General features: G+C 42.1%; 2 protein-coding genes across 5 annotated transcripts; both read right to left on the bottom strand.

Moving 5' to 3' along the window:
* Positions 1–44,981: 44,981 nt before the first annotated feature.
* On the bottom strand, positions 44,982–85,825 carry Tex26 (testis expressed 26). The gene is made up of 7 exons (XM_047554244.1): positions 85,736–85,825; positions 80,731–80,812; positions 68,227–68,389; positions 65,314–65,470; positions 52,735–52,911; positions 50,658–50,819; positions 44,982–45,378 (listed from the first exon to the last, which is right to left on the bottom strand). Exons 1-7 carry the CDS (start codon positions 85,794–85,796, stop codon positions 45,308–45,310), a joined length of 873 nt encoding a protein of 290 aa, XP_047410200.1. The 5' UTR covers positions 85,797–85,825; the 3' UTR covers positions 44,982–45,307.
* A 6,893-nt stretch (positions 85,826–92,718) lies between these two features.
* On the bottom strand, positions 92,719–111,690 carry Medag (mesenteric estrogen dependent adipogenesis). 4 transcript variants are annotated; one of them, XR_007108846.1, is made up of 6 exons: positions 110,851–111,684; positions 99,663–99,772; positions 96,804–96,916; positions 95,922–95,969; positions 95,684–95,838; positions 92,719–93,581 (listed from the first exon to the last, which is right to left on the bottom strand). XR_007108846.1 is itself a non-coding variant. In XM_047554027.1 (5 exons), exons 1-5 carry the CDS (start codon positions 111,126–111,128, stop codon positions 93,573–93,575), a joined length of 558 nt encoding a protein of 185 aa, XP_047409983.1. In that variant the 5' UTR covers positions 111,129–111,690; the 3' UTR covers positions 92,719–93,572. The 4 variants fall into 4 exon arrangements, 3 of the variants coding, with proteins under 3 accessions (XP_047409983.1, XP_047409981.1, XP_047409982.1); XM_047554027.1 differs by lacking the exon at positions 95,684–95,838 and having other exon boundaries at positions 110,851–111,690; XM_047554025.1 differs by having other exon boundaries at positions 95,684–95,969; positions 110,851–111,569.
* Positions 111,691–144,179: the final 32,489 nt, after the last annotated feature.

The following is a 144,179-nucleotide window of genomic DNA, read 5'->3' as shown; positions in this document are numbered from 1 at the left end:
TAGAGTGGTTTTCCCATAAGGGTTCATTTGCCTGCTGGTTGCTCATTTGCATTGCAAATGAGCTCTCCTATTGTTACAACCCAACATTTCTTTGCTTCCCAGTGTAAGAGTCTCCTCTGTCGGGGTGGTTTACAGATAATTTCTCCTTTACGACGAGGGAATTGACTAATTAATCGAATAAAGTATCCCTTTGAAAATCTATTTCTTGAGTGGCTGTCTCTACAGCTTCGGGGGAAAAAAAATACGATCCAGTGGCCTTAAGTGTATAAAAGAGACAGTGGCTCCAGAAAGCCTGGGGATTGGGGGGCAGAGGAGGAGGCTCTGGGTTGAAATTTGGAGGATTCCATGGCAAATTCTTGAGGAAGAAGCAAATGGGGAGGGATTCTTCAGTGAACCTAGATTATGGCTATAGTTTGGTTCTGAGGGGCACTTTAAATGTTTGGCCCTGAGTTCATGGCACTGTTTGGAGGTGGTAGAACCTTTAAGAACTGGGGCCAGGGCTGGGCCCAGGGCAGGAGGCCCTGGGTTCAATCCCTCAGCACACACACACACACACACACACACACAAAGAACTGGGTCCTAGGTCTTTGTGGGGATGCTCTTGAAGCTGGCCATTGAGACTTTGGCCACTTCATTTCTCTTTTTTGCTTCCTGGCTGCCATGAAGTGACCAGGCCTTCTCAGGTCACCACCATGATGTACTGTGCTGTCATAGACCCAGAGCAATGGGGCCAATCATCCATAAACCGAAACCTGGGAGACTGTAAGCCAAAATAAACCTTTCCTCCTTTTAAATTGATTATCTCAGGTTATTTTGTCACAGTGATGGAAAACTAACTAACACAATTGTGAAAACACCTGCGTAAAACAAACAAAAACAATAATGAAAAGAACACCTTCGCATCAAAAAGAAACAGGAGCAAAAAAAAAGAAGAAAAAAAAAAAAAAAAAGGCCAGGATAATAGTGCCAGGAACTTTCAAGACCACTATAAGCTAAGTTTTAAAAAGACATTGTCTTAATTGTCTTAATACCAGCAGCTCAGGAGGCTGAAGCAAGAGGATCCTGAGTTCAAAGCCAGCCTCAGCAATGGCGAGGCGCTGAGCAACTCAGTGAGACCCGGTCTCTAAATAAAATACAAAATATGGCTGGGGATTTGGCTCAGTGGTCGCGTTCCCCTGAGTTCAATTCCAAGTACCCCCCCCCCAAAAAAAGGACATTGTTTTTTCAGCTATGTTAGGTGCCAAAACATCAGTAACATGGCTTCGATTTTAAGATAATTCATTCAGGGTTAGGCAGCCCTGCCACTCATATTTAACTTCCACTGAGTTTCTTATGTTCCAGGTGCTACGTATTTCACACGCGGTTTTCCATTAATTACAATCGTTCTGTAAGAGACGGCCTGTTATTATCCCCATTTTAATCATCACCAAACTGAGGCTCAGAGAGGTGAATGAACTTGCTCAGCTTCCCACAGCTTCTGGCCTCCTTTCTGCCCTCTGGCCTCTACCATAGGCCTGGGCCGGGATGGGGCGTGAGGACACAGCTCCAAGAAGACCACAGTCCATCAGCAGCAGTGGAGGAGTGTGGTCATCAAGGCCTCTGAGACATCCACCATCGCTGAGGCCTCTCCCCTCTAGAGAGACTAAAATCAGAGTGGATTGTTTCCACCTCAACGCTGGTGCCCTGAAAAACAAACTGGAAATTCCTCTTTGCTTGGCAGCATTCTTTCGATGTTCTTTTAAAATGGCTAGAAGTATGGGTGACCTTTGACAAGTCACATCCTTCCGCTTCCTGGGCAAGCATTTAGGACTCCATACTGTTGTAATGGCCTCGAGCCTCTGTAAGCTATTGAGAGGATCCAATTTGCTGTTAAGGAACAACTCCAGCACTTCTCAGCTTGCTTCTCCAAATCAATCTGAAATGGATATAGTGCTGCTTTCCCAACTGCTTAGGGATATTCTACAGCCTCTCAGTGGCTTGAAAAAGAGGGAACTGTGCTTCCTCCACTCTTACCAAGTACGCATGGCAAAGCTCATTGGGCACGTGTGCGCCAGACGGCAGTAGTAGTCGAGTGCTCTGTTGGGAAGGATGCCGGGGCAGTACTCACAGGGGGCAGGAAAATGCCAGAACGGATCCGCCTGTCCATCATGAGCCCTGGAGGGAGGAGTGGGGACGTGCACCCAGATAACGCAATGGAGAAAGAGAGAGAAGATGGGAGCTGGAAGGCACTGTACAACCCATAGTTCTCCTCCTTCCTTTACCCTGGGGAAACTGAGGCCAGAGGCGTAAGTGACTGCCTAAGATCCCATTGATGATCAGCTGCGACATCAGAAGGCTTGTTTCTTTCCATGTTAGAAAAGGGACCAAGTTCTTGTTCTTGGAACACGTTGATTGAACCCCCTCCCATTTGACACGAGTTCAGAATTGGGAGGAACAGGGACGTGTCAGTTTGCCATCAGGCCTTCCCATAGGTGTCCTTGTCCCCTGTCTCCTGACTGCCATTCACTCCAGCCCTGCCCTGCCAGGACATGCCAGGTGCCTCTACCTATCTCCTGCATCCCTTTTCTACTCTGCCTCCTGGGGGATACCTCCTTGTTTGCCACCTGTAACTTTTCTACCTGTTAGGCTATGAAGAGGGGAAAAGGCTCCACTCGTACTTCTGGGATTTTAGGCACCGGATGTTGAAACCGAAATCAGAGAAGGAAAGACCAATAGTCTGGGGAAAGGCTCAATCAAAGCAAATTGACTCTTACGGCTCACTGTGGTAAACTGTACCAATGGACTGTACCAATGGGCCATGGAATTTGTAACACCCTCCCATCTTGACTCTGGGCTTGGCTGTGTGACTCTGGTCAATGGAAGATTAGAAAATATGTATGCAGCATTTTGTGAAATGCTATTTACCTTTAGTATTTGCAATATATTTCATTTTTGTTCTATTCTATTCTATTCTATTCTATTCTATTCTATTCTATTCTATTCTATATGTTACGGTTTGGATATGCAGTGTCCCCAAGAAGCTCATGTGTGAGACCATGTGAGAAAGTTCAAAGAAGAAATGATTGGGTTGTGAGAGACTCAACCCCATCAGTGAATTAATCCCCAGATAGGGATTAACTGAGTGGTAACTGGAGGGGGTGGGCATTGGGGTGTGGCTTTGGGGTATATATTTTTATCTGCCAAGTGGAGTCTCTCTCCACTTCCTGATCATCTTGGGAGCCACTTCTCTCTGCCGCACTCTTCCGCCATGATGGTCTGCCTCACCTCGAGCCCTGAGGAATGGAACCGGCCTTCTATGGACTAAGACCTCTGAAAATGTGAGCCCTAAAATAAACCCTTCCTCCTCCACAGTTGTGCTGGTAGAGTCTCTTAGTCACAGCAGTGAAAAAGCTGACTAAAACATGATTCCACTGTATTATTTCCTGAACCAGGCTTGTTATCAACTGAACAGGTTTTGTGATTCACTCGTGAGCCAGGGCCTGCAGTTTGAAAACCACAACAGGCTGTCAGAAGACTTTGTTTTGTTAGCAGTTGAGTCTCATTGATCTTCAAGCTTTGGTGACCTTCTCAGTAACAGGCACCAATAGGCACACAACAAATGTTGGTTGAGTTCAAGTGAATTGAGAGAAACTTAACCACCGTCTGGGCTTGCCTTCTCTAATCCTTGCCTCCTGGGTCTGACCTTATCTCCTAAGATTCAGAGAAAGGATGATGACTGGATCCCTCAGGGAGAGCTTTAAGAGCCACTCTTCACAGTTATAACCAGCTGAAGAATCTTGTGATCTGCCCACACTGGTGGTCATCTGCCCAGCCTCAGCGACAGATGTGCCCTCTGAAGTGAGGGTCTGCCCAGACTGACCTCCTGAGGGAAGAAGCTGGGCCACTGCTGAATCAAACTCCTCCCTGTCTCTCTTGGGCCAGGTGTGTGATCTGGTGTGTGGTAGGGACTCAAAAACACACCTGCTGAACTGGACTGAAGTGACTTTTTGCTTCCAGGTTTTAGTTCATCTCTAAGAGAAGGAAATGACACCTGCATCTTTCCAGCTTTAAAAATCTAATTCTAAGCATCATCAATCAAACCTGACTTCCTATATAGGTGGGTGCTATGGTTGGGATGTGATCCATCCCCCAAAGGTCTTGTGCTGGAAGCCTGGTCCCCAATATGGCAATGATGGGTGACAAAACTTTTGTGAGGTGAAATCTTTAAGAGGTGGGGTCCAGTAGAAGGTAATGAGGTCACAGGGGCTCCACACTCAATGGACTAGTGCATCTTTTCAGGGATGGGTTGGGTCTTCTGTGATTGGATTGGTTTCAGAGAGAGAATGGATTGTTATAAAGCAAGACCACCCCATGTTGCGCTGCCTCTTCTGTTCATACCTGGTTCCCTTTCTTCTTCTCCACCATGCTACGATGCAGCTAAAATGAGCCCTCACTAGGGGCTATGGCATTTGGGTTTTCCAGCCACTAGAATCATGAACCAAATAAACCTCTTTTCTTTCTGTACTACCCAGTATCAGGTATTTTGTTATAGCAACACAAGACAAAGAGGGTAGAATTACCAGTTACTACCTATTCTGCTTAACTGTGTCAAGAATGGTCAGGTAGATGATCTTCCACTGACTGTTCCAGATGTTCCAACTGCACCTGCACTCCTGGCCTTGTAGGTACTCAGCCTTGCTGAAATACAAAAGTGTCCGCAAAACTAAATGTAAGTTATTCCCAGACTGAGAAAGAAACTCCTAGAACTTTTCCGGGGAGCAGGCCTTGAGGAAGGGAGGAGTAATAATTGAAGGAACTGATCCAAGGTGACGGAGAAACAAGTTTGGGGTCCTCAGAGTTGAAAGGAGCCTGAAGATGCTGGTAATGAACATGTGGCAGCTCACACGTTGGCCCGTCCTGCTGCCTGGTCCCTGCCCAGGGCTCTTTCCCACTGTCTGTCAGCAAATAAATGAGAGAGAAAGCTGAGGATATCTTCGTCTCCTATATTAAAAGCCAATATTCTGCTCTATGAGCAACGCTGGCTCTTGTATGTTCTAACACAAATTAAAAATAGCTGCAGGGTGCCTATTTTCCTGCAGTTGATTTAAACGTGCCAATTTCAGGCCATCCTCTTACTGTGAAGTGGAGTCACCCCACAGCCTCTCACACAGCCTCTTACACATGATGTGGACTCTGCACCAGCCCACACACACCTCACGCCAGGAGCTTCTGATCCTGTCACCATTCTGAGAGAGCAAAGAAGAGCCTCAGGTCTTAGAGGCACCCTGACAAACCCAGTCCAGTCAACAAGCAGTAGAGCTTGGAGAACTGAACTGGGTTATTTCCACCTTTTGGCTGTGGTGAATAATGGTACCACAAACATGGTCCTGCAGGTATCTCTTTGAGATCCTGACTTCAATTCTTTGGGTGTTTACCCTGGGGTAGAATGGTTGGATCATATGGTAACTCTATTTTTAATTTTTTTAGGAACCTCTGTAAAGTGTCAGTTGTACAAGATGCACTGCACAAAGATCTGCCCTATAGTACAGTATAGTGTCTAGAGTCAACAATACTGCATTGTGCACTAAAAATTTATCACAGAGTGGATCTCATGCTAAGTGTTCTTACCATGCACATAAAAGGGACACCAGGAAACTTTCAGAGGAAGTGGATACCTCCAATACCTTGATGGTGGTGTTGGGTTCACAGGTGTAAGCATACGTCCAAATTCATCAAATTATATATTTTGAGCATGTGCAGTTTACTGTACATCAATTATATACCTCAATAAAATTATTTTAAAAACCACCAGGATGGCTACAAAAATTGCAGCCTGAACTACAAAATGCCCCACAAAGTTTTACCATCCTCTGACAGTTACCAAAATTTCCTTACTTAATCCCAGGCTCCAGAAGTTTTCATGGCCAAAGGGAAGAATGGAAGAAAACCTATGCGGGTGTCTGCTCTCTGTGCTAACTCAAGAGGTGACCAGAAATAGAGTCCCATGAGGTTCCATTGTGGCTGGAACTCTCATCATGTGGAAGCAATAGACTTCTGACTTTTTTTTTTTTTTAACTACATACCCATTTCACATCGTGACTTAACACTCACTTAGAAAATAAAGTTTCATAAGATGCTGCTTACATACGCACCCTAACATTAACTGTTGTCTGAGATTATTATACATGCCAGTCATATCCCAGCAAATCAATTTACTGACCCACTGATCTCACCCATGATCCCACCCATGATCTCCCCCGCCCTGGGGAGAGGCCCTGTTGATATATTAGCCACACAGGTCACTAAAGCAAGAAGAACAAAACCCAATTCTTACCTCCTACGCCCATCTCCAATCTCACTGTTCAGCATAAACCTTGTTTCTGCTCCTCAAGCCCCAGGTACTTCTTACAGCTGGATAATCCCCTAGCCTTCTGTTATAGTTTGGATATAAGGTGTCTCCTGAAAGTTCATGCGTGAGAAAACGCAGGAGTGGTTGGAGGTGGAATGATTAGATTATGAGAGCTGTAACCTAATTGGTAGATTAGTCCATTTGGTAGATTAATAATTTGAAAGAACTACTGTACCGGGTAGTAAATATAAGCAAGTTGGGCGTGACCAGAGGAAATAGGTCCCTGGGGGACATGCCTTTGGTTTTATATTTTATTCCTGGTGCCTTGATACCTCTCTCTTTCTCTGCTTCTTGGCCACCATGAGCAAAGTAGCCCTCCTCAACCAGGTCTTCCACCATGATGTTCTGCCTCACCTCAGGCTGGGAGCAAAGGCATCAGCCCACCATGGACTGAACCTCTGAACTGTGAGCCCAAATAAACTCTTCCACCTCCAAGTTACTCTTGTCTGGCATTTGAGTCACAGCTATGAAAAGTTGACTAACACACCATCCCTCAAGGCCCACATGGAATGTCACCTTGTCCATGAAGCCTTCCTTGTCCCCAAAGGCAGAAGCAGCTTCCCCTTTGTCTCTCCCTTAGAAGCATGTGTCTTTGGGTATAAATCTTCCTCTCCTACTAAGTTCCTGCTTTTGAAAAATTACCCATGAGCTCATCATCTGCACAGATTTGACCCTTTCTGGGTTAGTTACTTAATATTTCTCTTTAAATAACTTTATTTTATACACTATATTCTTTAGCTTCATTCTAAACAAGAGTAACATGAAATCATGGATTTGATGTGCTGGTTATATCGCTAGAGCACATGAACATAAATACACTATTATTTTTTAAAAAATCTCATCATGGTACCACCTAGAAACATTTCCTTTGAGAAAAAACTGCTAGTCATGCAAAGTCTCAAGGGGGTAGAAGTTGTTAAGTTTGGGTTTTCTCTCGGGGCTCAGTTCATGATATTGCTCCATAAATATTTGCCCAATTGAAATCAAATGAAATGGATCACTGGAATTGATTTATACCCATTGCCTATATCATGACTCTCATCCCCAGAGGTAACTGCCACCTTGGAAAGAAAAAATCTGGAACTGAAAAAGAATCGGACATTGAAAATGTTGATAGGCTTGGGAAGGAGAGAGAAGAAACATGTAGAAACCAGGTGTGTTGGAACAGATGCTCTGCGAGGTGTGCCGGGGGAGGGGGATGGTTACAGAACAGCTGGGGGTAGGACCCCACTGGGCGGAGATCACCACACACCTGATATGGACCCCAGCTCCACACTGGCTCCACGCGGTCAGTGACCTCCCGGCTGCGTCTGCGAGATGCCAGTCCAGTCCCAGAGCCCTGTCTGGGTCTGCCCTGGCCTGCGAATGTGGTACCCTACTCGCTGCCCTCTTACCTTTTCTGCCCGCAGTCTCTGCTCCAGGTCCGCGTGGTGCGGCGGTGTCTTCCCCTGGGCCAGCTGCCCAAAGCCAATCGAGTGGCTGCGCATCCTCTGCCGCGTGAGGCAGACCCTCAGCAGCCAGGTGGGGGGCTGGGCTCCTGGCCACCCCTGCTCCTCCCCAGGCCGACGTGCAGCTGGACACGTGTGAGCACGAAGCTTGATGGGCTCCCCCAGGATGACGACTGGGTTCAGGATGCTGTGTGGACCCCACCCGAAGATGTGGTTCCATCAGGGTGCACTGGCTCCACTCCACCCCTGATGCAATTCTCATGAATAGCCTAGAAGATCGTCTTCCCAGAGGCGACTCCGAAAGACAGGAGAGGCTTTTTGAGGTGTAGGGACAGAATCTCTCCCTTAGTTGGCCAAGTTGGGAAACTAAGCTGAGCCCTTCTCCCCTGCTTTAATAAAAGAAAGAAGAGCAAGGTGCGGTGGTGCACACCTGTAATTCCAGCGGCTCGGGAGGCTGAGGCAGGAGAATTGCAAGTTCAAAGCCAGTCTCAGCAAAAGCCAGGCGCTATGCAACTCAGTGAGACCCTGTCTCTAAATAAAATACAAAATAGGACTGAAGATGTGGCTGGGTGGTCAAGTGCCCCTGAGTTCAATTCCTGGTGCTACCCCAAAAGAGAAAGAAGAAAAACAAGAAAAGAAAGGGGCCCCATGCTCATCCCCCTAAGTATTTTCTGTTCTGAACACACAGAGTAATAAGGAAGCAGAAAAGTATTAAGGCAAAAAGCCCGGACATGAAAGATTGTCTACAACAAAGAGAATCTGACATGTATTTCATGATAATTTTTATTGTAGTATGTGGTAATTAGATATAAATGACAGGATGTTTAAGCAATAATCCTAATTACTATTAATTTTATAACAGTATTATGGGGATTGCTGAGGAAAATCCCCAAAGGTGCCTGCGGTTGCTGGTTCTTCCATATGAGCATTTCCATCTTAAGGAAACAGAGCCGATGAAAGATTTTAGACCTCTTTTCTTAAGCACTGAGCCCTTTTGTATCTATACACCGACTTTTCCCTTGCTTAAACTTCATCCACTTAAAGATATTGCTTGCTGGATCCTTTTGAAATATAGAAATTTTGAAGACACTCCTGTCTGGTTGAAAAATAAGGCAAAAGAAGTTTGCAATCTCATTTTATCTTGCCCATAATTTTGGCTCTGGGGAAAGGAACAGAAGTTAGACCAGTTATCCCTCCAATGGGCTTGACTAAAAATGATCACTGTGGTCTTCCTTCCCCTGCCACAAGGAGGACCACCAACTTCAGGGGCCAGGATTATTAGGTGATTAAGAATGCCTGTTTAGGGAGAATGCTTGAAGGTCTTCTTAAAACTCAGATGTTTCTTGGATGCTGCAGATAGGAATAGATAATACAGAGCCTTTGAAACTCTTTGAAGTCTTTCTTATTAATGCCCTGAAATTTTATTTCAATTGGGGCATAAGAACATAGTCTGCCTGGAGGAAAGACCCCACCACTAATAGCAGACTCTACACACCAACAAGCCAAGACAGGCTTTTCTGGAGTCAGGTGAAGGGGAGGAAAGAACACCAGAGATGCACTGAGTAGAATAGGATTTGAATGAGTGGGTGAGAGGAAGGAGAAGAGGATGCTTTTGGAGCATGAAGCCTTTAAATGGAGCACTGTGGGCAACCAAAATGAGACCCATGCTCCTCTACAGGACGCGGGCTGACTGGGAGAGAGAGAAAGAGCAGAAAAGCAGGCATTACAAGTGTGCCTCCTTTTGCCTTGGTCAGTATAGAGAAAAAGCTGTATGGGTAACGATACTTAATGTTCCCAGTGATTCTCACAGTGTCTACTTCATAGAGTGAGAAGTAAAATAAATGCTATGTGTGTCCAGTATTTAGAGCAGTGAAAGGCATGTAGTACACGCTGCATGCGTCACCTGGAATGTCCCTCAAATGTCCACGACCACCAAAGGCCCATGTATGGCCCAAAGACTTGGTTGCCAGCCTGTGGCTCTACTGGGAGGTGGTGGAACCTTTAAGAGGTGGGGCCTAGTGGAAGGAAGTTAGATTATTGGGCTTTCACCCTTGAAGGGGATATGGGAAAACTTTTCTCTCTCTCTCTTTCTCTTTGTTTGCTGGTTGCCATGAGGTGAGTAGCTTTTCTCTACCGTGTGCACCCCACTATCTTGTTCTGCCTCACTACAGGCCCCCAAACAATAGTCAACTGTCTGTAGATCAAAACCTCTGAAATAGTGAGCTGAAATAAACCTTTCCTCCTTTTAAGTTAATTATTTCAGGTGTTTTGTCATGGTGACAGAAAGATATCATCATCACCCTCACCATATTATTACCATTATTACCATTTTTTAGGCCAGAACTGCCTTCGGCTGTTCCGTAACAGGCAGATCAAATGCCTGTGACTCTCTTGCCCACTAGACAGGTAGAGAGGATGTTCACTAACCTGAGAATTATTGAAAAAATGAGCTGGGTTCCATGAGTCTTTCTCTTGGTATTTAAACGATGACATTGGAAAAGTGTTCAGGGGAGGGTGCCACAGCAGAAAGAAGCAGACACAAGGAATGAGCTGAGTTGTATGAACAGTGGAGCTCCTGAGAAGATATTTTGAGCGATTAGTTCTTAAATCTTAGATATCTTCTGAATCCAAAACTATTCCTTAGGAGCCAGCCTCAGACGTTTCCTGTTCTAAGATTACTTTTAAGATGTCCTCTGAACCCATCACAAAGCCCCTGGCTCAAGCCACCCCAAGGGAGTTTCTTTTCTTTGCAATCCAAAAAGTCAAACTGAACTCTCTCTGGTGAAGTCTGCACATGTAGTTCTTATTTTCTCCTCATTTTCTCTCTAATCCATACTTTCTACAGTGACTTTATATAATTTATGCTTTTCTATAACAAACACTTATTTCATGACTAGAAAATAACCACTCACTTTAAAACCACCCATTTTATAATACCTATTTTATAATCACCCATTGGCAGCAGGCAGAAGGTTGCATGGGAAAGGCCAAGGACCTCGAGGTCAGATCCGTGTTCCAGGGGCTTTCTCATTATCCAGTCATGAGGTGTTGGCCTTGACCTTAAAATGAGAATGTGTCCTAAGGAATCTCTAGGTTCCACTCTGGATCTAATTATCATTCTGTGTAGTGGAATCTGTCCCCCCAAGCTGAAGCTGGTGCTCAGAGGGTGGTTTACCCCAGAGAGAGACTCTGTTCCACATTGGAAGAAGACCTTTCTCAATGGGACAGGCCTGGTGACAGAGCAGTGCTGGAGTTCTTCACTCTCTCTTCACTCCTTCTCTTACTTTGACCAGATATTACCTATTGCAGAGCCTGTGCCAGAAATTGCACTAGATGCTGAGACAATGGAGACAAACAGCATAGAAGGCGAGTTGATAATTTGAACACCGCCAGGTCAGCCCTATAACAACACAGAAGGAAGCACTTAACTCGGGTGAGGCTGGGTGGGGAGATGCTCCCTGAAGAAGTCTTTGGAAGAATAATTATTAGTTTTCCAGACAGACAAGAGAGGCTGTGCCTTCCAGGCAGAGCCAGAGCAAGTAAAATACTACAGAGGCAAGAAGCAGCAGCACGCTGGATGGGGTCATGGAGCTGCCCACTGTTACACTGGGGGGACTCTGGTGCAAGCCAGGGAGGGAAAAGAAAGGAGGCCTACAAATTCCTAGGGATCAGATTCTGAAGGAAAATGTATGTTATACTAAGGAGGTTGAATTTCATTCTTAAGAAAATGGAGAACCACCTTAGCAAGACATCTTAGAAACAACATTCTCTCTCTAGCATGAAGAAGAGATGGGAAGGGGCAGAGGCCATTTGCAGGAGCCCAGGACAGAATTGCAGAGGGTTTGAACCAAGATAGGGTAGATAGGGAGACGAGAGGAGGGTATATGAAGTATCAGGCCTCCATGACGGGAGGCTGGAGGAGAAAGAAGATATCTCTAGGGTTCTGACTGACATCGATGGGGAAAGGGTCTTAGAAAAACCATGAGAATGAAAGAAGACATCCATTGTACAACAATTAATTCCCTTGGGGCATGCTGAATCAAAGCTCTTTTCAAGACACCCACATGGAAAGGTCCACCAGGCAACTGGAAAAATTGGTGTGAGGCTCATGAGAGAGTTGGGAGGCTTTGCCTGGAGGTTACAGCAAGGTGAGGTTGCTCAGGGAAAAGAAACCTTGGAATAGGTTGGGGTGGAGATTGTGTTGCTGTGTTGTTCTCAGAAATGTGGGTGTGACTGAAGTCCATGATCTGATGGTGATGGTCAAGGTTAGTACTTTGGAGGAGACTGTGCACACAGTTTCTAATAGCTTGGGAACAACTACTGGGAAATATGAAACCAGAGGATTTAAGAACAGTTGAGATGAGAGCAAGAGGCAAACCCTGAAACCAAAGACATGGTGGATCTCTCTTGCATGAGGGTTGAGGGTAGGGTCCCACTCTTCCTAAGAATCCAGCTTCCCTGGTGGCAGGATTTCTCCTCTTGGCCATCTGGCTGGCTCCTGAACTAGGCATGCCAAGAGCTATTGCAGCCTCACGTCCCTCAGGATCACCCCACCACCCACCCAGCTGCCCAGACTTCCGACCATTCACTGTACACTCTTTCCCTTCCCTACTCTCCTGAGAATGGAACCACCATTTGACCAGCTGCCCAAACTTATAAGTTTGGTCATGAATTTACTCTTTCTCATCTTCCCTCCCCTTTATCCCACACAGTCCCCAAATCATTTATTCTTCCTCCTGTGTCCTCTCTTATCATGACCCTTAACCTGGTGGTTTATGGGACTCTATGACCTGTGCCATCCTCCTCCATGGTCTTCGGAACTCCAGATATACCTCCCTGAAGCCTCCATTCCTCATGTCACCCTCTGCCTCAAGCTTAGAGACTTCCTCTGCCTCATACCAGCCTCCCTCTAGCTTTCTGACCTTGGACACATCAGTTAACTTGTGCAAACTCAATTGTCTTGTCAATAAAATGAGGTGGCAGACCAGATGACTCCCAAGTTGCTTCCTGTGATTTCTCTGCTACGCTCTGAAGATTCTCCTCATAGTCCCCAGCTCACACAAACTCCATCTTTCCAGCCTAGTCTCCCTCCCGAGACCCCTCTCTGCCCGGGCAGGTTGTAAACTGAGGCAGAGGCCTCTGTTACAAGTCAGGACTTCCCTGGGTCAGTGGGATGTGGGGTGGAGTCCAGATGTCTGTGTCAGTTTGCTCCCTTTCCGCCTTTCCAAGACTAGGTCCAGTGTGGGTGGGACAGGTCCTGAGATTTATCATGCAACTGAACATTTTAAACTTCTCTCATTCTTGATTGTTTTCTTGGTCATCGTGGATGTCTGTGACTTCCCCACTAGGAATGATGTAATTCAGGCTCCTTTGACGATGCATTTAGTTTGGTATTGGCATATCTAAAGGGAGCCATCATGGCTCATTCTCCCTCCCCTCCCCCAATCCTCTCAATGGGACCCGCCTGTCCCTGCCCCTGTTTTCAGAGCAACCTCCCCTTTCCCTTCCTGTCTTCCTGTGTCTTCCTCTTGTTTTCCCAGTCAACATATGTCAGCAATCAGGAAGGTCCTCTGGTTTCACCTTTCCAGTTACCACCATCTTGCCTGGCTGGGCACTCTGCCCTTGGCTGCTGTGACCCCACAGGTATAGGTGGAGCTCATCACCTGTTCTCCTTCCGCAGCTCCTTCACATCCCCCAGCCCACTGAGACACAGACACAGAAGGGGCATCGAAGAAGTCCTACACAAATAGGGGTTTAAAGAAAGCTAAGCAGTTCAGACAAGCACTAATCCAAACCATCACAGGGGTGCATTTGTGTGGCGGCCAGATCAGAGCCACTATTAACGCCCTTGGCTCCCTGGAATTCTGTCTGCAGAATGTGCTTACAAGGCTGGGAGACAGCGGCCTGTTTCAGATCACGAGCTGGCATGCCCTGGTTGCCCATGGCAACCCAGCTGCGCTGGAGTGCTAGCATTTGTAAATGTGTGTGGGCTTAAAATTGTATTATTGATTCTGTCTGAAAGACGATAGTCTGATTTGTATATAGCTCTGCATAAATTACTCATTATCCTTTACAGCCATCAGAGTATGAGCCTCCCTCTCGTTCTCCTTTTATTTTATGTTAGAGAGACAGCAAATTGTGTCAGCAGATGTGAAATGAAATGTTTCCCATAACTACCATACTAGAGGAATCAACATCCAGGGCACCCACCCGGAAAGTAGTCCGGCATTACTGAATAAATAACAAATGGATTTGGGAGGGATGGAACCTGCATCGGGTAGTCTAGTCCAAAGGGATCATAAGGCATAGTTTGAATTGCAGTGAGGAACCATCACCAATAGAGGAAAATGCAGGTCTGCCCTGGATGTGAAGAGAAAACCTGGGCTTTCTCTTCTTTTTTCTTCCATGTGTAACATATTGAAATATTGCCCCAACTCCTCATCCTCCCTGTATCCAGGCTCATTGCCCTATAACTCTGTGGATCCTCCCACCAAAGGCATCATGCATTGCCCTTGACTCTAGACTTGGTCTCACAGGTTGCTCAGTATGCCACTTCTGAAGCTGGACTTTAAAAAACTCCAAGAGTTGCCCTCCTTCTCTTTGAGAAGATCCTGCCTCAGGTAGTTGTTGCCTCACTAGCTGGAACCTATTAATACACATAGGGGCAGAATCATTCCCAACAAAACCAGCCACAGTGACAACTTGAAGAAGTGTCCGAGCCTGACTAGTTAACACCAGCCAAATTTCAGATGAATGCAAAATAAATGCTCATTATTGTACACCACCAGGATTTTATAGGTGTTTGTTACACAGCAGTAGCTGACTGAAATAATCTTCCATCTTTCCAACATCACGGCATTCAGTGCTTTGGTTTGTGTCCTCAAAGGAGTGGTGATAATGGGAAGTAATGTGGAAGCTTTGGGAGGTGGGGGTGTAGTAGCAGGTCCTCAGGGCACTGGGAGCATAAAATCATTTATGCAGAATCCCTTGAGTTCTGCATATGAACTGCTAAAAAGGACTGCTATGAAAGAAGTCAGCCCCATGCCCTCTTTTTGCTCCTGATTTGAAGTGTAATCACTTGTTTGCTTCCAAACATGCTCCAACCACTACTTTCCACATCCTGAGGTGATATAGCCAACAGGTCTCCTTGCTGAGTCTGTACTATGTTGTATGAAATTTTAGTCTCCAAAACTGTGAGATAAAGCTTTTTTTGTATATTACAATTTCACACATGTTGGGCACTATTATGGTTTGTATCTGAAATGTCTCCCAATATCTCATGTGTTGAAGTCTTGCTCCCCAGTACAGCAAAGCTTAGAGAGGGGCTTTGGGGAAGTGATTGGATCACAAGGGTTCTAACCTTGTTAGTGGATAAATCTACAGATAGCTAAATGGGTTACTGGGAATTGGTGGAAACTATAGGCAGGGAAGGCATGGTTGGAGGAAGTAAGTCACTGAAAGCCTTCCCTGGGCCTATCCTTTCTCGCTCTCCCTTTCTCTTTGCTTCCTTCCTGCCATGAGTTAACAGCTTTCCTCTGCCATGCCCTTCCGCCATGATGCTTCTGCCTTGGATCCTGTTGGTCATGGACTGAAGCCTATCATACTGTGAGCCAGAATAAATCTTTCCTCCTGTAAATTGCTTTTGCCGGTTATTTGGGTCACAGAGAAGAAAAGTTGACTAACATAGGCACTCACTGTTTACTCTGCCATGACATGTGACATTGCCACCAGAAGCATTTGGAGACCAATGCACCTGTGAGAAGCTCCAAGTAAATTGCAAGTTTCCACCCACCATACCTTTTGTGGGAAGGTGTTTGAGCTGGGGAGAATGAATGGCATCATACCTCTCTTCCATTCATCCCAGAATAAACGTCTTTGTCAGAATGACACCCAATACTGCCCCAATGCTCTTTCTAGCCGCCTTCTTTCCACTCTTCAGTCAAAGTACAGCTACTACAAGTATGTTCAATCAATTTTCATTGAATGTTTATGGAGCACCCACTGTGGGCTGGGCCCTGGGAATAGATACTAGATAATGTGTTCACCAACAGACTCACGGCTGATTCCTGGGCATCTGTCCTGAATAACTAGGCAGAGAGGTGTTATTTTTAAGATGGAAACACCTGTGGAGCTGCTGGTTGGGGAGAACACACAAAATTCTATTTCGAATGCATCACATTTGAGATGTTTCTGGGACACGAAAGGAGTGATGTTGAGTGGGCAGTTAGATGTCCAGATATGGAGCTCAGAGGAGATGTCAGACTGAAGATACCAATTTGGGGGTTTGCCAGCATGTAGATGGCATTTAGAATGTGAGAACTGGAAGATATTTCCTATGTGAGAATACACAGAGAAAGAGGAAGAGGGCTTGGGCTGAGTCGTGAGGAGTCAGCAGGGGGAGGATAGGCAGAGGAGGAGGAGTAGGAAAAGGGAACGCCAAAGGAGCAGCTGGAAAGGAAGGAAACCAGAGAAACGTGTAGTGGATGGTCCTGTACTTGCCCATGCCTCTCTAACCTAGAGCCATTCCCCTCCTCTTCCCCGGGCCAGCAGAACTCTTCCCCCCACTTAGGAGTTGGGGTCATGTCCTTCATGACGGGTAGGGCTCCCTAGGCCTAGGAGGTGAGTCAGGGACCAGGCACAGCCATGGTAACCCACTCTCCTCACTGATTTGGGTTCAGATGTGAATGTATGACATGACTTTGGCCAAGCAGATGTGAGTGGAAGCTTGCTGGGTGACTTTTGGGAAAGGTTTTTATGCTCAAAACAAAAAAGAAGAAAACTGAATTCCTCTTCTGCCTCAGACGTGGCCTCTGGATGGAGATAATGCTGCCATCTTGCAACTGGGACAAACATAAGGACAACTCCTCTAATAATGAGGAAAGTATTTGACTTGAATTACACACTGAAGTAACCAACTGCAGAGAATTCTCTACCATGAAATTGATGTTGTGAGGTAATTAACTTTCTAAATGTTTAAGCATCATGCATCCTCTAAGAAAGCAACTTAACTGGCACTTGTAGTCTCACAAGACCAGTAGGTGATGCTTAATCCACAAGATGGTTGCTTTTACCTTATTTAAGGGAATCACAATTGCCCCGTCCTTTGAGTATATTATTAAATGTTAACACTAACTTAGTAGTATGCTTGCAGTTTCTTTCTTTCAACAGTCAGAAATCAAATTCTTCTTCCAAGCTAAGAGCATGCTTCTTACTTACCAAGTGTTGATGAAATGCTATGATTAACAGTGACCCATTCCTTCATCAACACTTGGTAAGTAAGAAGGATGGACTGAAAGATGGAGTTAGAAATACTCTGGAATTTATTTTCCTGATAACATGGAAAAGTAAAGATTCATGGTAGAGCAATGTAAGGAGAAAAAAATAGGTACCTAATGGTCAGAGAACAAAAGACTGGCTAGAAACTGACATACAACATACCCTGAAGTCAAAATGTTTGAAATGACATTTAGAATCTTAATCAACCAGATTCTAAGATAATGACTATCAAGTCTGTCTTCAAATGGTTCAGGACGTTCTTATAGCTCTTTGAATGGTGTTCTTTTTATTCAATTAAGAACTTCTGAAAGAACTTTAATTTTACATTAATCAAAAGCCCTCATCATATTCTCAGAATTTACTCAAATTCAAGATATTTTTAAGTGCAATTAAGTCATCAAAGCATAGGCTCTGATTACAGGGACAAAAATTCCATAGCAACAAGTGTTAAACACACGGAGCAGGTAGCATCGCTCTGTCCGTGCCAGCCTCAGGGGGCAAGTGGTCAGGCTCCACAATGAACGGGATACACCTCCCTCCAGCGTCTCCTGCAGAGCAAAGCCTACTTCCTTGACAATGTAAATAGTTACCTCATACTACCCATTTTTGCAACAAACAAATCTGTGCCTAGACCCCAAGTTAATGAACTTCTAGAAAATTCTGTGACATTGAAAAAAATAATCAAGGAATGAAGATCATTTTTTCTTACCTGTTAACATGAGATGTTTCTAATCTTCCCAAAGCAGAACTTGCTCTTCTCCCTCTGCAGTTCATGGTAGCAGACAGAAAAATCTCCCAAGGACTCTTTTGCTAATTAGAATGGTGTCCTCTCAGTCTCTTAGAGCAATTTCCAAGGATTGGAGAGATCTCAGTGAAGAAATCACGCTGCTTTCTTGCAGAGAGCAGCTGACTAGGTCTACTCACATCGCTGGTTCCCCTGCTACTGCCTGTATCTGGGTTTGTAACTGGAGTACCAGGCTAGATTCCTCCTCTCTCCACTCCTCCCCAGGTATGTTAATCCCATCACAAGTGAAGGTAACTGATGTTCAGGTGAAATGGGCAGCAAAGAAGGAAATGCCAGGGAGTGGCCAGAAGGAAATAGCACTGGTGTGAAAAGCACCCTCATCATCTTGCCCAGTTGGGGTAAAATCAGGAATGGCCATAACTGATTTCTGGGTGCCATCTGCCTGCGATCCAAGAACCGAATCCTTGATCACCCAGTCCCACTCCTCCCCTGCCTTCCCCATCTGACTTGGCAACTCCATTCTTCCAATTGCAAAACTTTGGCATCCAAAGGCAAAACTTTGGAATCATCCCCTTCCCTTCTTTCTCTCCCAAACATACATTGAGTCCACTAGCAAGTCCTGTTGGATTTATAGGAGATTCATCCAAAGTTCTCACTCTTTGCTTTCTCCTCCAACACCTTGGGGGCTAAGGAACCCATAGCTTTCACCTGGACTTTGGGATAGTTTCCTAATTCAGGCCTCTGTTTTGATTTCTGCTTCCCTTCAATGTAGTCTATGTAGAAAGTGGCAACCTTTTAAAAATAGAAGTTGTATAATGTCCATCCTGTACTCAAAATCCTGCCATGCTTCTCATCTATGTCCTTGGAAGTAAAATCAAAGACATTATTATGGCTTCAGAGGTACCCTGTGGTCTATCCTCCTGCCTGTCTGACCTCACCTATTTTCATTCTCTCCTCACCACTCTGGGACAACTGGAACTTGTCTTAGGACATGCAAAACCCTGTACCAGAAAGACTCTTCTCCAGATAGGCACAAGATTCTTCCCTACTCCCTCACTTCCACCAAGAAGGAACTCAAAACCATCTCAGAGAACCCCTTCTTGTACACACTGTCTAAAACAATAATCCCTTGGGCTTCACTATCTCCTTAATCTGCTGTCTTTTTCTTCATATTCCTGACTTCAGTATTATATTTACTTGGCATATTATGCATATAGGAAATATATATTTGTATGTATTATAAGTTTTAATACTACTATATTTACTGTATCACACATTTGTTTATTAGTTTGATATAAATCTTCTTCCTTCAGAGTAAGAACTCAGTGAATGTAATTTTGCCTTTTTCTGATGAGTGCCCACAGCCTAGAATGGCACCTGGCACAGGTGAAGAGTAAATGAGTGAATGATGCACTTCCTGTTGGCCAACTGCTCCCAAACATTTCACCTACTTCCTTCTTGTAATAACCCTGAAGTGCTGTAATCCTCATTTACACAGGGAGAAAGAAGCCCAGGTAGGACGAGAGTCTCCTGAGATTTTATAGTCAGCCCATCAACCATTTCTGTTTTGTGATGGGCCAGTTCAGTGTTCTGGCTGTGAAATTGCACTAAACCTGCATAACCCATGACTTCTCGTGAATTTTTATAAAATACGTGTTTTAAGTACAACATGTGTGATATCACCCAGTATAGAACTCTGATATCAAGATAGAGTGTGTCGTGGTGGGCATCTGTGTGGCTTCGGTTTGTTTCTTTTGTCCCAGCAACTTTCCTTCCCTCTCTGGCTCACAGGAACACTCTCCTGTGGAAAGCCCATTCTGTTCCAGCAGGTGGAGTTGACCTCTCTCTGCCTCACTCCTCTCCCTGGTCACCACCACCGTTGATTGACTAATTTGCTGAACATCTTTTCAGGCTACACATTTGTGCGAGGATGTGCAATTTTATATAAATTGGATCACACCGTTTTGTAACCTACTTTTTTCACTTTGCATGCTATTTAGACTGTTCCATGTTGATAAATGTGGACTCAAATGTGTACATGTTTCATTCTGAATTTACTAACAGTCCCAAGCTGATCAACAAGAAGACCATTGACATTTTCCTGTGGTTTCAAATGGTGCTTTAACAAAAACAAAACAAAAAAAGTGGTTACATAACTTTTCCCATTTGTGTAAAGATCTCATTAAGGTAAATTTATAAAAGTGGAACTCTGAAACATTACCAAACTGTCCTGTGGGAAGATCGTATCCTACTTACACTCTGAGTTGAACTGTGTCCCCCAGAAACATGTGCTAAATTTCTAGCTTCCAGGACCTGGGGATGTGACCTTATTTTGAAGTAAGGTCTTTGCAGATGTAAATCATTAAAGATGAGGTCCTGCTGGGTTATTGGGGGATCCTAATCCATATGACTGGAGTCCTTGTGGGAAGAGGACAGTTTGGACACAGACGCAGAATGAAGATGGTCATGTGAAGACACTAAGACACAGGCAATCCCATGTGACAACTGAGACAGAGAATGGAGTAATGGATCTAAAATGAAGGAATGCCTGGACCACCAGAAGCCAGAAGAAGCAGGATCCTTCTCTGCCTTGCAGATTTTGGAGGGGCATGGCCTAGGCAATATCTTGATATTGATATCTAACTTATACTCATCAGAATTCTGAGGCAATCAATTTCTTTTAAGTCACTTAGTTTTTTGTGGTACTTTGTTACAGCAGCCCTGGGTGACTAATACACACTCTAGCAAGGCATGAGGGTGCCTTGTTCCACCGTTTCCAACACCTTGGTTTATCTTTTCAATATGTCGACCTTGGCCTATATTCCAAAAGATGTGTGTGTTAATTTCTTATTGATTTATAAGAACTATTTTAATATGTTACACTACTATTTTGGTATATATGATGCAAATACTTTTTTAGTTGTCTCCTAAATATTTTTATGGTAGGGATTTTGCAGGGGGAAAGAAGTATTGTTTTGGATTGCTAGTGAAGGTTTTAATTTGTAGGAAGATAAATATAGTATCTTTAAGTTTCCAGGTTTTACAACATTCTCAGAAAGGACCTCACTAGTCATAGTTTTAAAAAAAAAATCTATTATTTGGATTCTTTTTCTTTCTTTTTTCAACATTTATTTATTTCATCCATCTGAGATTTATTTTTTTGAAGACCAATGTATAGATACATCTGTTTTCCCAAGAAAGTTGGTTTTCATATAACATTACTTAATAAGCCAGTTTCTTTGCAGTTTTGTACTAGCACCTTTATTATATACTAAGTTCCGATGCGTGTTTAAGTCTTTTTTCTAGAGTTTATTTTTGTTCCATTAATCTATTCACCTTTCTTTGCATCTATAAGATAGTTAAGTATAGCAATCCTTATAATACATTTTAATATTTGTGAGAAAAATTACATGTCTTTTTGTCAAAAATTTCCTGGTTTTCTTGATATTTATTTTTTCTAAATAAGCTTTAGAAATTTTTTTGTCAAGTTATATACACACACATATGCATCACCCATGAAAAAGTACTGTTAGAATTCTATTGGTATTAAACTTTTTAGGGTAATTTAGGAAGCAGTTGTATTTTTATAATATTGAATCTTCTTATGTAAGACTATGATGACTTCTACTTTTTCAAGATTGGCCTTATGATCCTTAGTGAGTTTCAAGAGTTTTTCTTATATGTGTTCTATAATTTTCAATTAAACATTATACAAAGTATTTTATGGGGTTATACAGTTACTATAAAATAATAATAATTAAACTAAAAAAATAAAGTTAAAAACAATAAAAATTACTTCATAACTGATTATTGAGTAACTATTTCCATCAATTATAAAAAGTAAGTACCAAAAGACTTGTGTTATGAGACTGACACCTTCTACTTGGACATTTATACACACTCATATTTGGGTTTTTTTCTTCATTTCTAGTATTTTTTAAGCCAGTTATTTTTCATGGATCATTTTTTTTTTAGGACTAGGATATTTGATTAGTATATTTTAGATTTGTTTTGTATTCTTTTATTTTTATTTTTAATTTTTAAAAATATTTACTTTATATATGTGTTTCTCTTACCTGTTTCCCTTCATTTTCTTTCTCTCCTTTCTTCTGCTAACAGCTAATCTCTACCATTCTCTCTTTCACTCTTCCTTTAAGTTTTTACTTCTATCTTCTCTCCTCCTCCTTTATAATCATCACATCCTATTTCTCACTTCTATTCCCTCCCTGTCCACCATTTGAAATTGTAAACCCTTTTGCAAACTTGCTGTTTTTATTGCAGGCAATAACTGATCATATCACTTCTGTTTAGTGTGATACTTAACATTGTGGATATCATAGTAGGAGCTATTTGGTTTAAGGCTGTATACTATTTTCATTGGTTGTTGTGATTATTTGTCTTCCTCTAAACTGTGAGGTCCTGGAAGCCTTCAGGGACAATATAAGTTCACAGGGTAGAAACATTACTGCCTCAAATGTATAATGTTAGATGGGTAGATACACAAAAAACATAAAAAGCAAGGGAAAAAATTGCCCCAAACAAACTAAGATACTCCTAAAACAGAATCCATCATCACCACAGTGGAAGAAATGTCAGAGAAGAAGTTTAGAATGTACAATAGGAAAATTGATCTGTGAAGTAAAGGATGATACAAAGAGTAAAATCAGAGAGAAAATGCAGGAAGTAAAAGATCACTTCAATAAAGAGATAAAGATTCTGAAAAAAATTAAAAACCCAAGCAGAAATCCTCAAAATCAAGTGATGAATAAGCCAAATTAAAAATTCAATTGAAAGCATCACCAACAGAATAAATCACTTGGAAGACAGAGTTTCAGGCAATGAAGACAAAATATCTAATAATGAAAACAAGATGACCCTTGAGAAAAGGTGTTAAAAGACCACGAATAGAACTTGCAAGAAATATGGGATAACCTGAAAAGACAAAATTTAAGATTTATTGGGATAGATGAAGATACAAATGAAGGGAATCACAATCTTTTCGATGAAATAATATCAGAAAATTTCTCAAACCTAAAGAATGAAATGGAAACTCAAATATAGGAGGGCTTACAGGACCTCAGATATACAAAATTACAACAGCCCCACACCAAGGCACATTATTATGAAAATGCCTAACACAAAGAATAAGGATAGAATTTTAAAGACTTCCATAGAAAAGCAATAGGTAACATTCAGAGGGAAACCAATCTGAACCTCAGTTGATCTCTCAACCCAGACTCTCAAAGCTAAGAAGTCTTAGAATAATATACATCAAGCTCTGAAAAAAAAAAAAAAATAGATGCCAGCCAAGAATACTACACCCAGAAAAGTTAAGCTTCAGAATTGATGATGAAGTAAAAACCTTTCATGATAAACAAATGTTAAAAGAATTCACAACTAGAAAGTCTGCACTGCAAAACATACTCAATATTTCATGAAGAAGAAATGAAAAATAAAAGTGAAAACCAGCAAAGGGAAGAACTACACTAAAAGAACAATTAATCAATGGAGAAACCAATTCAACTTAAAAAGGAGAAATAATTCAAAATGAGAGGGAATAAAAATCGTATCTCAATAATAACATTGAATGTCAATAGTCTAAACTCATCAATCAAAAGAAATAGACTAGAAGATTGGATTAAAAAACAAGATCCAATAATATACTGTCTCCAAGAGACTCACCTCACAGGCAAAGACATGCACAGACTAAAGGCGAAAGAATGGGAAAAAACATATCACTCACATGAATCTCATAAACAAGCAGGGGTTTCTAGGCTCATATCAGATAAAGTGAACTTCAAGACAAAGTTAATCAGAAGGAACAAAGAAGGACATTTCATACTGCTTAAGGGAATTATACATCAACAAGACATAACAATTGTAAATATTTATGCCCCAACTAATGGAGTATCTATATACATCAAACAAACCCTTCTTGATTTCAAGAATCAAATAGACAACAACACAATAATACTGGGTGGCTTTAACACACCTCTCTCACCATTGGATAGATCCTCCAAACAAAAACTAAATAAAGAGGCTCTCAAACTAAAACGTACAATTAATAACTTAGACTTAACAGACATATATAGAATATTTCATCCATCAATGACTGAGTATACTATCTTCTCAGCAGCACATGGATTCTTCTCTAAAATAGATCTTATCCTAGGCCACAAAGCAACTCTAAGCAAATATAAAAAAATAGAAATAATACCATGCATCCTATCAGATCATAATGGAATGAAATTAGAAATCAATGATAAAATTAAAAAATAGAAGCTACTTTAACACATGGAGACTAAATAATATGCTATTGAATGACCAATGGATAACTGAGGAAATCAGGGACAAAATAAAAAAAATACTTAGAATTAAATGAGAATAGTAATACAACTATCAAAATCTCTGGGATACTTGAAGACAGTGCTAAGGGGAAAGTTCATTGCCTTGAGCTCACTCATTAAAAGAATAGAAAGTCAACAAATAAATAACCTAACATTACATATCTCAAAGTCCTAGAAAAAGAAGAACAAATCAGCACCAAAAGTAGTAGAAGACAGGAAATAATTAAAATCAGAGCTGAAATCAATGAAATTGAAACAAAGGAAACAATCCAAACAATCAACAAAACTGTTAGTTATTTGAAAAAAAGGAAATAAAATTGATAAACCCCTACCCAAGCTAACAAAGAGAAAGAGAGAAAACTCAAATTACTAAAATTTGTGATGAAAAAGGAAATACCACAATGGATACTACTAAAATACAGATGATAATCAGAACCAATTTTGAAAATTTATACTTTAATAAAATAGAAAGTCTTGAAGACATTGACAAATTTCTAGAGATATATGACCTACCCAAATTGAATCAGAAGGACATAGAAAATTAAACAGATCAACATCAAGCAATGAAATTGAAGACACCATCAAAAGCCTACCAACAAAGAAAAGCCCAAGACAGATTCTCAGATGAGTTCTACCAGACCTTCAAAGAAGAACTAGCACCAATTCTTCTCAAATTATTCTATGAAACAGAAAATTAGGGAACCCTTACAAACTCATTATATGAAGCTAGTATCACCCTGATATCAAAACCATACAAAGACACATCAAGGAAAGAAAACTTTAGACCAATATCCATGATGAACATAGATGCACAATTCTCAGTAAAATACTGGCAAGTCACATACAAAAACATATTTAAAGAATAATGCACCACAATCAAGTGGGATTCATTCCAGGGATGCAAGATTGGTTCAACATAAGGAAATCAATAAGTGTAATTCATCACATTAAAAGACTTAAAGATAAGAATCACATGATTATCTCAATAAATGCAGAAAGAGCATCTGACAAAATACAGCACCCATTCATATAAGAACATACCTCAACACTGTAAAGGCTATCTATGCTAAACCCATGGCCAATATCATTCTAAATGGAGAAAATTGAAAACATTCCCTCTAAAAACTGTAATAAGACAGGGATGCCCTCTCTCACCACTTCTATTCAACACAGTCCTTGAAACTCTAGCCAGAGCTATCAGACAGATGGAAGAAATTAAAGGGATACAAATAGGAAAAGAAGAACTCAAACCATCACTATTTGTGGATGACATGATTCTACACTTAGAAGAATCAAAAAATTCCACTAGAAAATTTCTAGAACTCATAAATGAATTCAGCAAAGTAGCAGGATATAAAATTAGCACTTAAAAAGCAATTGTTTTTCTATACATCAGTGATGAATCAACTGAAAGAGAATTTAGAAAAACTACCCCATTCACAATAGCCTCAAATAAAATTGGAAATATTTGAGAATCAATCTAACAAAAGAGGTTAAAGACCTCTATAATAAAAACTAAAGAACACTAAAGAAAGAAATTGAATAAGATCTTAGAAGATGGAAAGATCTCCCATGTTCTTAGATAGGCAGAATTAATATTGTCAAAATGACCATACTACCCAAAGCACCATACAGATTTAATGCAATTCTTATTAAGGTTCTGATGACCTTCTTCGTAGAAATAGAAAAAACAGTTATAAAATTCATTTTGAAAAATAAGAGGCCCAGCATATCCAAAGCAGTCCTCAGCAAGAAAATTGAAGTAGGAGGCATCACAATACCAGGCCCGATACTACAGAGCTATAGTAACAAAACCAGCATGGTATTGGCACCAAAACAGACATAAAGATCAATGGTACAGATTAAAAGACATAGAGATAAACTCACAAATGTAGTTATCTCATACTAGACAAGGTACTATAAACCTACATTGGGGAAAAAATAACCTCTTCTACAAATGGTGCCGGGAAAACTGGAAATCCATACACAATAAAATGAAATTAGACCTTTATCACTCAGCCTGCAGAAAACTCAACTCAAGTGAATCAAGGACCCAGGAATTAGACCAGAGACCCTACGCCTACTAGAAAAAAAGTAGGCCCAAATTTCCATCATAATGGCTTAGGAACTGAATTCCTCAACAAGACTTGTAAAGCACAAGAAGTAAAACCAAGAACAAAAAAACGGATGGGATTAAACCAAAAAGCTGCTTCACAGCAAAGGAAACAATCAAGAACATGAAGAGAGAGCCTTCAGAACGGGAGAAAATCTTTGCTGCCTGCAAAGATTTATATGTCACCAGGATATATAAAAACTCAAAAAACTTAACACCAAATAATAATAACAATAACCCAATCAATAAATGGGCAAAGGAGCCAACAGACACTTCACAGACGAAATACAAATGATCAACAAATATATGAAAAAATGTTCAACTTCTCTAGCAATTAGAGATAGGCAAATTAAAACTAAGATTTCATCTCACTCCAGTCAGAATGACAATTATCAAGAATACAAGTAACAATAAATGTCGGCAAGGATGTGGGGGAAAAGGTACACTTATACATTGTAGGTGGGACTACAAATTGGTGCAACCACTCTGGAAAGCAGTATGGAGATTTCTCTAAACACTAGGACTGGAACCACCATTTGACCCAGTTATCCCACTCCGTGGCATATACCCAAAGACTTAAAATCAGCATACTATAGTGATGTGACCACATTAATGTTCACAGCCGCTCAATTCACAATAGCTAAGCTATGGAACCAACCTAGGTGCCCTTCAACAGATGAATGGAGAAAGAAAATATGGTACATATATACAGTGGAATATTATTCAGCCATAAAGAAGAATAAAATTATGGCATTTGCTGGTAAATGGATGGAATTGGAGACTATCATGCAAGTGAAATAAGCCAATCCCCCAAAACCAAAGGGTTAGGGTTCTCTCTGATATGCAGATGCTGGCTCACAATAGGCAGTGGGGAGGGAAGAGTGGAGGTTCTCCAAACTGGATAGGGGGAAGGGAGGACAGATGTGAATGGGAAAGATAGTAAAATGAATCAGACATAACGTCCCTATGTCCATGTATGATTACATGACCAGTGTAACTCCACATAATGTACAACCACAAGAACGGGAAGTTATATGTATGTATGATGTCAAAATACATTCTACTATCATAACTAAAAAGAACAAATAAAAATAATTTAGAAAAAGTATTTAAAAAAGGCTGACACCTTCAATTTGGTTACACGTGTATAGAGAATCACAGACCAGCACAAATTAATACACAGAAGTTCCCTGGGAGCAGAGGTGACAAAGGGACACCCATGGGCCACTCTATATCCATGAAGTGTATAAAAACCAAGATGTGTTTTGATTTGTACATTTAAAAATTCTGAATTAGCTAAAAATGTTAAAAGCCAGAGGATATCAAATAAAACAATGTTTCTGACATTTGGTTCTTGCCCAGGAATCTACAGAGCCCAGAAAATTCACCCATTTACAAGAACAACAAAAAGAAGTCCACACCAAAATTTCACAACCATTTTGTGCCTATCAGAGAGTTATAGTCACTGGGCAACCAACTCTCAGGAGATACAGTTGTGTGCAGGAAAGGTAAGGTATTATCACTTGCTTACCAGGGACCAAAGGTCTCTGAACATCAGAAAGAAGAACCTAGCAAGAATTCTTTATTACTGGACAGAGGCGGAGCGAGGAGCTGGCAAGAGAGCGTGAGCCCATCGGGGCTGCAGACAGAGGCAGAACACACGCCCTTCTGCAGACTTCTCTCTGGACTCTACCAGGAGCTCACCAAGGGGGTTGGTGATCCTTGGGAGACAACAGTCTTCCTGATACAGGCCTTGAGGACAGCGGCTAGGCATGAGGAGCATGAAGCCCTGCTCAGGCCCTTCTGACATCTCTTCTATGGGACAATCTTTGGGGAGAAGGGAAATACCATGGTCCTTAGGGCACAGGTGAAACCCACTGAGTGCTGGACCTGCAGCTACAGCCCACGGAGAGGCAGAAACCCTGAGAAGACCACAACCTGGGGATCAGGTGTTCAAAGAACACCCCTACCCCAAGGCTAACTTTGAATCACAGTTGACAACTGATGGGAAAATGGGAAGAGTGTGGAGATATAACCACACTAAGGTGCATGGGAAAGACCTAAAGCTGAGGACAGAGCAGAAATTGAGAAAAGCCAGTCCCTACCGTAAACACAGGTAGGGCTGAGGGATCTGAAGCCTGGGCATTGAGACTTGCTGCAGTGCTGTGGCCTGAATGTTAGTGAGCTCCAGGGATCCATATGTTAAATTCCAACTCCCAGGTAATGGGATCAGGAAGTGGGCCTTTGGGAAGGTGATTACCAAATAAGACTACCATCCTCATAAAATAGGCTCAAAGGAGTTCTTCAACTCCTTTTATCTTGTGAGGACCCAGCAAGCTGGCTTCTATGAACCAAGAAATGGGCCCTCACCAGACACTGGATCTGATTGCGCCTTGATCCTGAGCTTCTTAGACTTCAGATCTGTGAGAAATAAATTTCTCATGGCTGTTTACAAGCCACTGAGTGTATGGCATTTTGTTATAGCAGCTTGAATAGACCAAGACACATTGCAACAACAAGCCTCAAACCACGCTCAGCTTCTGACATTAGCCCCCACACTAAAGATCTACCAGGAGAGAAAGCACACACACTGTCCGGCATGACAACTATTTATCCCTTCCTCCGCCATCCTACGCAAGATGTCAAGCTTTCAGCAAAAACCTATGAGGCACGTGAAAAGGCAATTAAAAAAAGTCAACACACTGCCAAGAGACAAAACAATCAACAGGAACAGACTCAAGTGTGGCACAGATGGTGAAGCTCTCTGATGGAGAATTTTAAATAATTATGATTTAAATGTTAAAGTCTCTAATTACAATGTGGGCAATGTGTAATATCAGATAGGTTTAATTTAACAACAGCATTGGAAACCATGAGAAAGAAGCAAGTGGAAATACGGCCACGGAGATGACACAGATAAGAAAATAATCAGCGAACTTGATAGAAGTTCAGTGGAAGTGACCTTCAATAGACACTTCAACAGAAATCAGCCAAACTGAAACACAGAGGGGGAAAAAAAACAGAAAAACAAACAAAACAAAGCATCCGAGTACTGGGGGCAACACCAAATGATATATGAGTAACGGGAAACAAAAGAAGAAAGGGCAGAAGAAACATTTGCAGAAAAATGGCTGAAATTTTTCCAAAATCAATGATAGACACCAAATCATAGATTTAAGAACAGCTCAGAGAACACCAAGCAGGATAAATATCAAAGCCAAACAAACAAAAAACATATATCATGTTCAAACTGCTGAAAACAAAAGACAAATTTTGAAGTCAGCCAAAGGGGGGGAAATACATCACAGTGAAGGAACAAAGGATTGTCGCACACTGATAGAAATGGTACAGGAGACACTGCAATGGAGTGACACCTTTAATGACCGAAAGAAAAACCCCGCCAGATGAGAATTCTGTAACTAGCACAAATGTCCTCCATAAACAAAGAAGAAATAGATTTTTTTTGGTGTGGGGGCAGTACTGGGGATTGAACTCAGGGGATACTTAACCACATCCCCAGTCCTATTTTGTATTTTATTTAGAGACAGTGTCTCTCTGAATTGTTTAGCACCTTGCTTTTGCTGAGGCTGACATTGAACTGATGATCCTCCTCCCTCAGCCTCCTGAGCCACTGAGATTACAGGCGTGCACCACAATTGCACGGAGCAATAGAGAGATTTTTTAGAACAACACAAAGTGAAATAAGTTTGAAGACTTTGGCACACTGAAGATTTCCCTAATAACCAACCTCAAACTTAGCTCGACTTCTGACTAGGTTAACATTAGTCACCATGCTGACGGCCTATCAGCAGGAATTCTCTAGAAAGATTACATAAAATTCTTTAGGAGGAGGAATATGACATCAGACAAAACTTAGATCAGAAGAAATGAGGAATATTGGAGGAATATTGGAGATACAATAAATTAAGGTAATATAAATCTTAATTTTTCTTAATTTTAATTTTTCAAAAAGATAACTGCCTAAAATAATGGAAATGTATTGCTTATTTCTGGCATATGTAAAAATAAAACATGGAACAACAATAGCAGAAAGGCAAGGAGGGAGGAATTAGGTAAATATATTTCTAAGGACCTTAAAATGCATGTTTGGCAAATAGTGTTTGGCAGTAGAATATGTTTAATTCAGGATATATGTTGAAAAACTAGGGCAACCCACTAAAAAATTTTATGAAAGCAGCAGAAATAAGAAGTCATTAGTGGAGCTAAAGAGAGAATAATAAAAACCACTAGTTAACCACAGAGAACACAAGAGGAAAAAACATAACAAAGAATGAATGTTAAAAATGGAAAATGAATATCAAAACAGCAACATTTAGTCCAACGTAGATAGGTTGAAAGTAAAAGGATGGAAAAAAGTTATTACATTAAAATAAACAAAAGAAAAGGTAATAAAAGACAAAGTAGATTTCAGAGCAAGAAATATTATCAGGGATAAAGAGGGGCGTCACATGGTGAAAAGGGATCAGCCCAAGGAGACCCAGCCCTGTGCTTGCCTCTAATGACAGAACTTCAAGGTATCTGAGAAATAAAAATGGATGGAAATGTGAGGAAAAGAGAGAAACCCATAATTATAGTGGGGGGCCAAAACACTTCTCTCATGATCAATAAACAGACAGGAAGTCAGCAAAGGTACAAATGTCATTATGTCTTCAACAGCTTGACATGACTGACATTTATAGAACAATGTTTTCTAACAGCACATACAAGTTGTTTTCAAGCACATGTGGGCCATTCACCAAGACAGAACATATATTGGCCATGAAACCAACCATCGAATAAACCATGTAAAAGAACAGAAACGGATTCAATAATAGAAATTTATCTAGAAGTTCCCCCTAATATTTAGAAATTTAACTTCCAAGGAACCCACAAGCAAAGGGTTTTAAGCATCAAGGAAATTTGAAAAAAAAATGTATCCATCTGAATGAAAATAAAAATAACGATAAACCCAAATTTGTGGAATGTAGTTTTAGCCGTGCATAGACAGAAATATGTAGGACTATGGTTTTCAGGGCTTACAATGGAAAGGAAGAAAGTTCTCAAATCGGTAATTGAGGCTTAGGAAACTAGGGGAAGAAAGGCAAATGAAGTCCTGAATGAGCAGAAGAGAGGAAATAGTAAAAGTATGATCAGAAGCCAATAATACTAAAGGACAAAATGTCAAAAAAGCAATGAAAGCAAAAGTTATTTCTTATAAAGAGCAATTAAACTGGTAAGCATCCAGTCAGACTGACCAAGGAATAAAGAGAAGGTAAGAATTACCTATAATAGAAACAAAAGAGAGGCCATCACTATGAAACCCAAAGACATTAAGAGAATAAGGAACACTTTTTAACTTGATAGCATTCCACTGACTGATTCTTGGTTTACCTCTTGAGCCTTAGGGGTCTTGGTAAGAGGTCAGTGCCGGAGCCGACATGTTGGAGGGTTGACCCTGTGTGTTCTTCCAGCAGGGGCAGTTTCTGCTCTAAATTCCGAGGTCTTCCACACATTTCAAGTTGACTTTTGTGCAGGGCGATTGATAGGAATTGAGTTTCATTCTTCTACAAATAGTTATGCAGTTTTCCCAGCAATGGTTAAAAAAAACTGTCTTTAATCCACCTCATGTTTTTGGTACCTTTGTCAAAAATGAGGTGACCACGTGTGTGTGGGTTTATTTCTATGTCTGCTGCTCTATTCCATTGGTCTTGGAGTCAGTTTTGGTGCCGGGACAATTGTTTTTGTTTCTATAGCTCTGCAGTATAATTTGAGGTTAGAGATTGTGATGCCTTCAGATATATTCTTCTTACTCAGGATTGCGTTGGCTATTCTGGGTCTTTTATTCTTCTATATGAATTTTAAGACTGTTTTATCTAGTTCTTCATAAACCAAAGCCATTGGAATTTTGATGGGGATTGCATCGAATCTCTAGATTGTTTTTGGAAATATGACTGTTTTAGTGATATTAAGTCTGCCTATCCAAGAACATGGGAGGTCTTTCTATCTTCCGATGTCTTCTTCGATTTCTTTCTTTGGTGTTCTATAATTTTCGTGGTAGAGGTCTCTCACCTCCTTGCTTAGATTTATTCTCAGGGCTTTCTGTTTGTGTGCTTCAACCCATTGAGAATGTGTAGCAAACAAGAGTGTGAAGAGAGAACCTAAAGGAAGGGAGAAAATCTTCACCAGTTACTCTCTGACAGAAGATTAATATCCAGAATACAAAAAGAATTGAAAAAAGTTAACACAAAAATGAAATAATCCAATTAGTAAAGGACCAAATGAACTATAAAGACACATCTCATAAAAAGAAATGCAAATGGCCAAGAAATACGTGAAAAAATGTTCAATATCATTAGCCATCAGGGAAATGCAAATCAAAACTACACTGAGGTTTTATCTCACCCCAAGTAGAAGGGCAACCATCAAGAATACAAATAATAAGAAATGGTGATGAGGATGTGGGGAGAAAAGAACACTTACACATTATTGGTGAGACTGCAAATTATTACAATTACTGTGGAAATCAGTGTGGAGATTTCTCAAAAACACTAGCAATTGAACCACTAGGTCGTCCAGTTATTCCACTTCTCAATACTTATCCAAAATAACTAAAATAAACACACTAGAGTGATACATGCAATTCGCATTAGTCAAGTTATGAAACCATCCTAAGTGTCTATCAACAGATGGATAAATGGTTAAAGAAAATGTGAAATGCATACACAATGGAGTTCTACTCAGCCATGAAGAAGATTTTTCCCCAGGAATATAAAGCCCTTTAAACATTTTAAAATCAACCAATGGATACCTATATTAATAGACAAAGGAACAAACTACACATACCTTCTCAAGATTCAGAAAAATCATTTGACAACACTCAACACTGATCCACGATAACTAAAAAGCAAAACCAAAGCAAAACTCTCATCAAATCTGGAATAGAAGGAAATTTCTATTTTGCCTGATAAAAGACATACACAAAACACTCGCAGTTAACATCAGCTATTGTTTGGGTAAGTGTCTTCCAGAGACCTACGTGCTGAAGAGATTGGCAACCTGTAGTACTGTTGGGAGTTGCTGCAACCTTTTGGGGGGAGATATTGGGACCCCAGTTGTCATGTTCTTTCCCTCTTTTGATTCCTTACTTCCATCTTTGTTCTACCACATGTTCCCTGACATGATATGCTCCCTCACCATAGGCTAAAAGCAGCAGGATCAACTGACAATGGACTGAAACCATGAGTCAAAATAAACCTTTCATCTTTCTAAGATGATTATCTCAGCCATTTTGTTACAGTTACAGAAAGCTGACTCACATCATCCTTATGTTGAAAGACTATCTAGTTTTTCTCAAAGTTGATGAACAAGACAAGAGTGTTCTTTCTCATCACGTCTATTCAAAATTGCACTTGATTGAATAATATTCCATTGTGTATATATACCACAGTTTCTTTATCCATTCATCTGTTGAAGGGTGTCTAGGTTGGTTCCACAATTTAGCTATTGTGAATTGAGCTGCTATAAACATTGATATGACTGTGTTACTGTAGTATGCTAATTTTAAGTCCTTTGGGTATAGATTGAGGAGTGGGATAACTGATGGATGGAATTGGAGAATATCATGCTAAGTGAAATAAGCCAATCCCAAAAACCAAAGACTGAATGTTTTCCCTGATAAGTGGATGATGATATATAATGGGAATGGGGGATGGAAGATGAGAGAAGATTGGAGGAACTTTAGATTACATAGATGGAAATGGAGGGGTATGAAAAATGGTGGAATGAGACAGATATCATTACCCTAAATACATGTATGATTATACAAATGGTATGAATCTATTTCGTGTGCAACCATAGAATGAAATGATGTAGCTCATTTGTGTACAATGAATCAAAATGAAGTCTGTAAATAAATAAATAAATAAATTTTTAAAGATTGTACTTGAGGTGCTAGCCAGCACAATTATACAAGAAAGGGAAACTGTGTGTAGAAATTGTAAAGGTAGAAATAGTTTTTATTTTTTATCTATCCATAGATAACATGATTTTATACCTAGGAAATCCCAAGAAATTTACAAAAATACTTCTAGATCAACAAGTAAGTTTAGTGAGGTCACAGGATAAAATATCAATAAAAAACCCATTATATTAAAATTGAAATATCAATTGTTTTTCTATGCACCAACAGTGAACAGCTGGGATTCAAAATTCAAAAAATTGTACCATTCCCAATAGCAATTCAGCAATGAAATACTCTAATAAAATGAGTGCAGGATCTATATATTAAAAGCTATAAGTCATTGATTAAAGAAATCAAAGACCAAAATAAAGAGATATTCAGGATTCATGGATTGGCAGACTCAGTATTGTATGAATTACCTCCTAATTTCATCTATGGGTTCAATTTAATCTCAGTTTAAAAAACTCATCAAGTTTTTTTTTTATATATCAGCAAGTTAATTATAAAATTTGTATAGAAAAGAAAACAAACTAGGATAACAAAAATAATTTTGGAAAAGAACAAGAAAGAGTTACTACCTGATTTTGAGACTCCCATAGCTACAAAATCAAGACAGTGTGCTATTAGTGAAGGAGAGTGTGTTATTAGTGAAGGAGAGAAAGATAGATCAATGGCACAGAGTTAAAATTCAAACCCACATCAATACAGTGAACTGATTTTTGACAAAGATGCTAAAACAACTGAATTCAGTGGAGAAAGAATAGTTTTTTAAACAAATGTTGCTGGAACAACTAGACATGCAAAACAATAAAATAAGTTGAACCTCAACCATATCTCACTCCTTCTACAAAAATTAACTCCACATGGATCACATACTTAACTATAAAATCTAAACCTGAAAAATTCTGGAAAACAGAAGAGAAAAATCTATGTAACTTTCATTTTGACTTTTACATTATAAAAGATACCATTAAGATAATGAAGATTAAAGACACAGAAGAAGAAAAAATAATTGCAAATCACACTTCTGTCAAAAAAAAAAAAAAAAAAACTTGTAACCAGAATATTATTTTAAAAAGAACTCCCAAGATTCAACAATAAGAACCCAAACAAGGCGGGTACCATGGAACACACACCTCTAATCCCAGCTACTCAGGAGGTAGAGGCAGGAGGATTGCAAGTTCAAGGCTAATCTAGGCAACTTTGTGAGAACTTGCCTCAAAATAAATTTTAAAAGACTGTATAAAAATCATCAACGTCATTTTCATTAGGGAAATGCAAATTAAACTACAATCACACACCACTAGAATAGCAGCAAGTACAAAAAAGGCAGAAAATCAGAATCGACTATACCAATTGCTGATGTAGAAGTGAAGCAACTATTAACTATCATATGTGCTAAAAAAATACAAAATGATACTCCCTTGATGGGCCAGTTTCTTAAATAATTAAACATGCATATGACACTGAAATCTCACTCTCAGATATGTGCCCAAGAGAAAGAGAAACTTTTTGTATTAATCTGTTTTCCATTACTATAATAAAATACCCAAGACTAGGTAACTTATAAAGAAAAGAAGCTTATTTAGAGATCACATGGCAACATAAGAAGCCAGAGCACAGAGAAGGGTCAGGCTTGAAACCTCCCACTGAGCCCCACCTCTTAAGGATCCCACTACCTCTCAAAATCACGATACTAAGGACCAAGTTCCAGGCACATGAACCCTTGGGTCACATACTCCGTGATACTCAGCTTTCCAGCACCATGGCACAATATCTGATACAGCAAAAATTGTGAATTTTATTTTATGTAAATTTAAGGAACACATTTCTGGCTTTTCCTGAAGTCCCAAGTGACTGATAAATGCTAATGGGGCAAGAATTAACCAGAGAGAACTGCAACGGCCCCCTTTAAAAAGGAAAGGCACTCTCGATTTTGCCACAGTTCTCACTCTTCCCTGTGGTCTCATTCCTGACCCAGTTCCCTCACTTGGGTTTCCTGTCAGTTTCCTTATACTATTTTTATTTAAAATAAGAAATAAGTGTTTTGGTCTTTGTCCAATTTCCTGACACACAGCTCCTAAAAAATCTCTGAAGTGTGATTTCTTTCTGTAAGCTAATGAGATGACCGGTGGGGAAAGGGAGGCTCTGGACAGCCTGCGGATGGGGCTGGGGCCAGGGAACCAACCACTTGACTGGAGGGTTGGGACCTCCAGCCTTACCCCCAAGGCAGAGCAGAGAACTGCAGTGAGCTGATCACCAACGGCCAGTGACGTAATGGATCATGGCTGCTTAAGGAAGTCTCCATAAAATCCAAAGGACCAGGTTGGAGAACATGTGTAGGTACCTGGGGGTGGTTTGCCCGAGAGCTTGGAAGACCTGTGTCTCTTCCCAGGTGTCTTGTGCTGTGGCTGTGTCCTCCTCCATCCGGCTGTTCATCCTGATTTTTTTTCTAAGAGTAATGTGAGGACCAGAATCAAGTGATTTATTCTCATATGCATTGGTTATGCTCTAATTTTCAGTGTCTATAAAATTTTTCCTTCTGTCATTTTTTAAGGTGATATATGTTTCACATACCATAAAATTCACCCTTGAAGTATTCAGTCCCGTGGCTTTGGGGATAGTCACAAAGTTTTGGAATCCACATTATATAATTCGAGAACATGTTTATTTTCTCCTCCTCAAATCCTTTTTCCATTAGCAGTCAATCCCTTTTCTCACTCTTCCCAGCCCCTGGCAAATACTAATCTACTGTCTTTTTGAATTTGCTAATTCTGGACAATTCATGTAAATACAACGATGTTGTTTCTGGCCATTTTTGTCTCACTTCTTTCATGCAGCAGGATATTTTCAAGGCCCATGCATGTTGTAGCACGTACTGTGACCTCTTTTGTAAGCTGTCAGTGGAAGTGTTTCCCTGAGTTCTTTGAGGTGTTCTAGCCAATGGCAGAATAACAGAGAGCGTTGTGGGAACTTCCTGTCTGCAACCAGGCTGGACAGAAGTTAGAGCTGTCCTGGGGACCTTCAGCTTGCCAGTGGCACTAGTTGGGGCAACTTTGTGGGGACACGTCCTCAGCCTGGCCAGTTAGTGTTGCCATTGAATCAAATTGTGGGACATCTGATCTTGGAAAATTGCTCAGTGTAGGGGAAAAATCCCCAAATACCTGGCCAAAGCAGTGTTCCATCTTGAATGAGGATGGTAGTGAGATCTCAGGGACCCCCAAGGGACAAAGGCAGATGCACTCCTGAGCCCTTAACCCGTAGCTGTCACCCATCAAAAGCATGGTTCTTTCTTTACCCCCCTTGGCTCTCCCAACAGTCTTATCAACCTCAGAAACCATCATTAAAACTAGGATGCCTTCGCCATAACATCTCTGAGGACAAACTAGATCAGAGCATGGAACTGTTGGGATACTGCCGCAGAGGCCAGCTCCCCAGGCCTTAGCCTGCTACTCACCTGTTTGTGTTTTCCCCACCCCCACCTATGCATTCTCTCGACAGCTGCAGGGACTCATAAAAACAGGACCCCTTTCTTGGCTGGAGGGGCCGCTGACATTCTGGGTCAGAGTTGTGTCTCCTTTTTCACTTCAGCAGATGCCCCAAGAAAGCCTTGCCTGTGTTCGAATTCCTCTGGGTCTAGTCTATTTCCACCACTTCTGGACCCAAGAACGTGGCTCTGCTCACAGTTGTAGGGAAGGAAAAACAGCTTGTCCCTCCTGCTCTGTCACTCTGTAGGCCTTTACGTGTGAGACGGCCTTTTGCAACTAGTGACTGCAGTGCCTGTACCTTCAATAAGGAGCTGTGTCTTGCCTTGTTCAGGAAACCTTTTCTGACCCTTCGGCAGGATGAGGCACACCTCCCCAGGAATCTCAGAGCACCCTGCACGTGGCCTCATGACACCCCTTCAGATTTCATCAAAGTCTCTGCATTATTAAGAACATCATTGATTACTAGTGGCAGAAGTCCAGCTCAATTCAGCTTGAATCAGGGCAGAAATGAATCCAGCCTGGGGTGCAGATGGCTCGGCGGCAGAGACTCCCATCTCAGCAGGGTTCTGTCTCCTTCATGCATTCTCTCTGGTGTCTCTATTCTCTGGGGTTGTTTGTCCTTAAAAGGCAGGAAGGAAGACTACAGGTAGCTCTGACCGTGTCTTCTTATAGCCTTATGACAACAAAGACTGCTCTGCCCCTTCCCCACTGAGGAACATCCCCGGCAGAGAGGTAGCATCCTCAGTGTGGTACCCGTCCAGGCAGGGTACGGTAATCTTGAGTTGACCTCAGCACCACATGGCTGCGGACGGGAATAAGAGGGTAACCCCAAGGAGGCAGGCTGCTCTGAGCTGATTAAAGAATCCTTTCTATGACATTTGCTTGTCTGTTTGATCCATAGACTCCTATATCTTTAAGAATAGATATTGTGTCCTTTATCTTTGTATCTAGCACAGTATGACATCGGGTAGCAAAGATCATTAAACAATATATTTTAAAAGAAATCTTAAAGTTTAAGTTGCCATAGTCACGCACTCTGGATTTTCTAGGATACGAATGCAGTTTTCTTTTTCTTTCTTGCCTTCCTTCCTTCCTCCCAAGCAGAAGCCTTCCTTATATTCAAAACCGTATTTGGTCTTGGGTCATACAGCCTCATGTTGGTTTTGGTTCCCCAAGGTTGGCCAGCTGTGTTGGTTATATTTTGCCTGGCTTCCAAATCCTTTAACATCCTTCTCTCGTCTGTTGGGTGCCACCAGAAGCTACCTAACCCTTTGGACTACATCCCTGTCTGGACCTTGCGGGAAGGCATCCAGTGGACTGGGTCCATGACAGCCATTGCCAGACATTGAGACTGTTTCAAAGGGAAGGTGAAGGAAGGTGGAGGTAGTTCTTTGCAGCCCTCTCCTGGATCACGTGTCCAGCAGTGACTCGGTCCCTCCCAGGGGACAGCAGCTCCTTCATAACTCTGGATCTCCCTGAGCTCCAGTCCATTCAGACCTACAGGAAGTAACTGCTTCTCTCTTCCTTCAGTCTCCAGGAGCTTTACGTTCTCAGTAGGTGATCCCTCCACTTCGGTCCCATAACTTGGAACAAATGGGGTGATCTTGTTTCTTGCCAGGACCTTGAGTGAACTACCAGCTTAACCTTAGCAGGTGCGACTTGCGCATAGATCACTCTTCTACTTCAGTGCTTCTTCTTTGCTGGGCATTGGAATCACCTGTGGAACGTTAGCATTCACTGCAGTCTGGGCTCCATTGCCAGGATTTCTGATGTAATTGGCCCACGGTGTGGATCGGCCATAATCTCTCCAGGTCGTCCTATTGTGCAACCAAAGTGAGAAGCCTTGCTTGTGGCTCATACACCTCCTGAACAGAGGAGAGTCTAACGTATGGTGGAAACACAGCTGCACGTGACCCACCACGTTTTATTTTATATTTCTACAAATTATTGCCATCTTCGGTTTAAAGTGATGTTGTTTTCAACTCTTCCATTCATGAAAGCATTTTTTAAAAACAAAACACAACAAGTTTAAACACATTTACCTAAGTTTTCTTAAGAGGTTAAAAAGGAGTAGATATTTCGAGAAAACACAAACATTTAAGTAAACTACAAATAAATGTATTTGTGAGTTGAAGGGGTAAGGCTTGCAGGAAGGTAAAAAGAAAATTAAGAAGCCATGGGAGGATACCATAAGAGAAACTATTTCAGAATCACTGTGTCAAAAACTAATATCTTTGAAATACAATCATAGAGGTATTAGTACTAGGCAATGAATTCACATGAGATGCATGGCTGATCCGACCTTGCCAATCATTCCCACCTTCTGGCACATTAAACTGAGCAGCAGCTATTGGCCTCCTGAGAACCTTTGAGATGTCCAGGGTTTAAAATGCCTTCACCACGTAGCAAGTTTTTAAAAAGCTCCATACCCTTCTACTTGGAAACACAATCACTTTTTAAACACACATTGGTTAGTGGTGATCAGACTTCATATTTTTAAGAGAACTTACTCAACCAAGGCTTCCTTCTCTAGAAGATACCTCGTCTAAACAAATACTGCACCTGCATGGGTCAGCTAGTGCTCCATGAACTTCTGTGGCATGGCACCAAAAGCATTTATTTTCCACCATGTGTTGGTCCCTGGGGCCAGCTGGGGTGACTCTCCTCCACGTCTCATCCTCCTCCTGGGATCAGTGGACAGGCCAGGTATTTGTGCTAACATTCATTGGCCAAAGAAGGTCATATGGCCAGGATCACAACTGAAGGCTGGAGAAATATGTTGTATCTTTATGAGGAGGGAATACAAGGTTACAGGGGCAAAGACACAGAGAGAGATGAATTGGGGGCAATAATTCAATTTACCACAATGCCTCAAGCAAAAATATGTCAGAGTGCACCCCAATCCTGTATGTATAAAGAGAATTTCTGGCTCTAGACTGACTAGTCACTGTTGAGTTCTAGAACCCCAGATAGAGGATGATCTTCTAAATCCTGGAGGATGGCCATCCTTACCTGCTGGCGTTGCGCCTCAGGGCGGAGGAGGTGATGTTGATTTTTTTTAGCTCTTCTCCCTGAGACACCAAAACCATTTTCCAAGAAGTAATCAATATTTCAAGAGGAGGAGAGGATTAAAATAGTGGAGCACAGGACTTTTAGGACAGTGAAACTATCCCACATGGTACTGCCATTGTAGATACATGACACCATGATTTTGTCGAGACCCATAGAACTTTGTAGCACAAATAGTGAATGTTAATGTGTGAGAATTTAAAAAAATGATCGTTTAGGTCAGGGATCCCACTTGGATGTGGAGGTTGGTGGACAGCTGAGACTACACCCACAGACACGCCCTCACAGCTGACAACTGAGTCCTGCACGAAGCTTTGCCACCAGAGTCTGAAAGAGGGTTAGTGTAAAGCCAAGTCATGTTCATGGGAAAGTCATGACTTAGATCAACAGAAATCTACTGAGCATTCCAGAATACAGTAAGTAGAAGACAAGGGCGCACGATTTCAGGAATAGGAAGGCACCCAGGCCCTGATTGACCTTCTTTTGCATACCGGTTCCTCTGTCCCCTGTTACTGGACAACCTGCTAGACTTCAGCCACTCTGCCTTCTGCAGGTTTCTAGGACACTTCCAGGTCTTTCTTACCTCAATGTACTTCCTTGTTGCTCCACAAGCCTGTAAAGCTATTACCCTATCTCTTCACTAGCTGACTCTTCCTCCTCTTAAAGCCTCAGTTTGATTAATTTCTTCTCAGTAGGAGTGTCCCAAGAGGCTTCTACTTGAATATAAGCTCTGTGTATTTTCCCATCACCTAAAACACTTCCCGGCACACTGTAGGTATTCAATAGATATTCATGTAATGTTTGTTTCAGATTCTCATGGAATATGTGGACCTCTGATTTGGAGTGCTGTGAAGAGAGTTGGGAAGTCCCACACCACACATACTAAACTAAGAGAGAATCCATGCAAAGTTCTGGGATGGCTACTGCTACAGTCCTAACACTCTAAGAAAGACATAGAAGCAGTTTTATGCTCAAGTACTGGAAACTTAATATTCCAGTTCTTATGTTGACAGTATTTGGAGGAGGGCCTTTGAGAGGTAATCAGGGTTAAATGAAGTTATGCAGGTAGAGTCATGATGGCTTTAGCACCTATGTAAGAGGAGGTAGAAAGACTCAAAGTAGCACGTTCCTTTGATTTCTCTATGTGATACCCTCTGCCATGTTATGAGACAGTAAGAAGGTTCTCACTATATGCACCTTGGAACTCCCAGCCTCCAGGTCTGTGAGAAATAAATCTCTCTTCTTTATACACTCCCAGTCTCGGATATGCCGGCAGAGCAGAAGACAGCTCAGGACACAGGTACTGGGGCTTGTCTGAAGCTGTGTATTCTCCAGAGAGCTGGAGTGGGTGAAGGCTTTACTCTCCTTCACCCCATGCTATGCTACAGTCATCAGCTCCAAGCCATGGAAGAGAGGCGTCTGCTGGATCCCAGGCAGTGATCTCAGTTTTGCAAATCCTGGCAGGCCCTACACGGGCAGATGTGGGAAGACTCTTCTACAGGGCCACAGCTGTCCACTTGCTGCTGGAGGATCTGTCCAAGGATGGTGACCCTAGAAAACCTGGTGGAGGATGAAATAGTGGGATAAACTTTTCCCAGACTGTGCAACTGAGAAAGCTGTCCATGCCCTACTCGGAGGAAGCAGGATGGGACTCTTACCCGCAGGTCAGCACGTAAGGGAACTCCTTCTCTAAGCCTGGCTCCTTCGCGGTTCATTCAACAAGCAGAAACCAGTCTTTCTTCCCCTGACGCCCATTTTCTCTGGCCGAAGAGGCCACAGTAGACCGACCTTTCCTGAGAGCAAAGACAAACTGTGCTACTATTTCTGGGTACTCCGTAAGTTGAGGGAGAAGACAAGGCTCACAATCAGAAAACACAGCAACAATTAAGGCAAAGTCAATGGAGAAGGCAAAGAATAGAGTCATTTTAACAAAGTATAATGACTCTAAGGGTGATTCAATTACAGAGAAAAAGAAGGCTTTCTGAAATCTAAGCTACCATAAACACGATACCTGGATTTATGAATAGCCACTGCTGAGAATCGAACTGATGCTCTGAGTGAACAAAAGATAGAAATTTCATACAATAGAGAGGGGGAAAAATACACTTAAAAATGGAATCCATAAACAAGAAGATCCTAGAGCCTCTGTTCTGAGTGACTGTTTGTTCAGGAAAGAAACATAATAACAGAGAGAAGAAAAGTAATAATAAAAATAGGGGAAATGGAAGAAATTTCCCAAAACTAGAGAAAGATCTCAGATAAAAATGAACATAAAAAAAAAAAAAACTACTGAAATGCTACAATGGAAAGAGAAAAATCATACACTTTTGGGGGAAAAAAAAATAGGCCACTTACAGCAGTAATAGAATAAGACTTACAAATTATACTCTAAACCAGAAAACAATTAAAACAGTGACTGTGGACACTGAGAAAACAAGAAAAAGTCCTGCTAATTCTATAACTAGCCAAGATAGCATCATTTAGGCAAAAAAAATATGTTAGAACAAGTAAGGTTTCAGAGGATTGCCCACCTTGTAACCCGTCTGAGTGAACGCATAGAAAGTGTTCTAACAAAAAAAGTAAATCAGAATGTGGTGGTCATGATACAGAAAAACGGGGGGAAGTAGGAAACAGTGACTGTAATGAATAACTGGACAATATGGATAATGTGGCTGAAATCTATTATAGAGTTTAAGCAGAAAAATAAATCCTTCCAAACAAAACTCCAAACTCTCTCAGCATCAAAGTGTGTGTGCGCGCGTGCACATTTACATGCAGAGGATGGAGTGGGAAGGACAACATTAAATGGGAAAACAAAAGTTCTCAGTAAGCGAGGTTGGGAGGACTGGGGAAGTAAAAGGCATGGGGAACACAGGGATTATGTAATTTTTATATATTGATGGAGAAATCCAAATTTAGTAATGACTATATATGATAAAGACTATCAATATAATGAAAAATTCACAGTAGAGGAAAAAAATAAAATTAGGAAAAGTAAAACAGAAGAACAAAGACTAGCAAACAAAAAAATAATCTAGAAAACATAAAACCAAGGATGTAAAACATCACAATCACTCTGTACTGACTAACTTCCTTTATCAAAAGATAATGCTTTTCATATTAATCATGATCTAGAACTCAGGCCTAAGATGTTGCTAGACATACACTGAAGCAGTTACCAAGAAAGCCTGGGAGTACCAGGCTCAAGGAGATACTAAGCAAATGCAAAGGAAAAACAAAATAAAATCACCATGAATGGCAACATTAAAATCAGGTCAAATGCACTTCAATCCCCAAAGCATTAACCAGGTTAAAGAACAGGGGAAAATGTGGGGGTTTTCCACATTCTGCTTGGATGAGGGAAAGAGTTTCTGTTGGAGGACGATCAATTAATTACTAATAAACTTATCTAATCAATAAACACAAGAGCCAATATTCTTTTCAAATGGGAGGGGGTGTGATGGATGGGGCCATACCAGATCTGGCCTCCAACAAGATGGAGAAGCCCACCTTCCCTTTATTTGTAGTCTCATAGGTAAAGGGGGCCAAAACCGGGAGGGGCTGCTTCTGTGAGGAACAGGATGGGGTGGAGCTAGGGAAGCCAGTTGCTTAGGGAGTTAGCACATCCTCAGACACTGAGTCACCTCACTGTAAGTACAGGACTACTTACTTCCTGTCCCTGGTGGTCTGAAACAGTCTCTCATGCCTGCCAGTTCCTGCATCCCATGGCTCAGCCAAGCCTGACTCTGCTAAACATGGATGATTCCCCAAAGAAAAACTTAATCAGTGAAGAAGCTCTGTATAAGACATAGACCTCAACAGAATAAACAATATCACTGTCATACATACAAAATAAAAATCCCAGAAATATAAGAAGAAATCGATAAAATCATTTATTGTGGGAGGTTTCTAACATTTTTCTTTCAAAATTTGACAGTTCAAGTACACAATTAAGGCAAAGATGCAAAATATTTGAAAAAATACAATAAATTACATGTTCTTCTATTTATGTAACACAAAAATTAATCATATATTTGATTAATAGCAATAAAGAACACTTTGATACATTTTCCAAAGCAGATGCATTTATTATACTTCATTCAAGAAATAAATCAACAATAAAGATAGTTTTCAAATCTTCTGATTATTGGGAAGTTAAGAAATCTCTTCCACATAATTCCTGGTTCAAAGAGGAACAAGTAAGATTTCAAAATTGAAACCAAAAATTAAGATCCAAAAATTAAGGAAAAGAAAAGACATTATATTAAAACTATCAGATATAGCTACAGTTATGTGAAGAGGGAAATTTGTAGCCTCAAATTATTTGCATTGTTAAAAAAAACAAAAACAAAATAAACTCACAGTCATCACAATATATTTGGAGCAATTTGCATCCAATTTTTTCTTGATTTTCGAGAAAATGACTAGGTAGTCCTTGTTGCTTCCATTGATTTTCTGATTTTCTTCACTGAACTATTTTCCTCTTTTCATTTCTTTGTTGATGTCACAGTGAGAATGAATAAAGTGATCCAGAATTTGTCTGTCTGAAAATCATGAAGGAAATCAGGATGAAAATTTCATGCAAGCATTTAATTGCTAAATAGAAAAATTCTAGGAAGGAGGCAAATATCTGATAATAGTACTAGATTTACACATTTGGTAACAAATCAAAAGAATCAAAGGATACTTATGTCTAATTCCTAAAGAGCCAAAGTTGCATAATTGTTAAGAGGAGTAATTTAATATTCAAGGTATTGGGTGGCTTACTGGAAAGATCGTGGACTTCAGAATGAAACAGTCAGTCTCAGTCCTGTGCTGACCAGTGTTAACGAGCCATTTAAACTTGCTCTTCTTCATGTCCTCATCTTTTTGTACAGCTCACAGTACTTACCTTACCCTGCCTTGGGATGGATTAGGATGTGTGTGAAGCATCTAAATGATGACTGCCGAAGTCATCTAATAGCCTTACACTTTATTACTGGTGCACAGTAATAACTGAAACATTGATAACTGAAATTTATGCCTAGAATCTCACAGAAGCTAGCCTGTGTCTTTCCACCAAAGATGGCAGGTTTTGTTATTCTTAAGCGTTGACTGTTGAATCCTGGGAATGTCCCTGAGCACCCTGGCCTCCACTTCTTCATCTGTGAAATGAAGGAGTTTTGTGTGGTTCTGAACATCTGTGATTCCCTAATTTTAATTCCATGTTTTGTCAGCCATACAGAGTGCAGCTGTAAAATTTGATTCATCATTTCTGGAAATTGTCATGTGTGCAGCCAAAGCCAAAAAGAAGAGTGCAAGCAACCACGTGTTAAGCTCGATGCTCCCGTCATCCTGCTCCAAGTCACAAAAGCCAGCGGAGATCCCTAGATCAGGTGCGTGCACGTGCGCATATATTCCTGTTTTCTCTCCAACTATGTTTGCATTTATTTGTCTTTGCAGTCTCATGGTTGATTTTGAACAGCTCCTAACCTACCTATGCTTTTTTGACCCCAGTATTTTTCCACTGAGGTTCCCTTTTCACTAAGGGAAACGCAGTGGTTTCCGGTTACAGTTTGATCAACCGATACTTACACACTTACATGCCACACCCACATGAAAATGTCAACTATCCCACGATCCCAGAAGATCCTCCATCTTTCTTCCCAGTCGATACTTTATACCTCAAGACAGCTGCTGTTCTGATTTCTTTTAGTCAAAGACAAGATTTTCCTGCTGTAGACCTTCCAATCAGTGAAATCATGTAGAAGATGTTTTTTTGTGTCTGGCTTCGTTCATTCAGCATGTTTTTGTGGTTCATACCTTTTGTTACATACATCAGTAATTTGTTCCTTTTTATTGTCACTATGTTAATATATCATAATTTATCCATTTTCCTGTTGATGGGGATTTGAGTTGTATCCAGTTTGGGGCTATTAAGAATGAAGTGGTTACACATTTTATTGTACAAGTCCTTTTGTGGACATGTGTTTTCTTTTCTTTATGGTAAATACCCAGAAGAGGAATTTTTGAGTCATGAAAGAGTTATATGTTCAACTTTATAAAAATCTGCCAGATCTGTTTCCAAAGTGATCATACTATTTGATAGTTCCCCAAGGTATGTGAGTTCTGATTGCTTTATGTCATCAACAATTGCTATCATCACACTTTTCATTTGTTGTGTTGTCTCCAGTTTAAAACTTTATAGTAAAGATTTTATTTTAAAATAAGCAAAAGAAAAATTCATTCCTTCCAACACCAAATGTACAAGTTAAATCAAGTATGGTATGCACTAGTAAAAAGAATGAGATTGTGTAAAATGTAATGTCAACCTAAATAACTACCCCCAAAGACCACCAATTGTAACTCATGTGCTACCCATGTTCATTGTGTATAGATGCAGGTTCATGACTCCATGGTTATATCTATGCTGTTCCCTCCACTAGGAAGGGCCCTGCCTTCTCACTGTGCAGATTCCTCTCCCCTGAGTAGGCTTCCCTCATTCCCAGAGCCCCTGTACATCCACAGGGCTGGCCGTGCCCCACATAGGCTTCCCATAGAACCAAAGATCACTTCCATTACAGAGCCTGTGACATTAAAACTACACATCTGTCCCACACATCAGCCAATGAGCTTTCTATAAGAGGGTTTGTTTTTCATTTATCATTGTATCAAAAGAGCATTATAGGTATTCAATTAACAAAGCTTAGTGAATGATTAAATAAATGCATTTTGTAGCACTGGAGTTTAAAGCCAGTGCCAGATAAGTGCTCTACCACTGAGCTACATCCTCAGCCCAAAAAACACATTCTTAATACTACAAAGAAATACCTTCTAGACAGCCATATTTATGGGAGTTTGGGTTGGAGAAAAAGATGGGGAAGGAGTAGTAGCTGAAGAAGTTCACAGAAAATCAGACTTCCGATAATTTTATCTTTGAAATGGGAAGAAAATGGGTAGATTGCAGAATCTTTACCAATGGGTAATAGACACCCAAAGAGTAATAAGCTTTTGGATGGTCTGAATCAGACCTAGGGATTAAAATGATTTTGAAAACAGATTGGTTACTAAACAGATCTAATCAATCTCTTCAAGTCATAAAGTCATAAATGAATTGTCAAGTATCCCTTTATCAAAAAAGCTTGAGATCAGATGTGTTTCATAATTCTGACTTTCTTTGGATTTTAGAAGTATATTTGTATAAATACAAGGAACCCAAGTCTAAACATGAAATTCACTTACGTTTCATATACACCTTATCCACAGAGCCCAAAGGTAATTTTATACAATATTTTTAGTACACCCGGGTTTTAAGTGCAACCCATCCCATGAAGTCAGGTGGGGAATTTCCCATGTGTGGCATCTCATTGGAGCTCACAAAGTTTTGGGTGTCAGATTTTTGGATGAAGGATGCACAACCTGTACCAAATGTGGCAACACAGAGTTAACGGAAATAGGAGGTTGGTCTTAGCGCTCTCTCCTCCTCCTTCGCCGGTATTTTTAATCTTCCTGATGTTTTCTCTCTCCCTCCTCACCTTATCCTCTCTCTGGGCCATTCTCCACCCTCTTTCGTGCCATTACTGAAGGCGAAGGCTGGTCTTTCCCCCTTTTTTTCTCTCTCCCTCAAAATATTCCTGTTCTGGGCTCCTATTCCAACAGGACCTACGACCCATGAAGGGTAATCCAGAAAAATGATTCAAACCGAGCAGATAATAACTGAGCCTGCGACATCTGCCAGGTGTTTTATTCTCTGCCTACTCACTTAGCTCCATTAAAAAAAAAAAAATCACCTCTGAGATCTTCACCAGCTGAAAAGCATCTGTGTCATCCCTGACACCAGAAAATGACAAGAGATCTGGAGCACGGTGCAGAGGAAACCTCCTACTTGCTCGTCAGTGTCTAACGCAGTCCCCTGGATGAGTGAGCCATTCTGAAGTGGAGAGAGAAGCCGAAACCCACAGGAAGCAGCTCCTCCAGCAGCCCACGTCGGCACAAAATAGCAGAGCTCTAGGTTACCAGCTTTCAGGTACCCGCCCCCGGCGCCGCCCGAAGGCAACCAGGAAAGCAGGAGAACAAGGAGGAACAAGACCTAGCCCACCCTAAAGCTACCTTGTTCCATAATGGGCCAGGTCTCACTCGTCTGGGAAGGAAAGCCAGACTGGGTGGACATGTAGCGTTGACCTGGAGGATCAGCTTACCCTGGGCATCTTGAAGGATGAGGATGCAGGTGGAGCAGAGGTTCACCCTTAGCTCAGACTGCACATGACCCAGACACCAACCAAGGTGCCCAGCAGTCACCATGGTTCCCAAGGGGCAGAAGTGGTGGCTGCAACTCTGTGGCCAGTCCCTGGGCAGAAGGAAGCATCTGCTCAGAGAAAGACAGAAATAGTCTTGCTGCAGGTTCCCACAGATGTGCCTCCTAGGAGTAAAATGAGCTCCTTGTAAAACACAGAGGGCAATTCTAATTTTACATATCTGCCACAAAACTGAGGGAAGAGTAAGAAAGTAGCTTGGGCTTACTGCCGAACTTCCTCTCTGCTTTCAGGACGAGACCAAAGACCTCCAGGAATCTCTTGTTTTCCTTCTGAAGTGACAAACTGGCTCAGGGACATCTGTTGAGAGGCGTCGGGCTCCCACTTGAAAATACACACTTCTGCCTCAAAATGAGGCAAAACATCTGTTTTTAGTGCTTCCCTGAAACCTACCATTCCAGCACTTTTAAGGGTAGAATATACTTCCTCTTTTCCTCCACATGTGCACACACACGTGTGTGCGTGCGCACACACACACATACACACACACATACACGCATGCACGCACACACACACACATCACACACATGCACATACCCCTCCCTTTCAGGAAAATCCAGAAACAAAAGGTTTCCATGAAAATTTAAGAGGAATCCTCTCTCTGTCTGGCTGGGGACAAGCAAAGGGAAACAACTGGGAACCCAAGAAAGGCAGGTGGAAGACAGAGAGCAGCTGGAAGTCGTGAGCTTAAGCCTGGTCACAGGGCACCAAAGAGTTGATGACCCCCATGCCCTTGAGCACAAATGTGGGTGCAGGAGAGGACCTGCTGGGTGCAGAGGAGAATAGCAGAACCTCAGCTTGTGTTTGTTTTTGACTTCCTCAAGTCCGCAAGTTTTCTAATGGGCATGATACCCTAGTTCGGGTAAATATATATGCACATCTGTACTGGGCACGCGTTCAAATGGGGCCTGCGCTCCCTCACAGAGGAAGCTCTGGCAAGAGCCTTGCTTCCTCACTCTCCTTTAGTCCCCGAGTTGATGCATCATCCGTACTCAGCCAGTCGTCGGGTTACCCTGCAGTGCTCCCCAATCCTCCCACCCACTCAGCCCCGACATGGTAAGTGTTTCGAGGAAGAGTAGAGGCACCACTCTGAGAATGGAACGGCTCTCTTGCAGGCGTGAATACTGGAGGTCCTCATGTACCTTAAAACAGCCTGTCACAAAAATGTGCCACCAAATAGGAAAGAGTGGGGGGAAAATACCCTGAGATCATACAATCATCCACTAGAGAAATCAGTTAGCTGGAAGAAGAAGAAGAGTCATCTGGAATAATTCAACCACAAGCAAAATGGGATCGGAATTGATTGACAAATTCTATCTCCTTTTTAATAAGTGGGAATGAAGTCACTGGGGCCTCTCTTAAGAAAAAAAGTTTTTGTTGGGTTGAGGTTTACACAACACTCCAGGACTTTTTAAAAGAAATATTTTTCTTTTTTTTTTTGTGGCTAGAAATGGGAACAATTGCTATGTAGCATAAAGCAATGTACTGTGATCTGTAAATGCATGGAATGGAAACGTTAGACTCCATCTTACCTTTGCCAGAAACAGTCTTAAGGTACTCGTTGATTTGAGAGGTCGTGAACGAGTTTAAGAGCACTAAGAAGTCCAGGTAGTCCTTCCCATAGTCACTTTGGTATGTGGTCTGCTGCTTCGTGCGTTCTTGAGTCCTCATGTAACTGTGCAGCACCGAAGGGACTACAGAAACACAAGGGAAGGACAGATGCAGAGACTGTTACCCTAGCAGAGAACTCACGTCCTGCTCATTGGAACCTGCCCCTGGCAGCCCTGGCCCCAGCTGGAATTCACTCAGCATACCAGCCTGGAAACTAAGGCGCTGTGTTAGTCTGATTTCTCCAGTGACGGGGGAGGTGGGGGGTGCTGTGCCAAGCTGCTGAGACTTCCAGACTATTGCCATTAGAAGTAGGAAGGATGGGACACAATGGCCAGAAGGTTGAGGTTCTCCTGCAACTTATTCATCTGTAGGTCAGTGTTTTGGGATGGTAACATTCACCACTGGGTTAATAACAACAACCCTCCTAGGAACACCTTTGTCTCTCGGGACACCTTCTGCGCAAACTTGGATTGGTGCACTAAGAGACCTCCTTGCAGTGACCAAGGAATTGGTCTTAGGATGAGCAGTTTGGGCAAACAATGATATTTACAGCCAGCACACACAGTCCATTCAGACCAGGAGAGGTCAGAGGTGCAGGCAACCCCACGTCACTTACATTTGGTAATGAATATTGTTATTCATTATGGATTCTGATATTTATGGAACTATAATTTTTTAAAAATGAAGACATGATGCAAAAATCCAATTTCTATGACTTTCTCAATTTTGTGGACCTTGAAAGCAACTTAAATACTGTTTCCAGTTCCAGGTTCCCCAAGGGGTCAATGGCTAAATGGAAGGACCAGATTGTGGAGGGGTTTTGATGGGAGGCACTGGGGATTGAACTCAGGGGCACTTGACCACTGAGCACTAGATTTGCTTTGGAAATGCTTTAACTGGAAAAAAGAAGACTAAGAAGTTAAATGATAACATTTTCATAAAATAATAGCTTTCTACTAGTTAATCTCCATGGAAAGAGGTAGAATCAATGACTACAAGTTTAGCAAGGAATATTCCAGCCATGGGAACCGTCCAAGAGTTGGGACATCTGACAATGAAAGCTGTCCTTGTGGCATGGAGCACTACCCTGAATTGGGGAGCATCTCAACCCTCAGCAGGGAGGGGTGCAGGCGATTCACGCGTGCCCTGAGGCTCTAGACCAGGTAACTTCTGGACTACCTTCCAGCCCCTAGATGCTAGGCTTCCATTCTGCAATTCTGTCTCAGGGACTGTTTGGTCCCCACTCTTCTTCAGAAGATACCAAGTTATCTTAGCTGACCTTGGAGGGGACGGACTTGGTCATGAAACTTTTTAACACTTTCAGGATCATACAAGAAGAGTCAAACGGATGAGTGCTAAATCTGAAAACTTTTGAGGGAGTGTTCCCTCTGAATACAGCAAGGTTCAGCTTGCCCGCCGGAATCACTGCCATTCCCTGTGACCATTATCAAATTTGGCTGCCGGAGATGCATCAAGGAATCTTGGAGGAAATCAGGCCACAAAAACAACAAATGCCAGTTTCTAAAAATTGTTGTGCATGACGCAGGCACAGACTGGCAAACCTGTAGGAACCCCCAAGTCTGCCACCTGTGGAACTTAAAGAAAGAGAACCTGGCCTTGTGGATCTCTATTAGAACCCAGGGGCAGGATGGACAAGAATAAAGGAGAGACAGGAAGCTGCCAATCACAAAGCATCCACAAGTTACACCTGGCCTGGGGTACAGGGTGCGCACTGCTCCACAAAGACTCGAGGTTACAACCAGGCATCCCTCTTACTCCTCACCCCAAATTGCTTCCATTCCTTTGCTAAGAGCCATCAGAGAGACAGATCTGAGCATGCCTCTTCCTACCCACCTTGCCAATTGACCTCCAGTAAATTTCACTCTTTTTGCAAAACCCTGTGCCATGGTATTAGCTTCAGTTTGTGCCAGGGAGCAAGCCTCTGCATGGTATTAACAGGACCTATGGAGTTCTTTTTAAAACCAAAGGTGTACTTACCTAGACCCTGAGAAGCCACTGACAAGTTTGAGTAGCATCCGTATCTGAAGCTAAAATCCTGCAACTCAGGAATTTTAGCTGGAATTTGGTAATTCCGTCGAAATTCAGTGTCTAGGGGTCGAGGAAGGTACTTTTTCCAGTCCGCACACACTGGAGAATTTTTCTTGATCTTCTGAGCTGAGGGGGGTGTGGAAATGGAAGGAAAAAAAAAAAAATCACTCCTTGTAGCCTATTTCTGAGTAGCATTTCATTTCACTTTGCTTCTGGCAGTAGCTTCCAATTTGCCAGACTATTACCCCCTCCCGACTCTTGTATTTAGAAGGCCGGTCAGTGTGCTTTTTATGAATACTTAAAGTATTTTCTGCCTTCTCAGAAAGTAGGTATATGATCGAATAATTATAAGTAGTTCCTAATGGATATATTTTGGTTTTTTTGGTGGGGTACTGGGGATTGAACTCAGGGGCACTTGACCACTGAGCCACGTCCTCAGCCCTATTTTGTATTTTATTTAGAGACAGGGTCTCGCTGAGTTGCTTAGCATCTCGCTTTGCTGAGGTTGGCTTTGAACTCACCATCCTCCTGCCTCAGCCTCCTCAGCCACTGGGATTCCTAATGAACATATTTGTATGTCTGTTAGGTGTAAACGTTTGTTCTGCTCTATGAGCACAGAAGCCATTGATCATCCCCTGCCAGTCTCTGGAACAGGGGTGAGGAGCAGAGAGCAGGGTGGAGAAAGATTTTGGATATGACCATTGTTGCCATTTGAAACACAGGATGCCCAGTTAAATTTGAATTTCACACAATGAATACTTTTTTTATTTAAACACGTATAATTACTCATGATCTACTAGATATAATTATTCATATTTAACAGGGCAACCTATATTTTTATTTGCTTAACCTGGAAGCCCTAGATGGGCTGGTGTCTGTCATCCCCATCACCCGGAAAAGAACCATTGAAAGTTTATCCCTCACTGGTGTAGGGATAGGGGGTGTCACTGTTATTAGTGATAAAAACGTTATTTCTTTGATATAATAATCTACTAAAAGCATTCATTAAATATATCATCATTAAATGAAGCACTGATTAAACATGAGCTTCACAAATATGACCAGATTAGAGAGGAGTCACAGCCCTCTCATGGAGTATATGTTCACCCTTAATTCTTGTTAGTTCAGAGGCATGGTATAAAACACTGTCTTTATTCAGAAAGAGAAAGAGGTTAAAAAGATGAATATTGTGAGCAATGTCTAAACAGTGCAAATGATTGTTGATACTAAACTCAATTCTCTTCCAAATTAATTGTCATTAGGTCTTTTCAAAATAAATTCTAATAGACCCTGTGTGTCAAAGTGTTCATAATGGCATCTTCTGGTCTACACTGTGTATCAAAGGATACATTATTGCATCTACTAGCACCTGAAAGCATTTTATTATTGACTTTTTAAAAAATGCTCTCTGTCTGGACCAGCAAAGGAGAAGTTCATTACACCACAGGCTGACTCTCACTGCAATGACCCAGGAGAAAAAGACGCAGGTGCTCAATGGCCTCAAAATGACCTCAGAAACTGCCCACAGAGATACTTTGGAAAACCATCTGCTGTTGTTACCAGTAACTTCCATCTCTAACTTGGTTTTTGCCGTTTACTAATAGCTTTATGGGAGGAAAACAAATTTATGTTGAAATACATCATGCACGCGTCTCTCTCTCTCCCCCAGAGCAACCATTGAATAGTGAATGTTTTCATTCCCCAGATGTGTTCCGTGCTGCTTGCCAAGGTTATTAATAATTAAGTCATTGTTCTACCTTAAGACAACCCCAAACTAGTGTGATTAGAAAGATATCTTCAGGACAAACGGATATGGAATATGGTAAGTCTTGTCGCTGTAGCACTGGGAACTGCGGAGTGCAGATGCCAGAATCTCCCGGGCAGGGTTTCTAAAGCATCTCCCTGCTGATCCTCGTCCCAGCCGCTGAGCATCTCCGGAAGCGGGAGTCCCAGGTGCTTAGATTGTGAACAGGCTTCCCACGTTCTTGAGAATCACTGACTCGGAGCCTGCAGAGGGGCCATGGAAGCCTGGAGAGAGTGTGAGGGTTGTGCTCGGGAAAGAGGAGGAAGACAAGGACCCAATGGCAGACTCCGAGAAGGGCCCTGACGGTGGGTCAACGTGGAAGCAGAACAAGCGGTGGGCCCCTGACTCGTGGCTGATCAAGCGCAGGGCGCCCTGGGGCAGGAGGAGGAAAGGCTGAAAGGGGAAAGGTGAGCTGGGTGGGCTGGGAAGGGTCTTGGATGTCTTTCCACAGGGACTGGGATGGTCCAGCATGGAAGTGGGATTGCGGAGAGGAGGATCTAGGAAAGGCAAAACTCAGGACCCTACACATACTTTAAGTTCCTTCGAAGGCAGAGAGTCCTCATTTATTCTCTGTGCTTATTACATTAATAGACCTCATTAAATATTTACTAAATTTATGAGTGAACGACAAAAACCAACTAGAAACATAATTGCGGTGGATTGGCACTTGATATTGGAACCACACTCTGGCAACTGCCTTTGTGATATATGCTTAAGGTAACTCCCGGCCAACTGTATAATCTTCCTTATAGTATGGGCTTAGTGTTTCTCAACTAATACATTTTTTTGTTGTCTTTATAAAAATTTCTTGTTAATGAGCTCCTTCAGGCATTACTAAGAAGGGAGCTTCCTGATACAAAGGGACCAAATGAATGCCTGAACCCCCCATCCTGGTGCTGAAGCACAGACAGAGAAGATTACCATGATCCAGAGGTAAGCCGACCTAAGGCCCCTTTTTTCAAGGGTCATTCCTGCTCCTCAGAGGCTCGCTTCCCTCTGGTTTCTTTCCACTTGACAATTGTGATACTATACCAGTAAATTTACCCTAAAAAGGAAACCAGCCTATTTAGATCAGGTAAGCCTCTGCAGAAAGGCTCAAGCCAAAAGTAAATCTACAGCAAGAACCGTTCCAAACCATTAGGAGCAGTGGCACACACTCTAAAGCCAAGTGAGAAGTGGTTTTGCCATCTTTACCAAATTCATCAAAGCCAAGTTGTCCACTCCTGAATGTAAAAACAAGCATCTTGCTATCCTGTACTACCAGCAGCTTGGGAGGCTGAGGCAGGATTGCAAGTTCAAGACCAGCCTGAGCAACTCAGTGAGACTCTGTTTCAAAATTTTTAAAAATGAAAACAGTGGGGGATGTAGATCAACAGTAAAGCATCCTTGGGTTCAATTCCCAGTACCAAACAAAGAAACAAACACCTTCCAGTATTTCCCGTTCATTTGCCTTAATTCAGTATTCAATGATGAGGATAGCAAGCTAAGACATAGTCCCTGTGTTTCAGAAGCTTGAAGTATTAGAGAAATAAGCACACAGAATATAACTGCAATATTATGTGACAAATCCTTCAAAAGAGGTTAGAATGCGGCTACAAAAACACGTGTACATCTGCATCATGGGTATATCACGCAGCTTAAGGCATTTAGCTGTTTTACTGAGGACTGTGGGGGAGTCTCTAAAGGGATTAGGAGCCCAGGAGACATGGGTTTGCACCTCCAGAAGTTCACTGTGACTGTAGTGTGCACAATGGATTGTGGGGAACAAACTAGAAAAGAGAGTTGGACTAGAAGTCATCCAAGGTAAATGCTGGTAGCCTGAACTAAGGCAGGACTGAGGGGTTGGAGAGAAACAGATGGAACTGAGAAATTTAGGAGGGAGTCTTGACAGGTCCCGAATATTTACCAGAACTTGGGGAAATGGTGATTTGCTCATGCTGAATGGACAATTTTGATGGAGTCTCAAAGACATCTTAAAGTATTCTGACATTTCCAGTGTTTTTCCATGATCCATATTGTATATCTGCAGGAACACTGGTCATTTGATCCCATACCCATCTAAAATCTCAAGAAGGGTATTTTTCTTATACTCTCTCTGATGCTCAACAATATTTCCTGGGCTTCTTCCACATGCCAGGCACTGCAATAAGCCCTGAGCGGGCAACTTACTGAGTGGGAGATGAAGTAAATCAGAAACAACAAAAGACAAGAATCAGTGATAAATGACTCCAAAAGGCAAAATGCTAGATGAAAAGAGATGAAGATCCCTTCAGAAGTAAAAGTAAAAGCTGGCCTCACAGGGGAGGTGACACCGAAGCTGGGGTCTGCAGGGAGAAAGGGGAGGACGCTGCAGCAAAGGGGACGGCAGGCACGCTGGGCAAAGTGGAAGAGAAGTTGGCGTCTTTCAGGACCTAAAAAGGCCCACGTGGCTGGAGCCCCATGAATGAGGGGGGAGGAGTGAGGGGATGAGATTGCCTAACGGGAGCCCACTGAAGGAACCGGAACCTGCCAAGTGAAAGGAAGCCATAGAACAATGTGATCCAGTTTAGATGTTTACAAGCTCATGCTTCTGCCTTGCGGTGGAGGGGCTGCAGGGACCGACAGGTGATGTGTGGGAACCCTCGTGAGACTTCTCCAAATCCACGAAACTGAGGGTCGACAGACAGGTTTGGGGAGAGACACCAAGGTGGGAGTCCAGGATAGCTGATGTTTAAAGTTTCAGGACCTCTCATAGATAGCAATGGAAAAATGACCAGAAAGGACGAGACAAGGAATAGGAGCACACAAGGAGAATGTGACCACACAGAAGTTCAAAGAGAAGGGTGTTCCAAGAAAGAGCAGGTGGCCAGCAATACTGACTACGGCTGCACAGGTTGGGGAAGGTGCAATGGGAAAGATCCCAGGGAAGGCCACTGAGGACCTTGACCAGAGTAGTTTCAATGACTTGATGGGACAGAACCGGCCTGGAGGGGGTTGGGAATTCTAAGGGTTAGCGGTATCTCACATTGAACCCCGTGAGTTGTCTCCACTGTATTTTTGCATTTAGGATTCTTCCAGGCCCAAACTCCATCAGTGATTGTAGATTAGACATGTTAACACCTCGCCGGAAGAGGAAGAGCAAACGAGATACGGCGACTGAATGGGCAAAGCAGAGGACGCGGAAGCCTAGGTGGCTGCAGAAGGAAATAACAAATAAGTGAACCAACCCGCTCTGTGGAACTCCAGCAGGTTCGAACTTGGATGTGACCATGATAGTGGAAGACAGGGTGTGAGGGTCAGGACTGGAAACCGGCAAGGCTGGAAGCTTGAATGCAGAGTGGTTCCCCGCTTCGCTGCTTTCCTAACCCCAAGCAGTCAGAGGACAGCCCCTTCCAACTGTGGTTTGAAAGTCCTCTCCAGACTCATGTTGAAATGTAATTGCAACTGCGATGGTATTGACAGGTAGGGCCTTTAAGAGGTGGTTAGATCACGAGGGCAGAGCGGATTAAGACGAGTAGGTTAGTGGATTGGGTTAGTTATTGCAGGAGTGAACTCCACCCTTCCCCTCTTGCTTTCGTGTGCTCTTTCATCTTGTCGTGCCTTCCACTGTGTTAGGATGCATCATGAAAGCTCTCTCCAGATGCAGCTCCTCAGTCTTGGACTCTCTAGCCTCCACAACCACGAGCCCCAAATAATCTTCTGTTGTTTACAATTTACCCAGTGTGGGGTACTCTTTTATAGCAGCAGAAATTGGGCTAAGATACTTCCTGCTTTAGTCAGCTTTTGCATCACTGTGAATCAAGATGGTCAGCAAAAACAACTTAGTCCAGAAAATATTTATCTGTGACTCACAGTTACAGAGATCTCAGTCCATAGATGGCCAACTCCATTGTTCTGGGCCCAAGATGAGGCAGGACATCATGTGGGAAGAGCCCAGCAGAGGAAAGCTGCTCAGTTAGGGTAGGGTTAGGAAACAGAAAGGAAGAGAAGAGGGAAGGGGCCACAGGGAAGATGCACCCTTGCAAGGCACACCTGCAGTGACCCACTCCTCCCGTCATGCCCCACCTGCCTGCAGATATTACCCAGTCCATTCAAACTAGGATGGACTGATGAGGTTACAACTCTCACAATCCCATCATTTCACCTCCAACATTCCTGAGTTAATCCAGGAGCCCTTGGGGGACACCTCAAATCCAAGCCATAACATTTCCTATCTAGAGATTTATTCTCTGAAAAACGGAACCAAAGACACTCTGGACTTGGGGGCATCACAGTAGAAGAGAGATGGTGAGATACTGGCATAGGAAAAGAGGGCCATTAAAACTCATTACACCAACAAGGAAGACCCCCAGCCCCTTTCTTCCCCAATCCTATTCTCAGAATGCCAGCATTCAAGGGCTTAGCTCTCTGGGGAGGCTCATTCCTTAAACACTGGAGCTAACCAGGAAAAAATGGCTCCTCCTCTGCTCACCTACATCAGGCACCAATTGACAAGCTCTGTCTCTGTTTCCAATCACATGTGAGTACTGTACTTCCTTTGTAGGTCTTGTGAGCTATGGAGCTTAAAATTTGGGCTATGTCCTCTTTCAGGAAAAGGACAATCCACAGAAGTGAAATTTAAGTTTTAGTAGCTTCTTAGTAAATCTACCTCTGATCCCTTGTTAATAGGAAATATAACCAGATTTTCATTAGACCATTAAGATACTCAGAGAATGTAACAATGTAACAGAATGTAACAATGTAACAGAAACTACAATGTAAAGAACACTAAACATATATCACAAATATCCAAAAATTTATAAGAGAATTACTGCATCCATAAAACAAGAACAGAATGCTGCTTCTTTAAAAAGCAGAAGAAATAGCTTAAAAATTAGAAATATGAGAATTCAAACAAAAATTCAATAGGAGAGTTGGATTAAAAAGTGAAGAATTTATCAAACAACAAAAATACAAAAAGAAAAGTACTAGGAGAGAAAAAGATAAAAACATTAGATAATCAATTCAAACAGCAAGATTCTTAGAAAAGAGAAGAGGAGCAAAATAAAGCACTAATACAAGGGGAGAAAAAAAATTATCTACCAGAACAAAAGGACATGAATGCTCAACATAATGAATGACAAAAGACTTACTAGTGTATGTAATTGTGACATTTCAGAATGTCACAAATAAAAAGAAGACCTTTGATCTTAAGTGCACACTTGTAATGCCAGCAACTCAGGTAGGAGGATCACAAATTCAAGGCCAGCCTCAGTACCTTAGCAAGACCGTGTCTCAAAATAAACAACAAAAAGAACTGGGGATGAAGTTCAGCGATAGGTTCAATCCCCCAATATCAAAACAAACAAATAAACAAAAAAGACTTTTTTAAAGTTTCCAAGAGAAAAATACAAAAGGATCATAAATTGAAATAGCATCAGTCTTCTGTATCCTGGATGCTAGAACATATTTGGAAAAATGTGTTCTGAGGGAATATAATCATCAACTCAGAATTCTATTTCCAGGCAAACTATCAAATGAGTGCATCAAAATAAAAAAAAGACATTTTTGGATTGGCAAAATGTTTCTCCCATATACCCTTTCATAGGAAGTTACTGGAAGATGCGTTTCTGCAAAGTAGAAGGAGGATAAAAAAGAGAAAGATGTGAACTCAGGAAACAGGGGATCCATGACAGGGAAGATACAAAAGAAAATTCCCAGAATAATAAAAAAGAAGGTTCTGGAGCCCAGATGGACAGCAAACCTATAGAAGAACTAGCCTAGATGAGAGGAGAATGATGTGGGGGGCGGACAGTGTTGGAGTAGAATGTGCTGTTTGGAAAAAAATCTCAGCCAGTGTATGACAAACTATTTGGGGAAAAATTAGTGACAGGCACATAGAAAATAAGGCATGTGGGAACAAAGTTAAATATTCAATGGTAAAAAGAAGCAAAAAGTGTTAACAATCATGGAATACATGCTGGCTTGGTGATAAACATTACTTAATCAGATCATGTTATGTGATCACAATATGTCATGTCATCCTAATCATAATGTAAGTAGTAACACTATAATGTAACCAAAAATTTGAAATATAATTCTATTGAAAAGATGAATGGAGGAGGAGTGAGAAATAGTTATAGGAGAACCAGATCTTCCACTATCACAGTAGGATCAGTAATAATGCCTAAAATTGGCAGGTACAGTGGCACACGCCTGCAATCCCAGCCACTTGGGAGGCTGAGGCAGGAGGATCACAAGTTCAAAGCCAGCCTCAGCAATTTAGCGAGGCCTCACTGAGACCCTGTCTCTAAATAAAATACAAAATAGGACTGCAGATGTGGTTCTGTGGTTGAGTGCCCGAGTTCAATCCCTGGTGTCCCCCCCAAAAATAAAATAAAGTACCAAAAATTTGTGAGACTCAAAAAATAGCAGCAGTATTTAAAAATATGGGGGATCATGTAAGAAAACTAATAAAAGGATTAAAATTGACCACTAATGGCAGGTAGGGGTGTCGGTGGAGAGGGGCAGGTCAGGAACATGGTGATTTCCTTTTTTTTTTAATCGTAAACAAATGGGATACATGTTGTTTCTCTGTACATGGAGTAAAGGCATATCATTTGTGTAATCATAAATTTACATAGGGTAATGTTATTTGATTCATTCTGCTATTTTTTCCTCCCCCTCACCCCTCCACCCCTCTTTTCCCTCTATACAGTCCTTCCTTCCTCCATTCTTGCCACCCTCCTTAACCCTAACCCTAAACCTAACCCTAACCCTAATGCTAACCCCCCTCCCATCCCCCATTATGTGTCATCATCTGTTTATCAGCAAGATCATTTGTCCTTTGGTTTTTTGAGATTGGCGTATCTCACTTAGCATGATATTCTCCAATTTCATCCATTTGCCTGCAAATGCCATAATTTTATCATTCTTTATGGCTGAGTAATATTCCATTGTATATATATGCCACAGTTTCTTTATCCATTCATCAATTGAAGGACATCTAGATTGGTTCCACAATCTGGCTATGGTGAATTGAGCAGCAATGAACATTGATGTGGCTGTATCTCTGCAGTATGCTGATTTTAAGTCCTTTGGGTATAGGCCAAGGAGTGGGATAGCTGGGTCAAATGGTGGTTCCATTCTAAGCTTTCTGAGGAATCTCCACACTGCTTTCCAGAGTGACTGCACTAATTTGCAGCCCCACCTGCAATGTATGAGTGTACCTTTTTCCCCACATCCTCGCCAACACCTATTGTTGCTTGTATTCTTGATAATCGCCATTCTAATTGGGGTGAGATGGAATCTTAGGGAAGTTTTGATTTGCATTTCTCTTATTACTAGAGATGTTGAACATTTTTTCATATATCTGTTGATTGCTTGTAGATCTTCTTTTGTGAAGTGTCTGTTCATTTCCTTAGCCCATTTGTTGATTGGATTATTTGTATTCTTAGTGTAGAGTTTTTTGAGTTCTTTATATATTCCGGAAATTAGTGCTCTATCTGAAGTATGATTGGCAAAGATTTTCTCCCACTCTGTAGGCTCTCTCTTCACATTACTGATAGTTTACTTTGCTGAGAGAAAGCTTTTTAGTTTGAATCTATCCCAGTTTTTGATTCTTGCTTTTATTTCTTGTGCTATGGGAGTCCTGTTAAGGAAGTCTGATCCTAAGCCGACATGTTGAAGATTTGGACCTACTTTTTCTTCTATAAGATGCAGGGTCTCTGGTCTGATTCTGAGGTCCTTGATCCATTTTGAGTTGAGTTTTGTGCAGGGTGAGAGGCAGGGGTTTAATTTCATTCTGTTGCATATGGTTTTCCAGTTTTCCCAGCATCATTTGTTGAAGAGGCTATCTTTTCTCCATTGCATATTTTTGGCCCCTTAGTCTAGTATGAGAAAATTGTATTTATTTGGGTTTGCGTCCATGTCCTCTATTCTGTACCATTGATCCACCTTTCTATTTTGGTACCAATACCATGCCATTTTTGTTACTATTGCTTTGTAGTAGAGTTGAAGATCTGGTATTGCGATACCCCCTGCTTCGCTCTTTCTGCTAAGGATTGCTTTAGCTATTCTGGGTTTTTTATTCTTCCAGATGAATTTCATAATTGCTTGCTCTATTTCTGCAAGGTACATCATTGGGATTTTAATTGGAATTGCATTGAATCTGTATAGCACTTTTGGTAGTATGGCCATCTTGACAATATTAATTCTTCCTATCCAAGAACATGGGAGATCTTTCCATCTTCTAAGGTTTTCTTGAATTTCTTTCTTTAGTGTTCTGTAGTTCTCATTGTAGAGGTCTTTCACCTCTTTTGTGAGATTGATTCCCAAGTATTTTATTTTTTTCGAGGTTATTGTGAATAGGGTAGTTTTCCTAACTTCTCTTTGTGAAGATTCATCACTTATGTATAAAAATGCATTGGATTTATGAGGATTGATCTTGCAATCTGCTACTTTACTGAATTCACTTATGAGTTCTAAAGTTTTCTGGTGGAATTTCCAAGTTCCTCTAAATATATAATCATGTCATCAGCAAACAGGGATAGTTTGAGTTCTTCTTTTCCTATTTGTATCCCTTTAATTTCTTTGGTTTGTCTAATTGTTCTGGCTAGAGTTTCAAGGATGATGTTGAATAGAAGTGGTGAAAGAGGGCATTCCTGCCTTGTTCCAGTTTTTAGGGGGAATGCTTTCAGTTTTTCACCATTTAGAATGATATTAGCCATGGGCTTAGCATAGATGGCCTTTACAATGTTAAGGAATGTTCCCACTATCCCTATTTTTTCTAGTGTTTTGATCATGAAGGGATGCTGTATTTTAAATATATGCACATATTTGTTTAATAAAAGTAAATTTAATCCTTAAAAATAGTAATCAACAAGTTAAGAATTGGAAAAAGCATGTGTCATTTGACCCTTAAAGAATTTAACTCTGAAATTGGTAGATGGTTTTTTTTGTTTGTTTGTTTTTGTTTTGTTTTTCGAGATGGGGTCTTGCTATATTGCCTAGGCTGGCCCTGAGCTCTCGGACTCAAGCCTCCCGAGTAGGTGGGGCTATAGATGTGCACCAGTGTGCCCAGTTAGAGGTGTGGTTTTGACAAGGGGAGCCAGCCTACCAGGGGTCATATCCTAGACTGCACCAGTCACTAGCTGGGTAACCATGGGCACCCCTCTGAGTCTTAGATTCTTCACCTCTGACTGGAGATGATAACTTTATAGGTGGTTGTAGAGACACAGGCATTAAAAGATTTGTTGTTATTCTCCCTTGACTTCCAGAGCCTCAGGGAGATGGGGTCCTCCGTGCTCCTCAGTTTGTGTTTCAATTCCACATGGCTGCCAACCTCCCTCAGGGCCCTGTGTTCTCACCAAAGAAGTAGGAGAGCACCAAGGCTCCAATTGCCATTTTGTCACAAGGCTTGGAGCAGCCCACCAGAGTGCATCGCTTTCTCCATAACAGGGAACAGTTTTAAAATATCTACACTCAATTTTCATGATTTCTCATGAGGCAAATGTCCTGCTTATAGACCAGAACAAAACTGCACCTTATCGGCATATATGCCATTTCTGGAAAATGTGTCTGACTACAGGAAGTTCATTTGGGGCCCCTGAAAAATGCCAACAGTTATGGTGTCATCTCCACCTACCCTACAGAAAACCAAGGCAAATGAATTTTCCAGCTACAGAATCCTGAGGGCAGAGCCAAGTGAATCATGGGAGAATCCTGCAGGGGATGATCTGCACAACGGAACTCCCTTCCAGAAGGAGGCGTGTGTTCTTCTCGGAGGCAGTACGACGAGAGTGCCAGACTCTATCTCATACCAGTGGAGAAAATGAAATGGGCCTTGCTTAACCCTCTGCGTTTTTCTACCTGTCTACAAAAGCTACACCATCCCATCCCCAGCTAGACTCCTGGCTCCCTTTACTTCCTTATCCCTGTTATCTATCAATCACTCAACCCTACAGTTCATTCATTTGTTCTACCAATATTTCTTTCCATCAGTTATGATGAATCAGACACTGGAGTGGACACTGGTGGTACCATGTCAGCCAGAGCCATAGGTCCAGCCCTTGAATGGGTAACCGTCATCCATCATGCTGGTGTGAACTGAAGTGCCCATACCACCACCTGCTGGTGCCACACTGCCATCCACACTTCACAGTCCTGCTTCAGGCCACCACTCTCCCCAGGGGCTGTTCTGACAACCTGGCCTCCTTCCTCGAGGCAGGGCCACCTCCTTCATGCTAGAGTCCACATCTGAACTGTCACCAGCCTAATACAAACTTCTTGATTGCTCCTGGGATAACCTCCCCTGCCTTTTATCACCCTTGCAAACTGAATTCTCTCTGCCTGTACTGGTTTCTTCTCTCATTCCTCCCACTTTCCCTTGACTTCATCTCTACACATGAAGTTCTTCTAGTTCCTCAAATGTTCCTCTAGGACTTCACAAGGCAACAGTGACACTCTCCTCTGCATCTTCACCTGGATAATTTCCCTTCATCCGTCAGGACCAGGAAGGGAGGCCTTTCCTGACCTCCACCTCCCACTTTACCACCTCAGGTGAGGCTAATGTTTTATTCTGTGCCCATAGCAGCCTGCTTTTCTTAAAGCGTGCACCTGTTTGTACTTGACTGTGCACATGACATTTCCTGCTTCGTGTCTAGATCGTAACTTCCTCAAGGAAAGGGAGCACGACCATGCTGCTAACCACTGCAGCTCATCGCCCGGTGCATGACCAGAGTCAGAAAGAAAGCAAATGTGTTTACCTTTGTCTATATCCACAAAGTCTCTCTTAGTTTGGGAAATAAACTGATTTGCTATTGCCGTCTTCATTTCATCCATAGAAGCAGGGATTTTCCAAGCAAGGCAGTCCCTTGATCTGTCGCTTGGTTGCTCTGGAGGTAGTGTCCATTCAATGAAGGTCTATCAATGCAAATAAAATTTTCAAGAAAATAGATACAGATTCACCTGATGGAATCAAGAATATGAGCATTGGTGTGTACATAGTCTTCGGAAACCTTTCCATCCAGCTCTAACTCTGCCTGACGCAGGGAGCCTGTTAATGGAATCCATTGGTTTACCTAGCTGTAACACAGGTACTTGTGCATTTCTTTGACTTTTCACACAGATGGGGGAAAAAAAATGTGATTGCAAGCTCCAAAAAATTGTGCATCCACAAAGAATTCTCTCACAGATAAGACCAAAAGAGGAGAAAACCCACACTATTCTAGTTATGGCCACACATTCCCAAGGGAGCAGAGACAGTGGCTGCTTAACCCTTGGGACCCCCAGAGAGAAACCCTGCTTCACATGCAGAGATCTCAGCAACACTATGGGGGACAGGGGAGGACAGGCGCCATCTCCTCTTTACCTCCAAAGAGATTCTATGCGTATAAAACTTGAAACCTGCACTCCATCTTGCCATCTTCCCTCTCCCATGACCTCACTCCCTAGCTTTCTAGGAAAATAGAAGCCACCAGGAAAGAAGCTCTGTGCACCAACTTCCACCCACTGCACCTGCACTGGCATCTGTTTGACAAGAGTACCTGCAGTGCTGCCAGCAGGGCCCAGCCCACTTGGGCCACTAGGATCCAGTTCCCTGTGGTGTGATCCAGTCCAATACTCCAATAACCCTCATTTCTTGCAAATTCAAGTTTCTTCCTCTCTGCTGGGTGGCTGCCATTAGTAAACAAGTCTCCCTTTATTTCTCCTACCTTATAAAGAAACTCTTCTCTTTGCCCAAATTCCTTGGAATAGTTATGTATTTGTACTGTTTCAAGTTATCTTTTAAGTCTCTTTTAACCTTCAGTTTCCGCCTCAATCCCCTTCTTTCTCTTATCATTTATCTACTGAAGAAACCAATTGTGAAAATGCCAGCATCTACTGAAGAAGCGATTGGTACACAGAGGTTCTCAGTCTGGATTTTGTGGATTACATACCTACAGTGCCACTTAAAAGGTCTTTACTCACTGGACTCAGATTCAGGGTAGATCTCTTGGACTAAACTCTAAGTGGTGTTCAGCAAGATCACAGGCAGTGGATATTACATTGCTATTTCTCTTCAGTGATGGCAGTCATTGCTGAGGCTCAATGGCCAGAATAGAAGAGTCAACAAATCTAGCTTGCCAAAACTCATTGGCTCAAAGTACAAAGGACCATCTATAACACTAGCTCTCATTGGCTGAGAGCACAAAGGGAGTCTGCCATGCTAGCTCTCATTGGCTGGGAGCACAGAGGGAGTCTGCCATCCTAGCTCTCAATGAATGAGAGCCTTGGACAGCACTTAGATGAATGAAAATCATATGCCTGTTTGTATGTATATGTATACATATACAGTAAAATGTTGTAATTAACTATTTCATATTAATTTTTAAGGAAACTGTTTAAGACACAAATGGATGGTAATGAATGGGTACCATGAGGAACAAGTATGTGTTCTAAGGATTCCCAAGTCAGTTTCTCTCTCACATGAGCTCCAGGCCTGTATATTCAACTGTCTGCCTGTTGAACATATCTTCAACCAACAGCTCTTCACCTGGACTCCCATTTCCTCTTAGTCCTTCCCCATCAAACTTGGTCTTCCACCATGTTCCACCTCAGGCAACAGTACCATACACCCAGCCTCCAGAGAGAAATATGAACATCCTCCTTCACTCTCTCCTCTTCATCTTTCATCCCCTTAGTCATTAAATATTGTCCCTTCTACCACTGTGTCATCTATTCAATGAACACAAGGGCCTCATCCTAGATCTCAGGTAAATGAAACCCTTTATTATGACTGAGAATTGTCTTTTATGATGGAAGAAGGGTGTACAGGGCCAAGAAAATGTCAGGAGAATCAGTTATTTTCTTCTGGCAGAAAAGAGGGTTGGAGATGGCTCTTTTTAAAATGAGTCTTGAAGGAATATAGGGCAGTGCCCCTCAGTAGACTGAAGGAGGCTAGTCGAGAGGGAGGCAAGAATGAAAAAGTCAGGGAGGTTTGAGTGTGCACGAAACAACCTATGCATACCTGCTCATAGCAGCACTATTCACAATAGCTACAAGGTGGAACCCACTCAAACATCCATCAGGGATGTATGAACATATAAATTGTGGCATGTACAAACAATAGTATTCAATCACAAAAAGTACTGGTACTTGCTACAACATAGGTGAACCTCAAAATTACGCTAAGTGAAAGAAATCAGACACAAAAATTACCTACTGTGTGATTCCACATGTAAAATATCCAGAATGGTTAATTCATGAAGATAGAAAGCAAATTGGTGGTTTCCAAGGGGAAGGTGGGGTAGGGTGGGGAGTAACTATTTAATGGGCATGAGTTATGTTTTTCCTAGGATGATGAAAATGTTCTTCAATAATAATGTTCTTCAGAGGTGGTGGTTGCACAAGGTGAATATACTAAGTGCCAGTGAATTGCTACCATTAACATGGTTAATTTTATATTATGTGAATTTCACTCTAATTTTTTAAAATCTTAAAAAAAAAAAAAACACCATAGGTTATAGAGGGAACATGGTTAGAAATAAAGATGAGAAGGTAGGTAGGTAATTGTCCAAGAAGGACCATGTATCTCATCACTGAAGAAAGTGAAGGGTCTTTGTGACATATTTGAACTCTCATTCTCATGGACTGTTGATACAGTATTAAATTTGACAGTTATACAGCTATTATCTCACTTGATTGGGATGATATTTGTGTCTCCTGAATCCTCTTGAAGACCCATTTTTTACGAAATTTTCTTTAGAATATGATTTCCACACATACTCGTCATTGTATTGTGTATTCAGAATGGGATCGCCAAGTGCATATGCATATCCTAATCTTCTGATACTTTTTTGACTACAAAAGAAAAGTAGAAATTAGAGTAAGGAATTAAGAGCCAAATTTCACAATGGTGCAAATGTCAAACCATTTTACTTATAATATATTTTTTAAAGATTGGTTAGCTTAAGACTTGATGTCAGATATAATTTCATTTGGGGGTTCCCCTGATAAGCAACAATTCTTTTTTTTTTCTATAACTATTTTTTTAATTTGAAATCATGCAGACTGTGTTTCTTACATGATTTATTATATTAGAAATCAATCACCACAAGATATATAGAACCCCATCCCCATATGTCAATTATTTCAAAATTAAATGATACACTTATAAATATCTTAGAGGTCAAGGAAGAAAGTATAAGAAAAGTAAATAAAGAGTGCTTTTAACTTAGTGATAATAAAGGTTTAAATATTAGGATCTTTGGTTGAAACAATACTCAGATGAACATTTATAACTTAAGTACTCGATAAGCAACAATTCTGTAACTTAGGATGGCTCTTAGCAAATGAACAGGGACCTAAAATGAAATTAAGAATAAAAACCTAAATTTATTTTCTTTTTTTTATTATTATTGTAAACAAATGGGATACATGTTGTTTCTCTGTTTGTACATGGTGTAAAGGCATACCATTTGTGTAATCATAAATTTACATAGGGTAATGTTGTTTGATTCATTCTGTTATTTTTTCCCTTCCCCCCCACCCCCACCCCTCTTTTCCCTCCATACAGTACTTCCTTCCTCCATTCTTGCCCCCCTCCCTAACCATAACTCTAACCCTAACACTAACCCCTCCCACCCCCCATTAGGTATCATCATCCACTTATAAGCAATATCATTCGTCCTTTGGTTTTTTGAGATTGGCTTATCTCACTTAGCATGATATTCTCCAATTTCATCCATTTGCCTGCAAATGCCATAATTTTATCATTCTTTATGGCTGAGTAATATTCCATTGTATATATATACCACAGTTTCTTTATCCATTCATCAATTGAAGGACATCTAGGTTGGTTCCACAATCTGGCTATTGTGAACTGAGCAGCTATGAACATTGTTGTGGCTGTATCTCTGTAGTATGCTGATTTTAAGTCCTTTGGGTATAGGCCAAGGAGTGGGATAGCTGGGTCAAATGGTGGTTCCATTCCAAGTTTTCTAAGGAGTCTCCACACTGCTTTCCAAAGTGGCTGCACTAATTTGCAGCCCCACCAGCAATGTATGAGTGTACCTTTCTCCCCACATCCTCCCAACACCTATTGTTGCTTGTATTCTTGATAATTGCCATTCTAATTGGGGTGAGATGGAATCTTAGGGTGGTTTTGATTTGCATTTCTCTTATTACTAGAGATGTTGAACATTTTTCCATATGTTTGTTGATTGCTTGTAGATCTTCTTCTGTGAAGTGTCTATTCATTTCCTTAGCCCATTAGTCAATTGGATTATTTGCATTCTTGGTGTAGAGTTTTTTGAGTTCTTTATAGATTCTGGAGATTAGTGCTCTATCTGAAGTATGATTGGCAAAGATTTTCTCCCACTCTGTAGGCTCTTTCTTCGCATTGCTGATAGTTTACTTTGCTGAGAGAAAGCTTTTCAGTTTGAATCTATCCCAGTTATTGATTCTTGTTTTTATTTCTTGTGCTTTGGGAGTCCTGTTGAGGAACTCTGGTCTTAAGCCGACATGTTGAAGCTCTGGACCTACTTTTTCTTCTATAAGATGCAAGGTCTCTAGTCTGATTCTGAGGTCCTTAATCCATTTTGAGTTTAGTTTCGTGCATGGTGAGAGATATGGGTTTAGTTTCATTCTGTTACATATGGATTTCCAATTCTCCCAGCACCATTTGTTGAAGAGGCTATCTTTTCTCCATTGCATATTTTTGGCCCCTTTGTCTAGTATGAGAAAATTGTATTTATTTGGGTTTGCGTCCATGTCCTCTATTCTGTACCATTGATCCACCTTTCTATTTTGGTACCAATACCATGCCATTTTTGTTACTATTGCTTTGTAGTAGAGTTGAAGATCTGGTATTGCGATACCCCCTGCTTCGCTCTTTCTGCTAAGGATTGCTTTAGCTATTCTGGGTTTCTTATTCTTCCCGATGAATTTCATAATTGCTTGCTCTATTTCTGCAAGGTACATCATTGGGATTTTAATTGGAATTGCACTGAATCTGTATAGCACTTTTGGTAGTATAGCCATTTTGACAATATTAATTCTTCCTATCCAAGAACATGGGAGATCTTTCCATCTTCTAAGGTTTTCTTTAATTTCTTTCTTTAGTGTTCTGTAGTTCTCTTTATAGAGGTCTTTCACCTCTTTTGTGAGATTGATTCCCAAGTATTTTATTTTTTTCAAGGCTATTGTGAATGGGGTAGTTTTCCTAATTTCTCTTTCTGAAGATTCATCACTTATGTATAAAAATGCATTAGATTTATGTGCATTGATCTTATATCCTGCTACTTTACTGAATTCACTTATGAGTTCTAAAGTTTTCTGGTGGAATTTCCTGGTTCCTCTAAGTATATAATCATATCATCAGCAAATAGGGATAGTTTGAGTTCTTTTTTTCCTATTCGTATCCCTTTAATTTCTTTGGTCTGTCTAATTGCTCTGGCTAGAGTTTCAAGGACGATATTGAATAGAAGTGGTGAAAGAGGGCATCCCTGGCTTGTTCCAGTTTTTAGGGGGAATGCTTTCAGTTCTTCACCATTTAGAGTGATATTAGCCATGGGCTTAGCATAGATGGCCTTTACAATGTTAAGGAATGTTCCCACAATCCCTATTTTTTCTAGTGTTTTGAGCATGAAGGGGTGCTGTATTTTATCAAATGCTTTTACTGCATCTATTGAAATAATCATGTGATTCTTGACTTTAAGTCTATTGATATGGTGAGTTACATTTATTGACTTCCTGATGTTGAACCAACCTTGCCTCCCTGGGATGGAACCCACTTGATCATGGTGCACTATCTTTTTAATATGTTTTTGTATGCGATTTGCTAAAATTTTGTTGAGAATTTTTGCGTCGATGTTCATTAAGGATATTGGTCTGAAATTTTCTTTCCTCTATGTGTCTCTGTGTGGTTTAGGTATCAGGGTAATATTGGCTTCATAGAATGAGTTTGGGAGGGTTCCCTCCTCTTCTATTTTATGGAATACTTTGAGAAGTATTGGAATGAGCTCTTCTTTAAAGGTTTTGTAGAACTCGGCTGAGAACCCATCTGGTCCTGGACTTTTCTTTGTTGGTAGGCTTTTGATGACTTCTTCTATTTCATTACTTGAAATTGGTCTATTTAAATTGTGTATGTCCTCCTCGTTCAGTTTAGGCAATTCATATGTCTCTAGAAACCTGTTGATGTCTTCGAAATTTTCTATTTTGTTGGAGTATAGATTTTCAAAATAGCTTCTAATTATGTTTTGTATTTCAGTCGTGTCTGTTGTGATATTTCCTTGTTCATTCCAAATTTTAGTGATTTGGGTTTTCTCTCATCTTCTCTTTGTTAGTGTGGCTAAAGGTTTATCAATTTTGTTTATTTTTTCAAAGAACCAACTATTTATTTTGTCAATTTTTTGTATTGTTTCTTTTGTTTCAATTTCGTTGATTTCAGCTCTGAGTTTAACTATTTCCTTTTTTCTACTACTTTTGGTGTTGGTCTGTTCTTCTTTTTCTAGGGCTTTGAGCTGTAGTGTTAGGTCGTTGATTTGTTCAGTTTTACTTCTTTTATTAAATGTGCTCCATGAAATAAATTTTCCTCCAAGTACTGCTTTCATAGTGCCCCAGAGATTTTGATATGTTTCTTTGTTCTCATTTACCTCTAAGAATTTTTTAATTTCCTTCCTAATATCTTCTGTTATCCATTCATCATATAATAGCATATTGTTTAATCTCCAGGTGTTGGAGTAGTTTCTATTTTTTACTCTTTCATTTATTTCTAACTTCAATCCATTATGATCTGATAGAATACAAGGTAGTGTCTCTATCTTCTTGTATTTGCTAACATTAGCTTTGTGGCATAATATATGGTCTATTTTAGAGAAGGATCTGCTGCTGAGAAGAAACTGTATTCGCTCTTGGTTGGATGGTATATTCTATAAATATCTGTTAAGTCTAAATTATTGATTGTGTTATTGAGATCTATGGTTTCTTTGTTCAATTTTTGTTTGGAAGATCTGTCCAGTGGTGAGAGGGGCATGTTAAAATCACCTAGTAGTATTGTGTTATGGTCTATTTGGTTTCTAAAATTGAGAAGGATTTGTATGACATACATGGATGAGCCACTGTTTAGGGCATAGATATTTATGATTGTTATATCTTGCTGATTTATGCTTCCCTTAAGCAGTATGAAATGTCCTTCTTTATCCCTTCTGACTAACTTTGGCTTGAAGTCCACATTATCTGATATGAGGATGGATACTCCAGCTTTTTTGCTGAGTCCATGTGCATGGTATGTTTTTCCCCATCCTTTCACCTTTAGTCTATGGGTATCTCTTTCTATGAGGTGAGTCTCTTGCAGGCAACATATTGTTGGATCTTTCTTTTTAATCCAATCTGCCAATCTATGTCTTTTGATTGATGAATTCAGGCCATTAACATTCAGGGTTATTATTGAGATATGATTTGTATTCCCGGTCATTTGGTTCATTTTTAAAATTTTATTTATTTATTTATTTTTTGACACCACTTGGTTCCTCCTTTATTTGACAGTTCCTTTAGGATAATTCCTCCCTTTGCTGATTTGCTTCTTTGTTTTTTATCTCTTCCTCATGGAATATTTTGCTGAGAATGTTCTGTAATGCTGGCTTTCTTTTTGTAAATTCTTTTAGCTTTTGTTTATCATGGAATGATTTTATTTCATTGTCAAATTTGAAGGTAAGTTTTGCTGGGTATAAGATTCTTGGTTGGCATCCATTTTCTTTCAGAGCTTGAAAAATGTTGTTCCAGGCCCTTCTAGCTTTTAGGGTCTGGGTTGAAAAATCTGCTGATATCCGTATTGGTTTCCCCCTGAATGTAATTTGGTTCTTTTCTCTCACAGCCTTTAAAATTCTGTCTTTATTTTGTATGTTAGGTATTTTCATTATAATGTGCCTTGGTGTGGGTATGTTGTAATTTTGTGTATTTGGAGTCCTATAAGCCTCTTGAACTTGATTTTCCATTTCATTCTTCAGATTTGGGAAATTTTCTGATATTATTTCATTGAATAGATTGTTCATTCCTTTGGTTTGTTTCTCTAAGCCTTCCTCAATCCCAATAATTCTCAAATTTGGCCTTTTCATGATATCCCATAGTTGTTGGAGATTCTGTTCATGATTTCTTGCCATCCTCTCTGTTTGTTCAACTTTGTTTTCGAGGTTAAATATTTTGTCTTCAATATCTGAGGTTCTGTCTTCCAGGTGTTCTATCCTATTGGTTATGCTTTCTATGGAGTTCTTAATTTGGTTTATTGTTTCCTTCATTTCAAGGATTTCTGTTTGGTTTTTTTTCCAATATCTCTAACTCTTTATTGAAATGGTCTTTTGCTTCCTGTATTTGCTCTTTTAACTATCGATTGGTGCGATCATTCAATGTCTGCATTTGTTCTTTCATCTCATCATTCAATGCCTGCATTTGCTCTTTCATCTCATCGTTTGCTTCCCTGATCATTTTAATTATGTACATTCTGAACTCCCTTTCTGTCATTTCTTCTGCCATGCTGTCGTTGGATTTTATTGATGTAACATCTAGATTTGTTTGGGGCATTTTCTTCCCTTGTTTTCTCATATTGTTCAGGAATCAGTGGATCATCAAAATATTGCAGATTTCCTCTATTGACTTATAATGTCCCTGAAGATTGCTAGTATATCCCCTCTTATCCTTCAGTAGCCTGAAGTCTTGGAGGAAGTTGATAATGCGGTGCTCCACAAGGAAGCTGCCTCTCTAGGGGTGGTGACCCTCAGGTGGGGTATATTCCCTGCTAGTGGGCAGAGGTGCCTCCACTTGTTGACCAATGGTCATCCAAAGGGGAACTAGGCTGCGGGCTGAGGCAAGGCCTGTTTGTGCCTGTGTCTCTGTTTTTACCGTCCTTGTGGGAAAACCTCACCCGGCAGGGAAGACTCACCCAGTGGGAAGGTCTCACTGGTCAGTTCCCCTCCTAGAGATTCCCCTCAATCCACAACTACCGCCTGGGCTGGGCTGCCTTCCTCTGCAATGTTCCCAGGGGCCCGGACCTACCTCCTGGGCCTGGGAGCCTCACCCTTTGCAGACGAGTATCCTTAGGCTGCCTCTACTCAGAGAATCTGCCCGCAGTCCTGGAACCTTCGCTCCGTCCCTAAGCGTGTCTCTGTGCGGCTCTTCCACCAAGAAGCCGCCTAGGTCCTGGGCTCTGCACCTAATCACCTGGCTATGCGGTCCCTCTTCTGAGCTGCCACCTGGAGCGCCGTGCAATAGCTCCGAGTCCCAGAGACCCGCCACACACCTCTTCCTGCAGACAGCCGCCCGGTGTTCCAACGCAGTCACTAGGAGTCCAAGCAACTCACTTTGCGTCTCCTCCTCCCACCAACAGCCCATAGCCCTAGGCAGTCACTCCGAGTCCAAGTGACCCACCCTGTTCCTCCTCCTCCTCGGGGGTAGCCCCCCGAGTGTTCAGGAGCGGTCGCTCCGAGACCAAGCGACCCACTGCGCTCCTCCTCCGGGTAGGCCACCGGTGTTCAAGAGCGGTCGCTTTGAGTCCAAACAACTCACCACTCGCCTCCTCCTCTGAGCAGCCACCCGGAGTTCTGATGCAGTTACTCCTAGACCAAGCGACCTGCCGCATTCCTCCTCTTCCTCCAGGCAGGCCCTGGTGTTCAGAAACAATCGCTCTGAGTCCAACCAGCTCCCCATGCAGCTCCTCCTCTGGCAACCGCCTGTAGCTCTGATGCAGTCACTCCTAGACCAAGCAACCCGCCGCACTTCTCCTCTTCCTCCGGGTAGGCCCCAGTGTTCAGAAGCGATCGCTCTGAGTCCAACCAGCTCGCCGCGCAGCTCCTCCTCAGGCAGCCGCCTGGAGCCCCAGTGGTTGCTCCGAGTCCAAGCGCTGTGCTGAGCCGCCTCCTCTACGATGATCCCAGTTGTCCGTGTTTACCACTCCAGTGGGGAGAGGGGCGTCTCGCCAGGCAACTCTACTTCACAAAGTTCCCTGCGTTCCGGGGCTACCGCCCCATCCGGGACGCCTCCCCAACGGGAGAGACTCACCCGGCAGCTTTGAGTTGGTCCCAAGTCTCTCACTATCTCCTCTTTTGAATCCTGCGTCCTGGAGCAACATGAAATGCAGCCACCCTCTAGTCCGATATCTTGAAAAGCCCTATTTTCTTTTTTAAGGTAATCTGATATACAAAAATTAACTCAATGTAACCACATAGTTGGTAAAGAAAAATTTCTCTATATATAGACTCATTCCAGAGACAGAAGGAAGAAATACACAAAATAGGATGTTTGTTTTTGGTGTGCAATTCCTTAATGGAATCATGCATCTAGGTAATTATCAGCAGTGTCACCAAGAGCTCAAAAAGAGGGGCCGCCAAATACCATGTGTTTCCAGGTGGATATACACACTGCCACCTATTAAATATTTTTTGCTAAAATAAATATGGACTCTGAGTCAAATGAAGTCTGTAGAATATTGAATTAGGGGTGGATGAAAAGTGAAGTATTTTAAAACACATGATGGGGATGGAATCAGAAAAATCCCAAACAATGATCATGTTTCTTTAGCAAAGAAACTGTCAGGGAGGAAAGAAGTGCAAAGGTGGGGAGACCATAGATTAAATGCCAAAAGCAATATATGGACTTTGGATTCTACTTCAAACCTTTTTAAATTTTTAAGACAATGGGATAAATCTGATTGCTGATTGACTATTTGATACTAAGGAATTGATTTTTTGAGCATGAAATAATGATATTATGTTTTTAAAACATCCTTATTTTGATACATAGAAAATATTCAAACTGAAATAATATGCCTTGAATTTATTTTGACAAAATGCAGTGAAAAGATTAAGTGGAGGAAGAGCTAAAATGTTTTGTGTTGATTGTCATAGTGATCATGTTTATTCCTTTGTGTGCGTTTAAAATACTTCACATTTTTTTTAAGAGTCTGAGCAGATTCATGTGTTGGAAAGAAGCAAACATCTGGGAAGTTGGACACATCTGGATGATTGACAATTTCCCTGTCATTCAGATGTAAACTGGAGATTCTCCAAAAGGGACACAGCACAAATAGCTTCAGAGGAATTCGTTCTCAGATCTCAGTTTCTCGATATACTTTTTCCTAAATTATATCTGCCTGATGCATCAGGGCGGGGTGTGTGTGGGGTGGGCTGAATATGTGAGTAGGTCCCTCTTTACCACATCCCTGGCCCAGGCTCTCTTCCCCACATTATCACAGGATGTTTCTCAGGTACGTTGCCTCCAGATGTACAACTCCAGCCAGACGCAAAGGGTGTGCCCAAGGGGAAACTTGGTCAGAGCGATTTCAGAGATGCCTCCTGGTCATCCCACGCCCTTGTCCAGCACTTGTCTGGTCTCAGAGTTTCTGCAGAGTGAGGGATGGCACTGTAACCAGGGTATTGCCACCTGTGCGAGGGTGTTATGGATCTCGGTAGGCATGTTTGAAAGTCACCTCCAGTTTTCTGTCTCCTAACAATTACCAGCTGTTCATCCATCTTTAGGGAGAGGCTTCTAAGAGGACAGAAGAGAATGTGGAATGCTCCAAATGGCTCTTTTCCTCACGTCCTTAAAGATAAGCATTTTTTTCAGCATTTTTTTAAAAAAAATCCCCAGGAAATGTCATTAGCTGGAGAGAAAAGCATGTCTGAGTCCGGGAAGCAGTACAAGTTGGTGATGATGATGGCTTTAAATATAACTGGAATCTTTTCTGGGACATCACATTTTTTAAAGATTACTGGGTAAAACTGGTAGATAAAAATCTTGTGGCTTTTTTTTTTTTTCAGATTTTGTATTCATCATTTGGTAAGGTATTTAAATCTTATTTTTTGAAATATTTACTCCAGTGCAGCCAATCCTTATTTCCTTTTATGCTGTAAAGCATTTAACAAAAAAAATTTAAAAAGAAGTAAAAGCATATGCTGGCTTGTGGGACCATTTCATTCTCACATCATATAACTTTTTCTTTCATTAAATGCATAGGAAATGTCTGATGTCTAATGAAATCAATGAAATTATTTCTCACTTTTTAATGCAACTGTTATTTAATTATTACTGAAAGTCAAGCACCAGAGTTCTACAGACATGAGAACATATTTAACTAAGGAAAAGCATATTTTTATCAGACTCCTGACTTCACAGGTAACTTACACATTTTATGCATTACTTTTGTTACTTGGCTATAACTTGAATGTTTTTATACTTCCCCTATTTTTCATAACCTTCCCTATAAAAGATATATCCCATAATATATTTTTCAGTAATTTTCATAATGTCCCTCAAAACATATATGAACGTTTTTATGAACTGAAAGGGTGGGTAGATTTTATTTTGACAGAAAATAAACCCAGTTTTGCTCATTGGTTTGACAAAGAGGACTGAATTAACTCACCGGTTATAGATGATGTAAGCTGTATGAGCTAAATCTTCAGTTCCAAGATTTTGACAAGAATATATTTAAAGTAAGTGATGATAAAAGTTTTTTTATACAAAAAATATTGCATTGGAAAACACTTATTGAAATTAATGTTTCTGTGTTCCAATCTTCTCTGAGCATATAATATTAAGCAAGCTGCCTCTGAGTGAAAGGGTAACTTACAGTTTGTTCAAGCCATGCCTTCTGGTATATTTCTCAGAAATTGAAATGGAATAACTCAATAAATGGATGACAAGTCATCTTGTTACTTGCTTTCAATAAAATCAGAGGAGTGCTCTACCAAGTTGTCAGTGGATCAGTCATTAAAAGTCACCTTGTGATTTCTGACTCGGCACTCTTTTGGAGTTCAGAGTGCTGAGCCTGGTTCAGTGACACACAACTGCAGTCCCAGTGACCCAAGAGTCTAAGGCAGTAGGATCAAAAGTTCAAGATCAGCATGAGCAAACTAGGAAGAACCTGTCACAAAATAGCAACTAAAAAGGACTGGCCAAGGGCCTAGGATTTTGGCTCAGTGGTAGAGTGCTTCTCTAGCATGTGTGAGGCCCTGGGTTCAATGATCAGCACCACATATAAATAAATAAATAAAATAAAGTCATCTCATTACTTTTTTGTGTACTAAAAATAATGATGATGATACTTAAGGTCACATAGCCTACTTAAAAAAAAAAAAAAAAAAACTGGCCATGTGGTTCAGTGGTAAAGTGCACCTGAGTTGAACCCCCAGTACTACTAAAAAAGTAAATAAATAAATAAAAAGCAGTTCAGGGTGCTGGATGATACTGCTCTGCTGTGTGTGTTCATATATGTGTACATATGAACAAGATTTCTTAAGACTAATATCTATAAAGTGGAAAAAAGAAAAGAAGCAGAAAAACTGATGTTACATATGGGTCATTCTAAAAATAGTAACACTCACAAATGAATGCATGAACTAACAGAAAGCAAAACAACCCATTTATCTTTTTAAGATGTAATTCTAAGCCAGGCATGGTGGTGGCGACACCCGTAGTCCCTGTTACTTGAGAGGCTGAGGCAGGAGGATCGATTCGAGTCCAGGAGGTTGAGGCCTGACTGGGCAACATATTGAGGCCTCATTGAAAGAAAAATAAGAAACAAACAAGGAAAGAAGGAAGGAAGAAAGGAAGGAAAGAAGAAAGGAAGGAAGCTAGATACATAAAAAGATGGTGGTGGGGAGGATGTAGTTTCAAAAATAATTTTTTGTATTTAGTAATTATTAACATTTGTAATATATTTATTGCTTTGAGCAGTTGTGTACTAAAAATAATGATGATACTTAAGGTCACATAGCCTATTTAAAAATTAATTTGAACTAAAATATTCAAACAGTTGCAAAGAAGTGTGAGGGACAATAAGTTGCTTTCAAGCACAGAATATATTACAGCAGGGAAAATTCTACTGAGGAAGTGGAGTGGGAAAAGAATGTAGGAAGGAAAAGGAATGGAATGAGTTTTCAAAAAAGAGCTTGTTGGAGTTTTTTTTTTTTTTTAAAGAATCATAATGAGTATTAATTTGCTAAGGCATTCAGACTGCCCATTAGTTGTATTTAAAAGTTTTATTTTAAAATATCAGTATTTAGGATGGGCTGGAAATTTTATCTTTTGCAACTATTTAAAAGAAAGAGAACTTAAAAAAAAATACATGAATTTGAAAACCACTGACTTAGATTCTCCACGTATATCTTTATCTTTGGCTTTTATTCCAAATGCTGCTTTTTCAGAAAATGGTTACGCCTGTGAACCTGGCAAGTGTATGACAATTAGATGATAAATCTCCCAATTAAGGAGATAGTCGTGGTCCAATGAGATAACCAGTAACTCAGAAATCGGGAGTCTTGGAGTTGGCACTTTTGAAAGGCTATCATATTTTACTGGAGGAAAAGGAAGCAAAATTACTGAGTAACTTCTTTGGGTTAGTCCTCCTCCTCAAAACACCTCCCTTTAGGCAGGGATCATCAGTCCCATTCCACCAATAAAACTGAGCCCTGGATGATTTGAGACTTGTCTGGGGGTGGGGGTGGGGCAGAGATAACAAGGGTCAGCCCTGGATGTGCCAGTAATCCATCTGACGGCTCCCTCACTTGAACTTTTTTAAAGATCCTTTTTATTGGAAACAATTCGCAGAGTAAACACAGGCAAGGAAGACTCCCCAAGCTGACTTCACACCTATCCACTCCCCTTCTGCTGAGCTCAGAGAGGCAGCTGATGGCTAGAAATTCCCACAGCCCTCAGCTCGGGTAGAAATAAGAGAAGTTGCAAGCCAACATTGCTGTAGCTGGAGGAGTGGCGATGAGGAGAGAGGGGTTGTGGCCTTCCTCCAGCTTCCAGAGATGAGTATTGGTGATAGTAGGGACAAGTACTCATTCATCCACACCCCGTTCATTCAGTCACCATGGCCTGCTTCTGTAACAGGCAATGGCTTCGATTCATGCATAGTTTAGGTGGCACAGTCCTATTAACCTACGTGCTGAGTCAGCGGCAAAGCGCAACAGGCAGTAACTTCATGAAGAACCAGTGTGACAATTTTCCTGGTGCTCCTGATGGAGGTCTGGCTGCTGTTTGAGAGGAGGAACTTTGAAGACCTCGGAGGGGAGCTATGTGCACAATCCCGCTACTCGAGTGCATTTTCCATAAGCTTCTCCAATGACTCTATTTGTTTTGGATTCTGAGTCGGAAAAGACAAGCGAACGCAGCTGCGTCTGTCAGTGTCACTGAAGGGGACCTACCGGATCAGAGCGGGCGCTGTTCCTGTCTTGCGGGTGAATGCGGTCCTCATGGTGGTGGCATAGGAATCCCAGTCCTCGCCGCCTGCCGGAAGGACAACCAGGCAGTTTTAAATGTGGCAAACTGGAATATCTCAATCGAAGGCTGAGCACTTAAAATAATTTCTCCAAAGAAAATAACACTCTGGATAGTGATTTTATAGCAGAGTCTAAGGAGCCTTAGAGGCCAAGTCATGGCCTGGAATCGGAAAGAAGGGAAGCGCAACTGAATTATCTGAGTTTATCTCAAAATAAAAAGAGGTCTATTGTTTTCCCTGAGCATTCGCACGTGCTATTTTAAAGAATTCAAGCCATACATAAAAAAGAAAGAAAGAAAGAAAGAAAGAAAGAAAGAAAGAAAGAAAGAAAGAAAGAAAGAAAGAAAGAAAGAAAGAAAGAAAGGAAGTAGTTCATTGGAAATTCTATCTTTGCTTAATATAACTTTCTAGCGACCAATTTGTGTCGGGTCAGGTAGATCTATGCACACATGGGATGAGTTTACACACCGAGTTCATATCAGAAAGGCCAGCTGTTACCCTGGACACTTTCTCTTTGCTTTTCCTCTCCACCCATCGTTACCCTTTTCCCTGCTAGGCCATGTTAACAGTCCTGCTTGCTTCCCTCCATACTTGCACACAGTTAAGCCTTGTGTCGTCATACAAGGATTTATATGTACATATATATACAAATACATAGACAAATTGGGATTTAGTTCTCACCATTTTGTGCTATAAAAAGGGGTTCATATTACACAAAGTGTCCCGGCTAACAGTGTCTTGGGGGAAAACACTCCCATGCACCTGGTGCTATGCTAATTCACCCTTTGTAATGACTGTGTAAAATTCAGGGGTATAAAATTTAGTGGCAACTATGTGCATGGGTAAGAGCATCAGGGGACAGAGTGGAGTTGGAGGAGAAGTCCCAGAGCTGAAGCCTGGGCACTCGGAGGTCAAGAAGAGGAGCAGTCAGTGAAAAATACAGTCAGTCAAGGCCAGGAGAAAACCAGGAGCGAGTGGTCCTGAAGCCGAAAGAAGAAAGTGTTTCCAAAGGAGGGAGGAATCGTCCATGGCAAATACTGAGACGGCTTCCAGAGATGCCAGCTGAGAATTCACCATGAGCTTGCACAGCAGGAGCAACTGAGCTTATCTACCCCAGCCTCCCTTTTTCAACAGTATCACCAAATTACTTGAGAATAGAGTGGTTCCTCCTTGTCTGCAGTTTCACTTTTCATGGTTGCAGATACCTGGGCTCGACCATGGTCCAGAAATATTAAACGATTCCAGAATTAACAATGCATAAGTTTTAAATTGTGCACCATTGCGAGACCATGATGAAAGCTCATGCCATCCAGCTTCATCCTGCTAGGAATGTGAATCATCCCTTTGTGTCTCGTGTCCACACTGCATACACTCCCTGCCCGGTAGCCACATAGTTGCGGTATCACAATGCTTGTGAATACAGTCAGTACTGCCCAGGGTTTCAGGCATATTCCCTGTGCATAAGGGAGAACTAGCATATATATTTTAAATTTTAAATTCCTCATTCTCTCATTTTTTGTATGAAGTTACCTGATGCTTTTTACATTTCATAAGACACTAGGTTGAAATGTCTCTAATTTTTGAATAAATAGTGCGGTTTAGGATCTGTCCCCTCGTTGCAAAAATATTGTAGCCATTCTCATTGCCTGAATTTGTTCCCACTCTGTAGCCTATTAAAATTACACTGGCGCACCCTTTTATTTTTCAATTTCCCCATATTCTTAAAAGCTATCTGCCCCCTGCCTAGCAGAGGGAGCCCTGGCTGAACATTCACTGTTTCTGTCGTCTGTGATGTCTTAGTATTCATCTCCCCACCTCTCCCAGCCAGGTCGTTTTTAATTTAACAGGCCCTGGCCCCAGGCAGGCAACAGGACCTGCTCATGTGACTGTTCCCTGCTGCCTTCACACTGGTTCAAGCTTCCTGGCCACTCAGAAGCATCCCTGATGGAGAACTGAAACCTCGGCATTATCCTTGGAGACTCCTGCTTTGGTGGGAATCACTTTAGGCTTGAAAGTATTTTATTCCAATAGTGGAATTAAATGATCTTTGTGACAGGAATCACAAATGTGGAGAAGTAAGGGAGAAGAAATCCTAAGGCAGCTGCTCTTAAAGAAGCCTTTCTTTATTTGATTAGAACCTCTGCGTTGGACTTTTAGGAAGACCAGGAAGGATCTCTGTAGACACTTCCCTCGACCCTTCTCAGTTGTGATTCTGTCCTACTGGCTGTTTCTTCCTTCTCTCATTTCCTGTTCCTTCTACAAACAAGTTCTGAGCCCTTCCCGTGGACCAAGCCCTGTGCACAGCACTGGACACAGTCCTGAGACACAGTCTGTACTGGCTTTGGAGAACTCACTGGCTAGTGGAGGAGCTATGTGTCCTATGAGCATAAGATTAAGATTGTGCTAATGTCCTGTGTGTCACAGGAACTGTGAGGAGCATGTGATTCTTTCTCGAATGAGAAGAGGGGACAGCAAGGACAAGTCAAGGAGAGATCTCATCACATAGATGGCTTCTGAACTTGGATTTAATCTGGTAGAAGTTTGACAGGGAAACATGGGAGAACATAGAGTAAAGATTTTCCTAGAGGATTTAGCAGGTGGTATGAGAATCTGAGACATAGCAAATGTCCAATGCAAGCAAAGCCAAGGAGAAATGGCTAAGGACAATTTGGTGGGGCCCTGTGTACCCTTCTGACTTCTAAAATCTGCTCTGCTAAACTTAGGACCCACCAAATGTGTTCACAGTTATGAAAATAAATTTACAAAGTTTTGAAAATATTATAAAACTAATATCACATAACTAATATGTATATTGCATTGTACTTTACAAAGTATTTCCATATATATTATATTGTTTTAATCTCACAATAACCCGATAGACAAAGCAGATATTAATGACATCTAATAATCCTAACCTTTTATTATTTTGAGGATCAAAGGCATTGGTAAGTGTACATGCTTGTAATGTGCTGAATGATGTCTGCCAAAAGATATGTGCATGTCCTAAATCCCAAAACCTGTGAATCTGACCTTATTTGGAAAAGGGATGTTTTGCCATTAAGGATTGCAAGATAAAGCAATCATCATGGATCATACTCATGGACCTTAAAAGCAATTATAAGTGTCCTTATAAGAAGGAGGCAAAGTGAGCTCAGAGGCAGAGACTGGAGTGATGTATCCACAAGTCAAGAATGCCAACAGCCAGAAGAATCGGGAGGCGAGGAAGGATTCTGTCCTGGAGCCTCCAGAGGGGTTGCAGCCCTGTGCACACCTTGATTTTGATGTTAGGCCTTCAGGGACAGGAGGGAATGAACTTCTGTGATTTTAAGCCACAAGTTTGTGGTTCTGAGTAGCAGCTACGAGAAACTAACAGCACCTGAGCATCCAGTCTGCAGCAACTACTCATTAGCTGTTGGCTTTTGTTGTCAACCAGTTCATCAAGTTTTTGGACCAAAGTTGAGCAGTGCCACATCAAGCCCACCTTGTGAAGGGTGACTGGCCTAGCAGTGGAAGATGGAGTAGCCCACAGCAGCTCTGAGAGACCCAAACTTGTCCATGGGAAGGAAAACTTGGTGGCCAAATCAAAGAGATCTGGTGATCAAATTGAGGTATCGAAGCAGCTGCCTCCCCTTCTTATTTCAGCAACTGGGACCCTGCTGAGTGGGCTTTCAAAGTCTGGGAAGTTTGAGAAGGAAAGGAGTATAATTTTGCACATGTTGAGTTAGAGGCCTTTCTGTGACATCCAAATGGAACTGTCTAGCAGACAGCAGGATAGTTTGATCTGGAAATTGGAGGAAAGGTCTGAGTTAGAGACAAGAGTAGAGTGTCATGGGCACCTTTGTGAAGCACCTAAAGCCTTATGGCAGCATGTGACCACTCACATAGAGGATGCAAATTCAGAAGGAAAGTCTTGGAAGACTCTGGCATTTCCAAGTCAAGGATAGGGAAAGGAGACAATGAAAGAAACCATGGTTAGAAAAGGAAGAGGAAATTAAAAAGGAAATTCTCAGGAATCCTGGGAAGGCATTTCTCTCTCCTCTCTGCTTACCTTGACATTATATGGAAACTGATTATATTTGATACTTTTGTGCTAATTAAGTATTTCCACTTTCTATTCTTAATTTACAAAGGAATGAATTGAAATGAAAGTACACATTTCACTCACTCTCACGGGAGCACAATTCTAGGGAATTTGCAGTTGAACAATTCCTCACGGCTCTGTAGCCAGCGTGCAGCCACAATTACCCAGCTAGACAGCAGCAATGGGCCATTATTGCCAAGGGAAAGGCCACAGTCGAGCTGACTACACAGTAATCATGCCACTAGCGTCACAGCTAGAGTGGATCTCCCTCTGCAGACAGGAAAAGCTGAGCTGGTAACCTGCTGCATCTGGGAGCAAAAACGAGGATATGCAAAGCTCCCCACCTTTACAGAGTCTCTTAGAAAGAGCAATTAATGGTCCTAGTTAGAAGCTGCAGCGGAAGGCCTTAGCTCCCATCCCGTAACCACCACGCTCGGGCCCTGCTTCTTTGCTGCTTCCCAGACCCTACGTGGGGGCGGGGCTCAATCGATCTTGTTCTCTTCCGAGCTTTCCAGTCTCTGTTCCTTCTTTGCTTTCCTCTGTTCTCCTTGGAAAGGGCCCAGTCCTTCATTTTTTTCTGTCCCCTCCTGGTCAGACATTTCCTGGAGTGTTTTAGAAAGAAGTGCGGCGCAGCGTTTACTAGAGGAGCAGAGGTGAAGGGCTGGAAGGGGACAAGATCATGAACACTGTCATTCTCCCTGACTCTCCAGCTGTCCTTAGTTCCTTAGTGGGGGCCATCGCTAACAGGGAGACAGCATCCTTAAAGATCGAAGCCCCTTGGCTGGACGCTATCCCTTCCCCGGGAAAGACCCCAATCCTGTCTGCAGACAGGCAGGGGTCGCAATCTTACTTGGCTGGAGCTTGAGGTCGTTTAAAGAGGGGCACGAAGCCATGAGCTCAGGCTGAGCCATCCTGCCCCGAGAGGCAGCCGCGCCGGGCTGCCGTTCCAACCCAAGTTGGCTCTGCAGGCTGCGCGCGCGGCTGCTTTGTGACGCGTCGCCATGGAGACGCGGGTCTGGTACTGGGCAGCTAAATCGCCGACCACAGATGGCGAGAGACCAGCGCAAGGAAGGGATGCGGAAAGCGAATCCTTGTTTTCCATCCTGTGGATGCCTTACTTTCGTCTGTTTGTATAGCTCGTGCAGTGAGCTCTCCCGACTATCGTGTTTTATATTTGGGGACAGGAGCAAAGAAAGGGGGAAAAATTGAACGGAACGCAATGTCAGACTTTTCAACTGAAATTTTTCATCTATTCATAGCTTTCAGCTTCAGCAAATGTGGGGAAAGTTTTTATGGATCTGACAAAATCACAAGTGGGGCATGAGAAGTACTGCTTCTGTGATGTCCCTGCTGTTCAAGGGGTCATCTTGTGTGTTGGTCAGTTTCAGGTCACTACAAAGAAACACCCGACTCGGGCTACTTATGAAAAGAGGCATATTTTGACTGTTGGAGGTTCCAAGTTCAAAGACCAAGAACAGGCTTGTCAAGTGTGTCCCTTTACTGCATCACCTTATTGCTGGGAAAGCCAATGGCAGGAGTGGATGTCAGAGCCAGTGATCATGTGTCCAGTCAGGAAGCAGAGAGAGGAAGAGACAATGGTCCTATAGTTCCTCTGGGGGACACATCCCACAATGCCCCGGGGACCTTCCACTAGGTCCCACCTCCTAAAAGTGCACCACCCTGGAGATCACATGAACCTTCAGGGGATACTATTCAGAGTCAAACCCTAACAACCCAGCTCAAAAATCCAGTGAAAAGTGTGCTTAGAGACAAAGGGGAGGGGACCTGTGTTTCACAGGTGTCCTCAACAGGCCATGCTCCTGCCACCAGTCATAGTGCTTGTGATTGTCAATTTAATTGTTCTTCCTCCATCCCCCATTGACTAAGCTGCGCCTTCCACCCTTTGTATGTTCTGGGTTTCACGGATGAGGAAGGTCTTTTATTTTCAAGTTCTTGGCAACTCTCTGGTGATCTGATACATAGTAGGTGCTTAATAACTACTGAATAGCTCCAGGTTAGAACACCGCTACCACTGACTCTTGTGAAGAGAAGACAGGAAACGCCAGGGCTGCTGGCAACAGTTTAGAAAGGAATCGACAACACCCCGTATCCTGAAAGGGTTATTCTAACGTCAGGCCTTAGTAAAGAGTGAGATGTAATAACAGAGTTTATTAAAGGAGACAGAATAGACATCAAACTTAAGACCCCAAATATATATATGCAAGGAATGTCTTCAAAATGAAGAGCTCAACTAGAATTTTCTGAGGGTAGAGTCCCATCCACATATCAAATGAATATAACACATTTTAGACTCTCCAGGCAATGAATGGTGAAATTCAGTAGAAGGCAGACTTCTGTTGATGTTATTTAAAGGCACATGTCTAAATTAGGATTTAGTAGTGGCATCTAAATTAAAGAAAGTCGCACCCAATAACAGATTAACTGTCTGGAAATGGTAGAGCTAATTAGCATAGCATAATTTAAGAGAAATATGTTTTTAAAATAGAGCAGTTAGTATATAGAATTTTAAAAGTGAATTCTTATTAATATCTTACATTTGTCTCTTCTCGGGCAAGCTGAAATGGTGGGGTACGCACTGAACCGAGGGAGACCCAGAAGAACTGTTACTCTCCCTCTGGGAGCCCTTAGGGTAAGGCAGGCACTTCTGTGAGCCCCTGTTTCCTCAGTGTACAAATGACTACACTAGCGGCCACCTTACTGCGCTGCAGAGATGGTGATCCTAACCATAATCTATCAATGGTAGACAATGCAAATCTAACATATTATTCTTTTGTCTGATTGCTATTCTGATTTTTTTTTCCTTTCTATAGTCTCCCATTTCTGCTTCAAACTGTGGTTTCAGTGAGGGTCTGCATTATTGTGCATGGTATGGCACTGTTTCTGCCTTTGAATTTGATCACCCGAGGCAATCCCTTTACATGATTAAGTGGAGGGTTTTTTTCTTTTCTTTTTCTTTCTTCTTTCCTTCAACTAATGCTGACTGTGCATTGAATACGAGCTGTCTGAGGACATTAAGGGAAATGCCTTGGATATGATAAGAGCCTGGGCACAGCTTCCTGGAAGAACAGAACCTGAGCTGAACCCTCAAGGATGCGTGGGGTTGACCTGGTGAAGAGGGAGAGGTGACATGGGTAGAGCAAGGTCCTAGGTGCCAGTATCAGCCTGTGCAGCCCAAAGCCCCTTTGAAGTTTGATGTAACTATAATGAAAAGAGTGAGGGAGAAAGTGAGAACAGGCTGGAGGGGAAGAAGTCCCTGCAGGTCACACTGAGAAGCTGAGACTTCACCTGAGCAGATGGAGGATTCATTGAGTAGGTCAAACAGCAGTGTGAACAGGCCAGGTTACAGTTTAAGTGAATCCTGACCTTTTCTCCAGAGCAAGGAGGAGCAAAGTTCCATACCATCCTGCCAAAATAAGCTAATCATTCAGAAACCAAAACATCTAGATTACTCATATGCCTTGTACAAGCTTTGCATTGATCCAAACAATCAAAAATAGTTTTATTGAATGGATAAAAAGTTAATTGGTTGTTTCCAACTAAAATTATGATAATAAATTTATTTCTGCACACACACACACACACACACACACGCACACACACACAAACACACACACACACACAGGGAACATGATGTGAACTAGTAAAGGCAGGGATGGGGAGCAAGGGTGAGGAGACAGCAAGCGTAGAATGCTCAAATTCTGGCTACCTAGGAAAAGTAAACCTCCAGCAGGTGGAGTGGGAAAGGATCAGGAAGGAAGCAGTATTACTTAAGACAGAAAGAAGTAACCAAGTTTACAGACCAAGAGTAAGGAGCAGAGAAAGAGAGCTTGAAGCTGCAGGAGAGAGAGGGGGGGCCAGGTGTACTGGAGAGCTGCCTCCTGCACCTGAGTACCCCTACACCTGGGCATCTGTGTACTCTGCTAGTGGCACCTGAGCTTCTGCATTTCTACCAAGATTTTCAGGTGAGTCACAAAATTGGAGACAGACACACCTAGAACCTGCTAGGCCAGCCTTGGCCTCACCTGGGATCTTTTATAAGAAACTCAGGCCCTACCTAGAGAGACTGAATCCAGTTCTGCACTCTGCACAAGACCTCCAGAAGATTCCTAGGCACAGTCTAAGAAGCATTGCTCTAGGTTATACAGAAGGCAAGGTCATCTCCTGAACAAGAGGGAGACTAGGAAAGAGTTGATGGGAAAATTAGGAGAACAAGCCGACAAAAGATGTGTAAACAATAGTCAACAGGTGCCCACTTCCAGAATCCCAGAAGGTGATGTCCAGCTGTCTTTGTGTACAAAGATACTCAGTGAAGTTTCTCTGCTTCAGTTCTTATATTCAGGCAAAAGAACTTTCTTTTTTTTTTTTTTTTCTTTTTCATTTGGTACCAGGGATTGAACCCAGGGATGCTTAACTACTGAGCCATCCCCAGCCCTTTTAATTTTTTATTTTGAGTCAGGGTCTTGCTAAGTTGCTCAGGCTGCCTTTGAACTTGGGATTCTCCTGCCTCTGCTTCCTGAGCTGCTGTATTACAGGCATGCACCACCATGCCTGGCTGTGCAAAAGACTTTCTAAAACTGTAATATACAATATTTTCTTCAAGTGTCCTCATGTAGAAAAAAAAATAGAATATTGCTCTCTCTCTTGCTAATGGATGGACTCGTAAAACATATTCTCAATTTCTGTGATGGACTATGTTAGGATTCTCTAGAGAAACAACGGATACTATCAACCTATCAAGAGATTTGTTTTAAGGAATTAGATCACACAATTGTGGAAGATCCAAAGGCAGAATTCCCTTTTGCCTGGGGGAAGGTCAGGTTTTTTGTTCTGTTCAGAATTTCAACTGATTCCATGAGGCCACCCACAGGAGAGAGGACAGACTGCTTTACTCAAAGCCCACCTTTAAATATTAATCAATCTCATCCAAAAACACCTCCACAGAACTATCCAGAATAATGTTTGTCTAAACATCTGGGTGCTATCCCAGCCAAGTTGACACATAAAATTAACCATCACCAATTTAGATGTTCCTGGTGCCATCCAGGGCATAACTGCCACCAACAGGGGTTGTGGATAAGTAGTCTCAGGATAATTACTCTGCTCTTATTAAAAAATCCAGAAAATTCTATGATTTTTGTCTTTTATTAAAGCAGTCTAGTTTAATGGGATTACATTCTGAGGTCTGCTTCTAACTTGCAATTCACCACATTTATTTCTGTTTCATCCAAATAAAACCATAACAGCAAGTTAAGACTATTAATTCTATCAAAATCTTATCTGTCCCCTTTAAATGTGACCTCCCTCCTGGTCCATCCCTGTTCCACCTGGTTCTTGTGGTTTTTCTCTTCTCTGAACTCTTAAGAAGGAAGCTGGGTGGACCAGCCATTGGGTGATTACCAATGGCTTCTATTGTTAGTTCTCCTTTCAGGTCTATGCAAGTAGTGAACATCAGTCTACGCAAGTGCAGACACTTGTTTTAAATCTGTTATACCAGCACTTAACCATTCATTCATACACATGAGTGTTCTCTTCTTCAAAGCAATTTATTTTAATGATGCTGCCATTGCTTGAAGCATTTTAAAAATTCTTTAGAAACTCCCTTCAGAATCCGACACATACATTCTTTAGAATTCTTCATTAGGGGCATAACTTTGTTCTTTGAGGATGGATTGGATATTTAAAACAGTAAGAATACATTCAAGTTGACAATTAAGGCAGGTGACCAAGTTGAGCCATGTTATCCCTTAGTCAGAAATCAGATTATTTCCATCAGTTAATGAGAAAAAAACAACTCCTTCATTCTGTAAATAATTTCTGAACTTGCATCTTATTGGATAAATCAATAGCCTCCAAGGACACTGACAGCTTGTATAAATCAATCACTTGGGTAAATCAATCCATGTTTGTTTTAAACTAAATTTTGCAGTTATACTTCATTAATTTTATTGCCCCAATTGGATCACAGGTATCACAGGCAGATAGTTTCCCTTTGGAACTTCTCTTATAGCACATATCTTATTGTTCTTATAAGCTTGTACCTCTGTGTGTGTGCTTGTTTATTTTGGTATTGGGGATTAAAAACAGGGCCTCATGCATGCTAAGTATGTGCTCTACCACTAAGCTACACCCTTGCTCTCTTCTTTTAATAATAAAATTGGAAGCTCCTTGAAAGCAAGAATCAAGTTTAAGTTCCATTATACACCAGGATCACCAAGGCACATTCCTGATAGGCACTCAAGCATTTGTGTTGAATGAATGAAGGAACTGAACAAATGGACGAATTGCTTAGGTCATAGTTGTGTGTCTTCATCTCTATATTGTTCTATGTAGTTGTGTGTTGCTATAACAGAATACCTGAGGCTAGGGAATTTCTAAAGGGAAGAGGTTGGTTTGGGTTCTGAAGTCCAAGAGCGTGATGCCAGCATCTTCTAGAGTTCTGGTGAGAGTCTCCTGCTGGTGGGGTACTGCAGAGTACTGAGGTGGTCCCATTCACCAGATGGAAAGAGAGAGCAAGTTTGTTTGGGTTTCTCTTGGATTTATAAATCCATTAACGCAATCATGAGGGCTCCATCATTATGACCTCCTCTAACCCTAATTACCTCCCCGCCCCCGAAAGGTCCACCTCCAAATACCATGAACATTTGACTTTGGGCATTAAGTTTCAACATGAGTGTTATTGAGGACAAACCATATCCAACATAGCATTGTCCTACAGATTTCTACTGATCTTAAACTGTTAGAACATACACATTGGGCCACATTTTTATGAGACTGCGGCCTCTTTTGACCAGGAAGATCTTTCCTAGACTTTTCATTAATTTTACATATTTCTCAATGTTATTTCTTTGTAATATTTGCTACTAAAATACAGTAAGTAGCACAGGACATATTTCCTTATAGGCAATCGGTAAAACTTTGCTAAGTGAAAATTGAATGCATTTGGTTCAGAGTCAACTAAAACGACTTTAATGATGAAAGAAACTTCCAGATCTTTAGTCCATTTCTGAGGCAATTGCTAATCATTTTTCTCAATTCAGCTACTTTATAAAAAAAAAACAAAAAACCTTTGTCAATTTTGTGAAGAGTTTCCATTTGTTTTGGGAAGCACTGAATACTTGATATCCACCTTAGATATATTTGCACTGGTAGAAAATTTATTTATTAATATTCTGCATTTTTTACTGAAATTAATAACAAATGCTTATCCTCTCCTGCTACTAAGAAGCATTTCCCTCTCATTTTCTGAAAGATCAGTATCAGATCTTCCTTTGTGCGAATACTTTGTAGTACTGTTCTTCGAAGACTCTTCTTGAGAAAGTGACTGTTAAAAACAATTCTTATTGTAACTTAATAAGTTATAAGGCAAATACACCACCTGTGAACCACAAGGGAATGATCACACAAACACTTTTGGTCACAAATTTAATCACCTCGAGGTTGAATGCTAGGAAATTTTAATTGTGCAAATGTACTACATAACATTTCAAATATAAATGGTAAAATCATCAGTAGTGTTATCAAAATGTATAATATAGGAACACTTTAGAAAAAGGATAGAAAAATGATATTCACAACCCATAAATCTCCCTCATTATAAGCAAATGTAGCAATCCATTCATGCAAGTTTTAATATGTAGGATATATATTTTTTTCTTTTTAAAGAATTCCATCATAGCTATGATATGAAAAATGTATTGATATAAAATATAATATGATAGTTATATAGCTTTCTTCTATTTTTCTTTTCACGTTAGGATTGCAAAAAGCTTATTTTAAATGCCCAACTGACATAATGTGCTTTCAGTAAGCATGTTCCTTATCCTTCCATGTCACAGGTTGGTACCACACCACCTGGCCTCATTCTCCATGTGCCTCTTGTGAGGAGAAAGGTCAAGGGAGTTCCATTTCAGGCAGTGGGTGGCAGGGTCTCTGTCCTAACTACCTGGCCAGTCATCCAGCAAACCTTACCCTGAATGTTCCTCATAAGGTTTCACAGAGGCAGGATGAAACACATGCTTGCCTCCTGATGAAAGATGGTGTAGGCTTTTTGCCCACCAGGTCTGCAAGAGCAGAGCACTGTTAACCCCGTGTTTTCTGGGCATGGGGCTAAACAAAGGTGTCTCAAGCAGAGAGTAAACCCTGAATTATGAAGCATCACAGGTTGACAACCAAGTCAGATGACGCCCAGAGAGGTTTCCAGGAAAGTTCCTGAGGTGCCAGGGTACTGAGCAAAAGAGTCCAGGGTGGCAGTACCCTGAGGCTTCCTCTGGCCCTTTGCAGAAATGTTCAAGCAGAGCATATTCATTTGATGCCAAGAGCCAGGGCCCTTCCATCCTGGTAACCATAGCCTGGAAGGAAGCCAGTTTCACTGGGCCTGCCAGGGCATCACACCCAGGGAAATGGAAGAAAGGAGCCCTCCACAGAAGCCATGGAGGAGCCAGGAGTTGGCAAGGGGTGGAAGTGCCCACCTCCCACTTCCTCTCGTCCCCTCAACCTGCAGTCTGGCACAGGCTTGCAGTGTAAGAGTGACAGCTAGAATGTTCAGTCCAATTAGATAAATTGGTTTGGTGTCTCTTCAGATTCCAGAACACTTGGAAATGGTAATTCTGCCAAAAGAGGCTCTGTCAGAGATGATCTGGGTGACAGACTGCAGTTAAAAACATCATCTATTGAGCCTAAAAAACAGTAAATAAGGCCTTCATTATTACCAGCACTGCAAAAAAAAATTCATACAACATAACCATTTCAATAATTAATAGAGAATCCTGGCGTCCAAGGAAAAACTCAAAAGGCTAAACAGAAATGTGTTGTGTGTTGCTTTTTGCTATCGGTGGCATATGATTGTCACTTGCTTTCCTGCAGGCTGGAGATTTGCAGTGCACTTTATAGACTTTCTCACTTGATGGCAGAAATCTCACATTTGAGAAATAGATGCTCAGGTCAGAGGTCGGTTTTTTGTTTTTGCTGTCATTATTGTTGTTGTTGTTGTTTGGGGTACCAGGGATTGAACTCAGGGGCACTCAGTCACTGAGTCACATCCCCAGCCCTATTTTGTATTTTATTTAGAGACAGGGACTCACTGAGTTGCTTAGCACCTCACTTTTGCTGAGGCTGGCTTAAAACACACGATCCTCCTGCCTGAGCTGCTGGGATTACAGGCATGTGCCACCCAGCCCCCAAGAGGTCAGTTTTATAAGGGAATGAAGCTGAATTAGCAGCCTTGGGGACCTGGTGCTCTACCCAGGGGCTGGGAGCCAGGTTCAGTCTGCCTGCCAGGCCAGCAGGTACATCTAAGCTATGTCACCTCCTGTGCATGTGACAGCTTTCAGGAAGGACTGGTCAGGAGTTGAAGTGACCTCAGAGTAAACTTTCAGAGAACTGCTGCCAACTTCACATGCACTTTGGTGACCCCAAGATGGCAGTGGACACCCCAGGTGGGTTACATGACAGAGGGGAGCCACAGTGAAACAGAAAGGCTACCCAGGCTGCTGTGGCCAGTGGGTGAGGTTGAGGGTGTCAGAGAAGGACTGGGCAAGTGTGATACTGCCACAGAAGGACCAGTGAATCTTCCCTCTTAAGGGATCTGAGTAGGGTCTCCACGTGGCTGCAACAGGGCAGAGCACAAAGCTTCTGGGTTCAAAGTTCCAGACAGAGGAAGTTAGAACAATATGGAGAAGGCAAGAGACAGAGAGGGAGCAGGTAGGGAGGAGAAAGACAGGTTCAGAGAAACACAGAGAACAGAGACGAAGAGACAGACAGACATTAACAGAGAAGTGGATGGAGGGAAGAAAAAAGGGAGGAGGAAAGAGAGGGATCACTTCTAGGATAAGAAACAACTGAGAATATGCATTTTTGCTAAACATTGGAAAAAAGCAACCAACATTAAATACAATTAATGAAGACTATTTCACATCTTGGCTTTGAGGACACTGAACGTTTATAGAGACTGTTGGTTTCCTGCAATTAGCAACAGGAGTCCTGATTCAAGGAAGCTGCTCTCCAGCCCAGACTAGCATGAGGCAGAAAGAACGGGCTACACAAAAGACACACTCCGACAAGACGTGATCGGTGCCATCTGTGTGAGCCACATGGATATCAAAATCAAGAACCCACCATATGTCATTGCTGGTTTCTTAAAGGAAACCTTCTCAAGAGTTATTCTTTTTCTTTTGTGGTCTTACAAAATCTGGAGAACCCTTCCATATATTGTTAAAGATAGCTACCATGACCATCTAGACTTCCCTGACTGGCAGCTTAAGTGAACATTCTGTTGTCCAGAATATGCACAGAGGGAAAGCGGCATTCTTTTATAATGTTGAAAAACCAATTGAAGTGGGCATTAATAGTCATTTAAATTAATGATAATCTTTAAGATTATTTTATGGGTATGCTGCACAATGTAATTATTATGTCAGAAAATTTAAAGAAGCCTAAAAGGAAAAGTTATTTTCTCTCTCTCTCTCTCTCTCTCTCTCTCTCTCTCTCTCTCTCTCTCTCTCTCTTTGTTTTTGGAGGCAGGGTCTCACTCTGTTGCCCAGCCTGGTCTCCAACTCCTGGACTCAAGAGACCCTCCCAGCCTCCCACATAGCTGGGGCTACAGGTGCATGCTAACCTGCCCGGCTTCTGGTTTTGGTGAGAGACGTCTCTCAGTCCTTTCTGAATTAGGTGACATTATATTTCTGTTTAATTAATAAGTCTTGTCTCTTGACCCTCTCCCAGTGTGTATCTATCCTTTGATTTACCAGCTTTCACCTGTCCTTGGGAATTTTTAACATACCTCTGGAAGTTACACTGAATTTTCGGTCAGAGAAACTGCTCCTTCGGATTAAAGGTTCGCTCATTTTTTCCAAAAATAACTTAATTGTCTCCTTCTTTTCTGGACTTGTACTTGACAAATTCAGGACTTTGCCATTCACTTTCACAGTGGAATTGCTGAGCCCAAACCAATAGAAGAAATCAAATAAGGCATCGGCTTTGAATTCATACGCAAAACTCAAATTTTCTCCGTTAATCACCTCAGTCCCTGGAGGGAAAAAATTCTTCACTACCTCTTGAAAATCAAACTGAAAGACAGAAAAACATTTAGTTGACTTTGTGGACATAATTACCATGTTGACATTTCAGAATCAACAAAAACTACCCAAATATCCAAAATGTGACATTCTCCCTTTCATCATAACAGACACCTTTTAATAGTTGTCTTTATTTTTTTAAAAAATAGACCTTGCTTTTTCATCATAAGATTTTGAACTGCTTGGCCAAAATTACATGTATTAACATTCTGTGTCTTATAAGTTGACAGAAACTAAGCCCACTTTGGGACTGGGGCTGGGGCTGTAGCTCAGGGGGCAAAGCGCTTGCCTAGCACATGTGAGGCCCTGGGTTCAATACTTAGCACTGCATAAAAAATAAGCAAATAAAACAAAAGCATGCTGTTCATCTACAACTACTAAAAATTTTTTGAACAGAGAAATTAAGACCACTTTACTGGTAGCAATAATGACATAGTAAAGAACAAAATAACTGCTTTCTGCAGTTGGAGTTACCTATGGTCTCAAAATAATAAATGGAAAATTCCAAAAAGATAATTTATAAGTTTTAAATAACTCGTATTACTATTATTATTTACCATTATTCTTTTATTATTCTTTTACTATTATTATTTTATTATTAGTTGCTCTTAATCTCTTTCTGAACCTAATTTATAACTAAAATTCTGTCAGAGGTATATACAGGACAGAACATAGTATATGTAAAAGTCTGGTATTTTGCCGGTTTCCAGGCATCCCTGTGAAGTCTGTAGTTTAGAGAAGGCTCTAGGGACGCAGTTCTTGCTGGAAGTTCTCAGGCCCCTTCCACGTGGTTGGGAGCCCTGGATTAGGTGGGTTAAATCTTACCTGAAGTCGGTAACTCTCTCCAATCACTGAGGAGATGACCATGTCCATCCCCTGTTCTATCTGTCTTCTTATCTTGGGGTGCCTTGTGTTCACAAGAAACGCATATGTCCTTTCTAGAAATCAGCAAGCAGAATTCAGAAGTCTATACTTGTGTTATAAACATGTTTCTCATGATTTGCTAAAAGCACAGGTCCCCACCTTCTCTGGATATTTTAGTCATGGATAATTTGCCCTCTCTGCTCCCTGAGACCCTTCCCAAAACACCTAGCTGGATTTCTAGAAATGTTCCAGAGAGTTCTGCAGATTTGAAGGGAGCTCTGGGTTACTGCAGAAGCAGGCTAGTTAGGGAATCGGTTGCCTCCAGGCTGCAGCTTGTCACTCATGTCTCAGAATCAAGAGTCCCACTCTATAATTATTGCAAATGAAAACCGTGCCCCACAGCACTTCTCCAGCATGGGGAAAGAAAATGGTTCTCGTGACCCAGCTTTGCTGCACTTTTAAACCACAACTAGGCTCTCATTTGCCCTGTCCCTGCCCCAACACCATCTCAAGTGAAACAAAGTATCTCTCTCAGTGTTTAAATAGTACCACATCTCTGTCCTGGAAGACACTTTTTCCTCCTGTTATTTTTTTATTTTATCTTGTTTTGTGTTCTTAACCCCTTAAGTCCGATTCTATCCAATTTTGCATAATCCAAGCCAATTGTAGGTTGTTAACTTCTTAGGAAGTTTGGAATATGATCATCCAGCAACCTCTTACTTTTCCAATCCCCGAAATCAGACTCCATGACTTTAATTACTCAAGCACATGGCTGAGGGAGAAACAGAGATACCCAGGTCACATCTGTTTAAAGGCATGGACCAGCATTCACAAAATGTCCTAGTGATTTTGAGAACTAAGCATTAGGTATTGGCTTTGAGATAGCTCAGCGTCAAACCTGTGAGCGCCAATGACAAGTATTTGCATTCTCAAGGAATCTTCTTGCTTTTCCTACCTGTTTTCCTTCCTCCAAATTATTTTTTGGGTACTTCAGATGTAAACAATCTTATCAAAGCTGGGTGAGCTCAGTAATCCCAGCGGCTCCGGAGGCTGAAGCATGATGATTGTGAGTTCAAAGCCAGCCTCTTCAACTTAATGAGGCCCTAAGTAACTTAGCCAGACCCTGTCTCTAAATAAAATATAAAAAAAGGGGTGGGCATGTGGCTCAGTGGTTAAGAATCCCTGGGTTCAATCACCAGTACCAAAAAAAAAAGATAAAAAATAAAACAAAAGCAAACTATTTAGTAATTAGTTGTATTTTATATAAATAAAAACAAGATCATTAGACTCATTAAAGATCCAGGGCTACCATATTCCCCAGTTGGGCCGGGTGGGCAGGATGTATACTACAAAACTGCAGGGGAGGCCATTCACATTTACAAACAGGGCTATTTGTGTACTTATTATGCCAAAATTCTGGAAGGCATTAGTAACTGTCTTAAGGAAATGGTGGCTTTTTAAATTTGCATATAAATGCAGTTTAGTATAGTGGCAGGGCTGACAAGTTCTCTCAATCACAATTTTCTAAACATGATCACCTTAAGTTTCTATCCTATAGAACTTCTTCCTTTGATCACTTTTCTCAAAATTAGCCAGGTTCCGTACTTCCTCCCACAATAGTCATCCTACAGCTGTGTACTCTCCGTCAGCCACCCCTCAAGGACCATTTTGCACCATCCTGTACTTTCATTAAAATGTTAAATGGAGAGGTCGCTCATTCTTTCTTTAGATTCCTCCTGAGAGATCAATGCCAAAAGTGTACTTGACACAGCTGTGAATTATACTCCAAGAGAACTACTGGCTTTCTGGTCATCACCAAGCAAGAGATCACGCAGGGCTCAGATACCCAAACAAGCGCTGCTTGTTACGTGCATTCTGTTCTGGTCTCTCCTGCAGAGAGCGCGTCCTGACTCTGAATTTTGACGTGAGCAGAGAGAACTTCACCAGGCTGAATGAGCGTGAACGCTTGAGAAAGTTTAGTTGAAATTTGTAGATCATCTCTTACTACCTTGGATTCATTTTAAGAATGACTTTTAGAAGCAGGTTGAAGAAATTCTACCCTTAACCACAGAACACTATTTCCATGAGTTTACCCATGTATTGCTCTGAGCAGGAAGAGAATGGAAAAATGGAGACATTTTCATATTGGAATTTGAGTTATAGAGCTGTTACCAGTTAATCTGATTTCTTGGAAGAAACAATGATGAGATGTGTCTAAACATGAAATTCTGTGTCTAAAATACAGAAACACGAAACATAAGGCCTACAACTGCTATTTATTTTATCTTAGTTTCCTCATCGATAAAATGGGGATAGTACATGTACTTTGTACATAGGATAAACCATGTACCCTGAGTCAATTTCAGTTTATACCTTTGTCCCAGAATTATTTCTATGACGACTTTCATGCTCAAAATGTCCCATTTGGATGATAAGACCTACAGGCCTATAGTACCAATAATTACATTAGAGTGTGCCTCGGACATACTGTTGGATAGGTAGTAGAGTATGTAATAGATCATCCTCATGGCTCCAGACTTAGAAACCCTTGAAACCCTTGAAGGTTCAGAATGTCAGACCACTTCCTGCCTAGACAGGAAATAGGACAGAAGTTCAGAGGCAGGTGGCTTCTGCCCTAGGATCATTTGAGGTTTGGTCCACGAGCTTGAGCGGTGCTTCAGACTCTGGGCTCCTTACTGCCGGTTTTGTCATCAGCTGACATCTATCCTGCTTTCTTCTTGTCCCACTCCTCCCTCATCAGGCTGCATCAGACCACAGCCCAGCAAGACAGAACCAAACCAAAATCATTTATATACCTACCTTTTGAGGAGTCCTTTTTGGTCTGTACATTAACAAAGAACAGCATTGGTTTGCTCAGTATAGTTTCCCTGTAGTCTTTATAATCACAGTAGTTGGTCAGTTCCACATATCTATGAAAAAGCAGAGATAATTAGGAATGTACTGTATTCTCCCACCTCAGTTAAAAAGAGAATATACTAGATATATGCCTGCCACAGCCACAGACCTTTTGAGGGAAGTGACCTTTCAGAGGTCACCATATTTTTGGACAGTATAAGTAAATCTTCTCCTGGTCAAGGCTGATTGGCTGAGGGTCCAGTGTGCAACCCAAAGGTAGCCATGGTCCTTAGGGTGGTTTGGTATCAATGCTTGGCTCCCAAGGGAGCTTTTACCAGGTGAGAACCAATTCAGTCAATCATCTGGGGCCAGAAACAGTTCATTTGAAGCTCTAAGAGTGCTCAGTGCCTCTGGATTGAGAATTAAACTCAGTGAGTAGAGCTGATGGGTCTTTTCCAGTAGAGTCATATTTTTTAACTGGTAGGTCTGGAATTCTCCTTTCCTTCTCTTTCCTACTTCTTCTCTCTAATCCCAAGAGAGTCCCAGCCCACTCTATAGATGATACTGTCAACCAGTATTCATATGAACTATTACTAATTCACATTTCCTCAACCTGAGGAAACATACAATTAAAAAATAAAACTACTGTTGGACTTTCTCCGATATCCTCATTAAATTTAGCTTCCTTGGTTTTAGTTCATTATTCCAGCCTAGAAAGATTTTTCTGAGCCTCGATTCTGTCATCTAACATGTTAGCTTTCTCTCCCTGCCCTACAAATTTTCCAAGCAGCCTTTCCACGTCTCTACCTACGTTGCTAATAAATTAAAAAAAAAAAAAAAGACCCAAGTGCAAATTAGCTTCCTTCAAGAAGATGGCTAATTTTCTAACTACGTCAAGCTTGGATGCTGCGTGAATGCAGACAGGCTGAATGGCAGCCGGCGGACTGGGGGATGCCTTTGCCACAGTCCCTCTTAAACGCGGAGGTGGCTCTCCATTGACACAGCTGTGGGCCTCCGCCTGGAGTGAACGGGCTGCCTTTTGCTACACTGCACCGTGACTGCTTCTTACATCTAGTCGTGAGCAGACAGCTTCAGGCGTTTCTTTCCGACAGGTTGTCCTTCCAGCACCTTGACATGAAAATCACAGCCTTGGAAAGCCAAGGGCTGCCGCAGGGAGCTGTGGCCACACAGTTGTCTTGGCATTCCTCCTCTGTGCCCACTTCCCACAACCCCCACAGAGAGGCCAGCGTACAAGACAGTCACCAGGCGTGGGTCAAGAGCGCGCTGGAGAATATCCACCCTGAGGCAGAAAAGCACAGCTTCCGCTTGGCTGTCTCCCAGCTTGATTTCTTAGAAATCTGTGCCATTATCTTTTTGCTGGATTGTCAGACCTGATTTTGAGAGCTTGTAGAATGGAGCTCCTGATGCAGCCTCTGAAAGGTTTCTTGCCTTCTATTTCGCTAAACTTTGAAAGTCGTCTCTGCCTCCTAACCCTTCAGCACTGGCAGTGGTTTGAGGGCTGGTCCTGGGGTTGGTGGGGGACAAAGAACTGGAATGTTCCAGAGCAGAAAAGCGGGTGCCAGTCTGTGATTGAGGAAGGAAAAGGGTGGGAATGGAGAAGGAGGCAGGGCCTAGGGCATACCAAGGGAATAGATGGGTTAGGGTTAGGGTTGGAGTGTGGGCCAAGGTGCTCATAGTTCTTTCTTTGCCCATCCCCCATCCTCACCCTCATCTGGACAGAACATGAAAAGGGGGTGAGGACGGAGTTTCTCAAAAGACCCCGGGGGGGGGGGGTGGCAGCTGTGTTTTCTATCAGTTGGAAGAGAATCTCCCTGTCCGTGTTTGTCCATTGGATCAACCTCAAAGGGTCCTGTAGAAAAGCAGCAAAGAGAAGGAAGGGAAAAGAGAGCCACTGTCTTCTGGGTTTGTTCTCTCTCATTCATCCGTTCGCTCCACAGTCCATCCAGGCCCTGGCGGACCAGGTGCCAGGAGGCACTCACAGGGGCCTTGTTACCGCTGAGCAGCGCAGAGCCCAGGAAATGTGCAGGGCAGGGAGCCTCCTGGGCTCGCCCTTGTCCCTATTCAGCTGTCAGTGATCTGGCAAAGCGCAGCCAAGAGTGGCCTGGGAAGAGAGTGAGGAGAGGCAGCTGAGGCCTGTGGTGGCAAAGGGAAGCAAAGGGCAAAAGAGGGAAAGAAACACTTGTAGAGACAGAGAAAAAAGGACAAGTCCCATAGGCAATGTCAATATCAAAAAGATAGGTATGTGTGACTGGTGTCAGACCCCACCCCACCTGTGACCCATCCAAGGCAGGCTGCTCATCTCCCGCCACCCATTTATCACGGAGTCGACAGTCACTGAAGCACCTTTACTACTTTGCACAAAGTGATTCCTCTATTCTTCAATATCCATAGTCCCATGGTCCTTCTGTAGGGCTGGCATGTAGTATCTGCACAACGCACTCAGAAGATCGACAGTTTCTATTACTTTTCTGATGACCAAATGACAGTGCAATATTTCCCTTTGCTAATAAAATCGATTGACATCTGATTGGAGACATCGATGAATTTTGACCTCACTGGATTTTCTTCCAGTGAACCCACAGCTTAAAGGAAAACTACAAAAATCTCAGTTTAAAAGTAATCATTGTTAGCCGGGTGTGGTGGTGCTTGCCTGTAATCCCAGCAGCTTGGGAAACTGAGGCAGGAGACTCTCGAGTTCAAAGTCAGCCTCAGCAACTTAGCGAGGCCCTTGATAACTTAGTGAGACCCTGTCTGTAAATAAAATATTTTAAAAAGGACTGGGGATGTGACTCAGTGGTTAAGTACCCCTGGGTTCAATCCTTGGTACCAAAAAGAAAAGAAATTATCACTGTTGTAAGAATAATCAGTTTCCACCAGAATTCTGTGGAAGATGGATTTTTTTTTAATGCTATAGGGCTCAACAAGTGATTTTTTTGATATGATCACAGAAAGCAGCCTCTCAATGATAATCACATATTGAGTTTAATGTATAATCTTTATAGGAATTATCCATTTTGGAGTCTGATTTTAATAAAGTGCCTGAATAATAAAAGTACATGTGACATAATTTAGTATTCTTTTGATGATTTGGAGGTACCTGAATACCTTAATGGCTATAAACCTCATCACAGAATATGTCAGTTATTTCTGTACCACAGATGTGTGAAACACTGCTTATCCCAGAGTCTGAGGCCATAAATTATAAACCAGAGATCATGGCAAGATCCTTGCCTCATAAACTTCTTATCTCTAACCAGGATGCAAATAAGAACTCCAGTAGGCCCTCCTTATCCTCCAGGGATGTGTTCCAAGACTCTCAGTGAATGCTTGAAACCTCAGATAGTACCAGATCCTACCCACAAGTACTGATCCTATAACCTAGAAGGCAACTTAGTGACTAACAGGTGGGTAGCATATACAGCATGGATACATGGGACAAAAGGATGATTCATGTGCTGGGCACAGGAAGGAACAGTGAGAGATTTCATCATGCTATTTAGAATGGGTGTCCAATTTAAAACTTATAAGTTGTTTTTGTTGAGCTTTCCATTTAATATTCTCTAACCACAGGCAACTAAAATCAAAGAAACCTAAACCACAAATTAGGGGGGACCTGTGTCCTTGGACCAATAATAGATCCTCAGAAAACACTATGAGCATCTTTCATCCTGACCAATGTGGCTGGCTGTGTTCACTTGAGTTACCAGCCTGCCAGTTAGGGTCCAATTGTTAAATACCTTCAAATTCCAGTGAAATAAGTAAATGTGAACATTCCTTTGAAATTCACTGTTACAAAGTTTGGATACCTAAATCACTAAAATACAAAAAGATCAGAGGATCTAGTTGTTAAGTCCTGCAGATATTCAAGTATCTGACATTTAATCACTGGTTTAAGATGAAACTTACTAGAGTACATTAGGGATTAGTTATTTGATCTTTAATCATGAATATTTCTGAATTAGTAATGCAAATATCACCTCTGTGTATTGAATATTTATTATATTTGCTGAAGTTATCATTAGGGATGAAAATCAAACAGTTTAAGATAGACAGTTCCTTTAAACTCTCATTCTTCATTGCTTTTTACCCCAGCACCAAAATGCTTCTAGGTTGAAACTTTCTAATCTGGTTTGAGTGCAAAGATTAGAAGGCAGAACAATGTCAGGGGAAGCAGAGTGATTCTAAATAAGATCTAATTCATGTCCTAACTCTCTGGCTATGTGACTCGGTCCCAGAGCCACAGCTTACTATGACCTTGAGTGAGTTACTTGTCTGAACCTGCTCCCTCATCTGTCAAAGGGGCATAATAGTGCTTCCTTGCATGTGATGATTAAATGCATGTTGTGGAACACAGACTTGTGTCCTTGGACCCTTAATAGATCCTCAGTAAACACTATGAGCATCTTTCATCCTGACCAACATGACTGGCTGTGTTCACTTGAGTTACCAGGGCTGTGTTCACTTGAGTTACCAGGAAATGTGAACAAAATCAGTATCTGCAAGGTAAATGAGCAAGAATTTCTCCTTCCCGGCTCCAACTTCTTTCCTTGTCTTTTCAGTTTGGAAGACTTGAGAAAGCAGCTTAAAGAGGTGACATCTAACAGCTAAGACCAAAAAAAGAGCACCATGTTTTGCTACTAGCAAATTAGGAGTGTCTGAAAGATCCACTGTCCTTTAAGATACCCACCTTCCACCTCCTTCAGATTTCACATCATCACTAGCATGGTCTGGAAAGTTGCCCTAAATGTCTTTTGGCTCTAATGGTTTATTGCTCAAAAAAAAAAAAAAAAAGGAATTCCAACCCATGGCCTCCACCCAAGGGGGTGGGCATATGTGTGTATTTTTTAAATAGATAAACATACAAGAAAACATCACATTTTACCAAATATATACATATATATGATAACATATATACATATATAAACATATATGCATATTTATATATGTATATTGAATATGTATAATTACTTGTCAATTAAAAATAAAAAAATAAAACTTCAGCTACCCCCCAAAGTAAATATAGGGAACAGATATTTGCATCTCCATGTTCATAGCAGCATTATGCACAATAGCTAAAAGGTAGAAGCAACACAGTATCTACAACAGATGAATGGATAAACAAAATGTGGTATATACCTCCAATGAAACATTATTCTGCCTTAGAAAAGAAATGCTGACACATGCTACATCAATGAACCTTGAAGAAATTACACCAAGTGAAATATGCCAGTCACGAAGACAGATGTTGCATAATTCCACTCCTATTAGATACCTGGAGTATTTGAACTCATAGAGGCAGAACGCAGAATGGAGGTCCCCAGGGCCTGGGGCGTGAGCCCAGGGAGCCGTAGTTTGATGGGTACTGCATTTCAGAGTGGGAAGATCATGTTCTGGAGACGGATGGTGGTGATGGCTGCCCAGTGGTGTGACAGGACTTAATGATGATGAACTGCACACTTTAAAAACGGTCAAAATAGCGAACTTTATGCAATGTACACTTTATCACAATTAAGATGAAGGTAAGACGAGAAGGAAGAAAGTATGAAAAGTGAAGCAGAGGAAACAGAGGAGTACGCACTGCAAAAGCTTTTGTGAAGGAGCCCCAGAAATCCATTGTAGTGTTCACAACCCTTTGTGGGGATGCTAGGCAAGAATTTGCAGGGATAGTCTACTTTGGGGGACAAGCTTCTGTTTCCAGTTTTTTGGCTTAATCTCCTTCTGCAGAGCTTTACCCCCTAGACTCTCCAACAATTCCTTCTTTTTCACTTCCTTCCCTCCTCCTTCTGCCCCAATGGTAGTGAAACTAAGCAAAATTTCAACCTTATGACTATAAGACATCTGTGGCTTGAATTGAGGATGCACGTGCTCATTCTCTCACTGATGAAGCAGTTGTGGATGCTTAGCGCATAGAACACTTCACCAGGGCAGAACAACGTCCATTCACGCATGCCCTCAGCATTTATGAGGCACCCACTGGGTGTTGCGCTCTGGGGATCAAAGATGAGGAAAACAACAGTTTTACTTCCACCAGCCATATGTTTGATTGGACAGATAAAATACACCATCTTGATATGAAATGATGAATGTATAAAACCTTGTTGCTCAAAGTGTGATCCTTGGACCAAAGACACCAGCATTGCTGGGAGTTGAAATGCAGAATCTGAGTACCTTCCCAGTCAGAATCTATGTTTATCCAGATCCCCAGGAGATTTGCATGCTTATTTCAATCTTGAGAAACACCAGTCTATGACACAATTCCTGACATTCAGAGACTTACAAAATGGTAAATCATTCAAATGTGCAAATGCTGAGAAATGTACAGTTCTCTGTATTCTGCATCCAAGCTCCAATGGGTTGTGTCCTGGGTTATTTAAATGCAAGGGAGCAAGGGGGAGAGACCTGGAGTGAGAACCATTAATTAAGGTGAGACAGATGCTGGATGAGGGATTGTGCTGTTAGTCCAAACACCCCATCAAGGTATGGGCCAGAGCAAGGGGGAGACAAGAACCCCAGGAGGAGTCACAGCTCAGCCAAGTCTTGCGGGCTTGGCTGCATCAAGAAGACAAGTAAGCTTTAGACAATGACAAGGTGAGCTGAGAGTAGGAAGTAGACCAGAGTGTGGCTGGAACTCAGAGCAAGGCTCCAGAGGAAGGAAGCCAGGAGAGGCAGCACAGCCTGTGGCCTCAGAACCCTTAGATCTGAGCATCATTCTGTGACCCCACAAGGTTAACCAACCTTATCGAGATCCATTTTCTTCATTTATGAAAACCAGCTACCTAAAGGCACTCCACAAGGTGCTAACAGATTGAATAACATGGACAAAACACTTGGACTATGGAGTTACTTAGTAAAAAAATAAAAACTAACCTCTGTCAAGTGGTCCGTATGTGCTGGTTACAGATTTTTTCTAGCATGTTACTTATTTCAATTCCACAAACAAACAACCCTAGAAAGTTGAGGTGATTATTAGTCCCATTTAAAAGCTGGGGAAACGGAGTCACACAGAGATTAAGAAAATCCCCCATGGTTGCTCAGCTGGTACAGTGCAGAACCTGTCACTCAACACTTGTCCACACTTCTTCTGGATGCTCCTTAAAATCACAGCTCAGGAAAAAAAAAATCACAGCTCAGTACACAGATGGGTATCATTTTCATCCGTGTCATGAAGTATCCTGGAAAGGGGATGCGGCCTTGGGCAGGTTTCCATATCTGAGACTCCAGGTGAGGGAGAGATTACAGGACAGGGCACCCATCTATCAGCCACACACAGAGCTGTGACAACAGGACTGGGCCAGCAGACAGAGCTGCACTCCCCTCTGTGAAGCAGAGGGGCGACTTCACCCAGCTCCAATCTGAGTGTGTTCTAGCCCTGGCTCTGTCCCTACTTTACCCCAGGAGCCCCTTCCAGCTCTGCTGTACTCCACCCAGGCAACTGCCCCAGGGCTGGGGACGGGGTTATGACCTTACCCATCTCCCCAACAGCCATTGGGCTGTGGGCAACAGCAGGTTACATCTCTGCTTTTAAGAGGCATCCTTAAAACCTGAGCACTTACGCCCTCTTTTAGGCTGATTACATGAAATGCACACAGACTGATGGAATCCCAGTTATCAATTTGTGGGCTCTGGAAGTGTCAGAAGCTGCTGCGTGCTACAGGAAAGCAGAATTATTTCAGGTTGGTGGCAAGTTGCTGAAAGCACAGCCTTTGCAGTTAGACAGTGTTACTTACAAGGCCTGGGTCTACGGCCCCCAGCATCTTACTTAGGTAAATTGTTCAACCTTGCTGAGTTCTAATGTTCCCATCTATAAAAAATGGCAACAAAAATAGTGCTGACTTTGTAAACTTTTGTGGGATAATATCTGTGAAGTACTTTACACCCTTCCTGCTACTCAAGTCGATGTTAGTAGCCACCATTATGATTCTTGCACTTATTTTGATTACCCAAGCCACCTCTTTCATGCCAGGGCACCAGCCGAAAGGGGGCATGAGAGGGCCTCTCTGCCAGATGTGGCCATTACATGTCACTTAGAGGCTCCATTACAGGAAAAAAGATAGGGAAGTACATGTGGGTGCATGCACACATGTGCATATGCATGCTCACCAGAGAGAGTTAATGGTGATTTGGACTTTGAAGTATTGAATGAATAGCTCCTTGAATGAGCATTGCAGACATCTAGTGTTCTGCACAGGCCTTTGTTATAACACCGGTGGAAAGGAAAAAAAAAAATAACAATAAAGATCTTGCCAGAAATGCCACAAAGTAAGACAAATATGATTAAAGCAGATTCTTCTCAAAGGAGCTCTAAAGCTCTTAGTGGCCACCACTAAATCATCCCACCACCCTAGGACTCCATGGTTTATTTAACAGGTATGTATTTTTGAGTAAGTAGTAGAAAACAAACCTAAGTAAGTTTGCTTTTATTCTCAGAGCAAGAGAATCATGTGACTGTCAAGGGACATGCTCTCAGCCTTTTGGGGAAAGGACCTTGTGAAAGGTACAGCACACGGTTTGGAGGTCCTGAATTACACTATGGGCTTATTCCACACCAAGAATACAAATTAAATAGGGGGAAATCCCAATTAATCCTAGTTAATAGAGCTGGATTCTTAACCTGAATCCAGTATCTCATGAACTACCTGAATGGTTACAATATTGAGAATACATCTGAATTTCTGGGGAGAAGGTCTACATACAATTTTCAAAAGCCTTACGACCCAAAACGTTAAAGAACCAGCTTTGCCTTTCTCTATCCCTGACAATCTAGGCAGCTGCTGTTGGCAAGAGGCCATCCCACATCTGAGGCAGGATTGGGGTGGCCACAAAGAAGATGAAAAGTGGCTGGAGTCCATGAACTCTAGGCTCATTATGACAAGTGGAAGTATATGTTGGGGGACAAGCAGACTCTGAAGGACCAGACAAGGCAAAGTCAGACTGAGCATCTTGGCCAATTACCCAGCCTCGAGAAAATGCAAAGTAGAGTGCTGTGCCCTCCCTGGACGCAGGTGCCCCTCACACCACCGAGGCAACAAGATGGAATTGGGTCCAGCATGTGGAGTAAGTACCCAGGCTGCCACTGACCCGGGTGATTCTGAGTTCTTTAGAAGCACGACTGAACAGACCAGTGAAAAGTAATCTTGCAGGTATTTTCATTAATAAAAGTTGCTAGAGCTGGGGAAAAAAAAGGAGGTGGGAAGAAAAGTAGGGAGGGAGGGGAATAAGGAGGAGAGAAGGAGAGAGAGAAAGGCGGAGATTGTGTGTGTGCATGCTTCACAGCAATATTTTGAGGGAATAAGTTCATGCAATCCACAAAGACTGCTGGGTACATTTTGCAGATCAGAAGAACAGCAACTTCAGATATCTTAATTTAGAAAGTAGGGGCAAAACCTCTTTCTCGCCCTGCATATAATCGAGTCCTCCCGCTCTCTCTCCGTTCAGATCAGATCACCTCCTAGTCATCCTTAAGACAGCACACCCAGTTACAAAATCTCCTCCCCCACTGCCAGAGTGTTTCCCCCAAGGAAGACACATTGTTCCCACATTATTTTCAGAGCCACCTTGCTATTTCCCAGGGTGCAAAAGCCCTCACACAACTGACCAACCAGCTTATCCAGGGCAGAACAACTGTGTGGAGTGTTTGTATCCCAGTCTGTGTCACCTGGTCCCTGTGGCCGGGTTGTTCATTCTAGCCTCTAAACTGCCCAGAGACCACTGCTGGTTAGTTTTCTTTTATGTAAGAGGAATTCAAAGCAGACTTCAAAAACATTCTAAATTTGTAGCACAGTTTGCTAAGATCCGGACAGTTGGTTCTTCCAAAGCCTTACCCTGTGGCTTCAATTAATTACCTTCAATTAATTCTGCTCATCTTAAATTTTCATACCTTGTTCTCAAAAAACCATGTATCTTCTTCTGAAATCTTTGTAAATCTGATTTCTGACTCAGTTTCTCCCACTCTCCTTTGCTTATGGACTGGAATTTTCATTCTACTAAAAATGCAATTCTTGCTGGGGAATGATTTTTCAGGCATTCAAAGCTCTCACTATCTTTGTTTGGAAAAGTAAGTTTGATTCCCCTACCCAAGCAGCTTTAAACAAGGCACTGTAATATGCCATTTTCTGTTTTTGCTCCTCTGGGCTTCAACCCACCCACAGGGGTCCCCAGCTCTCTTTTCCAGAGCAAAGGCATTACACTGAAGAGCTGGCAGGCTCAATCCTCTCTCAAACTGCAGACTGCACGGGGCTCTTTGGAGCACTAAACCCTGCAGCATACATACAAGGGGGCTTTGCACAGGACCACCCCTGGAGGCCTGAGACCCTGTAGAATCACATTTAAAATGTCCCCAGACCACCTCTAACACCATGATCAAAGCCTGCTTCAGATAGATGGCACACATTCCTGTTGGCTTCAGGTATGCTCAAGCACTTCAGTCACTTTGGCCACAAGAGTTGGGTATCCTGGGCACCTCCACTCAATTAAGATGGCAGGTCTGACCCAACTCTGCACCAGACTCCAGGAAGCTAACTTGTTTCCTCAGAATCTATCTGCCCACTCAACAGCCCTGGAATGAACTTGCCCAGATTTTGTTCCCTTCACCACCATGGTTGGTTGGTTAGTTGGTTAATGAAACCCTAACTTCGAACTATTGCGGGCTTCCCCACTGGGTCTTCTCACTGGATAAAGCTAGTAGTGCTTAGAATTGTGCATCTCCCCACCCAACACTCCCACCCCAAGATGAAAGCCAGGATGTGAGTCTCTGTACCGCAAACATCCCCTTCAGGGTGTGCCCCGAATCTGAGCTCATGTGACCCGGTTAAGGGACCGAAATGGAAAAAGCAATCGTCAGTTATGTGCTTTGGGTGGGGACCCAGAGAGTCTGCAGCACCCCCGTCCTGCCCTCCCCGACTCGCTGGGCCTGGGTCCCTTCTGGGTTACTTGAAGCTGCAGTTGCAAAATATCTGTGCAAAGGACAGAAAAGCCAAGGCGGGGAGAACTTGCAGGTCTGGGTGATGTGCAATGAGAACATCTAGAAGAAACACAAAACAGGAAGGGTCCAGGCGGGAATGGGGGCAGACACGATAGCTGGGACTCATAGCGACCACAACAGGGTAGAGCAGACGCGCGGCAAGCCACCCACCTCTTGATGTAGTTGCTGAGGCTGTAAAGCTGCCCGTCGAGTCGCACGAGGCCGTCGAAGAAGACATTGAAGCCCCCACGCGCGGCCGCGGGCTCCCCAGGCCCTGGCACCACGAGCTGGTCGCTACGCAGCTGGAAGGCGCCCGGCTGCAGGCGCAGCAGCTGCTCCAGAGGCAGCAGGGCCAGCTCGCAGTCGCACGTCCACAGGCTGCGCAGCTCCCCCGACGAGATGGAGGTCAGGCTCGGCCTGGCCATGGGCTCGCACGCCGCCGCCGCCATGCGGGGTCAATCGGTGCTTCCTCGCCCGCTGGCGTCGCGGCCCCGCCCCGCCCAGCCCGCACCTGACAGTCCCCAGAGAGGGCCCGCGACCTGCCTGCGTCCGCTGCCCGCGTCCGGGCGCAGTGGCCGTCCCGGAACCCTCTGCCCGCCGGACCGCCGCCTCTCCCCAGCTGCCGCCCGCCCGCGCGCAAGCAGCGCTGCCGCACCTCCAGGAGAAAGCGGTCCCGGCGCCGCGCGGCCCCTTTTATGGCCCTCGAGGCACCGCCGCGCCCCTCCCGGCCCCGGGCACGACCCCAGACGCTGGGGGCCGGGTTATCGTCGCCTCATAACTTGGCACCTGCCTTGCCTGCTCGCAGCCAAGGTTTAGTCATCCCCCTCGGGTCAGCTACTCAACCCCGCGCTGGGTCCCGCCCTGCCTGGCGGACACTGCCGGAGGCTGGGGCTGGGGAGAGCTCTGGGTTGCCCTGGCCTGGGTGGGCGGCAGGGCGGCAGCACCCACCCATTCCTAAGGCGCCACCCCTCGGGTACTAACTGGAGGGCGGCTCACAGCCCCAGCCCGCCTCTCACCTGGGACCCAGGGGCTGTCACAGAGCAGGACGGACGCTTTGACCCCATCCCATCCCTGCCCTAAGTTGGAATCAGCGTCCATCCTTGGCCTTTCAGCCTGTTTTCTGCCCTCCCACCTCCAGATCATAATCTCCATTTTCTGCCTTTCAGCCTTTCCTGACTCTGGTTCCCGAAATTTCCTCCCACTAAGAAATTCCACGGACCATCTTGTCACTTTTCCATAAGGTCTGCGCAAATCTGTCATGAACTTCACTCCTTGCTTCTCTTTTTTCTACCCCGATGGCCCCCAACCACCGTGTGCCCAGTATGGAGCTGGAAAGGCCCTGGCCGTCTTCCTCCTTCCCTGCCCCCCAGGAGTCTATGAACTCCTTGGGCCCCAGAATATGTTCATTTGTTCAATCAGTCTATAAATATTAGAGTGCTAGCTATGTGCTCATTATTCTCCTGAGTTATGAAAGAAGGAATATGTCACTCAATTTAATTAAACAAGTATTTCCAGAACATCTAAAAGGGGATAGAGAATAGGCTAAACTCTGAGGAGACTAGAATGAGTAAACATAACCCCGGTCATTGCCTAACTTACAGTCTAATAGAGAGGCAGGCTAGCGTTCCAAGAGTTACATTGCACTAACTGAAAAATCTGTGCTTTGGATAAACATGGAAGATGTAGGAATATAATCTAGCTCAATTCGGAGGCTTCCTAAATTACTGTGATTTCGATCTCTAAGGTAGAACCTGAAAGTTAAGTGAAATTTAGAAAATATCTTTCTCTTTGGGTGCCTCCAGCGTGAGCCCTTACTTAGGTTTAATTAAATTGAATGAAAGTCCAGCTGTATCTCACTTAAATACTTAAATGATCTCCATTCTCTTCACCTGTTCTAGAGAGTGGTTGATTTTGCCATGGGGCCCCCAGGATGGACACTCAGAGGGGATGACACAGGGTTGGACTTTGAATGGAGTGAGAACTCCCAGGTGAAGAAGCACCCTCAGTACGGAGTTGAGAGAGATTCTGGACCCGTCCATGCAAGAGAGAAGGTATGGTCTTCTCTTTGGAGAAGAGTGGGAAATTTTGAGTAGCTAAAGTAGACCATGCCCATTCGGAGTGAGAGAGGTGAGTTGTATAACACATGAAACTAGAAAAGGAAGTTGGGACCAGATTGTGACAGGCACTCAGAATTGTCTAGGAATTTGGTCCTTAAGGCAATGGGGAGATTTCAATGTTTCTAAGGAAGAAAATAATATAATTATGCCTAAGTTTAGACAGATACATTTGGTTATGACCATCTGGCTGTTTTGAAACAAACAAAAAGATTGAAGGAAGAAGAGAGACTTAGAGATGGATATAATAATCTAGCAAGAACGATGAAGGTCTGAACTAACAGAAGGTGTGGGAATGGGGATGACAAATTTGGGACATTTTTAAGCTACAGTCAGCAGGGTATCATAAGCAAATAAATAGAAGGGAGGAAAGAGGGACATTTAGTTCCTTCCTCTTGAGTCCATAGACAGATGGTGCTACCATTAATGAATGTAGGAGTTCTGAGAGAAAGAGCAGGTTTGAGAAAAGAAGACAATGAGTTCAGGTGGGGACATTGTAAATCTGAGTTATTTATGATGTATTTATGATACATCCAAGTGGAAGGGTCCAGGAGGCAACTAGCTAGTTAACTGGGTCTGGACTTTTGCGAGAGAAGACACAGTTAAATGATTGAGATTGAAAGTCATTAGCTCACAGACGGGGTCATTAGCTTCCAGAGAAGGGGAAGGGTGTGTATTGGTCAATTTTCTGTTGCTGTGACAAATACCTGAATTAAACAACTTAAAAGAAGGAAAGACTTATTTTGGCTCAAAGTTTTGGAGGTTTCAGTCCACTGTTGGTTGACCTGTTGTTGCTTTTGGACCTGGGCATGACAGGACATCATGGTGGAGAGTGTATGGTAGAGCAAAGCTACTCAGCTTATGGCAGCTGGGAAGTGAAGGAAAAGGTCAGAAGGGTCTTGGGAGAGTCTTAACATCCCCTTCAAGAGTATGGCAAGCCCTGTGCTGAATTACTCCATGGTGAGGAGTAGTTCTTGGACTATGCCTAAACTGTGTTACTCCATTTATAAAGCATAATTTGTCATAAGCTACTCCATTTCGAGTTCAAGTGTAGAGGTGGGATGACTCCACACTTTGTACAAGTAAGCAGCCTCCATCTGCCTAGCACCCCCATAAACTGATAAATTAATCATGCTAATAAAAATGACCACATGTGAACTCATCAAATTTATCAGAAGCACATGGGCTTATCAAACTCACACTGGAAAAACCAGGTCTGTGACCTTATTGGACACACCAGACCACCAAATGAAGTACCCACCCCCCTCGCTCAAGACCTATAAAAGGAAGAGCACCTGAACCACAGGACATGACAGCACCCTGACCCACTCACCCGGTCACTCTCCCTCATGAGCCTTGCCCAGGAAATTGCCACAGGAACAAACTTCCAAATCTCTGTCTTTGGGCTTCAACAGAGTATGGTTTTTCCTGCCTCTGGCGACCATGCAGGGCCCACTCCACGCTAACATCTCAAGCTGATGGTCTGTAACTGCCATCCTTCTGGACCTTGACCTAGACTAAGTTCTGGTGTTCAAGCTCTTTACCTGAACAAGCTGGCTGATTCAGAAACTTACCTGACCATCAACAGTGACTCTTTACATTCGTATCTGCCTTTGCTCTCAGTTTAACCTCCTGAGCCCCTATGGCTCCCTTAATCCTTTCTTAACCTTTCTGTATATATACAAATTAAAGTATGATATGTGACTTGAGTGTTAAAGATCTCAGAAATTAAGATTAGAATAAAAGAACTTATGATCGCCCAGCTTGTGACTATTAGATGACCCACAAGTATTTGGTGAACTGCAACCAATGAAAGTGGTATAACCTTTGAATTTATAGTTATTCAACAAATTCCGACATTGTGGAAAGATGCAAACATGTTTGGTCTATGTCGATGGCATAACTGGCTCCTGACAACGGCACATCCCCAGTGACCTAAATTCCTTCCACTAGGTCCCGCCTCTTTAAAGTTCTAACACCTCCCAGTAGCATCATGGACTGGGAAACATGCCTTTAGCATATGGGCTTTTGAGAGAAATTTAATATCCAAACTAGCTAAAAAGTGATAGCATAGGAATTTGAACCCACTTTCGTTTATTTTAACAGATGGTTATTGAGCATCTGCTAGGTTCCAGGGAAAGTGCTTTGCTGGATATTTGAAAGTGAGTAGAGAATGCCCTCCTTCTCAGTGACGGAGGGAATGCCCAGATCAGCATACGCTCATCTTCTGCCTCCATATCCAAACACGTTGCTAAAATCTAGTTATATTTTGCTTTGAACACATCTGTGATCTGGTAGAGTACACCCTCAGCGACAACAAAATGGCTACAAAACTTCCTTTCCCAATTAGTAAGGTCAAGGAAGGCAAGTGTACTACAGAGCCCTGCCCAGCTCCAGCAGAGATGGACATCAACAACTATTGACTGTGTTTTAGTGACATCACTGACTTACACGTGCAGCATCTCAGCCTTGATGGCTCAAAGTTGGTCACATTCAGAGATCCTGACTGAAACCTTCCAAACACACAGATTGAAAACCAATTTCATACCACCAATAACTTCGTTCTTGAATTCTCCAGTAACACACAAATATCCACAGGTCTTTCTCATCTTTAAACATTTTTATATCCCACATTCCTTTTGAGCTACTTTTCCAACTCGTGTCTTCTTTCTGTAGTCAGAACTCCCAGAAAGACTTGTCTCCATTCCCTGTCTGCCATTCATTCACTCCGCAAGGCTTTACGCCCTGACCCCTACCCAGGGCACCACTGAACCGACCTTGGGTAGTGCTAGTGGTTTCCGAGTTGTCAAATCTTATAGGTGCTTTCTGTTTTAATCATACTACACCGCTCTTATCCCTGCAATTCTCTCCTCCCTTAGCTGTGAAGATATTGCACAATATAGTAAAAAGTTCAAAAGTCTTAAAGTTGGAAACCTGACTCTGATATTTGCTTACCGCGCCATCTTGCACAAATTTCTCGCTCTCTGATCCGTATTTTTCTCATTTCTAAAATTAGTGCAACACAGACAGAGGCAGAATGGCGGCACAGTGAGAAGCACAGGCTTTGGTGTAACTTTACACGGGTTCAAGTTCCATGTTAGCTCTCTGATCTTGAACACATCACTTGTGTGCTTCAATTTCCTGGTGTGTAGACAGCAGGATTTGTGAAGACGGAATGAGTTACTGCAAGGCATTCAGAGCGTGCCTGACACACAGTGTTGTGTTCAGTGTGTGCCTGATGCCTACGTCAGGGGACTTCTGTAAGAGTTCAATGAGATGGCAGCCTTTGCCTAGCGCCTAGCACAATGCCTGACACATAGCAAACCCTCCCTTCATCGTGCCAGCTCCCTGTCCTCTGGTCTTTTTCCCTCTTCTCAGGTCATTCCTTTTCCTGAGTCCCAGGGTTCCATCCTTGGCCAGGTTCCCTTTCCCTAGGTGACTTTGTCTAACCCTTTGGCTCCAATGACAGATGATTCCCAAGGCTCCAGGCCACAAGTCCTATCAGATTCTCAGACACATCTACCCAACTCCCTGCCAGGTCTCTCCACGCTTTTCCGATGGCAGTTCCAATGAATCATCTTCCTGCCACCTGATGTTCTCATTCTCCTGTGTTCCTCAGCCAAGGAATCATCTCCATCTCTCCACCCAGAACTTTGAAGCCATCCTATAGTGAACCCTCTCCCTTCCACTCTCTGCCCCATCCTCCACCCGTAACCCCACCCCAGTCCTCCACCACCTGGCAGCCTCCACCTGCTGGTTCTGGCTTCCATAAGTTCCAGGCATCTCCTGCTGCCTTCCCACCCCTCGCATGGTTGATTTAGTTCAGTCTTCCTTCTCTTTCCCCTGGACTATTTCAGCAGCTACCTTACCAGCCCTCATTGCTCTCCATCCCTCCTCCCCATGTGTTATGCCCAAATGGTGTCTCCCTACAGGGTATGTCCAAATTCATACCCTGAAGCCCTGACCAACTCCAGTACCACAAAAAGGACTGTATTTGGACAAGGTTTAGGGAAGTAATTAAGGTTAAATGTGATCAAAAGTGTGGGACCTCAACCCACAGGACTAGTGTCCTTATAAAAAGAGAAGACTCCAGGGGGGTAGGCACAAAGAAGAAAGGCACACAAGGATGCAGGGTGAGGCAGCCAGAAACAGAATTTGTACCTTGATCATGAACTTCTAGCCCCAAACTGCAAGAAAGTAAATTCTGGTTTTTGTTGTTGTTGTTTGATTGTTTTTTTTCTGCCCAGTCTGTGGTACTTCATGATGGCAGCTCAAGATGACAAAACTCCCCTCCCCCTCGGATACACACGCTTGGCTTGAGGTTCATGGAACATGACTTGCAGCCCTCTGGAAGGTGGAACTGGATACCCCTCAATGCGGGGTCCAGGTTGTTCCCACTCTGTGGCCCTTTGTCCTCATTTCACAAAACCTCACTCATCTTTTAAGACAGCATTTGAACATCCTCTATTAGAGGTTAAATTAGATGTCCCCCCGCCTTGTCCCACAAAAGACACACACTGTGAATGCTCCTATCACCCCATCTACTACAAGTGTTGTCATCGATTGACTTGTTCTTCTCTCCCACTAAACCAACAAGAGAAAAACAACAACAACTACATCTTCTGCCTTCTTGTTCCAAGCACAATGTGGTTTACAGAAGTTATCCAATTTATTTTTATTAGATGAGTGAATAGATGTATGATAAGCAGCATTGCGTCATGGTTATATATTAAGTCCTTAGAACAGTTGCCTGGCAAAAATAAGTACTATTGCGTATTTGTTAAATAAATGAACAAAATATACGGAACATGCTTTGGATCATTTTTTTTCCTGCAGTTGTAATGAAGTAGGAACATATGGAGAAATAAAAGCCCAAATTTGCAAAGAGATCGATCCATGCAAATAAGTTCAAATCCGTAGTTGTTGCACTGATTCCTGACAACTTTAGTCATGGCTGAACTAGAATGGAAAATTTTCCTTCCTTGCCTCAGTGCTGACCTCATTGGGCTCTGGCTGTTATTCTCTGAGTTCACTACTTCCTCTCAGCCCAAGTAAACACTCCTCCAGGGTTCATAAGAAAGCCTTCCAGGCCAGTGGGTTGACCCTATTTACGTATGTTCTTTGGCACTCTGGTTACATTTTAAATTGCTGGTGGGTTAGACACTCAGGGCTGTGCAGCACTGAGGCCAATGCAGGTCAGGATGTGACTGCAGCTGTGAGCATCTCATGGAGAAAGTCCAAAGGAAATGCAAATGAGAAGAGTGAGTCGGCCAATGAGGGCTGAGAGTGCGAGCAGGGGACCATTTGATCCATCAAGCACTGGTTGAATGCTTCCATAGGCAAGGAGCTTGGGACTCAAGGTGACCAAGGTCTGCTCCCTGAGTTATAGAGCTGGGCCTTCTGAGAAACTGAGGCAATATGAAGCCCCCCCTCCTCAAGCCCCAATTCTTGTGATCAAGTCAGAAAGATTTCAGACATGACACTCAGAGTAACAGGAGTAAGTTTATTGAAGGATAGGAAGTGAAAGGGGACACTCTCAAGGGAGAGAGCAGGTCCTCTCAGAGAGGAGTGGGACAGGGTGCCTCTCCTGCACTCCAGTTTTATTGGGGATCACAGAGAAGTTTCCAGAGAGTCCTGCTCAGGTCTACCTCTTGACTTTTGACTGACAGCAGGGTGACATCAGACTTTCAAGTCCCCACTGCCATGCAACTCTAGGTCCCCTTGGCCCATGCTAACCTATTATAATTGGATTCTTTTTTGGGAGAGGGGGTTCCCAGGGATTGAACTCAGGGACACTCGATCCCTGAGCCACATCCCCAGCCCTATTTTGTATTTTATTTAGAGACAGGGTCTCACTAAGATGCATAGCACCTGGCTTTTGCTGAGACTAGCTTTGAACTTGCAATTCTCCTGCCTCAGCCTCCCAAGCCGCTGGAGTTAAGGTGTGCACCACCACATCCAATTCATGCTGTATTTCTTCAGTAGATGAGCTCATTTAATCTTTCAGGCTAGGGGCTATTGGTGTCCCCATTTTATAGAAGGACAAGTAGAGACACACAGAGCTCCAGTGACTTTCCCAGAGCCACACATATGGTACAGCAGAGCACTTTTCATAAAAGTGTGCCATTACAAGGGGCAGATATCTTAGTGCGAGTTATTTTCACAAAACACCTTGGATGTGGGTAATATATTTAAAAACGGAAAGATTTCTCACACTTCTGGAGGCCGGAAATCACAGGTCAAGGTATCAGCAGACCCGGTCTGGTGAGTGCTGCTCTCTGCTCCTCCCATGGTGGAAGAGGCTGCCTTCCCTCCAGCTCCTTTATAAGGACACTGATTCTATCACAGGGGCTCCACCCTCATGACCAGTCACCTCCCAAATGCCCCAAATCCTCATGCCATCGCTTAAACTTCTACATATTTATTTCGAAGGCACACAAACGTTTATCCACAGCATTGGCTGAGCCAATATGGAGGAAAAAATAGACAGATTCCGCTTCCCACGTGCCTGGGGTCTAGAGCAGGAGTAAGCAAATTACAGACCCCAGGCAAGCCTGGCTTACTGCTTGTATTTGTATGACCATGATGGAGAAATTTTTTTTCACATATTTAAATAGCAAAAAATTTTTTTAAAAAGTGTGGCTCCGTGGAAGAGCATACGCCCATTTCTAGCCTGTGTAGGGCCTGGGTTTGATCCCCAGCACCCCACAAAAATCTCAAGAAAAGTAATATTTTATGATATAAAACTTATTTGAAGTTCACATTTCAGTATTTCCATAAATAGTTTAATTGAAACCCAGCTGCATACATCCATTTGCATATGGCTGCTTCCATATTTCAGAAGCAGGATTGCATAGTGGCAATAAAGAATTCCTAGCTGCTGACGCCTACAGCATTTACTGCCTGACCCCTTCCAGAAAAAGGTTGCCATTCCCTGCTCAAGAGTCCAGACTGGGATCCTTCTCTACCCAATGCTCAGCCCTTCTGTCTCCAGAAGATAAAGTACCTTCCCATTTAAGAAACTGTAGACCAAAAGAGAATCAGAGCCACCCCAATACTCAGACCTCCTACCTTGCTAGTTAAGAGAAATATCTTAAGTTAAAAAGAGCAACTTTACATAGTGGACATATTTTTCATTGTCCACACTCTTTGGCACTTTGGTGGTGACTCTGTTCATGCATTCATTCACCCACTCACTCATTGACTCATTCCACAAACAACACAGATGGCACCCTTTGATTCTGGTGCTTTCTCGGGTGGGTAAAGGATTGGGAAGTGACGCTCACTCTCCACATCATCCATAGTTACCTCTGGTCTCTGAACGGTCAGGCAGAGACTGAACTTGGGCAGATTAAGATTCCAACACTTCTGCTTCTGAGTTCTGTGACTATGATCCAGCCACTGAGCCACCAGACTTTGCAAAAAGTGGAGCTGCCCTTACCTCCCTCCCATGCCCGTTAGGAGCAGTCATTAAACTAGTGTGTGCAAAGCACTTTGCCTGAGATGGGGCCCAGGACCAGTCCTCAGAGAGCTGTAGCAGCCATCACCACCGCCATCATGGCTATTATACTGAAGAATCTAATCAGGTCTACCTCCTTTCAAATTATAACAAGGAGTTGTTAAAGCTGATGCCAATTTCAGAAAAAATAACCCCTCTGGTGCTCTCTTTTTAGAAATTTATATATTTTAATACCAGGAAACACTGTACTATTTCTAGTCCCCCTTGGTATTTGTTACAATCTCAAGAGGCACAATGTGTTGAATCAGGGAAACGACGAGAATTTTCCTCACACCAGTGTCCTCTGGGATTTTGAGAAAACACTGAGTATAAATAACAAGGATCTTAAGTAACACCAGGCTGACAGCCGGTGGGAAGAGGGGCCCTCACACCGGGAGACTGAACTCAGGGTCTGGGTGTCAGGTCTCTGGAATGCTGGACCTTGTGGAATAATTGCTTTAGAGAAAAAAACTGACAAGCACAGAATGTTCGGGAAGATATGAAACGAAGTGAAAAAAACAAGAAACCCTCCCACACATATTGTATTTTTGTGAGGCTTACAATCAAGGACTTAGCTTCGTTGCATTTAAGGGAAGCTGAGCCGGGTCTCCTTAGTTTAATTGCTACCCATAAATTACCAAAGGAGGAGAACAGGGTGGCAGGGAAGAGATGAACACTTCCTCAACTTTGCAACTTTAAAAAACCTCCTAATATTTTACCACTAAGTAACTTGTGTTAAGTGCAGAAAAATCAGAAAAAATATCGATTTGGTTTTTTAAATTAATGGAAGACCTCACCATCATCCCTACCCAAGGTCAGCACTGATGTTTGGCCAGTGTGTTTCCCAAGCCTGTACCTGTGTAAAGCAGAGCACACAGAGGATGTTATTTTACCTGGGGTGACGGCGTCCGTCCAAGGCTAGGACTCTAGAGCACAGGACTTAGATTTGAATCCTGTCTCTACCACTGGTCAGCTGCTGGGCTTCTGACAAGTATTTTCCTCTTTCTGCCTCAGTGTCCTTTTTGTGAAAGTGACTTTATTATAGCCCCTGCTTCTTGGAATAGCAGTGAGGATTAATGAATTGTTATGTAAAAAGCATTAAAAACAGTGATACACCCACTCTTTCTCTCTCTCTCTCTCTCTCCACACACACACACAGACACACATACACACACACACACACACACACAAAGCCTATATGTGTATGTGCATGTATTCATTAGTGTATATGATTTTTCTTAAATTAAATTTTATTAAAATTTTCATAGCATTGGTAATCTTTCTTTTTATGAGTTAATGATGATATAAATGACCCTATATGGTCAATATTTTAAGCTGTTTCTTATTTTTCACTATTATAAACAAAAACATTGTGATTCATAAAAAGTTTTGCACTTGGATCTTTGACAACTAGCTTGCTGGGAATTCATCCCTAGGCTGAGTCAGATAGTATGCTCTTTGAAAAGGATTTTGATACATAATGCCAAATTGCTCTTCAGAAGGTTGTATTAATTTAAATTCTCAATACCATAATACTAAGATGCTTATTTCCCCCAAATCCTTGCCAACACTGGGTATTTTCATTCTATTTCATTTTTTCCCATCAGATTGGAGAATTTTATTGTTTTAATTTTTAAATTTTTGTTCCCAGGAAGAGCACATATTTTGTTTATGTTCATTAGTCATTTTTTTTTTCCACTGTGAATTTGTTGCCTGTGTTGCTAACATATGGATCCATCTTTTTCTGTATTGGTTTATAAGAGCTCTTTATAAAGATGTTTACCATTTTTTTTTTAGTTTATCATTTATTTTTTTGTTTTATAAAACGTCAAAGTATACCAAACTATATTTTCATCATTCCCTTGTGGGGGTTTGTATGATTTAAGTTCTTAATATTCAACTCTAGCAATGTTTTCCATCAAGATTTTTGTTTGGGGGGGGGGTTCCAATTATAAAGTCTTTCTTCACCCTCCCTCTAAATTATAAGAACTTTATTTTTTATTTTCTTCTGACACATTTATAATTTTATTTTTACACTGAAAAATTAAATTTACCTCAATTTTTATTTTGCAACTTCAGTCTAATACATGTAGTTTTTCCTCTAGGTTCAGTGATTTTACAAACTGATTATCATCCAAGTCAGTAATGAATATATGAAACAAATTTTGTCAATTTCCTTGAACATTGAGGTTCTCCTCTAAAGCATGAAAATAAAAAAATTTCCTCTGCTTGTTACATTGTGAATAAATATGTCTTGCAAAGTATCAAATGCTACAGTAGTGTATACCAGTATGACCAACTTTAGCTTCAGGATTTGAAAAGAGTAAGACACAAAAGTGCAAAGTCTGAGAATTTCTCCCAAGACCTGGAGAAAGAAGTGAGAATCCTCTGCTGAAATTTCCCTGATTCTGAAGGACTGGTAAACTCACTAAGTTTCCTAAATAAGGTACCGGGGACATTTAAGATAAATGTAAGGTTTAAACATACCAATGACACTATATATTTAGAGTATTACAGAATTGACTTTTTATACATTAAACAAGAGCAAAATTTGTATAACTTAATAAAAAATAAGAAGTAGTTAATTTTCAGGTACTTCAACTGAAAACATTTGCATTCCCTAAGTTGTTTTGATGATCTATAAACCTCATGCCAACTTTTTTAGTATTATGCAAGACTGCTACTTCTATTGCACAATATTCACAAACTTTTGCCCTGCTGTTTCCTCAAAAAAAAAAAAAAAAAAAAAAAAGATAAGGAACAGGGATCAAAGTGACAGACCAGGCCCAGACTCCACCCTGATGTTCTGGGCTCTGCTCAGAGCAATCTCAGCTCACCCAGTCACGATCCACATTTCACACATGGTCAGTCAGCAGCCTGTGTGGAGAGTGGTCAGTGGGGGTGCCAGTGAGCAATGACCAAGTCATTCCATTGGCATGTGACAGGACTCAACTTCAAAGACAAGATAAATTACCCAAGGAAACAGCACCAAGTTTATGAGTGAAGAGTTAAAAACCCCTTTTTAAAGTTTCTGAAAGATAGAAACTGATGAATGAATAATCCACGATCATCCATCTCTTTTATTGCTAGTTTGTTCAAGGCCCAAAAGAACATTATCAGAAACGTGAGACGTCTGGATTGGCATTCAAGGATATGAACTAAAGCCTCCCTTATTTTCTCAGATGAAAGCTAGTAAATCGAGCAATAAGAGATGCAAGAGGGCAGGGTTCCATTCTTATTATGCAATTATGATTAAATTTTGAATAAGAAATCTTGAGTCTCTGAAAAGCACCATATGTTCCTCATCTTCTTTTTTCTTTCTGAACCATTGACACTCTAGGAGACATCCTTTTTTCTTTTAAGAAAGGCAGGAAATAAGTGTGACAACACTTTTTTCCTACTTTCATAAGAAGTACAAAATAACAACTTCCATTTTCTACATCCCTGACCCCATTAATATCAGTTTTCCAGATGAGGTAAAAGGATCTCAGAGAGACTAAATAACGCCTAAACTGCCAGAGCCAGGATTTGAACCCTGCTTGATCTCACTCCAAAGCTCTTGTTCTTCGCATTACTCAGGGCTGACTTTGTCAAACTTGACCTCCAAAACACACTGAACATGCTTTTCACTTCTCTGTTTCCTGAGCAGGACAGGGAAAGAGTAAAGAGAACCATGCTGAGCTTTTAAATCTTGAAACAATGTTCATTCATCAATTCCACATATTTAATCCTTCAAAGTTTCCATTAAATATAAGAAGCTGAATCACTTGGTCGTGTCTTCTTTCTGGTCTACATCCAGTTCCTGGGGAACTACAAGTCAGGCGGTTCTCCTGCTTAGTTAGCCCTTCATTTCTACAGAGGGATCTTCCTTCTACTTTCTGGTTACTCTACAGTCTGACAGTCTCAAATCTAAATATTGCCTTCACCTAAGAAGTATGGATTTTTTTTTCCTGCCTACTATAACGTACACTGAAATAGTAAATTCAACACTTAATAATTCACCATAAATTTGAATGATCGGACAACCTAACATACTGCCAGAGACTTAGATTGAGAAGAATATAATTCAACATTTCTGCCCTAAGCACTTACAATTTAAAACAATTGGTGTGACTTTCTACCCCAAAAGTGCCCATTCTCAAGATAAACAAGGTGAAACTGTGTACATCCAGTAGAAAATGGATTTTAACACAAAGAACCTTCTTAGCAAGACACTTCAAGGCTTTAATTATAAATAATCTCTTAACTGTATGAAACTTTTTAAAAGGAAGTAGAACATCAAAGATGTCAACAATTCTGGGTTTTTTTCTTTTGCACTTGGAGTGCTGGCCCAAAGAGTATTAAATTTGAGCACTTAGGCTCATACTTAGCACATAGCAGTCATTTGGTAAATATTTGCTGGAAAATGAGTGAATGATTGTCTTAGTCCATTTTCTGCTGCTAATAACACAGTACCACAGACTTACACAGGGTAGATTATAAAGAAAAGAGATTTATTTTGGGTCATGGCTCTGGTCAGGGTTAAAGGGCCATATCTGGTGACAGCCTTCTTGATGGCAGAGTCCCAAGGCAGTACAGGGCTTAACATAGCAAGGGAAAGGAAGTGTGTGAGAGACTGGCCAAGCTGGCTTTTATAGTGCATCCACTCTCCAGATAACCCACTAACCCATTCACCCTTAACCACATGAGCAGAGTAATCCATTAACGAGGGCAGAGCCCCAAGCCACCTCTTGAAGGTTCCACCTTATCCCACCTCTTAACACCTCATAATGGGGATTAAATTTCAACATGAATTTTAGAAAGGACAAATGATACTCAAACTGTAGCAATAATTAAAAACAAACCCATCATTCTTTTTATGATTCCATCTCCACTCTTTGATTTGTTCATTCATTCAGTGAACATGCATTTTATCCAGGTGACAAGTACCATAAATGATGCTGAGAATACAACTTTTTAATAAAGACACGCTTCCTGTCCTCGTTTAACTTTCTACTTCTCCTTAACCGTCTGTTGAACCGAGGGCAATGCCTCCACGGTCCCTTTCTTCATGTAAAACAAGGGGAAGAGCAGCTTTTCAGAATAACCCTGTGGAGATGTTGTGAAAATAAAGGAGAAAAATATGATTTGTAAACTGTTAAGTTTTATACTAATAAGTCATCAATAAAGTATGTCTGTTATGCTACCAGCTCTTCTCTGTTGTCACTCTTTGGACACATTTAACAGGAGAATAGGGGGGTCAAGCTGGGATCATGAAGCTAGGAAATGCCAATGCAGCTGGCCTGGAAACCAGGATGAGTTGCTGATTGTGCATCAGAGTCTTCGAGCACAAGGACAGGCCCTGAGAGCAATAAGGCCACCTCTTTAGCCATACGAAGGAGGCAGCTGAGGGTGTGCAGGGAACCTTCTGCTTTTCCTGCCTCAAGTACAGCAGGAATGGTTGGCTTCATCCCTTGTAAGGGGTCCATGATTCTAACAGGACCAAATGACTGGTCTGTTGCTGCCAGAAGCTCAAGTTTCCAGAACCTCTGATGAGCAATCTGAGCACCAGTCTCCTCATAAGGGTCCACGAACACAGCGGTGGCACTGAATAACTCCTTAAGGCAGTCAGTTGGGGTCACTATCCAGGTTCTCCAAGGCTGTCGTTGTATCAAAGCCCCCAACAACCTGTCTAGAGACACAGTTGTCCACTTTCTGAGACTTCGTAGTGGCTTTGAGACTCTCAGGTGGTCTGAACCCCTTGTAGAGCTCCTGCAGGATTTCTCAGGTCTCTGTATTTGTGATTTCAAATAATAAGAAGGATACTGTTTGGCCTTTTCCTCAATAGAGTCTGTAATTTTCATGATCATTGTTTTAACAAAAGAAACTGCGGACATTGAACTTGTCCAGATTGGTGAGGTCCTGGAGGGCGGTGATATCCTGCTGGTAGAAAGGCTCAGCAGTCCACCCATCTTTGAAGTTCTTCATCTTGACACTTAGCTGCTCCAGGTGTGGACGTTGCTGGTTGTCCTGATGACCACAGTGTGGCTGTTGGAAATGAGCATGGTGAGCAGCACTGGGCAGGAGTAGTTTCATACTTCCCTTCTTTGTTCTTTGCAAAATTTGTCTTAATTCGGGACCTTTCTTCTAGTTTTATTTTCCATTGCTGATAATTGGTCCATACCAAGATGGAGAATGATGGTCAGCAAATCAAAGATGGATCACCTTTTTTTTTTTTTTTTTGCATCCTCAGAGTACAGACCAGGTAGACGAGGGCTGCAGAGAGACTACTGTAGTCAAAAGTCAACAAAGGCAGCTGGGGACGTGGCTCAGTGGGAAAGCACTTGTCTAGCACGTGTGAGGTCCTGAGTTCAATCCCCAGCGCCACCAAGAAAAAAAAAAAAAAGTCTTCGAAGAAAGTTTGTGTGATACTTAGCTTCCTGCCACCTTCAGCGCAGGTAACACACGAGTTACTTCTTTGGTTGTGTGGCTTCCCCGTGGCCACAGTGATAGCAGGGACCAAGTAACGGGGAAAGGGACAACAGACACCCAGACCTCAGAGGCTCTGCCATCTTCAGATTAGTTCTGGGTTTCGTGACCCTGCCCGGAAGTGGAAGTGGGGGCGTGGCCGCTGAGAACTGTTCACAAAAACAGGAAACCTTCATCATGGCAGGAAGTCAAGTAGACCCTTGCCAGACCCCTTCTCAGGGAAGCAAGGCAGTGTCCCACTACCCTCAGCATCCTTGGGAAAACGTGGAAAAAATAATAAAATTAATAAAAGAATCTTTGTTTTTCATAATGGCCTGAAAGTGAAAACAACTAAAATGTCCTCAACTTGTGAATGGGTTAAAAAAAATGCATGGCAAACAGTGGATATTATACAGCTATAAAAGGACTGAAGTAGTTACTAATTCATACTACAATGAGGATGGATCTTGAAAACATTATGCTAAGTTAAAGAAGCCAAGCACAAAAATGTCACATGCTTATATCTGTGAGTCTGTAAGATGGATATATTACATTGTTTTGAAATGCTTAAATGTCTGAATTCAAAAAAAAAAATCTTAAATACAAATGGCATACGTGTACAAATATATTTGCAAGTTATATCCTCAAAAGCTAATTTTCCTAATTACTAAAGAGATCTTATTAAATATAAGAAAACTAGCTGTCTCCAAAAGAAAACTTGGCAGTTGCTAGTGGAAAGACCATTGGGCAATGTCATATCTGTTCCTCTCTCTGACAGTGATGGAGCTACGATTGGGAAGCAGAAGCCATCTGTCCCAGGCCTCTCATCCCTGGTGGACTTGGGATTAGACTGGATTCCTGGGCTAAGGGGAAGGGGGTGTGCTGTACTTTTCTGGGGGGGTCTGATTTTTCCCAGACTTCCAGCTAAATGTAGATGAGACAGTTATCAGGACCCATATGTGGGTGGAGCAGACCCCATCTGGTTTGTGTTGCTTTTGGGGCATGAAGGGCCTCAGAAGTAACATCCTCCTCATCCAGCAATTAGTCCATCCCTGAAGGACCACTCTCATGGGGAACACAGTCCACAGAGGCCAAGCTCACTGACCTCAACCCTAACCTTAACTCCTTAGCTCTAATCTCAAACCCTAGCCCATAACCCTAATGTAAAGGATGAACGGCACTAAGGTCTGTCAGTTAGAATACAACCAATAGAAAGCCTCACTCAAAATAGCTCAAACGATGAAGAGAATTTATTGGTTCAAGTCCCCGAAGATGAGGGATGATCCAGTAGCTCCCCACTAACCTGTTTTCCCCCAGCTCTTCACTTTGACCTTTTGGAAGTCAAATTCTAAAACTAACTCCCCTTAAGACTTCCTATGGCTTCCAGCAAACTCTCAGGGCTGTGTACTTCCCTACTCTAGTCCAGAAGGAAAGAAAAGAGAACATTCCTACACAGCCTTTCCAAGGAAAATCTGAAGCTTCATCGTTATCAGGCCTCCTTAGGGTCACATGGTTATGGTTTGGATATTAAATGTCTCCCAAAAGCTCAGGTGTTGGCAGCTTGGTCCCTCTCCCTGCAACCAATTCTGTGTTCTGATGGGTTGAAGGCTCTGACTGGCTTAGCCTAGACCACAAACCCCCACCCAGGAGAGGGAGTGAAATTCCTGGAACCTCCCAGGGGGAAGGAGTTGGCTGCTTGGAAAAGAATAGGATTGGAGAAAAGATGATGAGCAAACTTCCTGATTAGTTGGATTTGAAGCAAGAGCCAGACAACAACACTGCCAAAAGTTCAAAAGTTCATTTTTTTTTTTTTTTAATGCAGTGCTGGGGATTGAACCCAGGGCCTTGTGCTTGCAAGGCAAGCACTCTACCAACTGAGCTATATCCCCGGCCCAAAAGTTCATTTTATGATCAGCAACAACTTAAAAACTCAATATTCAGAGAAAATGGAGTCATTAATAGACTTTCTAAGGCATATGTGAAGATTACATATGTAATAGGACTCTTATAAAGAAGATAACTAACAGACTTATTGATATAATCCATTATTCTACTCTAAATAATGGTCTTCTGGTTTCAGTAAATTTTCAACATATTAAAATTTTTGCCTAAGGATAGCTACTTTTGAGGATTTAGAATTTTTTTCCCTATTTGAAGTTCTTACTTGAATCACTAGTCAGATACAATGAGTGATTTTTCTAAGTAGTTAAAATGTCTTTTACCTCTGGATAACTTATCCGGATAAGGTTGGATTACCCCAAGGTCAGCCTTAGACAGGGGCAGAAGCCAAGATAGAAGAAAGCCTCAATCCTTAAAGGTTTTAAAGTGCTACAACTCTCCAGGGAAGTTGTCTTAAAGGCCCCAAAGGAAGGCTGTACATACAGCAACACATAGCAAACGTCAACAAACTTTTTGCTCAACCATTCTCTATTACATGAGCATGAGACAACAGTGTCCAGTGTCTCTCACCCTGTGTCCCTGGCATCTGGGTCACATTCAGGCCAGGAGAGTTCCATATAAAATAATCATGAAGCGCCTACCTCTTCCACAGGCAGAATTCATGGGTCTCATAGGCATGATATTCTCTACACATTTTTAGTACTGTGGTTTGGTTGGTGGGGGTGCAGGCGGGGGGAATCCATCGTACTAAATCATTAGAGAGAACCCGGGGAAAAGATGATCTTGATAAACAGAGCCAGGGATAGCATGAGAATTTATTGAGCTCGAAGAATGTCAGTTCTATTAAAAGAAAAGCTTCAGACAAAATTAATATAACTGAGCTTACTTGAACCAAGAATAATTCATGAATCGGGCAGCACTCAGAACCAGAAGAAGTTCAGAGAGCTCCATGTCAGCAGCATGAGCTGCAGGCTTTTATCAGCTGTGGAAATAAAGGGCAAAAATAACTTGATTGGTTCCAGGTAGGCATTTGCCTTATTTGGACATGGTCTGATCTGTTGGCTGCCTGTGGCTGACTGAAGCTCAGTTGCATGTGATTGGTTGAGTCTGGCTATCTGTTACAGAAGTTAGGTTTCCATTTGCTTCTTTACTTACCAAGTTAGATTACAGTTCTGGACATAAGAATTCAAAGTAGAGATACAGCCTCAAGTCAAGGGTTTTCTGCTTAATTGGACAGTTCTCTGCAAATGAATTCTCAGATTAAAAACTGGAATTTCAGGAAGGTCCCCAAAGGGTCCTGAGGTTCTAAATGAAAAAAAGGTGATGTCGCTTTGGAGGGAACAGGCTGTTGGGATGGCAGCACCAACTCTGGAGGCTACTGTGCTGCTAACAGCGCACCAGAGTGCCCACTTGCTAAGTGGTTTCCACTGCTGGGCTCCACGGAGCCTCAGGTATTCCTTGCAACCTCCTCACCAGCCACTGTGAAGAAGAAGGCCTCTGGGGTCTCTGCCCCTGTCTTACCCACCAGGCCTCACTTCCTCTCTTTTACACCTTGAACTTCAGGCATTATTTGAAACCTTCTTTTTCTCCAAAATGACTGCAAGAACACACACAATAGACATAACAGAAAATATATGTAGCAATACTCAGAAAACTAGAAGGGGGAGAAGACTGGGGAACTAGGAACTGAAAGTCTGTAAAAGACTGAAAGATTCACATGGAAGAGCGAAACACGCAGCTTAGGATGTGTGCGAAGGGTTGTCCTGCAGAAGGTAGGAGCGGTCTCAATATGTGACCCATCTGGTGGGTGGGATTGAGCAGCAGCATGGCTAAGGCACAAGGAGGCAGGGTATTTATTTGAGAGAAAAAGATGGAGCCACCCTGGTGGCTTCTCACTGTCACTGTGAATGGAACGGAGCACAGAATGAGGCAGCCATTAGTCTGTGACAGTGGTGTTAGTATAAAGCGTCATGGATATGGGAAACTCAAAATCCCAAGGAACACAGGTGGGAGAGGGGAGGACTGTCCCAGGAAACAACACACAGGGGTAAAGAAACGGACTGTTAGAGCAAAAAATGAGAATAATGGACTCAGGAGGTCAGAAAGTCATCTTTCAACAGTTCCAGAAGGAAAAATTTAAGAGAAGAGGGCAGAACTAAATTTTAAAGAAATGACAGAGAAGAATTTCCTAAAATGGAAACCCTCAAATTGAATACACCCTGGAAAGACAGAACAGGAGACACTTAAAAACAAAAATGAAACAAATCCGCCCCGATCAACATCGGAGTAAAATGTCAAAATACCAAGAATAAAGGAAGACTTCTCTCTCCAGAGGAGAAAACATGTCACCACCTCAGAATGTGATCAGTCTCAAGTCACACTTCATCACCAAGCCTAGGCGCAGGAAGACAACGGAGTAGTCGGTTCCTGAAATGCTGAGGAAAAGTGACTTTATTCTGGCATTCTCTGCCTTATCAAAGTATCATTCAAGTGTGAGGGCAAAAATTAAGGTTTTTTTGTTGTTTTTGCTGTCGTTTGGACATATCTGATCTGAAAAACATCTCACCCACTGACTAGAAGACATAGTCTGTCCTGCAGAAAACTTCATCAAAAGGGAATGGCAGAAGAATAAGCAATGGACAACGAAGAAATGAGCAAAAGGCTATGGAGTGGAAAACTATATACAGTCCTTGTCACTTGGTGAGGAGGATGCATTTTGAGGACTGCTCCATCAGATGATTCTGCAGTCGTGGGAGCATCGTGGAGTGTGCATGTGTGAGCTCAGGTGGTATAGCACCCACACGCCGAGGGTACTTACCATATGTGCCACCACCTTCCTATATATAAATATATATATAATTACACACTGCCTATTGCTCCCAAGGCCATGATGAATGAAATGTGATTTTAAATGAAGCACCAGAGATAATGATGTGTCCAGTAAACAGATGCATGAGGCTGTTGCTGTGTAACCCAGCATATGGAGTACACTCCAAAATAACAATAAAAATATAAACCAAAGTAAATACACAAACCAGTAACATAGCCATTTATTATGAATGTCATGTACCATATGTAACTGTATGAGCTGTACTTTCACATGGCTGCAGCACAGCGGGAAATGCAGAGTCCCTACACTATAACGCTACAATAGCCATCACAGCACCAGGCAATAGGGATTTGCCAGCTCCATTATAATCTTATGAAACTAGCAGTATATGAGAAGTCCCATCATTGACCAAAAGGTCATTATGCAGCATACGACTGTGTGTATGTGAGAATTTGGAAGCAATGGCTGTGTGTGTGTGTGTGTGTGTGTGTGTGTGTGTGTGGTTTAAGTTCAAAAACTCCTAAAAGAAAAAAAAAAAAACCAGAATGAAGGGAAGCTTCTTTTATATGTCAACTCTGTGGTTGTATTAATCAGTTTTCCATCACTATAACATAATACCTGAGATAGTTAATTTAAAAAGAGAAATGGCTTATTTTGGCATGTGGTTTGGAGTTTCTAGTTCAAGACTAGCAGACCTATTGCTTTGGGCTGATGGTGGTGCCAGATGGCAATGGTGGGGAGCTCAGGGTGGAAAAAACTGCTTACTTGATGACCAGGAAGCAAACGAGAAAAAGGAAAAGGATGGGGACCCACAATTCACATCATACCTTCCCAAGGACCCCAAGACCTCCCAACAGGCCCCATCTCCTAAAGATTCCAGCACCTTCCAACAGCTCCAGACTGGAGACCAAGACTTTAACACATGAGCCTTTGTGGACACTATCCAAACCAGAGCAGCGGCCAACTCTAATCACAGGTTATATCTTCACTTATCCTCTGGATGGAGGATGTGAATTGGAAAATTGCCCTTACAGTCCCTAACGGGCATGGTCTGTCCTCTCTGCCATCTTGGTGGGCCAGGAGAGATGACCCATCTGAGAAATGAGCATGAGAAAGTGGCCAGACCTATCCTCCTTCATCTCCCAGATGGAGCGCCCCCTGGGAAGGGATCCTGAATGGATCTTCCCATATCACAGAGGTCAGAATAGGAGTGGGCTCCTCTTCCAAGGGGCAAGTTGGCCTCAGTCTGGATGGAGCAGCACCCAGAAAGCATCTTCCCTAAAGGGGACCTCAGAGCCTCTCTCTCTCCTCCAGACCCCTCCATCTCACTAAGAATTCCTCTCTCTTCAGAATTGATTTAACTTATGATAAAAAAAAAAAATACATGCAACACGGAATTTACTATCTTAACCATTTAAGTTCAATGCTAGCAAATACATTCCCATTGTTGGCAACTGTCACCACCAAAATATCTCCAGAACTTGGAAAGTTTTCATCTTTCCAAACTGAAACTCTGTTCTCATTAAGCACCCACTACTCCCCTTTTCCCCTAGCCCCTGGCAACCACCATCTTCATTTCTGTCTCTATGAATTGAATGACTCTGGGTACTTCATATAAAGGGAGTCAATACATACAATGTTTTTTGTATGTATCCATACAGTGAACAGTCAGTCAGTAATACAGAAGAATGAATGACTGATACTATATGAGAACATGAATAGTTCTCAGAAGCAACTTGTTGAGTGAAATAAATTAGACAAAAAACAAAGCAACTACATAGTGTTTACTTCCAATTGTATTCAACTTCCCAAGTGAAATGCTATATTAGTAAATGACAAGTCCCCATTCTATTTATCCATTCATCATCAATAGACAGTTGGTTCACCTCCACATTTTGGCTACTGTGAATAATGCTACTATGTATATCAGTGTACAAATATTTGTTTAATTCTCCCATATATACACCCAGAAATGGAATTACTGGGTGTTATGATAATAGTATGTTTAACTTTGGATAAGTTATATATACATATAACTTATATATAAGGTTTTTTCACAGCAGCTACATCATTTTACATTCCTACCAGAAATGCACAAGGATTATTTTTTTATAATAGCCATCCTACTGGGAATGAGGTGATAGCTCATTGCAGTTGCGATTTGCATTTCCCTAATGTTAGACATGCTAAGCATCTTTTCATGTGTTTATTGGCCACTTGTCTTCTTTGGAGCTCTTTGCTGATTTTTGTTTGTTTGTTTGTTTTTTTCATTGTTGGTAGTGCTGGTGTTGAATTGCAGGAATTCCTCATATTTTGAATATGAATACTTTATCAGGTATATGATTTGCAAATATCCTCTCTGCTTCTATATGACCATCTTTTCATTCTGTTGATTGTGTCCTTCAACACTCTTGAAAGCCTTTTTAAGTCTTCACCTCCAGTGAGGAAACCCTTTCACCCAGGATAAGTTGCATCTCCTGCAGGGTTCTCTGGTCTTGGGGGTCAATTCTGGTCTTAGGGGTCAATTCAGTCAAACTGAATGTGGGATTTACGAGCCTCCTTAGAGTTCTACATAATGAACTGCAACCTAACTGAGCACATGGAAAAACTGAAAGCCTAACTTAGAAATTTGCTTTTGTAATGAATTGGCAGCCAATTCCAGAAGCCTAGTAGTCAACTAGCAGTCTCTGCACCCCACTTCCGTTCTCTGTTCCGCACTTCCCTTTTTCTGTTCATAAATTTTGTTCTACGGTAAGGCAGCACCTGGGTCGCTCTGAACCTCTTCTGATTCAGGATTCAGATTGCCTGATTCTCGAATCATTCTTTGTTCCAACTCTGCTCAATCTAATTTGCCTGAATTTTTTCTTTTTTTTATAAAAACCCTGTGCCTTATATCCTACTGCCTCCTGGAGTGGGCTCCACCCTGGCCAGCGGTGGAGAGGGTGGGACAAGGTGGGAGCTTCAGTCTGCTGTGACCTCTGCAGCCACCAGCGGTGGGCCCCAGGTTACCTCCCAATACAAATGGGAAGTTGAATGGATTAGCTCACCAAGAGGGTCTTCTAACGCCTTTTTAAAATATGGAAATGAATTATGAGCTCCTTTCAGAGACAATATTTTTTCCTTAAGAAAAAGATAGGTGATAGATAGATAGATAGATGGAATTTTCCCCCACGAGGGAATGAAACAACTTCTCTGTCCTGGCCTGACAAAAAGAAATCTGTGGAGGGCTTACTGGCAGCAACTGACCAAGATGAAGAGTCAAGTCACTACCTTTTAAAGGGAGACAGCAGGTTCAGTGAAATGTAAACCAGATCAGGAAACTCCCCAAGGACCCGGCTTCAGGCCCCACCCTCTGGGAGGCTTCTGGTGAGGTCCCAGGCCATCCTTGGCCTCCATGGGGAAGGTCTTTATTGAATTGTTTGGTTTAAAGGTTTCTTCCTGCATAATCGAACTGCAGCCTAACTGACGAACAGAACGGAAGCTCCTCCTGTAAGAAATATCCAGTCTCAGCCAATCGCCAGTGGCCCTCCTTCCAAAGACCAATCAGACCATCTCACTTCAGTGTTCTGCATCTCATTTCCCTTTCTCTAACTATAAATACCACCTGCCCATGTGGTGAGCATTCTGAAACATTTTTGGTCCAAACTGTGGCAGGATTCTAGGAAGGCAAACAAAGCCAATTAAGACCTGCAAAACAAGATCTGCTATAATTTTCTCTTTTAACACCCCAGACCTCAGCCAGGTGGACTTCCCTACTGTAATTTGGGGTTGGGGCTTTCCCCCACTGAGCCTTAGTTTTTTATATGGAAAATCATGTCAAAAAATTGTTGTAATATCTTGCTTTTTTGTTCCATGATACTGTTGACCCAGTTCTTTCCTATACACTATCCAGTTTAACAAAAGGATGCGGGGTGCCAAGCACTTGGGAAAGAAGAAAACGCTTAACATATGTGAGGAGTCTTTTCTTCAAAAACTGCTCCGGAGGTTTGGATATTGTTTTAGTTAAGAGAATTAGACAATTTTGAGACATGGTTCCTTATCTTGTGTAGACGGAAAGGCAATTAAACAATTATTCATGTCAGAATCCGAGGTAAGAAAAAGGCCACTTCAAAGGCCCCACTTACACAGTGAAAAGCAGCTGAGTAGAAACAGAGAGCGGGATGTAATTTCCTCCTGGCATATTCACTCCATATGGCCTCAAGCAAGAATGTTAAACTTGTCTATGGGGAGAAAGAGAAAGAAATAAAAACATTAACTTTTTTTTTTTTTAACTGATTTCTAGCAGCCATTTTCTGAATAGCCTCTGGAAACCATCCGTGCCTCTAAACAGAAAGGAATTAAGAGACTAAACGGATGTTTTTATCTCGGTGTGTAGGAATTGTTCAGCCATGAATCAGTGTCTTTCTCCAAGAGGAAGATGTCAGCAACAAACGGACATTAAACTTTAGTAGTCTCTGCACTGCTCCCTCCCGTTTCCAGTGGCCAACAATGGAGACAACTACGAGATGCAATAAAATGAAGTTATCCAAGCCACTGCCAGGTAGCCAGGCAACCAAGATTCCAGGTTTCCTGGCAGAAAAAAATAAAGTCAACAGCAAACCCAGTTTGAACGTGAACCCACGCCATCCCCATTCCCACCGCCTCCACTCTGCACCATGGCCACTGGATTCCTCCAGCGCCTTACTGTCCTCTCCGCCTTTCAGCTGAGCTTCAGGAAAGCGACACCCTTTCCCAGCTGGCCCTGCAGAGATGAGTGAGTCCATAATCCACTCACACGTGTGACCTGACACATCCTGGACCCTCACAGAACTGCCAGAAAAAGAGTCCTACCAACCGAATGACCTTGGTCGTTTACCAGTTTTCCTAAAAGCCATGATCCACAGCATACTCTAAGAAAGCATCCTCTCCTCTGTGCTTCTAGTCCCTCCCTCTCCCCACAGCCCTCTCCCTCCATTTCTAATTAAAGAAGAATTGTCCCTTGGCCAAGGGTCAAAGTCCCTTTGCTTTTGGAGGAGGGAATGAAGAACAGCTGGTCTTGGCTGTCACAGAATGTTTTTGGCAGACTAAGTGGGTAGAGGCTGTGGTGATCCCAGTACAAATGACCATGGGAGCCTTGAGTTTCTCTAGTTCCTGGTTAGGGAGTCCGGCTCCCTGCCTCCTCCAATCCATCAACATGGGAGGAGTGGCAGCATCAAAAGATCTGACTCCCACCTAGACTTCTGGGTGAAGCGGTAGCACAGCACAAGGCTGGTTTTGACAGATTTGGCAAATGGCATTGGTTAACGTGGCTTCTTACTGCCTCCCCATCCCCAGTGTGGATCCTTCCGCGACTGCCGTTGAAATCTACTCTTGCCAGAACAGAAATGGTGATGGTCGACGGCTTCCGCCACTGGTGACTGTGTCCCACCCTGCAGTCATGCCTGCCGCAACGTCCTTACTCATGGGACTCCGCCCGGCTGTGATGGAGACGCCATTGTGCTCCTTCTGAGATCTTCCCATCACTTCTTTGGGAAAATAAAGGGGATGGGACGGCGGAGGAGTTGGGGCAAAGCTGGGACTTTTTTTTTTTTTTTTTTTTTTTAACTAAATTTAACCTGGTTCCAGGGACAGTGTTTGAATGAGCATGTGCTCTGCCCGGTAACCCTTGGTGCTTTATGTGACCATGAACATTAGTCACTCCCTGCTGGGAAGGAGGTTTGAATTCCAGAAACAAGGCTGCTGCAGAACTGGCGGTGTGTTCACTGAACCGCAGGGGAAAGGGTGGAGAAGCAGCTGGCGCCCTGACTGAAGGTCACAAGGCATGGTTTCTACTTTAATATCCACAGGGCAAGTGGAAATAAACTCAGAAGGTTAAGACCTAAGCGAAGGGGAGCTGAGGGCAGCTGTACCGTTTGGACTCTCTGAGACGGACTTGCAGTAGAATGCAGCCACACTACCTCCATTCCATGAACACAGCTGACCCAGGAAGAGGCAGAAATAAGGATCTGGATGAAGATAAATGACATATTATTGGCCAAAAAGTGGGGGCGTGGGATGTCCTTCCTTGGAGACTTGGGAACAGTACAGATGTAGGAGTTAGATATAGATGCACCTGGAACGGAACGAACTTCTTTCCCTGAGACCTAACTCAGCACTGTGTGTCCCTTAATTCTTTAGGCAACTACAATCTAGTGAGTCATTGTAGGGGTAAGGGATACAATAACCACGGTGATAAAAATCCACTAGCTCTGAAGCCCCATGCAGAAGGCCTGTGGTGCCTTCAGCCCCTCCCCCCCAGCAGGGTCTCAGGGAGCGCACATTCTTTCCTTGGCAATTACTAACAAGTTCCTGGCTCTCTCCAGCCTGCCTGCCCATGACCTTAATTCGCCACCACTTGTGTTGCTAATGGTCAGTCTTGCATCAGAATTGACCTAATTACTCTCTCAGCTGTTGATGTTGGCTTTTCTGCACTGCATGTTCCCAGAGGGGGAAAGTGGTCTCCTCACCCGGGCACCGGCTTTGCATTCTCAGTGTGTGGTTGAGCTTCCCCTGGTGGAGCTAGCCCCGAGGTTCCAGTGGTTGGGGGAGGTATGAGGACATCTTCCCCAGGACACTCAATACACCTGTCTCGGCAATCGGCTCATGTTCCAGGGTAGGTGCTGGGAACGACTGCACATGGTTGGCAAGTGTGTCCTGTGCACCAAAAACTATGCCCGATGGTTGACACAGATGATCTCACTTCATCGTCACTTCAGCCCACGAGGTAGGAATTATTATTGTCCCTATGCTACAAATGAGAGCACAGATGTGTAGAGAACCAGCACTTTGATTCTCTGACCTCAAGTTGAGAGGGTGAGGACCGTCTGGTTGCCTCTTTCTGTTTAAGGGAAATTTTCTTTCTGTCCCATCGAGTGTCCATGGGGTCATCAAGGCTATAACTCTCCAATGGTGACCACTTGGTGTACCTGATGAGCAGATGGACATCAGACCTCACTATATTACACATGCAGGTAACTCTTGGTTTCTTTTAGCTACGGTGCAATTAAAAAATGTGAATAAAACCTCAACAAATAGGAAAATGTAGACTGAACAATAAAAACAGCTAAGATATTGAGTGTTTAAGGTTGTTAGTATCTGTTCCATGAGGTCTCAGTCCTTATAACAACCCTAAAAAGTAGGTACTATTATTATCCCTATTTTTTCGGCACCAGAGGTTAATAATTTGCTTAAGATTGCATATCTCTTATGTGGAAATGGTCGGCAATTGAATTCAAATACCATGTTCCTTGAATGAACCAAATATGACAAGGATTTCAATCTTCTGGTATGCTTGTTTCTTATCACAATTTAGAAAAAAGAAATAGGCCAAAACACCAGAATTAAAAGAAGACTCGTGCAAAGTAGCTAAAAAGAGGAGGGCTCATTCAATGAGAACTGTGGGGTCCTGGCTTTGTGGTCAGTCCCTCCTCTTGGTTCAGGAATGAACATGATAGGACACATAAAAATGTGTCCAAACAGAAGGAGGAAAGTTCTTAAGAAGGATCCATATTCTCTCTTGTGAGAGCTTAGGTGACAGGGGAGGCACTGTTGAATTAGGGCTCAAGGAGTCACTGGGACTTCAGGAGTGCAGTTGCGGAAGACAAGCAGGAGCACTCTGAGCAGGAAAAGGGCTTCAAGGTAATAAAGCATCCTCAGGATCAGAAATAGGAAGTTACTGAGAGTTGATAGACCAGGAAGAAAGAAAAATGTCTGAATTTATCTGCACTATTGGCAGGTGAAATTTTGCCACATTTCCAACACACATGCAGCCTTCAAAAGCCCTTGGTAGTGGCCAAGGGGGATGGAAAAGTTGGATATATCTGATGTCTTGGTTTATACCTGGTGCGAGAAAGTGCTAGTTTATACCTGCTGTCCATCACCCCTGTCCACTCTCAGGAAGGTCCTTGCATGGACAATAAATGATAGGGCTATCTTGTACCTGGCAAATTGGAAGAGCCAATTAGAAATTGTATGGCCACTTGTGTCTGACAAATTGAAAGAGCCAACAATAAATCATATGGCTACCTTATACCTGGCAAATTGAAAGGAAGAGTCCAAAACTCAGGTATGCTAAAGGTACTTAATAAATCATGTTTTTAAAAGCCTATATCACAATACCTAGCAAAGATTTGTCAAAATTGAGGTCTCAATTTATGTACTTGTATACAGTTGCAACCACAGTTGGATTTGAAATCTAGAGTCAGTTGTTCTTCCCTCTACCCTGTTTGGTCTGGGCCCAGTTTTATGCAAATAATAAAAATAATAATAATAATAATACAAGTTTCTTTTACAAAGATACTCAAGAAAAGTCAGTCTCTTAATAACTAAATAGTTCCCCATTTATCTGCATTCAGCAGATAGTAAAGAAAAAGTTTAACACAGTGTTAAAACACTGATACGATTTAGCTCATTTTTATAGAGGACCATTTTTGTATTTCAAACAACTCAATTTAAAAAATCTAACTAAAAACACACAGTTGATAATGACTTTTAAAATAATACACACACACACACACACACAAAATAAAACACAAAGTACTTTGAAACAATGAGAGTTACTAACTCTGTGGTAGACCAGTTGGCTAGTTTTTTTTTTTTTTTTTTTAATAGATGAATTTGCTCATTTGTAAATGACCTAAAGCACATCCAGAAAAAAAAAAAAAGAGAGAAAATTGCAAAGTCCTTATGGAACAGAGAAATCAACAGGGGCCGTCGATCCCAACCATCCTTTCAACTCTGACTTGGACTCTGGCTCCCTTGGGATGAAGTGCAGGCTCTCTCTTTTAGCAAAGTCTGATTTAGTTGATTGATGCTGTGTTGCTGCTGGGTTTTATTACTATGTGAAGTTGAAAGTCATGATGTTAATGCATCTTCAGCTTCAAGACTCGCAATGCACACTCCCATTTAAACTTGACAGGCAGGACAGGGCGTTTTGATTGGCTGGATGCGTTTTAGCCATTCCCTAATGTGAGTGGTATGCTTTGAGCTCTGCAGACAGGGAGTTTGCTTTTTCCCTGACTCTTCTCTGATTCTTCTGCTGCTTGCTCATTGGAAAATGGATAAATGATGATAAAAAATGATTAATGAAGCCCTGTGCCTAGGAGACTTATATTTAAAAGAACCTGAAGTAAAGCCAATGAAAATCAAGCAACTTGAACTAATTTCACTATGAATAAGGGACAAAGAATTTAGACCTTTCCTGTTTGAGGATTCCAGATTCCAAACATTAATAAATAAAATACGACCAGCTGTGGAAATGGCAAGTTACATACCATGTGAGTTACATACACAGGGAGAGGTTGTTTTTAAAAAAAAAAAAAAAAAAAAAAAAAAAAAAATTCTGGTTTGCAAAGACAGATTTATTCTCATTGCCACTTCTAACCCTGTCGAATAAAACTGTTCCAGATTGTGAGGTCAGAAATACTTCATGGTGCATTTTAGTATGAAAGCTTAGAATTTGTACTCTAGACTAAGGGTAAAACATAATTATATTCATTTACTCTCTATTAGAAACATCATATTGAGCTATATTTTTTATTGAAAGATAAAACATGTCACTTCTTTATATACATTTTTCTTCTAAATGGGCACATAGAAGTCACTATTAGGTGTCAACAAAGAGCCACACAACAGATATAAGGTGACCTATATATAAATATATAGTTGTACTATTATACATATATATTGTTTTGGGTGTGGTGGTGGAACACGCTTATAATTCCAGCAACTTGGGAGGCTGAGGCAGGAGGATCACAAGTTTGTAGTTAGCCTCAGCAACTTAGTAAGATCCTGTCTCAGAGTAATAAAAAATAATAAAAGGAGCCAGAGACGTAACCCAATGGTAAAGCACCCCTAAGTTCAATCCCTAATACCACACACACACACACACACACACACACACAATAATATTGCTTTTCTCATAAACATAATGAAATACATACATGAAAGTTATCTTGTAAATAAAATCCAATTTATTTTCACACACTGAGAATCTGAGAAGGAAAAGATTTTCAAACATATTTTCTTTATGCCTGTGTAATTCCTGCATCCTTAAAATAAATACAATACTCTCTAACAGAAATCCCTAAGGGAAATAAACTATTTACTCTAATTAGTCTGGCAGCTATTTTTGTAGTCAAGGAATGCCAAAGACACAGAATTTATTTCAAATACATTCCACCCTTCTTCAGACCTGGAAATGCAGCAGATAGAGCCCTTGGGTTCGAGTTTAAATCCAAACCATCAGAGAGAAACATGAATGAATGGTGAACTTTGACCCTGTGCCAGGCAGTATCAGACACTGAGACATAAAGAAGCAACCCTGTAGTAGTCTGCACGGTGCCCCCAACCCTGAAAAAGCTACTCCACATTCTAATTCCTGGAACCTGTGAAAGTAATCTTACTTAGAAAAGGGGCCTTGGGCCAGGCACAGTGGTGTGTGCCTGTAATCCCAGTGACTTGGGGGGCTGAGGCAGGAGGATCACAGATCCAAGTCCTGCCTGAGCAACTTAGCAAGACCCTGTCTCAAAATAAAAAATACAAAAGGCCGGGGGTGTAGCTCAGTGGTAGAGCACACCCAGGTTCAATCTTAGTACTGAAAAAAGGTATGTGTGTGTGGGTGGGTGTCTTGTTCATACGTAAGGAAGTTGAGGATCTTTAGATGAAATCATCCTGGATTAGCCAAGAAAACCTAAATCCAATGACAAGCGTCCTTATATGAGATCCACATAATAAAGATGAACAGGAAGAAGGAGAAGAAGTAGCCACAACCATGAGACAGAGAACCAGCAAAGTTGGAAGAGGCTAAAAGGGATCCCTGCTAGAACCTTTGGAGGGAATACAGCCCCGCCAAACATTAATTTCAAAGTCTGACCTCCAGAACTGTGGGAGAATAAATTCGCATAATTTCAAGACACCAAGTTTGTGTTAATTTGTTACAGCAGCCCCAGGAAATGAATACCAATAGTATTGCAACATCTAGGAGCTGAAGGACAATATGCAGGGCCATGGAAAGTTAGATAAATCTTAGCTCTCAACAGAGAAAACAGTAGGTTGAAAATTTTAATTCTAATGTGTGATTCTTTTAAAAAAAAAAAAGGGTTCTGGTTAGATTAAGACTCCCAGAAATGTCTTTCCCAGAGTCACTGAGTTTGGGACCCTGGACTCCAGCTGCCGAGTCCTGGGCTCTCTGAAGTTTGGAGCGTGGCCTGGGTACTCAGCCTCTCGGAGTTTCACAAGAGGCCTGAGGAGCAGCCTCCTGAGACCCCCGAAGAGCAGCCTCGAGAAGTCATGCCTTCCATATGCTCACTTGTACACAGCCCATGTGGAATACGGGATTTGAAAATAAATGTGCACGTTGTGGCTCCCTCCGTTGGGCCTGGGCCATACCCACTGCAGGGTTCAGCCCTAACCGGGTGTGTCAACTGGTGAGTTGGCTGCAACAAAGTCTCCAGCAGGGCCTGAGAGCTCTTGAGGGAAAATTCCTCCTAAGGCAGGATCCTTACCAGAAGGCCATGGACTCCTGGGTCTCTGTGGAACGATAGCTTCGTGTGTACTTTTCTGAGAGAGGGTTCAGGCCTTTATTATCTTTTCAAAGGGCTCCATGGCTCCCAGAAATGTAAGAAATTATGTCCTAAGAACGCAAAGGAAGCCTGAGTGAGCTTAACCTATTAGAAAAACCTGTTGTAAGAGAGAAGCTCTTGGAAACAAAGATGTTTACTTGCAGGGTCTCCAGGGATGCACTCTGGGGGCAAGGCAGGGTCTGATGGGAAAATGAGAGGTTTGGCACAGGGACACGTAAGCAGCCTTGCGTAGGGGTCCCTCTCAGGGGCTCACGCAGCAGAGGAAGACGTTCTACACACACACACACACACACACACACACACACAGCCAGCTCGCTGCAGAGCTTAGGCACACAGAGCCTGCCAGATTCACCCAAGGAATATGTCTGCACCTGAAGAATAAGCACTCACGAGATGCCCCCAGAGACTCCTAGAAACACGAGGGTAGAACAGGAGGTTCAATGTCCTGCTTGAACCTGGAGGGATCGCCTGGTCAGCAGGATTTGGGTTTTAATGTGGCTATGAGCTCATTTCCACTGCAGACATGGGCATGCTTGGACAACACACCACTATAAAAGATGACGCAGGATCCAAACCTGCCCAAAATTATACAAGTGTATTTATGCAGATCAGGTCACATTAAATTGGTGACAAATTTTAATATTTAGTCCCACTTGAAAAATCCCCAAGATTACTTCTCAGATTATTGCAACCCAAATAGTAATGCGAATGCTTTCACCTAACATGCCTGAAATATAGTCATTTATTTCCGTCAATAACAGATAGCATATATATAGGTAGTCCTGTAAGATTATAGTGGAACTAAAAAATTCCTGTTGTTCAGAAACAGACAGATGTGAATCGTGGGGACATGAGGTTAAGAGAATAATTCTATAAAAGGGGCTCACTGTGCTGACCCCCAAGAAGCAATTTACCTGCCACTCTGCCCAGCCTTAGTGGACAGGATATATCACCTTCCTCAGCAAACTACCTGTTATCTGCAGGAGAAATATAGGCCCCGAGATAATGTTGATAAGAGGAACCCAAGTTACCCTGAAGGGGGAGACTTTTGTGACCAGATCCTGAGACTCTGGGAGATAAGGACAGTTCCCTCAACCATAAAATCTATAAGA

The sequence above is a fragment of the Sciurus carolinensis genome, chromosome 5, assembly GCF_902686445.1.
Source record: "Sciurus carolinensis chromosome 5, mSciCar1.2, whole genome shotgun sequence".
NCBI lineage: Eukaryota > Metazoa > Chordata > Mammalia > Rodentia > Sciuridae > Sciurus > Sciurus carolinensis.
Note: the sequence above shows the minus strand (reverse complement) of the source record. Positions and strands in the feature narration are given on the sequence as shown.

Bases quoted from the DNA above. Each gene is read 5' to 3' on its own strand.
- Tex26 (XM_047554244.1), bottom strand. From the start codon at position 85,796: ATGGCTCAGCCTGAGCTCATGGCTTCGTGCCCCTCTTTAAACGACCTC. The intron at 68,390-80,730 runs GTAGGTCCCCTT...TTTCTTTTGTAG, and splicing joins ACAGCGCCCGCTCTGATCCG to TCAAAAAAGTATCAGAAGAT. The intron at 50,820-52,734 runs GTAAGTACACCT...GTGTTTCTGTAG, and splicing joins AGTGGCTTCTCAGGGTCTAG to TCCCTTCGGTGCTGCACAGT.
- Medag (XM_047554025.1), bottom strand. From the start codon at position 111,128: ATGGCGGCGGCGGCGTGCGAGCCCATGGCCAGGCCGAGCCTGACCTCC. The intron at 99,773-110,850 runs GTGGGTGGCTTG...GCTTTTTCATAG, and splicing joins CTCAGCAACTACATCAAGAG to ATATGTGGAACTGACCAACT. The intron at 93,582-95,683 runs GTATGTTAAAAA...ACTGTTTTTTAG, and splicing joins ATTCAGTGTAACTTCCAGAG to GCTCAATAGATGATGTTTTT.